The following is a 144,179-nucleotide window of genomic DNA, read 5'->3' on the forward strand; positions in this document are numbered from 1 at the left end:
CAATTGATGGTACACATATAGCATTTGTACCCCCTCTGCCCGGTGAAATGAACAAGTGTCCAGAAATCAAAAGAGCTTGCACTCCATGAATGTGCAGATTGTGTGCCTGACGGACCAGTACATCTCTCACGTCAATGCAAAATATCCTGGGTCTGTGCATGATGCCTTTATCCTGAGGAATAGCAGCATCCCATATGTGATGGCTGAACTTCAGAGGCAAAGGGTGTGGCTAATAGGTGAGCCCTGGTTCCCACCCAGTATATGTTGTTGTTTGGGTATGGTGTGGGCCCTAAGGGTTAGTGTGTGGCTAACAGTTGTCCCTCGATATTTGCATGTGACTTTGGTTACCCCAACCTCTCATGGCTACTGACCCCTTTGAGGAATGCCAGGACAGGGGCAGAGGAATGTTACAATGAGGCACATGGGCGAACAAGAAGAATTATAGAGAGGACCTTTGGCCTCCTGAAGGCCAGGTTTCGTTGCCTCCATCTAACAGGTGGATCCCTGTACTACTCACCCAAGAAGGTCTGCCAGATAATCGTGGCATTCTGTATGTTGCACAACATTGCCTTACGTCACCAGGTGCCTTTTCTGCAGGAGGATGAGGCTGAAGATGGCCATGTGGCAGCAGTGGACCTTGTGGACAGTGAAGATGAGGAGGCGGAGGATGAGGATGAGGACAACAGAAGTGCAATAATAATTTGGCAATACTTCCAATGACACACAGGTAAGACAGTGTAACTTCACATTTAATTAAGAGTTTTGTGTTTGACATTGTCACTGGCAGGCTGATTTTCCCACTTCGATGGCCACTCACTGTACCCTTTGGCATCTCTATTTGCAGATATTTGTCCCCCACTATCGCTCTTGGTGTGTTGACTGCAGCCAACTGCAGGTCATTCCTATGTATACATTACTGTACAGCTGAATTGCAATGTTTAAACCTTGTTAAACGAATACATACTTAAATCATTTGACATACTCCCTACTTGTATTTTTTCAAAGGGTGTTTATTTAGGTGCTAAGAAGTAGAGGGGGTAGTGGAATGGGCTGGGGTGATGGTGGAGGAGAGTCCAGGATAGAGTCCAGTCTATTTCTATCACAGGTGCATTGTCCAAGGGGGCATAGGAAGGGGAGCAATGGCAGTTCAAGGTGGACAGGGTGACAGAGTGGGACACAAGGGTGACAATCAGGAGAGTCTTATTTCCTGGCGGGGTCTTGGCAATAGTCTCTGGCTGCTGCCTGGATCGCAGGGAATGTTTGCGGGGTGGTTCTCCTTCTGCAGGGGGAGGGGTGCTGGTAAAATGTTGGTCCTGTGGCGGGGCCTCCTGTCCACCAGGGGCAGCAGAGGTGGAGGGCTGTTCATCAGTTTGGCTAGTGGCAAGGGCCTGGTGGTGTGCCACTGACTCCCTCATAGTAACGGCCATGTCTGCCAGCACCCCTGCAATGGTGACCAAGGTGGTGTTGATGTCCTTCAAGTCCTCCCTGATCCCCAGGTACTGTCCCTCCTGCAGCAGCATGTTCTCCTGCAACTTGTCCAGTATCTGGCCCAGCGTATCCTGGGAATGTTGGTATGCTCCCAGGATCGCTATGAGTGCCTCCTGGAGGGTTGGTTCCCTGGGCCTGTCCTCCCCCTGTCGCACAGCAGTCCTCCCAGCTTCCCTGTTGTCCTGTGCCTCTGTCCCCTGAACCGCATGCCACTGACCCCAGGTCCCTGATCGTCCTGTGGCCTGGGGTCCCTGTAGTGGTGGACACACTGCTGATTGACGTGTCCTGGGGACAGAGGCATGGGCCCGCTGAGTGGGTGCTGTGGTGGTGTTTCCTGAGGGGGGAGGCTCTGTGGTGGTGTGGGACTGTGCCTGGGTAACCTACTGTCCGGAGATCCCTGATGGGCCAGGTTGGTCATCTAGATCCAGGCTAGCAGAGCTGCTGTCATCACTGTGGGCCTCTTCTGGGGGGGCTAGATGTTGCTGGCACCTCTTCTCTGGTGACATTACCTAGGGGACCTGTGGGGGTGTAAATGCAGTGTTATTGTTTCTCTGTGTGACATCATGAGCATTGGTGTGTTGCCATCTATGGTTTTTGTTGTAGTGGCAGATTTGCCTTTGTGTGAGTTGCTATTTGGTGGGCTAGGTGATTCTCTTCAGTGCGCATGCAGTGGTGATAGGTGTCCATGCAGGTCTGTGAGGGGTGTCCATGCATTGGTGTTGCATGCATGGCTTGGTATTGGGATGAGTGGGTTGTGATGGTGGGGTATGTGGGAGGTGGTGAAGTGATGGGAGTGAGGGTAAGGGTGGAGGTTTGTGATGGCATGTGGGGGGGCATGATCGTAATTGAGAGTTGACTTACAGAGTCCAGTCCTCCTCCTACTCCTGCCAGGCCCTCAGGATGCAGTATTGCCAAGACTTGCTCCTCCCATGTTGTTAGTTGTGGGAGAGGAGGTGGGGGTCCACCGCCAGTCCTCTGTACAGCTAGTTGGTGTCTTGCTGCTGTGAAACGCACCTTACCCCGTAGGTCATTCCACATCTTTCTGATGTCATCCCTTGTTCTGGGGTTGCTGTCCCACGGCGTTGACCCTGTCCACGATTCTCCGCCATAGCTCCATCTTCCTAGCAATGGATGTCTGCTGCACCTGTGATCCAAACAGCTGTAGCTCTACCCAGATGATTTTCTTGACCATGACCCTTAGCTCCTCCGAGAACCTGGGGTGTTGTTGTGGTGCCATGGGTGTAGTGTGAGTGGTGTGGGTGAGGATGTGTGGGGTGATGTGTTGGGGTGGGTGATGTAAGGTGCGTGGATGGTGTATGGGTGATGGTGTTATGTGGCTCTGGTTGTGTGGGTGCTCTTGCTGGATCTCTCTCTGGTGCCAATTCTTTCTAGTTGTAAACGGATGTGGGTATTGTGGGTGTGTGATTTATAGTGGTGTGGGTGTGGTGTGTGTATGAGTGTCAGGTGTGTATTGTTTGAATTGCCCAATGTGGTGTTGTTTTGTTAGTGTGTGTGTATTTTGAGCGCGGAGGTATGTACCGCCATTGAATGTCCGCCACCGTGATTCGTGGGTGTAGTTCTTTTGGCGTAACGGTGTGGGTTTGGATACCGCCAGTTTATCACTAACCTTTGGGCTTGCGGACTTGTGTGTGTGGCTCTATAGTGACTGATTGGTATGTGTGTGTCATAATATGCTTGGCGGGTATCCGCCGCCGCAGCAGCTGTATGTTGGTGGCAGTCAGAATGGTGGTAAGCAGAACTTACCGCCAGGGTTGTAATGAGGGTCTTTATATCACTTTTACAGTGACATCTCAACATCTACTTATTGCATTTTAATTGTTTTGACCTGCATCTTATCAGATAAATATTACATATTTTTCTAAACACTGTGTGGTGTATTTTTGTGGTGCTATACGGTGTTGTTGTATGATTTATTGCACAAATACTTTAAACATTTCCTTCTAAGTTAAGCCTGACTGCTCGGTGCCAAGCTACCATAGGGTGGGCACAGGATAATTTGGATTGTGTGTGACTTACCCTGACTAGAGTGAGGGTCCTTGCTTTGGACAGGGGGTAACTTGACTGCGAACCAAAGACCCCATTTCTAACACTGCCGCAGACTAAAAGCATAGACTAGAGCCATCCTATGCCACTGGTGATAAAGTGAGGTTATCCACCAAAACTTAAACATATGAGGAAGGAAAATCCCTTTACCAAATTGTATCGGTCCATACAAAATCACTGACATCATCAACTCAGTGGCTGTTTGTCTGCGACTACCACATCCCATGAAAATTCACCTAGTGTTTCACATGTCCTTATCGAAACCTGTCCACCGAGATACCCATTTATTATCACCTCCCCCAGCGATATAAGTTGACGATCACAAAGAGTATGAAGTAGCTGCTATCTTAGACTCTTGGGGGCATATTTAAGGAAAGTGGCGCTGCACCTAGTGTAGTTCCACTTTCCTTGCGCCCCGTACCACCACCATGTGTGTGCCGTATCTAAGATACAGCTCACCATGGTTAGGGGGTAATAGCATTATTTTTATTGACGCTATTGATGTAATCTGCAGGAGTAGCACCAAAATATTGGTGCTACTCCTACAGAGTTCATAGGGGCTGATTAAAAATAACGGAAGCCCCCTTTTAATGCCTGCTTGGAGTATTGATTGTTAGGAGTCAATCAGGGATTGATTGTACATTTAATGATGATACATTATCCCTCTTTCTAAATGCATAAATAGTCCATGTCACTTGTACTTTGGATTGTAGATCAATGTTAAAGAGAATAATTGATCAATATTTTGAGCAGTTGTTTTTCAACCTTAGCACTACACACTGTGCTAAGGTTTCACTTTATCCACACAACAAGGCATACAAAAATGTGAAATATATGTTCCAAAGATTTTTCTCCTTATATAGTCGCCCCTATTTGTACTTTTAGATGTGGTTTATTTGACTTGTGTTACATTATGCACAACTCTGTTGTTCCAAAATACACAATTTTCCATAATTTCTGGTAGTCTTTGCTCTAACCAAAAAATCAAAACTGTTAAACAAATATAGTTCCAATTTAGAGTTTAGCAAACAGGGTACGCTTCCACAAGTGTGACGGAGTACACTGCTCCCCAAACCCTCGGCTCGCCAACTTTGTTTGGAGATGAGCGGACCTTCAGAATTGCATTCACGGAGCCGCTGTTGGCTCCTTGTATTGAATACTTCCTCAGAGGAGACTGTGTCGGAGAAAGGGCAAACACTATCCGGCCTATTTAGGACGGACAATGTAATAGTGGCGGCCCGTCCTTAAGGGCGGAGGGGCCACGCCCAACCACCTTTTGCCCCTCATGAAGAGTGTCTGTCAGGCTGAACAAAGGTCAGCCTGACAGACACTCTCCATGTTCAGCTCAGGCAACCAGGAGCAGACATGCGCGATTTGTGCACACTCCTGGCTCCCTGAGCTGAACTTTGCTGGGCTGAGGAGGTCACAGCTCCTATGGGCGTGACCTCCTCAGCTCAGCAAAGGTGTCTCGAGGATCTCCCCTGGGTGGCGAGGAAAGCGTCACCAATTGACACTCTCCCTGGGCGCTTCAGGTTTAAGCCCTGAAGTGCTCAGGGCGAGTGTCAATCAGTGACACTTCGTGACAGAGTGGGGTGGGGGCAGTAGTCTGACTGACCCATCCCACTCTGTGACGAGGCTGGGACTGCTTCCTTCCCTTAGGTCAGCCAATGAGGGAAGGCCGCAGTCCCAACCCTCCTGGGACCTGGAGGCTGAAGGTAAGTGTGTGTGTGTGTGTGTGTGTGTATGTGTGTGATGTTTTAAATTGAATGTTTGGCGCGCACGTGCATGTTTGAGTGTTATGATTGTTGTTAGTGGATGTGCGTGCATGCATGCATGTGTGTGTGTGAAAGAATGAGTGTGTGCGATGGTGCATGCATGTTTGAATGGTATGAGTGCTGTTAATGGATGTGCGTGCGTGCGTGTCTGTGTGTGAAAGAATGTGTGTGTGTGTGTGTGTGTGTGTATCCCGCCCGTCACCCTCCCTCCTAAAGCTGCCGGCCGCCACTGCAATGTAATGCCTTTTTCTCCTGATCATCAAAGCCAAGAAAAACCTCCGAAGCTGTGGGGGTCATTAGTTTTTTGTTTTTCAAAAACGAACTCCCATGCTGGGACTTTGGGGGTTATTCTAACTTTGGAGGAGTGTTAATCCGTCCCAAAAGTGACGGTAAAGTGACGGATATACCACCAGCCGTATTACGAGTTCCATAGGATATAATGGACTTGTAATACGGCTGGTGGTAAATCCGTCACTTTTCCGTCACTTTTGGGACGGATTAACACCTCCTCCAAAGTTAGAATAACCCCCTTTGTTTTTTAAAACAAAAAGCTTTTGAAAAGTTTGATGGCTGATGGTAACCTATGTTTAACTTTTCCTACACTGACAGGAACTGCCGCAACTGTAGTTTCTGTGGAAGTAGAGGGATGTCTGCCGGCTGGTGGATATTTCTAAATTTGACCGCCGAAGGGGCCTCAGGATGGGGGAGGTAATGACTTCTGGTATCCCTACAGAGCAAATGTCGTCGTCTAAACAGTAAATCGGCCCCTGAGACTGGAGAACCATTGTTATCTATTGTGATTAACTACAACATGTTTCATCTTGTGCCCCGCTAATGAGTTAGAGAAATGTCATGCAGAGATTATCAGTGCCTGGGATTACTGTTGTTTTATTTTACCATAGCATGTTGTCAGCTTTGGGTATTTTACCTCCCTAAGTTGAATATTGAACTAGCAATGGGGATATATTTAAAATTTTAAAAGTTGAAGCCTCTCTATATATATGATGCATGCTTACGAAGTCAGGTTGGTGAAGGAATCCTAAAGTAGGTATCGAAATATTGTTTTGGGGTTTAGATTTGAGAAGGGAATGAAACAGTAATATTTCCAGAAAGTACTAAGTTTAGTTGGCCTAATAGATAAAGCGTTAAAAAGAAACACGGTCAAGTTAATTTGACTAAGAGCATACCGAGAAATGTGAGTGACTCAATTTTATATTTTCTCGAATTGGAAGAAAATTACAAGTCCACCTTAGAATTGTGCTGTGTGAACACAAACTACATACGTTTGTAATTGTGAATCATATAATTTTTATTTTCTCATGAATGGCAAGGGAACGTTGGCAAGAATCGACTCCACAGCTCTTAGTAACATTGGGGGTGATTCAGACCTTGGCGGACGGCGGAGGCCGTCCGCCAAGGTTCCGCCGCCGAATGACCGCACCGCGGTCAAAAGACCGCGGCGGCCATTCAGACATTTCCGCTGGGCCGGCGGGCGCTCTCCAAAAGAGCGCCCGCCGGCCCAGCAGAAATGCCCCTGCAACGAGGACGCCGGCTCAGAATTGAGCCGGCGTAGTTGCAGGGCTGCGACGGGTGCAGTTGCACCCGTCGCGTATTTCAGTGTCTGCAAAGCAGACACTGAAATACTTTGCGGGGCCCTCTTACGGGGGCCCCTGCAGTGCCCATGCCATTGGCATGGGCACTGCAGGGGCCCCGCGGCACCCCCTACCGCCATCCTGTTCATGGCGGGTTTCCCGCCATGAACAGGATGGCGGTAGGGGGTGTCTGAATCCCCATGGCGGCGGAGCGCGCTCCGCCGCCATGGAGGATTCAATGGGGCAGCGGTAAACCGGCGGGAGACCGCCGGTTTACCCTTTCTGACCGCGGCTGAACCGCCGCGGTCAGAATGCCCTCGGGAGCACCGCCAGCCTGTTGGCGGTGCTCCCGTGGTCGGTGACCCTGGCGGTCACCGGCCGCCAGGGTCAGAATGACCCCCTTTGTCCTTGTGAATAATAATTTAGTCTTTCAGACTGGGACATTGGGTATCACTGAAATGGAACAACTATTTTTCAGGCAAGTAGTACTGTTGATACTGTGCATGTGAAAATTATGATGATTAGATCACAACCTGTGATTTGATATAGAAAAGAGTCGTAGCTAATATTGTCCTTATATGTTTTGTTTGTAAGTTTTCTAAAAATGCAGTTTCAAAGTTACTGAATGTGTAATAAGAAATAAGATTTTAAAAAAAATATTTTTATCTATTTTAGAGGATTTATAGAATAAATGTGTGCCAATTATAAATGTATTTGTATTATTACTGTTTGTCTGAGCACACAAATACGTAGTGTATACTGTGCATTAGTTTCAACAAATTTCAACATGTATTTTATAGGTAGTAATACTTATGCAAGGAAGGCAATGAAGGGGAGTTTTCCCTTTTTTGTCCGAGAAACTTGTTTAACATATTGTATCAGATGCAACTTCTACATCCCCAAGGCAATTACATGTCTGTTCTCTACTGTCTCCCTATTGTCCCCTTCTACTATCTGTGTTTCTGTTTCTGAAAAGCTTTATCCTACCTTGCCATCAACAGAGCCTTATCCAGCTTTAATTTAGTAATTGTGATCATAGCGGGATCTAAAGGCCAGATGTACAAAATTCTTAATTTGCGACTCTCAAATACTGAATGTATAGAAATCAGTTTTTGCAATGTGCATATTAAGCGATTCCTTATTTGCAATTTCTAAATAGAAAAAATCGCAAATAAGAAATTGGTAATTAAGAAATCTCAAAATTGTGATCTCTCAATAAGAAATCCCCATTTTAGAAATCTAGGCCTAAATACAGCTGGAGGCCCAGATGGAAGTAATGAACAGGGTGTGTCCACCTCCTGAGCCCTGATTCAGCTACAGGGAGCAGGGAGAGACCCTGACACACTGCTGCAGAAATACACCACACCATGGCTGCAGAGGAAAACAAGGATGCTGGAGGCAGCAGGAAGCGCAAAATAATTTTTTCTGAGAGGGAGTTGGAGGTCTTCAATATAGAATATGTGGCCAAGCTGTTTAGAAAGGCTTATTTTTCTGTCCCTGACTCCCAGAAAAACAAAATCTGGAAGGATATTCAGGAGAAAGTGAATGCCCTGGGAGTCACACTAAGAACAATTCCTGAGCTGCACAAGAGGTGGTAGGACCTGCATTCCAGGGCAAAGGAGAGGCTGGCTGGCAGGATGGCTGAGGGGTGTGCAACAGGAGGGGGACCATCCACCCAACCCCCACCGACTGCCATGGAGCACCTCATTGAGGGCACACTTGAACCTGCCAGTGTCTCAGGAGTTGGAGAGTTAGACACCTCACTCCCAGGAGCCACCAGTAAGGGTAAGTGATATACCTTTATGTTGTTTGTATACCACATGGTTAGGCAGACCACAGCAGAGAACACCAAGATTGGACTACTCAAGACAGTTGTTTCAATTGCTCATCCAATGCATCTTGGGAGTTGTAGTGCACTCCATCCCCATGCTGTATTGTATCCCAATGGCCGCATGAACGAATCTGCTACAACTCCTACAGCACATAAACACAAATGTCACAACATGGTTGTGTCCAAAACTGTAACATTTATTCATACTAATTATGTGCAGAATATGGGGGTTATTTTACTTTGGAGGAGTGTTAATCCGTCCCAAAAGTGACGGTAAAGTGACGGATATACCACCAGCCGTATTACGAGTTCCATAGGATATAATGGACTCGTAATACGGCTGGTGGTAAATCCGTCACTTTTCCATCACTTTTGGGACGGATTAACACCTCCTCCAAAGTTAGAATAACCCCCTATGTGTCCAACAGATCCCAGCCCTGATGATCCAGACACTGCTGCCGACACAGATCAACAGGTGGAGCCGACAATAACACCGTCGCCCGGCCCATCCACCTCCACACCAACAGCACAGAGACGTAAGACCCCACCACTGACCAGCTTCCAGAATAGAGAGGGAGAGCACTCCGCCGCAGCTGACAATGCAGGAGCTGATGAAAGTCTAGGCAGCATGGCCACTGGTTCCACCCTGCCAGCTACAGCAAGTACAGCCACATATGGTGGTTTGGAGAGGGCTATGATTAGAACTCAGCACCTGCAAAATAAAAAAATAAGTGGTGTGATCAGGGAGCTGCAGCACCTCACCAAAACTGTTGAGAAGGGGCAGGAGTGCTGGACCAATGCAATGGAGAGGAAGCACAGGCAGCAGCACCTGCGACCTAGACAATTGATGGCCAGATTTGATGCCCACGCCCATGAAATGAACCGGCTGGCCAATGCCACCTCCAGCCTGGCCAGGTGTACAATCAACATTCAGACAGAAATGTCACATTGCTGCCAGGATGTTGCCAGGGGCCTTGTGCAGGTGACAACACCTCTTGAAACCTTCCAACCCCACATTTTCACCCTGCCAGCCAACCCACCACCCCTTGGGAGGGAGAATGGGTCAAGCATAAGTGGGGTGCCTGCCATGGACACCTGTGCCACCATGAATGTTACCTAACAACATTCAGACACTAATACATCTGCAGACCCTGGGCGCATTGTGATTCGGAAGAGGAGTACAGGAAGGGGATACAATGCATAGGCATACAGGGCACAATCCTTGTTGTTACGTTTTTGCATGCATGTCATTTTTTTCTTTCTACATATTTGCATTTGTAAAATTATTGACCCCCTGAATTAAAGTTGATAATCACTTTGTGCACCAAGCACTTAGCCAAGTGTGAGTTATCTTATTGACAACAAGAGGTCATGCCTTACCTAAAAAGTAGTTGTTGGTGATATCTGTGCATGTAGCACATCCCTCAGCTGCATGGCTGTCATCCTATTGTCCCTGTATTTGCTGTTGTTCATCATCTGAATCATCGTCTAATTCAGGTTCAATGGTGTTATCCTGTAGTCCACTCCGCATTGCTATATTGTGCAACATGGCACAGGTTGCTATTACCTTGCAGCATGTTTGTGGCCGGTATAGTAGTGATCCTCCTGTCTTATGGATGATCCTGAAGTGAGATTTCAAGATACCAAATGTCTGTTCAATGACTGAGCTTGTTGCTTTGCGTGCCTGCTTGTATTGTCATTCACTTGGTGTCTGAGCAGTCAGGTAAGGCTTAAGGATCCATGGACGTAAGGCATATGCACTGTCACCTTTGGGGCATGGTTGGGGAAATAATTAGACCAGTTGACACATACATTCCTGGCTCATGTGTGCAATGAGTATATGGAAAACCTTCCAAGCAGGAATCCATCACCAAATTCCCCTTATGCCAGTCGGTTGTAAATTCAACTGTAGCCGAACATAAATGAGTCATGTGTGCTGCCTGGGTACCTGGCCATAAGGTCTGTGATGACACTGAAGGTGTCTTACACCACCTGCAAATTCATGGAATGTGTTCTTTTCCTGTTCCTGTATATATGTCTTTTGTTGCTGAAGTGGGGCATTTGGCAATATGTGTTCCGTCCACGCAATCAATAACAGTGGGGAACTGTACCATCCTATAAAAATTCTACTTTGTTTGCTGCAATGTTTGTGGTGTATTTGTGAAAAAGATATATTGTGGCAACTTTGCAACCATTACATCAAGAAATATGTGGCGGAACCTAGATAATGTGCTTTGTGACACCCCCCACCACTGCTGTGACTGATTAGTTGCTCTCTGTTGCAAGTAGTTGGAGGCAGCATAATACCTGCACATGGGGGGCATGGGGTTGCTACGCATTGTAGGGGCCTGTAATTGGGGATGTATATCAGCTATCAGGTCAGGTATGACCTGGCTAGACAGTATATATCTATCTATTATCTCCTCCTGTGTCATATTAAATAGGGTGACCCTCACCCTAAAAACCCTCCCCTGTCTCCTCCTTCTCCTGTCCCTCAGGGCCTGGATCCTCATCCACCTTGATGGATGTATAATGCTGCCATTCTGGATCAGCCAGATGCATTTTGGGACTCTTTATATAGTTTGCCCATGGTTACCACCTGCTTCAGGTTGATGGTAATTGCTTTCTTAAATGGGCTTTTTTTGCTCAGTCGCTAATTGCAATTTTTTAATCCATTTTCTTGCGATTCGCAAATAGGAAATCAGTAATACTGATTTCCTATTTTAGTGATTTCTTAAATGTGATTCCTACAGTGTAGAAATCCTATTTTGCAAGTGGCTTTTAAGCATTCATACGTACCGAATGCAGATTTTGCATTTCTTAACGGACCGAAATAGCGATTCAGTCCATTAAGAAATGCAAAATTGGTTTCGTACATCTGGCCCTAGGTGTTCAGGGACCATGGAGTGATCATAGATTTGGCAACCAGAAAAATAGATGATACAGGATAAACAGAAGCAAGTGGTTTCTAGAGAAGTCTGCATCTATAAGATCTGAGTATTCTTCACTTTCTGCACTGGTCACAGGATGGATATCCGGCCACTATATAAGCTCAGACACAAAATGTACAATAGCTAGCCCTCTATACTTGACCTGAGCAAATCAACAGTCTACTTACAGTACTCCCCAGTTCTCACAGTTCTATTTTATTGTAAAACTTCAACTGCTCTAACTGGTATTGATTTAATATTTTAGGTCTAGATTCTTGATCCATCACTGCTTGACTCCAGAGTCAGACTGGGTCTTTAGGACCTGTGGATCTCAGGTGCAACTGAGCAATCCGTGGAACAAGGATTGCCTTTTGGAACACCAGGAACTAGATACTATTGTGAGCTCAATGAATTGCCAAGGGCATCTTAATAGAGATTTGAATCTCAAATGATAGTAAATATGAGAAGTCAAGACTTGTACTTGGAGGGTGGGTGATGCAGTATTAGAATCGAACATACACACAACATATAAACAACACACAATAGTTGGATTGCCCAGCCAGTGCTGCTTGTTTATTAAAAATATTTATTTTGAGATTGAGTATTAATTCAGTAAGATTTGTGCTAGAACAGTTAAAAATAGTTTTGCTCAGATTGTGGTCAATATGACTTGTGTTAAACAGTTATTACCCAGTCTCAGGTGACCTGTTTTAAAAATACAGAAAACAGATGTAGCTGAGTAAAAAAGTATGTCATTAGTTGTGAAGGATATTAGTCCTTTACATGTAACCAACCCACAATTGCCCTTTTACTGGGAGCCGAGTCCCTTATTGTAGCACTTGACAAACTCTGGGTACCAAAGCAGAACAGTCCAAAGCCTACTTAGTGGAGGTAGTGTGGGCTACTAACCCGAACTTGCTTGCACATTCCGACAACACTCAATAAATTATTGTTCAGTTAGTGTGTTTTCTTTTAAAATGGAAATGTATGTTTATTACACACACCACTAAATAGTACACATTATTTTTCAAATGTGTTTATCTGGTACATAAAAATATCATTAATTATACCCTCATATCATATGACACCCCAAGTGGGTCCTGATCTGTATAACCACACCTATACTAGATTCAACATTACATTATAAGGGGTTGGCACATACATAAGTCAGGCCTACTGGCTTTATCAGGGTATCACCACATTAATAAAAACAATCACATGTTATATTCAACATTACCTTAGCATTAATGTTAAAGGAAACCATATCAATATCTAAAAACAATTATTGTCATAGGAATTATTGATGTGCTGATGCTGTCATTAAATAATTTAATTTCAAAATTTGTCAGAACAGCTTTCTTTTACAATGGCTTGACTGATGTTGTAGTGAAAGGACTAACCACAAGGGGCCCTAACCACTCCAGAACATAAGTGTAAAAACACAGGCTCCAGAGAGCTTGAATACAAGGTAAAAACTCTCCTGGTGTCATAATTATAAGGCCCCAGGAGATTGGGGATCCCCTTCCAAGACATATTCTGAGGGGACAGTTTCACTCTATGCTCCACCCCCCCTGAAAACAGTAAAACATGATTGGTGGTGCCCTTGGCTCTCCTTGGGGCACCAAAAGGAACATTAGTCCACATCCAGCCACCACCTTGTCTGATACAACCTGATACAATGAATATTTAACGAGCAGCAAGAGCCGGTCTTCTTCTTTAGCCTTGTTTTTGTTTTTAGCAGCTTAGTTCCACATGTCTCTGTTTTGTGTATTTTATCCAGGGTGTTCTGGTCCCACCCAGGGCTCCCACACAATGGTGAGGGTCTTTGGGGGTTTCAGAGTAAGCCGTGAGGTCCCCCTGCCAACTTTCCATGCAATCATGACACTGAATGTGCTGTGTTCGTAAGCCTGCACCATTTTTTCCTGCTCCCAAGTGACGGAAGCCAGCACTCTTCTCAGCTCCTGTCAGCTGCTGGAAGCAGCTTGGTTTTCCCTCTGCCCACGCATTGTCACATGCAGGTGAGCAGTGAGACAGAGTTACCTGCCTCCCGCAGGTAAAGCCAATGGATGGGCGGTTCAGTCTTTAGAGTCCCACAGGACCCTCTATTTCTGGGCCCTGAGACAAATCTGTGCTAGGGGAGGGAACCCCAAGCATGCCACCTCCCCAGTCATAATTAAAAAAGGATCATTGTGCCAAACCAAGACCCTGGCCCATCCCAGGCAGGATATTTGAAGGACATATGGCAAAGCACCACGTTCTTTTGTTCTGTCCAGGAGGCCAGGCTTTACAGGATCATTTCCCCAGCCCGTAGGGCTGATTTTAATGATGCTTGGTTTGTTTCACTAATGGTCATCCCTAGCCAATAGGAGCATTTTCTTGAAGCCTCCTGGCCTTTAAAGGGGCACTTTTCCTGGAGAACTGGGGATGGAAAATTATACAAGCCAGGCACCACTGGACAATCTTTGGATGCCACATCATCTCAGTGGTCCTCTCCCAACCCTCCTGCACAGTGTTCTGGCACATTTCTATATGGTATTGCAAATGTAAATTGCCTATGGAAGCAGCACCCTTGAGAGCCTCTGCTCTGCCCCTAATTGACAGAGTTGCCTAATCCTTTCCCACCAAAACTTCAAAGGCGAGCCCCTCCTTTGTTGGCTCCAGAGTCTGGCCCTCCTTCTTTGTTCCAGTTGTCCTGTCAAAGCCCAGGAGCAGTGTGACAACCCAATTATGAGGTGCAGATTTCCTCCACACCCCTTCCTTTCACTGGAACTGGGTTAGCACTGCTAAGTGCCCTATTGTGTGTTGGGGGGTTGATCCCTCCACAGGGGAGCAGAGTAATTAACTTTGCCCAGTAGGAAGACAAATACCTGGAATCTGATTATGAGATGAGCGAGGGAAATATGACAAACCTTAAACTGCCATAAGGTGTGTGTGTAGGATGTGAGGGAATATACATTCACTCTTAGTGTGCATGTTTTTCCCCGGATTGGTACTCCACAGGACCCTGTAGGCCTAAGTAGTATAAAACTATACTTTAGGGCAGATTGCTTCCTTAATGTGTACACAGTGTAAGCACCACAGACCTTCAGTTAGCACTAGAGACTTACAGTACGAATGCCTACTCACATTATAAGGTGCAACTCAGGTCAGTACTAATCCCTGAAGAGTCCCTTCTCCAACAGGCTACCTGTGTTCAGATACCAGCCTGCACACAAAGGTAGTCTCACATTTTCAGCCTGCACACATGCGCACATATGTGTGCTCACATGCTCATGTGTAACCAACACAGAGCCTCTATCTTAACTGCTCAGCAGTGGCCTTATCTAAAAAGGCAGACAATGGCAGTTAGCAATCTCAGTTCAATTAGTGTGAATTTACTGTGAGTGAGACTTAGTGAGACTTGCTCTCAATAAAAACTAGATAGTCAAATGCAAGAAAATCTGTGGGACGAAATAGTTAGAACCCAATTTGCTACTATCTGCATACTTGTAGCTGTGGCCTAGACACTGTGTTTTGCTAGCTTGAACATTCAGGTAAGAATGCTTTGTGAGTGTATCTGCTTCAGCCTGATGTGCCCATGGGAGACGTGTTAGAATAAATACAGCATTTCAAAATACTATCAGAATTTCACAGCCCAAAAAGCATTAAAGGAGTCCTTCCTAGTTCTCAGAACTTTTGTAATAAACTGCCAAATCATTACATAGCAAAAGCAGACATGCTGAATTTGTACTTAATACACAAACACAACTGCCCCAATCCATATCAATCAACGTCAATGGAAAATTAACACCACCTTTGTTATACTTCCACAGTAAACAACTGACTTCCTGGATCTTGTGAAAGCTAGCAGATGTTCTTCCCACCCTTGTTCCCCACAAATCATGAAAAACATTTTTCCATCAACTTCAGCAACAATGCCAGTCAGAAACCTGACCGATAACTCTTTAGCAGCAAGAGTTTTCCCAGCAGACTTAGAAAACATCTGACTCCATTGATTGCTAAAGAAAAATGACTTAGATGCTCAAAACCACAACAATTGCAGATCAATACCAAATATGCCTTTTGCTAGCCATTATCTCACCCCTCTTTTTCAACATTTACATGAAATCCTTGCAGAACTAATTAATAGTTTTGAATTCACTTACTATGACTTCATCAACGATACACAGATATTTCTTAAACTGGAAAGCCCTAAGCACATTGGAAACTCAAAAATCGTGGATTGTCCCTTAGCCATTGACCATGACATGGAGTCTCCTCCTACTAAATGCCTTGAATACTGAGATACTTACCTGTGGCGACTGGAAAACCTATGCTGCACTACACTCCGGGCCCAACCAACTAGGACCACCACTAAAATGCATCCAAGGAGAAGCAAAGCCTTGGACTTACAATAGATTCAAAACTATCCATGAATTTCCTTGTGGACACGTTATCCGGATCAGCCTTTTGTACCATAAAAATGCTCATCCAGGATTCCAACATAAGGTTAAAAAAGAAATGTCTTATCCTGTCCAAACTAGACTACACTAACAGCCTATCCACAGCTCAACTCTACCAACCATGAAAAGATTTAAGAGAATTCAGAGCTCTGCTGTCAGACTACTTCTATATGTAAAGCCCCCGGCCCATCTCACCCCTGCCTTGAATGCCATCCGAGGGTTAACAGTTCCAGAAGATCCACTTTCATGCTGCTTTGTATCATGCAGAAGGGTAGAATTGTAGTGGCCCAGTCTTCATGAGGAAGAAAATATCCAAATGCATCCAGCCTAGCAATCTGCAAGAAACAAAAAAAAAATGGTGCCACATCTTCCTCTGAACGAGCAGCCATACTCTGGAACTTGTTATCAGCACAAATAAGGTCTGCTGAGAACCATTTGACCTTCAGAAGGCTGGTTAAGGACTAGTTATTATCTACATGATCACAAGGCTCAGAAACAACAACTTACGGCAGTTGGAATAATAAGATAACAAATGCAAAAAAAAACAGATCCTTGCAGCTTACCTAAGCTATCAAACCATGAAGCCCAACAGAAGAGTACATTCCAGTCATAGAAGGCCTAACCATTCCTAAAAGGAACACACCAATCCTTACATCTGCAGGCATCCACTGACCCATTTCATGAAAAGAGCCCAAGCAGTTCCCTCTACAGATATAGATCTGTGATCATATCCATCACAGTCTGTGGCATGGAGCTTTAACTCCTCCATATGAGGTTTCCTTTGGTGAGTACATGTGAATTATGATTGTGCGAGAGCAGGTTGGAAGTTGACATGTGGGAGAATAGTTTCCTTCTCCATCTTGAGATTCCCACAGATAATTGTAAACAGTGGATGACTTTTACAGCAAGGAAGATCTGACACATTCTATTTCTAGACAAGTCTTTCCCCTTTTCATCTCCACATAAAGGTCTGACTTTAATCATAATCAAGCTAATTTGTTCAGTTTGGGCATTGCAGAGTTTCCACATTGATATTCTTTGTTGCCTATTTTTTTAAATGAAAATTGGAGGCTGGACACATGAATTTTGCTGCTTCACATCTAGAGAACTGCCTTGTTCATTTGAGGAACCTTGTTGACTCTGCTATGCCGGAAGGCACTGCTTTGTCAGTTAACCAACAACTACTTTTTGCTGTCTAGAGATAGCAACCCTGACCAAGTCGTTGTTGTCCTGACACACTCACGTTTGACACAATTGTGTTTTGTTTTTCAACATATCTACCATCCTTTCACCTGACAGTAAAAAAAAAGTCAGAAAACCCCCATAGAGCAATGCTGTTCAGTACCTCGTGCTAACAAAGTTAATGGGATTGCTACTTCATTGTCTTAGGCTCCACCCTGCAGGCACACAAATGCAAAAGATACATTTCCACTGCCTGGGGAAGCTATCCAAACTCCCGTCTTGTGCCTTTCCACAACCAGAGACATCCAAAATGGATCACACTTTACCTTCATAATTAATACTATGAACCAAACTTTAAGGGTGAACATTGAAAGAAATCTGCTCCAGCATTTGTCCTCTTCAATGTTTGCATTATTGCCTGTATCCTTTCTCACATTGCTATTATCATGAGGTACTGTTGTGTTTGAGCGCAGGCTATAGCTCTCCATATTTCTCTATATATGAATTCAGTTAGTCATTGAACTGATCAGTGGTTCATGCTTAAGCATCCTTCCAACTGTAGCCTTTCAGGGAACAGAATGTTGCCTGATTCCAGCGCACATCAAAAATACCGCATAAAGCTCTGTCTCACATACAAATAATGTTTTTTTTTCAACAGATTTACATCCATAATGTGCACACTATGTAAAAAAAGACCCCAATGTAAATATATAAATATTGACCTTAACTTACATCTTCGAATTGTTACCTCTTCTTTTGCTTCAAATGACCCTCTATTTACTTTCCATCCTCTACATGCCACTTTTCTTTGAGCACAGCTTACTCTAAGTCACATGTATGCTTGCCTTAATAGCTATTATTGTATTTTTTTACAAATTTTACAAATTGCGAACACCTCTTTCAAAGATCACAATCTATATTGAAATGTCATTCCCCTGCAAACTACCAACAACTAATCTCCTGTTGTCCATCTATAAATACCATCAACCATTTATTTGAACGTATTTCTCCCACTAAAGATCATACTTAATACAATTAATGTAATCTACCACATGAAACTGGAGTCAAAGCTGGGGGTGTTTTTCTTAAGAGCGCAAGACTAATCCTAATAACCACAGACGCATCTGTACAGCAATGTGCTGCCCATTGTAAAGAACTTTAACACATTGTCAAGAATAGCAAGTGCTATATAAATGCAATTGTAATACAATATATGAGCTTCCTGAATACTATAAAACTCAGCAGAGTGGCAGTTGATTGTAATTCGTACAAGCTGCATAATAATTCCCTTATAGTGCTTGACACCTTTACATTCAAATAAGACAAAACTGTTATGGGTCAGATCCATTTCCCTGTAACACAGCAATAAACCATCCATCACTTACGGAAAAGGCATGGCATAACTAAAGAGATCTGCCACATGCTGCTGGCCAAAGGAGGACCTTAATTTAGTCCACGGCTGCAAGTCCGACAAGTTATATACTATGACTGTTTCTTGATATCTAGCAGCGACAATCAGATATTAAACAAGACCTAATTAATAAAGACTATCCCAGCAGATCTCACTACAATCGTCCCTCCATCCTATGCATCAACTATAAACAAAATAATATCTCAGACTGGACAACCCATTGTAATAACCAGGTAAGTGGACTATACCATAAAGGAACGTGCAGAGCTGCTCAAACCTGCCAATTTACTGAAACCCATAATCTGCGCAACCTTTTCTTACACTTCTCCATTCATGACACTGCTAAGTGCTGCATAAAATAACATGATAACCATGTCTCAGTCATCATCATGCATGGCATGGAAACATTTCCCAAACAGGATCAAACCAAAGGGAACACACTTTATACCATACACCATGCACAGTGTAGCGTGCTACCCATGTAGGTGAGCATTGCTGCACCTCACATAGGGGTAGTAAATAATGTATGAATATTGCATTACAATACAATATAATTGTGTACATAAACAATGTATGCAAGTGTACATGCTATATATGTATATTTAAGCATAACATGTGAGAGAGCGTAACTTATAAAATCTATATTAACATGAAATGTTTATGAACTAATGTGTGATAACGCTGCATAGAATTTTTTTTAGTATATTTCGCCAAACGTGCACTTGAAATGTGACCACAGGGAGTGGCCGCCAATGTATACGGAGACTAATGAAAATGACTAATGTTCTGTTAAAGAATGGTTTTGTACTAATTATTAATGAGTATGTTATTAGAACGTCGCTAAATAAATCTCGTAGGCCTTAGTTAGCATGAGTCGAGGCCTAGCTGACTGGCTCTCATATTAAATGTGTTTTTCTAACGTGCAGTGTACTGACTTGCAAAAGGACATGAACTCTTGTTTTTCTTCAAACTAGAAGCTGAATGTATCTATAGTAGATCCTTTCTCATGAAATTCATATTGCTGGTAGAAAATGTAATGGTTAAAATGCAACAGTGTAGATTAGTATAATGTACAAGGTCGTTCAAACCGGTACAGACAATGGAGCTACTGACAGAAGATGTGCAAAGAATTACAGAAGGATGAAATCATACCGGACGTGCTACCTCTGAAGACGTCAATCATATGGACCAATAAAAAGTCTGAGAACTAATGTGGGGTGAAAGATTAATGACATAATCTGTTTTTTAATTGGCTAAAGATAGTGGGATGCAATAAATGTCCAATCAAGTTTTGATAGCGATTCAACTGATGTCCTGAAGACGAAGACCAAACCTTGGAGGGTAACTATGAAAATGAACTTCTGATTTGTCTGTTTGCTTTTCCTTTCTAGGTACCAACTGCTTACTTTTGACAGAGACCATAGTTAGATGTTTTCCAAATTGGTGTTCTAAATTGTTTTGCATGAAGCCCAACATGCCAATGCTAATCAGTGGTTAGGACAGGGTTCACTAAACTGACGCAAATAGGCAAACGACTGAATCCATGCTTTGTTGAACCGATACGTTAATGACATTCTGCTAAAGTTGATCTATGTTCACGCCGTGTTATGTTCTGATGTTTGTGATTCTTGCCTTAATTAAATCTTATCAGAGTTACCATATTGTGACGATGCTATTTTGTTTCTTGGCTTTGAGATTAACACACCTGCTCTTCGAATTGTAATTAATAGGGAATAAAACCTATAAAACTTTACTAACCTAGTGTGGTTATTCATGACTGCAAGGTCATGGTGGTGTCTTGAATTGATTAATGTGTTTGACTAAAGTGAAATGCATTGTGGTAATAAATATTGATGATATTATTGATGTATTGATTGACATATTGATTAGCTATCTCGTCCTAAGGTGTCTCTCAACTGGGTCTAAAGATTCAGTGGCCTAAAACGAGTCCTGATGTGTAGTAAATTATCATAGAAGGATGCGTTAAGAGTTCTGGTAGCAGAGCGACGATTTGTCACTTTGGGGCCCTAGGACGGAGAATTATATATATATATATATTTTTTTTTTTTAAGCGTTTAATGGATTTTATTGCTTACATTATAGCCAGTAAATCTAGCCTAGCTGAATGGCTAACCACGAGTTAACAATGAGTTACTGCTGATGTACATGCATGCTTCTTTTCTTCTCAACATCATACAATACTAAACCCAATTTCAATTTTGGTAAATGACTTCCTCAAAGGGGGAATAAAACCAACAGTACTTTTACAAATTTTGAATTGGGTATACACCATGTAACAATACATAGACTAACTTTCATCTGAGTTAAGCACATCAAACCTACTAAATGGACATTGTGGAGCAGAAAAGAGGAAACAAGCCTGCCTATAACTGTATGTTTATTGGAATGTACCATTAGAAAGCATGTTTCACTTCTCTTGCTTAATTACCCAGATCAAAATATGCTAGTCACACAACAGGTATTAAGTTGACTCTAAGCACAAGACTTCTTTTTGTGGTATCACCTAACCAGTTAGAAGCGCCGAAATGTATTTTCGTGAAACACATATTTGCTAATTCTGCTCTCCTTCCATTTAGCAAAATGAAAGTTTGTTTTTAAGTGAGGGAGACATGCTATGAAAGCCTGGCACAGCCAGTTCCATGAAAATCAAAATATACACTGGCATTGTCTGTTATATACCTTGAAACTTGGATAAACTGTAAAAGAATGAAATTCGATCTTTAACGATGTCATGCAGAAAGGTAGACTTGGGGCAGAAAATGTATCCCAGCCCTCTTCCCACGTCCCTGACTTTTGAGGCATAAAAACAGTGGGTTTATTTTGAAAAGAATACCATGTCATATGGTACTGAAACCTTACACAGACCCTTACCGAGGTGTAAAAGAACTGTGAGAAGCTGTGTATTTAAAATCCAAACTAATTGGCCGGGATTAAATGCTTTAAGTTATTCATGAGGTATTCTTTAATCTTACAGACTGAAATGTGCTCTATGAGGTTGTAAAAAAAGAAGCAAAAGCTTTCTCATACAACTTAGGCACGTATTCACCTTAAATAGGCAATAATTGTTGTAGGTCATGACAAACACATATTAGAAATCTATGGCAAACCTGTTGCCTGCACAACAAATCCAAGTGCCTAAAGTTAAATGATTACTATAGCAAAAAAGTTATTTTTTTCGAGTCTTTCTCTGGTCCAAATTCCTATCAAAAGAAAAAGGGTGGTGTTATTTGTAGATAACCTGCTCTTTGGGAGGTCGGCTTCATAAATTCTCTCATGAACATTAAGGATACATCTGGGGTTTCTTTCAGAGTAGTCTGCTCATGGAGCAGGAAGGAACTGTAATTTACAGTGGGAGGAGATATGACGTCACACAATGTGACTTTTAAATAGGATTACAGTCAAAATTAGGAAAAGTAACTTTTAGAGTCAAGTGAGGACAAAAACAAACTATGCAGTTTAACTTCACACAACTGTGCTACAAAACCCGGATCAGACCACTTGCATCTGTTGTATGCATTTGTAACTAATAAAAAATACTTTTACCGTTTTTTTGGTATTCCAAAAAAGAAAGGAAAGGAGCTGGACATATTCCTTGCTGACATCTACCCCGGTCGCAAACCTCTGAGCCAATTAAGGACAGACGCAAGCATGCTCTATTTCTCTGTTGCAACCACCTCTGCGGTCTTTTCCTTGTTGAGTCCTCGGATGGATAGGTCATATACCACCTCCTCAATTTTCTTCACATCATACTTGAGTCCATCATATCGCTTCCTCAGTGAATCATTTTTTAGGTTAAGAAGGCGGAATCCGGCATCCAGCTCATTAATGAAACTGGAAATGCGAAGGGGTCGAGAATAGTCCCCGGCAGTAACACTGTTCATAGACAGCCTGGACAGTTCACTTGCAAGTGTCAGAACGCCAGAAAGGTAAACTTCGATGTCAAGGTAAAATCTTTTATCCCGGTCACACTCAATGCCAACAATGTCTGCTACAGCTTCTCGAGTTACAAGTTATTCCGTCTCTAGGTAGACGAGAAATGCTTCCAGGAAAACCAAGCGCTGCAAGACGAACCTCCAGTGTTCATGAAACCTATAATACTGGTCAGCTGGGAACTTCGTCTTCAGAGCGGCCAGCTGTGTCTTCACTGTGCTGAAATGTTCTCGGGCTTTCAAAAACTTGGTGGGTATGTCTTTAAATCCAGCACCCTGATGAACCCCTTGCAATAGTGTCAAAATCTCTCTGGCCGTTTGCTCCAAACTCTGGACTACTTTTCTTATTTCTGGTATGGTGCACCACTGAAATCCAACAATGTATATTCAAAGATGGCGGTAACTCTTTGTTACATCCGGGAAGAAGGGTGGCACAGGGGCGACTGTGGGTGCCCAGCGCTATAAATAATAAATACGCCGACACGCTTGTAGTGGTTACTCCTCTTCTCCAGACGAAGGTCCCGGGTCCTCTTTAGTGTCGAGTGCGCAAGCGCTCTGGCCTGTTGTAATCTCTGTGGGCTTTTAAATACGCTCATTACTGATAGTCATTCTTTGTGGGGACGGAGAATTATTGTTTAAATTGTTTTTTGGAGATAATGCAAATTGGAGATATGATGTGTTTCTAAATTCCCCATGACTTTCCCGGGATATCGGAGCCTGCCTAAGTGAGTTGGGAATGTTATCGCGTTTTAGCATGTGTGGAATAGAATTTGCCCTTGCTCAGCTTATGCATTTTGCAGGAGTTTTGTGAAGATTATGTGTGTTTAAGCCAGGTAATGCTGTTCTAGTAGGAGTGCGCGTACTACGCAGTATGAGAGTAGGGAAGTCGGCGTACTTTATGTGAGTGTGGCGCTTGTGCCCGAACAATTATCCACGTGGTTGGTTGTTAATGTACGGACCCATCGTGGTCTAAAACTCCGGAGTACTGTATGTTGACAAGTGTAGGAGACACTTGGGTTTATGTTTAATTTGTGCTGTTTAATAGGTCAATCGGGCGTGGTTGAAAAGTCGAGTTTGAGTCAAATTGTATGAGTGAAACCTTCGATGGAGATTTGGCAAGTTCTAAAGTGCACTAGAACAAACCATTGACAAGTCGAGAGTAGGATTTGCGGGTCGAATTCTGCTTGCATATGCACGAACTGAGAAGGAGAGAGTAGCGGCCGAGGCTTCAAGTGAAATCTCTGTAAAGTTCTGAAGCGATTGTGTACCCTTCCTGTAGTGAACCGGCAAATTTTAGTTGTTGTTGTTGTTAAAGGTGCTCGCAGTAATTTGCATTAGTATGGTGTGAATCCAGTGTGAGGAGGACAAGCCGCAAGACTTTGTCAGCTGCAGTGTGTGAGTGTGACGTCAGCAGTGCCGCGCTGGGATAGGTCAGTTGCCGAGATAGGTCGCGCACGGATTGGCAGCCGTCTGTGAGAGGCAATAGGTTGAGAAAGGCAGGTGAAGAGTGTCCTGGGAATTAAAGTCACTTCCTGATTAAAACAAAACAAAAGAAAAGACGCAAAAACTGAATTTTATCAAGGCTTTTAGGAGCGCTCTGAAAGGAGACGCATACATTATGGCGAGTGAAGGGGAGCCTACACTGCCTGAGGGTACTCCACCTTAAATAGTAATGGAGGAAAAGGGAGTTGCGCCTTGTTTATAGATGAAACTTTGGCACAAATTAACAGAGAAGGAGGGATGTTTAGCGTTTCCGGAACACGGAACGTTCAATACAATAATTTTAGAGAATTTGAGGTGGATTTTAAGTGTACAAAAGCCACCTCCGACGCCAGCTCAGTACGAGGCATTAGCAGTCTGGGATTTAATGGCTATTAAACAAAGACACCAGAAATTCGAAAGGAGAATGAGGAGGGCAGAAAAGACTTTAGCTGATGCTAGATGGGACAATGAGAGCAAAATGTGGAGAAGAGGAATAGTTGACGGGCTCAAATTGTTTCCAGCAATAGCACAAGAAGACGAGACACAGGGAAGGAAAGCCACCTGTAAGACAGATAAGAGCTCTAGCAAACCAAAAGAGACTAAGAGGTCTTGGATAGAGGAAGACGACTCAGATGATGAGGAATTTCTTAATCAGTTGTTGCATGATCGCCCACCACTTTATGCAGTAGACGACAATGCCCCGAGCACTAGTGCGGGTCCTGGGAACCAGACGCAGGATAAGGGAGTTACAGATACAGTGCTGACTAGTGATACGGTTTTGACACAAAGTGGTGTCAGTGTACCCACTGCGCCAGACATGCAGAAACAGTTGCAACCTCCACCGCAGATACAGAGAATCTATCCAGACGTCTCAGTACTAGAGACTACTACGAGTCTGATGGTGGCACCTGATCCGATATATACAAAATCGAGGTTGGTGCAGATTGAGCCAACTCCGCAATTGTTGCCCCAGCCGCTGCAACAGCTGATTCCGGGTTTTAGTCCAGCAGCAGGATCTCCATTTATACCTGCACCAGTCACAGGGAGCCAAGCTTTGGGAGTTACCACTCCATGGAGTTTGGGACCAGGTCAGACACCAGCTGCCATATCACTACCTATTACAGTTGTCCACCAGTACCGCTGTATGCACAAGGTAAGCCTGGCACATGCGATCAGGGAGTGAGTACCCCAGAAATAACAAGAGGAGGGTTCATAGGAACTCCCCAACCCATTCTACCAAGAGAACAAGCAGCAGAAGGACTCCTATCTTTGTTAGACCTCAGTCCGATTGGAGCTCCTCTAGCGGCAATGAGACAAGCAGGGTTGAGCGTGCTAGCCCCACAGGCAATGAGTGCAGAGACATCACAGTACCCATTGATGCAGTCAGGAAACATTTTGTTGCAAGGTTTCTCTGTGCAACAATTGAATGAGTGGTTAGAAAAGACCTATGCTTCACAAAAGACTGCGGTAACTGTAGAGAAGCAAGAAAAAGAAGAATACCAAAATTTTGTAAGACTGGGAATGGAAGCTGCCGAACTAGTGGAAGGGACAATGGGGGGTAAACAGATTAGAGTCATACACAGAAGCAGAATTGAGGTATCTGTGCCCAAAAATCACTAAAGAAGTAGGTAAAGTACATCAGAGGTTGGCGAACCTGGCAGACAAATACAATATTGATAATGAGAGTACTAAACATTTGAAAAGAAGCTACAGATTAGACTTTGACTCTAAGGATTTTGAGCATATGAGGTCTGTCGGAATGAAAGCGCATCTTAAAGAAATACTGCACAGTGCACAGATCTGGGGAGCTTCAGAGAAATGGGAAGGCAGATGGGCAAAGAAAAGAGATAAGGAAAAAGGTGACAGTCCGGGATCAAGTCAGACTAAAGCCTCGCCGGACACTGGGACAGTGAAGATATTACCAATTAGAGAAACAGCTGGAGGGGTTCTAGTCCATGTACTGTGGTCTAGAAGAAACATTCTGTCATTCACAAATGATTACCCCAGGTTAAGGGAAAAGCCAATAGAGTGGTACCAGCAGACAGACAGGTTTGTAAAGCTTGCGAAGTGTCTCTTGGAGGACTTGAATACTTTGTTTGAGATCATTGTTCCATCTGACTTATGGCTTGAGTGCAAGAGAGGTATGGACTGGCCGACACAGGAGCCAGCAAAGGATAAGATGACCGGAGCACCATTCGAGGAGGTGATGAAGTACTATCATAAAGTGATTGAGTTCTTGAAGCAGAAAGTGTCGCCAAAAGTGACTGATTGGCAGAAAATCGACCGGACCTCACAGGAGGTCAAAGAGTCAATTCATGCTTACTATGAGAGCTTGTTGAAAGCGTTTAAACATTACAGTGGCACTGAGACTATTGAGCCGAAAGACATGAACCATCTTGTATTCAGATTTGTTGAAGGGCTGAGACCAGAGGTGAGCTAGATGATTAAGAATCATTTGATTTGTTGGCAAGCGAAGCCGATTGACGAAGTGTTGCAGTATGCGAAGTACTGTAGTGATGAGATTGAACTGAAGCAGAGAAAGTTGAAGGAGAAAGTGATGGTGATGCAGATTAAGGCAGCACAGGCAGGCATGCAGGGAAATGGGATTCAGCAGATGATACAACAGCAACCGCAAGGGAATGGCGTGTTTCAGGCGCAACCGAGAGGCAGAGGTCAAGTTTTTGTGAATCGCGGTCCAGATTTCAAAACTGTTGTGGTTCAAAATGACGTACAAGGGATGAAAAAGATGTCGCCATGTCACACGTGCGAGGGTGTGGGGCATTGGAAGCGGGAATGCCCAAATATGGTGCAGGATGGTGTCGTTCAACAAAGCACTGATGTTGGTATATTTAAAAATATGAGGGGTCAAAAATCGAGAGGTCAAAACCAGAACTTCCAGAATAACATGGCTCAGATGCAGGGGTTACAACCCATGCAGCAAATACAAATGCTGCGTATTTAACCAGCACAAATACAGCAGGTACAACAGCAGGTTCCCATGGTACCTAGACAGCAAATGCAATTACCATTAACTCCAATGGGACAGCAACAGGTGATGCTTCCTCAGCAGGTCACAGGCCAAATGATGGGTCAAAATAACACTGTGCAGCAGTTCCCATTGCGGGGTGAAGATGGGATGAATGATGAATGGTCGGATGACAGTTCAGACAGTGAAGACTGTAGGCTTGCAGCGTCATTGGAAGTAGATCAAAGGGGACCCTATGTAGAGGGGAAGGTGATGGGTCACAAGGTTTCATTCTTGGTTGACACAGGTGCTATACGCTCTACAGTCAGAAGTGCAGAGGTTCCGAAATTACCACTATCAGGGTGTACCATAAGAGTGGTACGAGTAGCAAACCAGTACCTGACAAATCCGATTACTGACCCAGTTCAAGTTGAGATTGGCAACTTCCAGGGACTGCATAAGTTTGTTGTCTGTGATTCGAGTCCTGTGTCCCTACTAGAAAGAGACTTACTGTGCAAGACGAAATGTTCGATTACCTGTTCTAATGAAGGAACTGAAGTGCAGACAAACAGTGATGATGAGGGGGATGATAGGCAGTTTCCAGAATCGGAGACAGAGACCGCAGATGAGGAATATCCTCTAATAACCTTATTCCCGATGCTTACAGTGACTGACTTTCCAGCTGAATTGCAGGGAACTGTGACAGAGAAAGTGTGGGACCTGACAGGAAAGGAAGTGGGATTGATAAAAGGAGTGGAACCGGTTAAAGTACAGGTGAAGCCAAATGCAGTGTTTCCCCAGGTGCCGCAGTATCACATGGCACAAGATGTTCTCATCCAGGGATCACAGATAATCGCAGACTTTGTAAAGCAAGGAGTTCTGAAGGAGGTATTGAGCAGCCCATGTAATTCACCAATAATGGGTCTGAAAAAGCCTTGTGGGAAAGTTTGAATTGTGCAGGACTTGAGGAAAATAAACGAGATTGTGGTAAAATGTTGCCCCATAGTACCGAATCCAGCAGTAATCATGTTCCAGGTTCCGTGTGATGCAGAATGGTTCACAGTTGTGAACCTCTCACAAGCGTTCTTTTCTGTGCCTCTTCATGAGGACAGCCAATTTCTCTTCAGTTTCAAATTCTTGGACAAGGTGTACAGTTGGTGCAGAATTCCTCAAGGGTTTTCTGAGTCACCATCCATCTTCAATCAGATATTGAAGAAGGACCTAGAGTGTTAGAATTGCCTTTCAGTTCGACCCTAGTGCAGTACATTGATGACTTGCTGATTGCGTCCAGAACGAAAGACGATTGTAGGTATGACACAATTGCCTTACTGAACCATTTGGGAAAGAACGGACATAAAGTGTCCCCAAAGAAATTGCAGTACTGTCAGAAAGAGGTGAAATACTTAGGACACTTGATTGAGAAAGGGTCCAGGAGAATATCAAAGGAGTGGGTGACAGCCATACTGCAGATGAATCCCCCGACAACATAAAGAGATGTCAGAATGTTTTTGGGAATGGTGGGCTACTGTCGCCAGTGGATACCCAACTTTTCGATTATCTGTAAACCATTGATAAAACTGACAGGCAAGGAAACTAAGGATGACCCGTATACCATAATTCTGTCCGAGGAAGAGCTTGAGTCATTCATGGAATTGAGAGAGTGCATGTGTAGGGCACCAGCCTTAGGTATGCCTGATTACATGAAGCCTTTTCTACTGTTCTGTCATGAACATGATGCTTGTTCTTTGTCTGTCTTAACACAGGTCCATGGAGGTGCAAACCGCCCTGTAGCATATTTTTAAGCTACCTTGGACCCAGTCGCAGCAGCCTTACCGGGTTCTTTGCGCGCAGTTGCAGCAGTTGGTCAGAGCCTCACACAGTGTGAAGGCACAGTGATGGGACATCCCTTGACAGTAATGGTTCCAAATACAGTTGAAATCCTGTTGACCCGAACGAAAACTCAGCACATGACAAATGCCCGACTAACCCGATATGAGACAATTATTTTGGTGTCACCTAATGTCTCATGAAATGATGTACTGTGTTGAACCCGGCAACTCTACTTCCTGTTGAAAACACTGAGATTAACAATGCAGAGGAAGTGGAGCACGACTGTCTTGAGGTAACAGAACTGTGCACCAAACCTAGGCCTGACAGTAAAGATACGCAGTTAAAAGAAAATGACTGTATTATGTTTGTTGATGGATCCTGTTTGAGAGACTCAGTCAGAATACTGAGAGCTTGCTATGCTGTGTGTACAATCACCAGTATTATAGAAGCTTCCTGGCTCGAAAGAGTGTATTCCGCACAAGTGGCAGAATTAATTGCCCTTACTAAGGCTTGCCACGCAGCTGAAAATCTGAAAGTCCCTGTCTATACCGACAGCAGGTACGGATTTGGCATTGTACATGATTTTGGCCAATTGTGGTCACAGAGGGGTTTTATGACCTCTTCTGGTTCACCAGTGAAAAATGGCAAACAGATTAAGGATTTGTTGCATGCGATTGAGTTGCCTCTTGAAATTGCCGTGGTGAAATGCAGTGTTGGCGTTAAGTCACCGGACTTTGTATCAATGGGAAACGGCTATGCAGATCAAGTCGCAAGGTTTTGCGCATTGAACTGTATATCGTTCAAGGATCAGTGGGAATTGTTACCGCAAACTGAAAATAAAACGTGCTTAAATTTTGCATTAAGAGCTGTTGACACATTAGATGAGCTCAAATCACTGCAGGGCTGTGCTAGCGGAGAAGAAAAACGCTCCTGGCAGAGAATGCAATGTGTACAGAGAGCTGACGACTTGTGGGTGTCAGAGGAGGGGAAACTGATTTTGCCAAACAGTCTTCTGTCACAATTTGCAAGGCTTTATCATGGACAGGCACATCTTGGGAGAGACGCAATGATCAGATTGTTCAAAATCGATTGGTTTAATCCGAAATTCAGACAAGCCGCAGAGGTTACCTGTCACAGGTGCATCATCTGTCAACAGATGAATGCAGGAAAAGGGACTGTGGTGACTTTGAGCCACATAGGGAGAGCAGGAGATCCGTTTAGCAAGATGCAGATGGATTTCATTGAGATGCCTGTATATGGAGGCTTGAAGTACATGTTGGTGATTGTGTGTGTTTTCAGTCACTGGATCGAAGCATTCCCTACACGTAGGAATGACAGTCTTACAGTAGCAAAGCTGTTGCTAAGAGAGTTAATACCACGGTTCGGATTTACGGTCTCTTTAGAATCAGATAGGGGCAGACACTTCGACAATGAGGTGACAAAGCTCTTATGTGCTGCATTAGACATTGAATAGAAGTTGCATTGTAGCTACCGCCCCGAAGCATCGGGACTAGTGGAACAGATGAATGGTACCTTGAAGTCAAGAAAGGCAAAAATGTGCGCAGCTACCAATATGAAGTGGCCAGATGCATTGCCTTTAGTGCTGATGTCAATGAGAAACACCCCTGATAAGAAGACAGGACTATCCCCCCATGAAATACTCATGGGCAGGTCTATGAGGTTGCCCGCAGTACATGCAAATGCTCTTGTGAATATCACGGATGATATGGTGTTGGACTACTGCAAGGGTTTGCCTGATGTGGTCCGCTGCTTTTCCCATCAGGTGGAGGCCAATACATTACCACCAATCAGTGATCCAGGTCACACCCTGCAAGCCGGTGACTGGGTGGTTGTCAAGAAGCACGTGAGGAAGTTGTGTTTGGAGGCGCACTGGAAGGGGCCATATCAAGTAATATTGACAACAACCACTGCTGTGACGTGTGCAGGTGTTCCAAACTGGATACATGCCAGTCACACAAAGAAGGTGACATGTCCGACTGATGAGGAACTTGAAGTGCCCGAAGCAACAACTCCAGAAAAGGAAGTCTCAAGGCCGGAGAGTATTCAAAGGGAAACTGAGACTGCAGGAGAGCCCACTGAGGATGTCTTGGTCCCTCAGACAGTAAACAAGTTTGAGAGAGGCGACGGTGAGCCTATCTCAGTAAAGGCAGCAGGAGAACCGCAACAAGGAGAGGTTTTCCTAGAAGCAGACGGATACGGGTTAGAACTTGAACCCGTTACAGACCCAGAAGACGAGGGGGAAAGAACAGAAGGAGATCAAAGCACACAGACACTTCCTGAGCCAAATGCAGGTCCGTCAAGAGAAAACACCATAGCACAAGAGGAGGGTGCTGTTCAGCGTCCTGAAAGGCCAAGCAGGAAGAAAACGCATAAAGGTGATCACTGGCCAAAGAAACAAGTGGCAAGGAAAAAGGTCGTTCCAGGTGAAACAATAGAGGAAGAAATTAATACAACCAGAAGGGAGGATCTTAGTGAAGGAGAGTTGCAGAGTGAACGCAGACTAAAAAGAAAAAGAGTCGCAAACAGAAGGTACGCAGGTCCTTAATGGGCATATGCAACAACATCTGAATGGCAACAAGAATTCTTAGCATTCTGTTTTGATCGAGAGGTACCAGGCCAATATTACGGCATCTGAAGTCAACTAGAGAAAAAGACTGCGTTAGAATTGAAGGAGAAATTGAAATTGAAAGCTGAAAGGCTGAAAAAAGAGACTGAAAATTATCGGATGTGACACTAATAACCTGAATTGACACTGAAAACCTGATTATGACAAGCTGCTAACCTGATTTGACAAAAGGGTCCTGGGTGAGTGAAACGCTGTAAATACACGCAGAGAGAGAGAGAGACTTGCATCAAGAAAAAAAAAAAGGAGCTTTTAAATCATCCTCAAGTTGTTTGTTTGAGTTGCTCTACTATCTGATTCTTTACAGACCATGGCTTACATTAGAGGTAGTAGCAAAAAGGGTAAAGTGTGTGGTTGGCTAAGTGTTATATTAGGTATTATGTGTGCGATAATAATTGTGGGTGTGATTGTGGGAATGCCATGGTTGGATAAGAAAGTGACTAACAATGCTTCAAAACCTGAGACTGCTACACTAACACCGTGGGAGAAGTTAGAGCAGGATACAAAATATTTGCATGAGGGAACTAATTCAAAGGGGGAACTTTCAACAAATGTTTTCTATCGCTTATTGAATGAGTATGTTGACACAATGGATGCGAGAAACTGTTATGTGTGCACGAAGATTCCTTCATCAGTACAAGAGGGGGTCACTTATCACAGTCTGCCTTTAACCTACAGGATAAGTTGTAGTTTGCTACTAACAAGATTCTATGACCAGGAACATGTGCAATATTTGTATTCAAATCTAGATGTAGTGTTTTCTTTTGTGCCTGTGATTGAGTTTCTAAACAAATTAGCTAAGGAGCATAGTATAAAATTAGTGAGAGGTTTCTTTGAGCCGACACTGACATTTGGGACAGCTTATGCACATCGCAATAATTTGACCTGTCTACTAACACCTGTGGAGAAAAGCTTCTTAGATCACACTGATGATAGACGCAAAGCACTGAAAGAAAGGCTAGAGAAAGGGTTAGAGAAACGCACATATGCAAATGATTATGCTTACACTGCAATTAAGGCGCAGGGCAAATTGGCTATAGACGCATTACATGTAGGAAGGCTTTGTATATATAGGCCGAAATCTGATCATGGCACTTTATTTGTGGGAACAAGTGAATGCAGGCATGTGTTTTTGTTTCAGAGTAAATGGACATTCATCTTAAATGGACAGGATCCAGCGATCCCTGGGATCTATTATATCTGTGGACTTAATGCTTATTACCGTCTCCCTAAGGGGTGGTATGGGACATGTTATTTGGGGATAGTTTTCCCAAAGATTTACCAGATTGATGACTTAAAGCAAATACCTAAAATGTCTGAATTACAACATACTAGACAGAAACGAGAGACAGCGGCTGCTGTCGTTGGTGACATATTTGGAGCCATAATTCCTTCAGTAGGGGTTATCTTAAACTCCATAAACATTCGAAAGTTGTCTACTATTGTGGATAACATGCTGACAAATTTTACAGGGGCTGTACTCCTGATGGATACTGAACTTGCTGCGGAAAGAGCTATGACTCTTCAAAATCATTTTGCTTTAGACATTCTTTTAGCAAAGAGCGGCGGAGTCTGTAAGATGCTTAACGAGCGTCATTGCTGCTTGTTTATTCCGGATAATGGTAAAAAGATTAGAGGTATGCTTACTAACCTAACAAGCGATGGTGCAGATTTGAAAGATTTGAAGGAACCTGGAGTTTGGGAGAAGGTTGGAAAAGGAATTGCCAGAGTAGGGAGCTAGTTTAGTAATATTTGGAATGGGGAGATTGCAGAAATATTAGGGGGTCTATTAATTGTCTTGATCTGTTTATTAGGCTTATGGGGAGCATGTCAAATTAATGAAAGAATTAGAAGAAATTGTACCAGAAGAAATAAAAGAAACGAAGTCAATGAAAGGGAGAAAATGTTTAATGAAATTTGGGAGAGTTCACACAAAGGTCAAGATGTTGAAATGCGCATTATGCGCAAAGTGAAAAATAAAAAATGAAAGGTTGAAAGGGAAAGGTTTGTGTGATGACTAGGGTCATCAGAGGAGGGACTGAGAGAGCGTAACTTTTAAAATCTATATTAACATGAAATGTTTATGAACTAATGTGTGATAACGCTGCATAGAAATTTTATTAGTATATTTTGCCAAACATGCACTTGAAATGTGACCACGGGGAGTGGCCGCCAATGTATATGGGGACTAATGAAAATGACTAATGTTCTGTTAAAGAATGGTTTTGTACTAATTATTAATGATTATGTTATTAGAATTTCGCTAAATAAATCTCGTAGGCCTTAGTTAGCATGAGTCGAGGCCTAGCTGACTGGCTCTCATATTAAATGTGCTATTCTAACGTGCAGTGTACTGACTCGCAAAAGGACATGAACTCTTGTTTTTCTTCAAACTAGAAGCTGAATGTATCTATAGTAGATCCTTTCTCATGAAATTCATATTGCTGGTAGAAAATGTAATGGTTAAAATGCAACAGTGTAGATTAGTATAATGTACAAGGTCATTCAAACCGGTACAGACAATGGCGCTACTGACAGAAGATGTGCAAAGAATTACAGAAGGATGAAATCATACCGGACGTGCTACCTTTGAAGACGTCAATCATATGGACCAATAAAAAGTCTAAGAACTAATGTGGGGTGAAAGATTAATGACATAATCTGTTTTTTAATTGGCTAAAGATAGTGGGGTGCAATAAATGTCCAATCAAGTTTTGATGGCGATTCAACTGATGTCCTGAAGACGAAGACCAAACCTTGGAGGGTAACTATGACAATGAACTTGTGATTTGTCTGTTTGCTTTTCCTTTCTAGGTATCAACTGCTTACTTTTGACAGGGACCATAGTTAGATGTTTTCCAAATTGGTGTTCTTAATTGTTTTGCATGAAGCCCAACATGCCAATGCTAATCAGTGGTTAGGACAGGGTTCACTAAACTGACGCAAATAGGCAAACGACTGAATCCATGCTTTGTTGAACCGATACGTTAATGACATTCTGCTAAAGTTGATCTATGTTCACGCCGTGTTATGTTCTGATGTTTGTGATTCTTGCCTTAATGAAATCTTATCAGAGTTGCCATATTGTGACTATGCTATTTTGTTTCTTGGTTTTGAGATTAACACACCTGCTCTTCGAATTGTAATTAATAGGGAATAAAACTGATAAAATTCTACTAACCTAGTGTGGTTATTCATGACTGCAAGGTCATGGTGGTGTCTTGAATTGATTAATGTCTTTGACTAAAGTGAAATGCATTGTGGTAATAAATATTGATGACATTATTGATGTATTGATTGACATATTGATTAGCTATCTCGTCCTAAGGTGTCTCTCAACTGGGTCAAAAGATTCATTGGCCTAAAACGAGTCCTGATGTGTAGTAAATTATCATAGAAGGATGAGTTAACAGTTCTGGTAGCAGAGCGATGGTTTGTCCCTTTGGGGCCCTAGGACGGAGAATTATATATATATATATATATATTTTTTTTTTTTAAGCGAAAAATTGATTTTATTGCTTACATTATAGCCAGTAAATCTAGCCTAGCTGAATGGTTAACCACGAGTTAACAATGAGTTACTGCTGATGTACATGCATGCTTCTTTTCTTCTCAACATTATACAATACTAAACCCAATTTCAATTTTGGTAAATGACTTCCTCAAAGGGGGAATAAAACCAACAGTACTTTTACAAATTTTGAATTGGGTATACACCATGTAACAATACATAGACTAACTTTCATCTGAGTTAAGCACATCAAATCTACTAAATGGACATTGTGGAGCAGAAAAGAGGAAACAAGCCTGCCTATAACTGTATGTTTATTGGAATGTACCATTAGAAAGCATGTTTCACTTCTCTTGCTTAATTACCCAGATCAAAATATGCTAGTCACACAACAGGTATTAAGTTGACTCTAAGCACAAGACTTCTTTTTGTGGTATCACCTAACCAGTTAGAAGTGCCGAAATGTATTTTCGTGAAACACATATTTGCTAATTCTGCTCTCCTTCCATTTAGCAAAATGAAAGTTTGTTTTTAATTGAGGGAGACATGCTATGAAAGCCTGGCACAGCCAGTTCCATGAAAATCAAAATATACCCTGGCATTGTCTGTTATATACCTTGAAACTTGGATAAACTGTAAAAGAATGAAATTCGATCTTTAACGATGTCATGCAGAAAGGTAGACTTGGGGCAGAAAATGTATCCCAGCCCTCTTCCCACGTCCCTGACTTTTGAGGCATAAAAACAGTGGGTTTATTTTGAAAAGAATACCATGTCATATGGTACTGAAACCTTACACAGACCCTTACCGAGGTGTAAAAGAACTGTGAGAAGCTGTGTATTTAAAATCCAAACTAATTGGCCGGGATTAAATGCTTTAAGTTATTCATGAGGTATTCTTTAATCTTACAGACTGAAATGTGCTCTATGAGGTTGTAAAAAAAGAAGCAAAAGCTTTCTCATACAACTTAGGCACGTATTCACCTTAAATAGGCAATAATCGTTGTAGGTCATGACAAACACATATTAGAAATCTATGGCAAACCTGTTGCCTGCACAACAAATCCAAGTGCCTAAAGTTAAATGATTACTATAGCAAAAAAGTTATTTTTTTCGAGTCTTTCTCTGGTCCAAATTCCTATCAAAAGAAAAAGGGTGGTGTTATTTGTAGATAACCTGCTCTTTGGGAGGTCGGCTTCATAAATTCTCTCATGAACATTAAGGATACATCTGGGGTTTCTTTCAGAGTAGTCCGCTCATGGAGCAGGAAGGAACTGTAATTTACAGTGGGAGGAGATATGACGTCACACAATGTGACTTTTAAAGAGGATTACAGTCAAAATTAGGAAAAGTAACTTTTAGAGTCAAGTGAGGACAAAAACAAACTATGCAGTTTAACTTCACACAACTGTGCTACAAAACCCGGATCAGACCACTTGCATCTGTTGTATGCATTTGTAACTAATAAAAAATACTTTTACCGTTTTTTTGGTATTCCAAAAAAGAAAGGAAAGGAGCTGGACATATTCCTTGCTGACATCTACCCCGGTCGCAAACCTCTGAGCCAATTAAGGACAGACGCAAGCATGCTCTATTTCTCTGTTGCAACCACCTCTGCGGTCTTTTCCTTGTTGAGTCCCCGGATGGATAGGTCATATACCACCTCCTCAATTTTCTTCACATCATACTTGAGTCCATCATATCGCTTCCTCAGTGAATCATTTTTTAGGTTAAGAAGGCGGAATCCGGCATCCAGCTCATTAATGAAACTGGAAATGCGAAGGGGTCGAGAATAGTCCCCGGCAGTAACACTGTTCATAGCCAGCCTGGACAGTTCACTTGCAAGTGTCAGAACGCCAGAAAGGTAATCTTCGATGTCAAGGTAAAATCCTTTATCCCGGTCACACTCAATGCCAACAATGTCTGCTACAGCTTCTCGAGTTACAAGTTATTCCGTCTCTAGGTAGACGAGAAATGCTTCCAGGAAAACCAAGCGCTGCAAGACGAACCTCCAGTGTTCATGAAACCTATAATACTGGTCAGCTGGGAACTTCGTCTTCAGAGCGGTCAGCTGTGTCTTCACTGTGTTGAAATGTTCTCGGGCTTTCAAACACTTGGTGGGTATGTCTTTAAATCCAGCACCCTGATGAACCCCTTGCAATAGTGTCAAAATCTCTCTGGCCGTTTGCTCCAAACTCTGGACTACTTTTCTTATTTCTGGTATGGTGCACCACTGAAATCAAACAATGTATATTCAAAGATGGCGGTAACACTTTGTTACATCCAGGAAGAAGGGTGGCACAGGGGCGACTGTGGGTGCCCAGCACTATAAATAATAAATACGCCGACACGCTCATAGTGGTTACTCCTCTTCTCCAGACGAAGGTTCCGGGTCCTCTTTAGTGTTGAGTGCGCAAGCGCTCTGGCCTGTTGTAATCTCTGTGGGCTTTTAAATACGCTCATTACTGATAGTCATTCTTTGTGGGGACGGAGAATTATTGTTTAAATTGTATTTTGGAGATAATGCAAATTGGAGATATGATGTGTTTCTAAATTCCCCATGACTTTCCCGGGATCTCGGAGCCTGCCTAAGTGAGTTGGGAATGTTATCGCGTTTTAACATGCGTGGAATAGAATTTGCGCTTGCTCAGCTTATGCATTTTGCAGGAGTTTTGTGAAGATTATGTGTGTTTAAGCCAGGTAATGCTGTTCTAGTAGGAGTGCACGTACTCCGCAGTATGAGAGTAGGGAAGTTGGCGTACTTTATGTGAGTGTGGCGCTTGTGCCCGAAAAAGTATCCACGTGGTTGGTTGTTAATGTACGGACCCATCGTGGTCTAAGACTCCGGAGTATATTGACTAGTGTAGGAGACACTTGGGTTTATGTTTAATTTGTGCTGTTTAATAGGTCAATCGGGCGTGGTTGACAAGTCGAGTTTGAGTCAAATTGTATGAGTGAAACCTTCGATGGAGATTTGGCAAGTTCTAAAGTGCACTAGAACAAACCATTGACAAGTCGAGAGTAGGATTTGCGGGTCGAATTCTGCTTGCATATGCGCAAACTGAGGAGAGAGTAGCGGCTGAGGCTTCAAGTGAAATCTCTGTAAAGTTCTGAAGCGATTGTGTACCCTTCCTGTAGTGAACCGGCAAATTTTAGTTGTTGTTGTTGTTAAAGGTGCTCGCAGTAATTTGCATTAGTTTGGTGTGAATCCAGTGTGAGGAGGACAAGCCGCAAGACTTTGTCAGCTGCAGTGTGTGAGTGTGACGTCAGCAGTGCCGCGCTGGGATAGGTCAGTTGCCGAGAGGGGTCGCGCACGGATTGGCAGCCGTCCGTGAGAGGCAATAGGTTGATAAAGGCAGGTGAAGAGTGTCCTGGGAACTAAAGTCACTTCCTGATTAAAACAAAACAAAAGAAAAGACGCAAAAACTGAATTTTATCAAGGCTTTTAGGAGCGCTCTGAAAGGAGACGCATACATTATGGCGAGTGAAGGGGAGCCTACACTGCCTGAGGGTACTCCACCTTATATAGTAATGGAGGAAAAGGGAGTTGCGCCTTGTTTATGGATGAAACTGTGGCACAAATTAACAGAGAAGGAGGGATGTTTAGCGTTTCCGGAACACGGAACGTTCAATACAATAATTTTAGAGAATTTGAGGTGGATTTTAAGTGTACAAAAGCCACCTCCGAGGCCAGCTCAGTACGAGGCATTAGCAGTCTGGGATTTAATGGCTATTAAACAAAGACACCAGAAATTCGCAAGGAGAAGGAGGAGGGCAGAAAAGACTTTAGCTGATGCTAGATGGGACAACAAGAGCAAAATGTGGAGAAGGGGAATAGTTGACGGGCTCAAATTGTTTCCAGCAATAGCACAAGAAGACGAGACACAGGGAAGGAAAGCCACCTGTAAGACAGATAAGAGCTCTAGCAAACCAAAAGAGACTAAGAGGTCTTGGATAGAGGAAGACGACTCAGATGATGAGGAATTTCTTAATCAGTTGTTGCATGATCGCCCGCCACCTTATGCAGTAGACGACAATGCCCCGAGCACTAGTGCGGGTCCTGGGAACCAGACACAGGATAAGGGAGTTACAGATACAGTGCTGACTAGTGATACGGTTTTGACACAAAGTGGTGTCAGTGTACCCACTGCGCCAGACATGCAGATACAGTTGCAACCTCCACCGCAGATACAGAGAATCTATCCAGACGTCCCAGTACTAGAGACTACTACAAGTCTGATGGTGGCACCTGATCCGATATATACAAAATCGAGGTTGGTGCAGATTGAGCCAACTCCGCAGTTGTTGCCCCAGCCGCAGCAACAGCTGATTCCGGGTTTTAGTCCAGCAGCAGGATCTCCATTTATACCTGCACCAGTCACAGGGAGCCAAGCTTAGGGAGTTACCACTCCATGGAGTTTGGGACCAGGTCAGACACCAGCTGCCATATCACTACCTATTACAGTTGTCCACCAGTACCGCTGTATGCACAAGATAAGCCTGGCTCATGCGATCAGGGAGTGAGTACCCCAGAAATAACAAGAGGAGGGTTCATAGGAACTCCCCAGCCCATTCTACCAAGAGAACAAGCAGCAGAAGGACTCCGATCTTTGTTAGACCTCAGTCCGATTGGAGCTCCTCTAGCGGCAATGAGACAAGCAGGGTTGAGCGTGCTAGCCCCACAGGCAATGAGTGCAGAGACATCACAGTCCCCATTGATGCAGTCAGGAAACATTTTGTTGCAAGGTTTCTCTGTGCAACAATTGAATGAGTGGTTAGAAAAGACCTATCCTTCACAAAAGACTGCGGTAACTGTAGAGAAGCCAGAAAAAGAAGAATACCTAAATTTTGTAAGACTGGGAGTGGAAGCTGCAGAACTAGTGGAAGGGACAATGGGGGTAAACAGATTAGAGTCATACACAGAAGCAGAATTGAGGTGTCTGTGCCCAAAAATCACTAAAGAAGTAGGTAAGGTACATCAGAGGTTGGCGAACCTGGCAGGCAAATATAATATTGATATTGAGAGTACTAAACATTTGAAAAGAAGCTACAGATTAGACTTTGACTCTAAGGATTTTGAGCATATGAGGTCTGTCGGAATGAAAGCGCATCTTAAAGAAATACTGCACAGTGCGCAGATCACGGGGAGCTTTAGAGAAATGGGAAGGCAGATGGGCAAAGAAAAGAGATAAGGAAAAAGGTGACAGTCCGGGATCAAGTCAGACTAAAGCCTCACCGGACACTGAGACAGTGAAGATATTACCAATTAGAGAAACAGCTGGAGGGGTTCTAGTCCATGTACCATGGTCTAGAAGAAACATTCTGTCATTCACAAACGATTACCCCAGGTTAAGGGAAAAGCCAATAGAGTGGTACCAGCATACAGACAGGTTTGTAAAGCTTGCGAAGTGTTTCTGGGAGGACTTGAATACTTTGTTTGAGATCATTGTTCCATCTGATTTATGGCTTGAGTGCAAGAGAGGTGTGGACTGGCCGACACAGGAGCCAGCAAAGGATAAGATGACCGGTGCACCATCCGAGGAGGTGATGAAGTACTATCATAAAGTGATTGAGTTCTTGAAGCAGAAAGTGTCGCCAAAAGTGACTGATTGGCAGAAAATCGACAGGACCTCACAGGAAGTCAAAGAATCAATTCATGCTTACTATGAGAGGTTGTTGAAAGCGTTTAAACATTACAGTGGCTCTGAGACTATTGAGCCGAAAGACATGAACCATCTTGTATTCAGATTTGTTGAAGGGCTGAGACCAGAGGTGAGCTAGATGATTAAGAATCATTTGATTTGTTGGCAAGCGAAGCCGATTGACGAAGTGTTGTAGTATGCGAAGTACTGTAGTAATGAGATTGAACTGAAGCAGAAAAAGTTGAAGGAGAAAGTGATGGTGATGCAGATTAAGGCAGCACAGGTAGGCATGCAGGGAAATGGGATTCAGCAGATGATACAACAGCAACCGCAAGGGAATGGCGTGTTTCAGGCGCAACCGAGAGGCAGAGGTCAAGGTTTTGTGAATCGCGGTCCAGATTTCAAAACTGTTGTGGTTCAAAATGACGTACAAGGGATGAAAAAGATGTCACTATGGCACAAGTGCGAGGGCGTGGGGCATTGGAAGCGGGAATGCCCAAATATGGTGCAGGATGGTGTCGTTCAACAAAGCACTGATGTTGGTGTATTTAAAAATGTGAGGGGTCAAAAATCGAGAGGTGAAAACCAGAACTTCCAGAATAAAATGGCTCAGATGCAGGGGTTACAACCCATGCAGCAAATACAAATGCCGCTTATTTAACCAGCACAAATACAGCAGGTACAACAGCAGGTTCCCATGTTACCTAGACAGCAAATGCAATTACCATTAACTCCAAATAGGACAGCAACAGGTGATGCTTCCTCAGCAGGTCACAGGCCAAATGATGGGTCAAAATAACACTGTGCAGCTGTTTCCATTGCGGGGTGAAGATGGGATGAATGATGAATGGTCAGATGACAGTTCAGACAGTGAAAAGTGTAGCCTTGCAGCGTCCTTAGAAGTAGATCAAAGGGGACCCTATGTAGAGGGGAAGGTGATGGGTCACAAGGTTTCATTCTTGGTTGACACAGGAGCAATACGCTCTACAGTCAGAAGTGCTGAGGTTCTGAAATTACCACTATCAGGGTGTACCATAAGAGTGGTACGAGTAGCAAACCAGTACCTGACAAATCCGATTACTGACCCAGTTCAAGTTGAGATTGGCAACTTCCAGGGACTGCATAAGTTTGTTGTCTGTGATTCGAGTCCTGTGTCCCTACTAGAAAGAGACTTACTGTGCAAGACGAAATGTTCGATTACCTGTTCTAATGAAGGAACTGAAGTGCAGACAAACAGTGATGATGAGGGGGATGATAGGCAGTTTCCAGAATCGGAGACAGAGACCGCAGATGAGGAATATCCTCTAATAACCTTATTCCCGATGCTTACAGTGACTGACTTTCCAGCTGAATTGCAGGGAACTGTGACAGAGAAAGTGTGGGACCTGACAGGAAAGGAAGTGGGATTGATAAAAGGAGTGGAACCGGTTAAAGTACAGGTGAAGCCAAATGCAGTGTTTCCCCAGGTGCCGCAGTATCACATGACACAAGATGTTCTCATCCAGGTATCACAGATAATCGCAGACTTTGTAAAGCAAGGAGTTCTGAAGGAGGTATTGAGCAGCCCATGTAATTCACTAATAATGGGTCTGAAAAAGCCTTGTGGGAAATATCGAATTGTGCAGGACTTGAGGAAAATAAACGAGATTGTGGTAAAATGTTGCCCCATAGTACCGAATCCAGCAGTAATCATGTTCCAGGTTCCGTGTGATGCAGAATGGTTCACAGTTGTGAACCTCTCACAAGTGTTCTTTTCGGTGCCTCTTCATGAGGACAGCCAATTTCTCTTCAGTTTCAAATTCTTGGACAAGGTTTACAGTTGGTGCTGAATTCCTCAAGGGTTTTCTGAGTCACCATCCATCTTCAATCAGATATTGAAGAAGGACCTAGAGTTGTTAGAATTGCCTTTCAGTTCGACCCTAGTGCAGTACATTGATGACTTGCTGATTGCGTCCAGAACGAAAGACGATTGTAGGTATGACACAATTGCCTTACTGAACCATTTGGGAAAGAACAGACATAAAGGGGGTCATTCTGACCCTGGCGGTCTTTTTTCATGTATTCTGACCATGGCGGTTACCGCCATAGTCAGCTGCCGCTTCACCGTTCCGACCGCCACGGCGGTAACGACCGCCGGGCTGGAGACCTGGGTCTCCAGCCCGGCGGTCGTCACATACCGCCGGCGGTATTCCAACCCGCCTGACCCCGGCTTACCGCCATGGATTTCATGCGGTTGGGGACCGCCATGCAATCCATGGCGGTAAGCACTATCAGTGCCAGGGAATCCCTTCCCTGGCACTGATAGGGGTCTCCCCCACCCCCAACGCCCACCCCGACTCCCTCCCCTACCCCACCCACCACCCCTGCCACCCCCAAAAGGTTGCATGACCCCCGTCCCCCACCCCGATCCCCAACATATACACACACATACACACATACAGGCACGCATTCATGCAGATACACACACACCCCCGCATTCATGCACGCATTCATGCACATACACACACACCCCCGCATTCATGCACGCATTCATGCACATACACACACCCCCCCCGCATTCATGCACGCATTCATGCACATACACACACCCCCCGCATTCATGCACGCATTCACACGCCCCCTCAATATACACACACGCACACCCCCATGCACGCACACAACTCACAACACCCCCCACCCCCCTTCCCTAGCGGACGATCACCTTACCTGTTCCTGGTGATCCTCCGGGAGGGAACGGGCAGCTCCGCCGACGCCGCCACGCCAACAGAACACCGCCACAGCGAATCACAGGTCGTGATTCGCTGGGCGGTGTTCTGTTGGCGTGGCGGTGGAGCTACCTCCACTTCCCCGCCTGCCGCCAGTATGGCTGTTGGCGGCTCTTCGTCCGGAAACGGGCGGAGCGCTGCCAACAGTCAGAATGGCCCATGCGGAAGACCGCCAGCACTGGCGGTCTTCCGTACGGCGGTCCCTCGGCGGTCTATTGAAAAAACCGCCGAGGTCGGAATGACCCCCAAAGTGTCCCCAAAGAAATTGCAGTACTGTCAGAAAGAGGTGAAATACTTAAGACACTTGATTGAGAAACGGTCCAGGAGAATATCAAAGGAGTGGGTGACAGCCATACTGCAGATGAATCCCCCGACAACAAAAAGAGATGTCAGAATGTTTTTGGGAATGGTGGGCTACTGTCGCCAGTGGATACCCAACTTTTCGATTATCTGTAAACCATTGATAAAACTGACAGGCAAGGAAACTAAGGATGACCTGTATACCATAATTCTGTCCGAGGAAGAACTTGAGTCATTCATGGAATTGAGAGACTGCTTGTGTAGGGCACCAGCCTTAGGTATGCCTGATTACACGAAGCCTTTTCTACTGTTCTGTCATGAACATGATGCTTGTTCTTTGTCTCTCTTAACACAGGTCCATGGAGGTGCAAACCGCCCTGTAGCATATTTTTAAGCTACCTTGGACCCAGTCGCAGCAGCCTTACCGGGTTGTTTGCGCGCAGTTGCAGCAGTTGATCAGAGCCTCACACAGTGTGAAGGCATAGTGATGGGACATCCCTTGACAGTAATGGTTCCACATACAGTTGAAATCCTGTTGACCCGAACTAAAACTCAGCACATGACAAATGCCCGACTAACCCGATATGAGACAATTATTTTGGGGTCACCTAATGTCTCCTTGAAACGATGTACTGTGTTGAACCCGGCAACTCTACTTCCTGTTGAAAACACTGAGATTAACAATGCAGAGGAAGTGGAGCACGACTGTCTTGAGGTAACAGAACTGTGCACCAAACCTAGGCCTGACATTAAAGATACGCAGTTAAAAGAAAATGACTGTATTATGTTTGTTGATGGATCCTGTTTGAGAGACTCAGTCGGAATACTGAGAGCTGGTTATGCTGTGTGTACAATCACCAGTATTATAGAAGCTTCCTGGCTCGAAAGAGTGTATTCCGCACAAGTGGCAGAATTAATTGCCCTTACTAAGGCTTGCCACGCAGCTGAAAATCTGAAAGTCCCTGTCTATACTGACAGCAGGTACGGATTTGGCATTGTACATGATTTTGGCCAATTGTGGTCACAGAGGGGTTTTATGACCTCTTCTGGTTCACCAGTGAAAAATGGCAAACAGATTAAGGATTTGTTGCATGCGATTCAGTTGCCTCTTGAAATTTCTGTGGTGAAATGCAGTGTTGACGTTAAGTCACAGGACTTTGTATCAATGGGAAACGGCTATGCAGATCAAGTCGCAAGGTTTTGCGCAATGAACTGTATATCGTTCAAGGATCAGTGGGAATTGTTACCGCAAACTGAAAATAAAACGTGCTTAAATTTTGCATTAAGAGCTGTTGACACATTAGATGAGCTCAAATCACTGCAGGGCTGTGCTAGCGGAGAAGAAAAACGCTCCTGGCAGAGAATGCAATGTGTACAGAGAGCTGACGACTTGTGGGTGTCAGAGGAGGGGAAACTGATTTTGCCAAACAGTCTTTTATCACAATTTGCAAGGCTTTATCATGGACAGGCACATCTTGGGAGAGACGCAATGATCAGATTGTTCAAAATCGATTGGTTTAATCAGAAATTCAGACAAGCCGCAGAGGTTACCTGTCACAGGTGCATCATCTGTCAACAGATGAATGCAGGAAAAAAAGGGACTGTGGTGACTTTGAGCCACATAGGGAGAGCTGGAGGTCCGTTTAGGAAGATGCAGATGGATTTCATTGAGATGCCTGTGTATGGAGGCTTGAAGCACGTGTTGGTGATTGTGTGTGTTTTCAGTCACTGGATCGAAGCATTCCCTACACGTAGCCCACTGAGGATGTCTTAGTCCCTCAAACAGTAAACAAGTTTGAGAGAGGCGACGGTAAGCCTATCTCAGTAGAGGCAGCAGGAGAACCGCAACAAGGAGAGGTTTTCCCAGAAGCAGACGGATACGGGTTAGAACTTGAACCCGTTACAGACCCAGAAGACGAGGGGGAAAGAACAGAAGGAAATCAAAGCACACAGACACTTCCTGAGCCAAATGCAGGTCCGTCAAGAGAAAACACCATAGCACAAGAGGAGGGTGCTGTTCAGCGTGCTGAAAGGCCAAGCAGGAAGAAAACGCATAAAGGTGATAACTGGCCAAAGAAACAAGTGGCAAGGAAAAAGGTTGTTCCAGGTGAAACAATAGAGGAAGAAATTAATACAACCAGAAGGGAGGATCTTAGTGAAGGAGAGTTGCAGAGTGAACGCAGACTAAAAAGAAAAAGAGTCGCAAACAGAAGGTACGCAGGTCCTTAATGGGCATATGCAACAACATCTGAATGGCAACAAGAATTCTTAGCATTCTGTTTTGATCGAGAGGTACCAGGCCAATATTACGGCACCTGAAGTCAACTAGAGAAAAAGTCTGCGTTATAATTGAAATTGAAATTGAAATTGAAAGCGGAAAGGCTGAAAAAAGAGACGGAAAATTACCGGATGCGACACTAATAACCTGAATTGACACTGAAAACCTGATTATGACAAGCTGCTAACCTGATTTGACAAAAGGGTCCTGGGTGAGTGAAACGCTGTAAATACACAGAGAGAGAGAGAGAGACTTGCATCAAGAAAAAAAAGGAGCTTTTAAATCATCCTCAAGTTGTTTGTTTGAGTTGCTCTACTAACTGATTCTTTACAGACCATGGCTTACACTAGAGGTAGTAGCAAAAAAGGTAAAGTGTGTGGTTGGCTAAGTGTTATATTAGGTATTGTGTGTGCGATAATAATTGTGGGTGTGATTGTGGGAATGCCATGGTTGGATAAGAAAGAGACTAACAATGCTTCAAAACCTGAGACTGCTACACTAACACCGTGGGAGAAGTTCGAGCAGGATACAAAATATTTGCATGAGGGAACTAATTCAAAGGGGGAACTTTCAACTAACGTTTTCAATCGCTTATTGAATGAGTATGTTGACACAATGGATGCGAGAAACTGTTATGTGTGCACGAAGATTCCTTCATCAGTACAAGAGGGGGTCACTTATCACAGTCTGCCTTTAACCTACAGGATAAGTTGTAGTTTGCTACTAACAAGATTCTATGACCAGGAACATGTGCAATATTTGTATTCAAATTTAGATGTAGTGTTTTCTTTTGTGCCTGTGATTGAGTTTCTAAACAAATTAGCTAAGGAGCATAGTGTAAAATTAGTGAGAGGTTTCTTTGAGCCGACACTGACATTTGGGACAGCTTATGCACATCGCAATAATTTGACCTGTCTACTAACACCTGTGGAGAAAAGCTTCTTAGATCACACTGATGATATACGCAAAGCACTGAAAGAAAGGCTAGAAAAAGGGTTAGAGAAACGCACATATGCAAATGATTATGCTTACACTGCAATTAAGGCGCAGGGCAAATTGGCTATAGACGCATTACATGTAGGAAGGCTTTGTATATATAGGCCGAAATCTGATCATGACACTTTATTTGTGGGAACGAGTGAATGCAGGCATGTGTTTTTGTTTCAGAGTAAATGGACATTCCTGTTAAATGGACAGGATCCAGTGATCCCTGGGATCTATTATATATGTGGACTTAATGCTTATTACCGTCTCCCTAAGGGGTGGTATGGGACATGTTATTTGGGGATAGTTTTCCCAAAGATTTACCAGATTGATGACTTAAAGCAAATACCTAAAATGTCTGAATTACAACATACTAGACAGAAACGAGAGACAGCGGCTGCTGTCGTTGGTGACATATTTGGAGCCATAATTCCTTCAGTAGGGGTTATCTTAAACTCCATAAAGATTCGAAAGTTGTCTACTATTGTGGATAACATGCTGACAAATTTTACAGGGGCTGTACTCCTGATGGATACTGAACTTGCTGCGGAAAGAGCTATGACTCTTCAAAATCATTTTGCTTTAGACATTCTTTTAGCAAAGAGCGGCGGAGTCTGTAAGATGCTTAACGAGCGTCATTGCTGCTCGTTTATTCTGGATAATGGTAAAAAGATTAGAGGTATGCTTACTAACGTAACAAGCGATGGTGCAGATTTGAAATATTTGAAGGAACCTGGAGTTTGGGAGAAGGTTGGAAAAGGAATTGCCAGAGTAGGGAGCTAGTTTAGTAATATTTGGAATGGGGTGATTGCAAAAATATTAGGGGGTCTATTAATTGTCTTGATCTGTTTATTAGGCTTATGGGGAGCATGTAAAATTAATGAAAGAATTAGAAGAAATTGTACCAGAAGAAATAAAAGAAACGAAGAAAAAGAAACGGAGAACATTTTTAATGAAATTTGGGAGAGTTCACACAAAGGTCAAGATGTTGAAATGCGCATTATGCGCAAAGTGAAAAATAAAAAATGAAAGGTTGAAAGGGAAAGGTTTGTGTGATGACTGGGGTCATCAGGGGAGGGACTGAGAGAGCGTAACTTTTAAAATCTATATTAACATGAAATGTTTATGAACTAATGTGTGATAACGCTACATAGAAATTTTATTAGTATATTTTGCCAAACGTGCACTTGAAATGTGACCACGGGGAGTGGCCGCCAATGTATACGGGGACTAATGAAAATGACTAATGTTCTGTTAAAGAATGGTTTTGTACTAATTATGAATGATTATGTTATTAGAATTTCGCTAAATAAATCCCGTAGGCCTTAGTTAGCATGAGTCGAGGACTCGCTGCCTGGCTCTCATATTAAATGTGTTTTTCTAACGTGCAGTGTGCTGACTCGCAAAAGGACACGAACTCTTGTTTTTCTTCAAACTAGAAGCTGAATGTAACTATCGTAGATCCGTTCTCATGAAATTCATATTGCTGGTAGAAAATGTACTGGTTAAAATGCAACAGTGTTGATTAGTATAATGTACAAGGTCGTTCAAACCGGTACAGACAATGGAGCTACTGACTGAAGATGTGCAAAGAATTACAGAAGGATGAAATCATACCGGACGTGCTACCTCTGAAGACGTCAATCATATGGACCAATAAAAAGTCTGAGAACTAATGTGGGGTGAAAGATTAATGGCATAATCTGTTTTTTAATTGGCTAAAGATAGTGAGGTGCAATAAATGTCCAATCAAATTTTAGGGGAATGTACAAAGAAAAAGGGATAAAACCTCTTGACACACGGAAATAAGTTAGTTAGTTAGGGAGATGCTGATACGACTTGATATGACCCAGAGACTTTGTCACTTTGCCTAGTGTCTTTGCTGATTTTACTTAGAACCATCCTTGTCCTTAGTCTACCCCTTTACACGTTACCTCCTTATGAGGGAAGTGCCCCTTTTCCCCGGACCTGAGATACTGATGGCGATTCAACTGATGTCCTGAAGACGAAGACTGAACCTGAGTGCTGACCCAAACCTTGGAGATTCATTGTCCTAAAACGAGTCCTGATGTGTAGTAAATTATCATAGAAGGACGTGTTAACACATGCATGTGTATGTCTGAGTAAGTAAATATTCTATGTGTATGTACATATGTTATGTATGTGGGTTTATCTTTGTAAATAAAATTGCATGCACTCCCATTTCCCGGTCTAAATCTTGTTTTTTTCTTTATCCCAAAACTTTCAGCCTGCATTTCAAACCTCTCTGAATCTATCGCTCTTGCAGCTAACATTACCAATCCCTCTAACAACTCACATTTTTCTCTATAAATGTACTTAGTTTAATCCATTTCCTTCCTAAAACTGGAGTACATGCATGAGGTTTCAGTAGCATAAACTGCCTAACAGACAAAGGAAAAGAAGTAAAGACGTTTTATTAGTCGACTGTCAAACTACCTCTATCCTTGGATTCAGGAGTAGCATGGTACTTGCTGCAAAGTGCTTCAGCGCTTCGTCAGGGGTAGTAAGCTACATAAATGCAGTTACAATTGCACTTACGTGCATGACCTTAAAGCAGGTTCAGGCAATTTTGGGTGGCACCCACATTGGTCGGGTGAAGTCAGGTCAACTCAGCAAAGCGTTTTACTATACATCCTATAGCTAATTTCACCGAAGCCATAAAACGTAAAGAAATCACTTGGCAGACAAAGTTCTGGCTGTCTCCACTGCCAATTAGGGAGGGTAAATATCTGCTTATGGTAGAACGAGTATAGAAACTGCCAGTATGGCCCTCCTATCATGCGAGATAAAATGGTTAATACCTGATCTCAAGGCCCTGCCCTTTCCCTCTCACTGCTTTCTGAAGGAAATGTGTTGAGCTACTCCTACTCAAGAACAAGCCTTCTGGGCACACTCCCAGCTCTTGACCGTTGCATTCTGCAGCCGTGGCGATTTTCGCATAATTATGGACTTGATACATAGTCCATCATCTGCAGCATAGACTGTAGATTTTAACAGAAACGAGTTTGCTTCTGGCTTAATCTGATCAAAAGTTACAAAAAACGGATCAAAAGCGAGTCCGGTTCCTGCGCCCCAGAAGGCTTTTCGCAGTGGTTGGCTGGTCATCTTTCAGTTACTTATTGCAGTATTCGAGTGTTAAATCTGTACTAATTGAGGTGAACTATCTTCTCATACACTGTTACAAGGTGTAAAAATGACAAAATAATGAAGTAGTACTATTATTAAATGTGCTGCATTATTCCGTATAACGCCTTTTGGTGCTGCATAATTTAGTCACCCCAACCGCATAATTTGGCCCCCCCTTGCCGCATAATTCTAGTGGCCCTGCACAAGATACACTGAAGGGAAAAAACATTTTCTGGTATGTGAAGTGGTAGCTATTTCATTATAAGCAAAACATACTTTCAAACTGAGATGTACAGCTTGGCATTCTAGATAACTGAGAAAGAGCCATAACAGCTATTGTAATATCATGTACTTATTTAAAACACAGATGTTTCAAGGCATAGGCAAGATTGTTCCCCTGGGAAAGGAAAATGAACTTTCTCTCTAGTTGCGCCCTGTCTATTCTAGTTCGCTATCTCACCCTTTCATTCTCTCTTCCTTGCTACCTCCCTTTACCACTGACTCTACCTCGGTGTCAAGTTAAGGAATTTTGGGGTCCCGCGAAGACATTGTTCAACTGTTTTGTTTGGCCCTGTTACAGTTTAACACAAAAATTGGCATTTGTTGGACTTACGTGGGCTAGAATTATCAGGAAATGGGTAATTCAATTCAGATTTGTTCCGTTTCGGGGCACCCATAACCCTAGGCTGAAAGTGATTTAAACAACGTTTTGTGCGCCCGTAAGCAGCACTCAGACAGGGTAAAGGTGTGAAATGTTAAGGTAGATGGTTCATTGTAGATTTGAGATGTCACATTGCCTGAGAATGTGGTGGCTAAACAGACACACAAGGACCATAATTTAGAAAAACAGGCATGAATAGTGGATCGTGTTGCTTATTTTCTTAACCACACATAAAAGCGTTTGCTCATGTTAGAGCTGATCACATTGTAAACTCCTAACCCGACTTTTCACCTATCAGGCAAAAGTGCATTTATGTACATAACCCGAAAAAGTGAAATTAACTATGTAAAGCGCTCGACTTCTGCCAAGGGAGATCGCGCTCGTAAATTAGAGAAAAAGAAGTCCACGAGCCCGAAAGAAAACAGCGAGCCTCGCATATTTTCTGTACTTGGTCGCTGCGCTCGAGGAGGGCTAGCCACCGGAAAAGGCATGACGTATGTGTGCCTTCGACTAATGAAAGCAAGCAGATTTTATTAGGCAAGCCCACGAACCAATAAAAAACACTGACGTGAAGTTAACAGGGCTCCGAGCCCTTTTCTAAATACTAAAGCGTCACGCTGCGATACGCATGCGCGAGCGCATGCAACGCAGGCTCGACCCTAAAAACGATATATGGTTTCAGATCCAATGTCTGACCCTTTGTATTAAAAGAAGCCTCACATGCCATAGGTACTGTTATTTTGGTTTATTAACATCTGGACCCGGATTTGGTCTTTGGGTGACATAAAAACCCTATCGGGTGGGTAATAGTATTCAACCAGTTATTTATTACATGTGGTGGCGTAAGCTGGTAAAATAAATGGGATTGTGTAAAATGAGTATACTGGTAAAGCAAGTAACTGTGTGCAGAAGAAAACTACAGTGCATGATCCAAATAACCACTAGATGGCGAAACACAGCAATATTTGAAAATGTTTCTCAAACCGACTTCTGGAAACTGAGGGGCTTATTTAGGAGCCCTGAGGGGCTTCTTGTGCCACATTAGCGTAATTGTTTTGATGCTAATGTGGACCAACGAGGCCAAAATTACAGCGCCAAATTTACAAAGTGGTGCAATGCGTGAACTGCGCCACTTTGTAACCCTTTGCGCTCTATTATGCCTGCACCAAGCATAATGTATGAAAAGAGGATGTTGCCCCGTTATGGGGGCTGAAAATGTGATGCACAGAAATCTAAGAGATTTTTCTTTGCATCATTTTTTTCGCCCCTTTCAATGCCTGCTCAGAGCAGTTGTTTAAAGGACGCGCACCATTGTTTACAATGGGCCTAAATGGGCTTTGCAGGATTAGCATAAACAATTTTGACGCTAATCCTACAAAGCTCCAAATTAGTGTCAAAAAGTTTGATGCTAGTTCCCAAACATATCTTAGATACGGCGAACACATGGTGGAGGTAGGGGGTGCTAAGGGGTGAAAGACAAGTGGCAGTGGACTGGGTGCAGCACCACTTTTCTTAAATCTGGCCCTAACAGTGGCAAGATTAAAATTTCACTGGTAGTAAGCGAGACTGGAAAAAAAGAGTTCGGAGGCAATCTCGTGCCACGTTTTTCATAATGTTTTGGAAGGTGCTCTAATTCACATATGCTTTTATAAACGTGGGATAGATTCTGAACCTGTACAACAGTTCTGCGAGAACACACATGCAATACACATGCATTTAGTAAAAAGGCCACATTCATTCTTTTCTTTATTGTTTCTTTAGAAAAACTGCTGGTCTTGTCCTCCTACTACTCTGGCTTAAAAGGGTCTGGGCTGAAGACCCTATCCTTTCCCTCTCAATAAATATTCTCACTTTTCCCCGAAGCCCTTGTGCTTTCTCAATATTCTGCCTTGTCCCAAGTGTAGAATTATGGATCTTGCTATTTATTTGCTTAACCACATACATACAAAGAAAGAAACAAACAAAAGCAAGCAGTATGTCGCAGGAACACAAGTCTGGAAATCAGAAGCAGTACAAACAAAAAGGCGATATATGATTTCAGATCGAATTTCCGCCTTTTTGTGGTAAAAGAAATATGAAATGCCATAGGTACTGTTATTTTAGTTTACTAAATTGGGGACCCAGGTTTAGTCTTTGAGTGACAAAAAAGATCCCTGGGTGAATAGTAGACTTCCGCCAGTTATTATATGTGGTGACATAGGCTGGTACAAATGAAATGGTTTGTATAAAATGAGCGAGTTGGTGAATAAGAGATCTTTGTGGGCAAAATGGAAACTACAATGAACTTCTCTGAATAACCACTAGATGACAGAACACAGCAACATTTCACGTTTTTTTCAACCTGCGTTTGGTAAAAGAACAAGGGGCAAAATTAAAAATGTAGCAGTAAATAAGACTGGATAACAGATGTCGAAGGAAATCTGAAGCTTCTTTTCTTATAATCTCTTATAAGGTAGTCAAATCCACATCGATTTTGATATACGCGGGCTAGATGCTGAGTCTAAACAACATTTTTGCGATAACACATAAGCATCTAGTGAAAAGGCCATAATCGCCGTTTTCTTTATTATTTACAAAGACAAAATGCTCATTGTCAGAAATTTCTTGGAAAAGTGATTTGATAGAGTGTCATTCGTTAAAAGTATGTCGCTGGGTCGTGTTGCATCCAAATATTGGAACTCTAAGTAATATTCCCTTTAATTATTCTACATTATCTTGTGAGCACACTTTCCGCGCCTCTGTGCACATTCAAGGATAATGTGATAAACCGCTATGTGAGTGACAGCAGATGCAGGATTACAAAGTCACACAAACGGCAGCAGAATGCTATACAAATTTCAAGTAACAACAGCAATAAGATTGAATAACAATTATGCAAAAACTGCTTCAGAAGTACTCTCTAATGCTGACAAATTTTCAGGAGGGCTCACTGACTTGAGAGGTAGATGCTGACGTACAAGTTGATGAGCAGACCGTGATCTGAAATTCTGATAATGTAGACTTAAACTTCTGACCTTGAAAATACCGTAAGTACAGTATAATAAAACAGGGTATTAATAATACTTGTCATTTACAGTGCTTAGAAATGGCAGTATTGTGGCATGTAACGCTGAATCAGAAACCAAAACTCGCTATTATCGTTGCACTGCACTGAAATTAAACAGCATGACATTTCAAAAGGAAAAGCCTGAAGAAAAAGTTATATCTTACTCTTATTAAATACTGATCCATACGATTAGGTTAGAGTGGAGGAGATTAACAACAATTGAAAGACTAGTGTTGACTACTGAGAATCTTCAATGGAGCCCTATGTAACACGAATTGTGAGCCCAAAGGAAAGACATTTTTAGGTAGACCTCGATCTAGTAAAAAAAAAAAAATGCTAGGCGCTAGGGGACTGTGATGAAGACACGAGCAAGGTGTCAGAATTGTGATACTGTCTTTTACTATGTCAAGGGATTGAAGAGGCAAAACGGCTCTCCAACATCTGTAAAGATGTATGCATGGGATGTAGGCATTAACACGAGCTTTTTGTTACATGTATATGTGATTAGGGATAGACAAGTTAAAAAAAATCATGAGAGCCAAGCCAATGGTCTGACATGGCACGAAGAGACACATCTTGAGCAAGCCATGAAAAGATTTTGCATGTAATTCACATAAAAAGCATTTAAAAATCTAGAGATTCTTTAAAGCTGAAAACAGTTATTTCTTCAACGGTTGTTTCAATGTAGTACAATAGGTTATGTCACCGCAATTAATTACAGTTATCAATTGTATGTTTCTTAATATGAAGTTTAAAACATTCAAGAATACCTCTGAGCCCTACCGATGGTGCCATAAGGCAACCATGGAATATATCAGTTTGTCATGTGTACTGCACATATGGCCAAAGTTGTTAAATGTGAAGAATGCAGAGTCACTGTTAATTAATCAACATCACACTCAATCCACAATCAATCTAACACTATGGCCCAGGTTTACAAAAAGGGCACAGAACTCAGCGCAGCAGCCAAAAATGCTGCACTGTGTGGAGTGACAGGTAAGGAGCAGGAGAGCACCTTATAGATAGAGATATGACACTCTCCTTCCCTAACCCTAGCGCCAGCGCTGACATTAGGCAAGGGTGTGGACGTGATTCTAGCATGGTTTTTGTACTGGGAGGACACCTTTCCAGTACAAAATACTATGCTTAGACACCCTTTAAAACATTTCATGCTTTGTATGTTTGCTGCACAGTGCAGTACGCATGCAAAGTCGGAAAAGAAAGGAGAAATGAAAATATTTCTCTTTTTAACGCCTCCTTTCAAATGATGTTAATTTTTGGTGCAAAACACTGACTACTATTGTTAGTAGATAGGGTTTTGCCTCAAAAGGCAAGCATGGTTGCATGGGAATGCCCATGTCCCACCCATGAAACAAGTTATGCACTGGAAAGTAAATTAGTAAAAACAAATGTTCTGATTAGCGTCACTTTTGTGATACTAACAGCGCAAAATGTTAAAAAGTCAACCCCTGTATGTTATAAAAAAGGCTTTCTAAAAATTATCTTGTGGTGTGAAAAGGAAGACAGGACACTACTTTTATATTTATATTGCTGGCTTCCCTTGACTTAGGATGCCATTTTAATGCTTTTTATAAAAATATATATCCACAAATGGATTACTGCTCAGGACATAGGATTGTGTGAACTAATGTGCTTTTCACACTCTTCATGAAAAGTTCAACTGTTGCTCAGCTTTAACAATATGAACGTGCGGGGTGTGAATTTTAAGCAGGCTTTGTTTATATGGGAGAACACAGAAAATAAGCCATCCATCAACCTTTCTTCAGGGGCGGCTCTTCTGCAATGGCGAAGGATCATTGCCCCAGTAAACAAATATTTTTTCATTCTTTTATTTTTTCAGCTTCTGGCTGAGCCAGCATGTGCAGGGAGGAGCATGGCTGGGCCATGGGAGGGGGGAGGAGGAGAGGAGTGAGTGCACTTAAGTGCGCATGTCAGCTTGGCCGGCCGTCTTAGGCCAGCCAAACTGACCTGCACACTTAGGTTTCCCCAACCATGCTGTGTTGCACAGCCGTGTTGGAGAAACAGCACAGACTCCAATGCACTCTTTGGACTCTGCCATCCATGAGTCCCACCCTGCCAAGTGGTGCCACCCTAGTCCAGGACCCATGGAGGTGGGCCTGAAGGTCCTCTGCCAGACCATTTGTGGACCCAGCATAGCCAGCGCATCTCCTCTGCTGTGTAGTGCAACCCTGAGCAGAACTGAAGCATTTCCTCTGCTGTACAGACTTTCCCAGCACAAGGATTTTGCATCCCTCTCCCAGCCTCATCTGAACCATTGCAGCATGATGCAACACCAAAGCAGGCCCTTGCATCTCGAGCCCCTCATCAACGGCAGTCTCAAAGACGATGTGGTTCTCTGCATCACACGCCCTGCAGCTTCTTCAGAACCAGCCTGTGCTTGATGCATCCTCAACACAGGACTTCACATCAGAAGCCCCCTCATCAACAGCCTCCTCAAAGATTACACAAAACGTCGCATCACACCTTCGTAGCTCCTCAGGACTTTCGCAGCACAATGCATCTCTGACCAGGACTTCGCATTGCCTCCGTTATGCAACACATCCTCAACACAGGAGTCTGCAACTCTTCTCAACCAGAACTTTAGGTACTCTTGACTAGTGGATCTAACTGGGTCCCTCTAGATGGCCTGCACTCCATCACGGTCAGCCTGAACCTGTGACTTTGTACCCGTCTAGCACAACCAAATTTCAATGGTTGGCACTTTGTGCCTTTTGGTGCTACTTACTTTTAAATCTTCAAAATTGAATATCTCTGGCTCTACTGATTGGATTTTTGTTATTTTGTTTTAAAATATTTATTACAATTTGCTAAAAGATGGTGTTATTTTATTTTCATGCAGGCAAAATCATACGTACTGGTGCAGCCACCATGTGCCAAAGTACTTTTAATACATGTACATGGGGCACAAATATCCTAGAATGCTCTTCGAAGATTCTGAAGTGCTGGTAAAACAGAATGATTAATGAACCAAACATCCTGCCATCTCAGCTGTTCATTTAACATAATGATGCTCAACATAGCAGTAGTGGTGCTCAAATATGTTTAAGCTGCTTATGATGCATGGGACTGCTCATGGTTTTATGGCTATAGATTGAAATACAATACTCTAAAGTTACCTATCTTACAAACCTTACACCACACTTTATCTCAACACAGATTATCCACACACTTAGGTCTCTCGCTTCACAGAATATTATCGACATCGTGCTTCCCGGCATTCTTGTGTGACCAACACAACATACCCTCCTGCTAATGTTTATCAATGAAGGTTTCATAGTTCTACATGCCTCTGACATCACAGACATCATCATAAACACAAACTAGATACCAGTGGTTAATTATAAGAGAATAGGCTTAGATGCCTAAAGTTTTTCTAATGTGGGCGCACCTCACTACCACCACCAACTGCTTGCATGGACAACCCAAAAACTGATGTAATCCCCGATTTGCAGTGCATCTGATGAAGACAATGAGTCCAATTTCCTCATGTGTAAGGGGAGGGGGGATTACTCTCATGAGAAATTTTGGGAACAATGACTTCAAACATGTAGGAAGCCGGCTCTTTATATGATATATCAAAATGAGATATATCATTCAAAGAGTGTAGGGGTCCAGGGGTTCCCTTACTAGTGGTCAGGGGCTTGCTCTAGCAATCCCATAGTATGCATTTCAATAAAACATCTAAAGGCCTTTAACATTCTGTTTCTTCTGAGCCTTTTCTAATAATCCTTGATTGGCATCCATCCTCCATCAGTGCCTAATTATGAACATCCTTCAGCTGCTAAGGAAATATCGACAAATGGATGGAAGTCAGTGTATGATAGTGAAGAGACTCAAGAGGGCTATGTGTGGGAAAGTGAAGGAGTAGGGAGAGAAGAAGGAAACCAGGGAAGACAAAAAAGGAGGGGGCAATAGGTTAAAGAGAAAGAAATAATTCAGCTTTTTCATTACTACAGCAAATAAGAAACATCAGGCATAGTTATGCAAATACGAGAAATTCAATGAATGAATACAGCCATTAATTAAACAAGAACAATATGCAAACTCATGAATATATCTCAATAATATATCAGAAAATATGCAAAGCATTTCAGTATTATTTGCAATCTTTGTTAACGCATTACATTAGATGTGACTTAGATGTGCATTTGTTTTACTACACACATAACTTTAAACTAATAACTCATATAAATCAACATGAACCATAATTAACTTCTACTCATAATTATTTAGTCTAATGATTAATAATTTCTCAAACATTGCTATAAATCAGGTTAACATTTTATTAAATGCAGTTGAGTACGACATCTGCCATGGTAAGCAAGATATCTACCAATGCCAGGCACGATGTCACCATGAGACAAAACGTGTACACTTTAAAGTGCATATTAGTGCATCTCAGTTAAGCTTTCAATGCGAATATAAAGTCACCTAATGCTGACTTCTGTGCCACTGAAGCACAAAATGTTTGCTCTAACAATCCGTCCTCTGGCGGCAATTTATACCATCACAAATGAAGACTCTCATTTACAATGCCTGGTTGTTTGAGAACGTGAGAGCCTTGGTCTTCTGAAATACTCAATTCTCTTCAGGGTCTTATAATAACTGTTTCTTGTTCTCTCCATTTCAATTTCTTCCCTCATCTGTTTATTCTTAGCTCTTTGTTTCTTCCAAACATTGTATGATTTGTAAAGTCCAAGTGCAACAATAATGCACACAGTCACAATCAATAAAGGTCTGAGGATCACTCTCACAATTCCCTTTCCTAGATCTCCAAACCATGATCCACCATTTGAAAATCCTTCACCTATTGTTTCCCAGACACTTGTCTCCTTCAGATCTTTCAGGTCATGTTCCAGATTTGGCATGTTTGATATGAATCTCATTATCTCCTTACTGTTATCAGGAATAAAAGTACAACAATGTTGGGCCTGTAAAATTTTGCAGACTCCACCTTCCTTTGCCAACAAGATGTCTAAATCAAGACGATTTTGCAAAATCATTGATCTCATAGCAACAATTTCCGTGTCCACTAAAAGCATAGCACCTGCATAATGAGTTGACATCTTGTCTACAATAGTTGACAACTTTTTTTTATCTCGATGGTATTCAGAATCATACAAACATATGGAATCACTGCACCAAAAATGTCACCTGTAATCTCTGCTGCATTAGCTCCTCTCTTTGCTCTGGAATTAGATTTCCAGATTGGATTGTCAAATTTTTCTACATGATAGATTTTTGAAAAACTACCCCTAAATAGCATGTGACATACCAGTCTTTCAGCAATTTGTGAAAGGCCTTTTTTCCCCACAAATGAAATAAACACCTGGTATGACTGGGTCTTGTCTGTTTATCATAAAATTCCAACACTCTTAAACAAAACCACATGTCTACATTTAATAGTCCCTACAAACTTAGTATCAATCTTTGAATGCAGCCTATATACACAATGCTTCCCTACATGTTGCCAATCTAAAGCTATGCGTCCTTGTGTATCACCACCTGAAAGATGTGTAGCATCTTTCGGCCAACCCTGTAAAACTATTCCCTTTGCTGTTTTGGGTTTCATTACCATTCTCCTGTTATCCACTTAATTAATGAAATCTACAAAGGTGAGAATGCATGTCAGGTTATTTTTGTGAGTGAAGCAGTGCCAAAGGGTAGTATTGGTTCAAAGATACCTCCTACTATGTCAATATTATTTAATCAGATGCTGATTAATAGGCACAAAGGAAAAACAACATCATCATTAGAGTAGAACTATGAATATGTTCTTGAATATACAAATGTGTTAATAGCAAGCTACAGCTAATATCATGTCAAAGGCAGACTATGGTATGTAATCCCTTGCTGTACAGATGAAGGAATCTGCGTACACACATAACAATTACACACATCCATGGTTTCATTGTATTTATAGAGTAATCTGTAGTATACATTAGAAGACAACTCTCCTCATACAATTGAGCTTGTTTTGTATGCGTCTTTCCATTCACTGGTGTAACTGTGCTCTCCTTTAATTGTCTACTAACCCAATACACACACACCTTTACATTTATTCCGTTTGCCTTGATCCAGATTCATGGCTTGTTTGAAGTCAGACTAAAAACACTAAATTCAAAAATCAACAAAATAAACACTCAAAGAATGTAAAACGGCTTTTAAAATGTATTTATTTTCTGAACGTGAGCAAAGCAGAATCAGAAATACTTTAAAGTCTATTTGCACTTATTTACAACAGTTTTTGACCTTCTAGAAAGTTAATCAAGTTACACTAATACGGGTTCTCACAGAATTCAAAAGGAAATGTCCCTCATAAATTACCATTTGGTAATCCCTGATTAGCACTTCTGGCAAATAGTGTCTCTGTTCATCAATTGGCAAGGTTATTTCAAAATTCAGCTCTATTGCAATTTCAAGTTTCAGAATGTTTAACTCAATACGCATGGTCAAAACAAAAGGCAATAAATCTGTTCTCCCATACATTTGGAACAAAGTAAGTCCATTTGGGTGCAGAGTATCTGCATTATGGAACCCTTTTTCTCTTTGATCTCCTTGCTGCACTGTTTTCACCGTCACTTTCATCCGATTCTTCAGCTTCTTCAGCAATTGTTGGAAGAACACCTGCAACTTGGTCTTGACTTTTTGAGGACCACTGGTCTCCTCTCACAGTTTGTGTTTCAGGCACTACTGGTGCTGTAATGTTTGCTGAGCTAGCAGGAGTTGGCTGACTTTGACTTGGCTCTCCTGCACCTCCAACAGTCTTTGATGCACTCAGACTCTCACCAGTTTGTGCAGGCTCTGCAACGGCCACCTGTCCAGTCCTCACAGTTTGGCTAACCTAGACACCTCACTGACTCCAACCCTAGAGGAACAGCCACTGTATCTTCAAGAGGACATGGAACTTTGTTTGTGTGGCTTGCATGAACCTAGTTTGGAAGACCAGAGCACTTCGCAGCTGTAGTAGTCAATAGGACAAACTGATACGGCCCTTTCCAATGCAGCTCTAAGCATGTCTTCCTAACATGCTTTTTTTAAGAGGACTCATTCACCTGGACTCAGGTCATGACACTGTTCCTGTGGTGGTTGAACGGTTGCTTCCTCTATCTGATGAGACAAAAAGTGAACAACATCAGCTACTCCTTTGCAATAATCCAGAACTAAGGTATCTGTAATGTTCACAAGTGCATTTGCAGGCATGGCTGGTAGTCTCATGGCGCGTCCCATGAGAATCTCATGTGAGGACCATTCTGTCTACCTGTCAGAAGTACTACGCATGCTCCTCAGAACAAGTGGCAATACATCAGGACATTTTAATGTTGTAGAAGCACACAACTTTGCCAATCGAGACTTTTAAAGTTCCATTCATCTGCTCGACCAGCCTGATGCCTTTGATCTGTAACTGCAGTGCCATCTTTGCTCAATTTGTAATCCTGCACAAAACAATTTGATAATCTCATTATTAAAATGAGAACCTTGGTCTAATTCCAACGAAGCCAGGACTTCAAACCTCAGAATCAACTCTCTCAACAACAGCTTTGCAACAGTGAGACTGCCATTTCTGCGTATTGGATAAGATTTTATCCAATGTGAGAAGACACACACTGTCACCAATGCATACTTCAGTCCACTGCATGTAGGCATCTCAATGAAATCTAGTTGCATTCTCTTGAATAGTCCACCTGATCTGCCTATGTGACTCAAATTAACAACAGTGCGTTTTCCAACATTCATCTGCTGGCACGTTACACATCTGTGACACAATGCTTCTGCAACTAGTCTGAACTTGGAAGTGTACCATGTCTGTTTAAACATCCCGACCATTGCATCTCTGCCAAGATGCATCTGTCCCTGATAGAACCTCACCACTGAAGGCAACAAACTGCTTGGCAACACTGCTTTTCCCTCATTTGAAACCCAAACGTCATTCTTGTCTCCCTGAACGCAACCTGCTGTACTCCAATCTCTGCATTCCACTTCAGTACCTTCTTCCTGTAATCTCTTAACCTTTTCCCAAGTGTCAACTGCTGTCATCAGAAAACCTTGTTTTGTCTCATTGGTGCTGCTTCCATCGCTCCATTCCTAATTAAAGGACATGCAATGGAGCCCACAGTATCTGGCTACTTGATCAGCATAGGGATTGCCCAATGAGATATAATCACATGACTTTTGATGTGTTGCACATTTCTCAACTGCATTTTGTACTGGTAATCATAGTGCTTTCAATAACTGATAGATTATTTCACCATTTTGGATTGTTGATCCTGAAGAGGTCATAAAACCTCTCTGGGACCACAACTGTCTGAAGTTGTGAACCACACCAAACCTGTATTGACTATCAGTGAAAATGGTTACTTTAAGCTGTTTGGAGGCACAGCATGCTCTAGTAAGAGCCACCAATTTGGCTACTTGGGCTACAATGACTCCTGGAAGTCATGAAGCTTCTATCACTCCTGAGACTGTGCAAACTGCATAACCAGCTCTCAGTGTCCCTTCATTATCTCTCAAACAGGAGCCATCAACAAACATAACATAGTCATTTTTGTCTAATGGCATATCTTGAATTTTGGATCCAGGCCTGATACATAGTTCAGTCACTTTGAGACAGTCATGTTCCACTTCATTTTCATAATTCACATTATCACCAGTCACGGGTAAAAGTGTTACTGGGTTCGGAGCACTACACGTTTTAATGTTCACATTTGGTGAACCCAATATTAGCATCTCATAACTTGTTAAGCGTGCATTGGTCAGATGTTTAGGTTTTGGTTCTGGTCAAAAGAACCTTGGAAGAGTGGGGAACAAAAACAGTCAGGGGATGACCCATGAAAATGCCTTTGCACCGGCCAATGCTGATACCCACGGTCACGCTGATTTTAAACAGCCGGGCAAAGCAACAGCTACAGGGACCAATGTGGCAGAAAAATAATCCACTGGTTTGTTGACCCCTCCATGTAATTGCATCAAAACACAGATTACACAAGCATCAGGTTCATGGCAAAACAATAAAAAACATTTAATGGAATCTGGCATTATCAGAGCTGGGGCTCAGCATAGACTTTCTCTCAGCTCAGTAAAGGCTTTTAAATAAGTGTTATAAAATGGTACCAGATCAGAAACCTCTTTGTATGTCAATTTTTGCAAGCGCTTGGAAATTATTGAAAACTTTTGACTCCATTGACAGCGTTAGCCGACCACTCTCAGGAACATTTTGACATCTCTCGGTGCCACTGGTGGATTAATTCACATGATTGCTGCAACTTTCTCTTGGAACACCTTGCTTGCTCCCTTCTCTATGTGATGATCCAAATATTTCACTTCTTTCTGGCAGTAGTGTAATTTTAAAGAGGAAACGTGATGCCCATTTTCACCCAAATGGTTCAACAAGGCAATGGTATCTCTCATACAAGCTTTATGTGTATTTGATACGACCATCAAGTCATCAATATATTGAACTAAGACTGAATAAAATGGTATGTTTAGGGACTAAATTCTTTCTCAAGATCTGATTAAAAATGGATGGGGACTCTATACTGTTGAGGCGTGTGACACCAGGAATATACATGGCTTCCAATTTAAATGGAAATAAGAATCGATTACCCTCATTGAGTGGAATGGAAAAGAATGTCTGACACAAGTCAATGACAGAAAACCATTCCGCTTCACAAGGGATCAGAAACAAAATCACAGCAGGATTCCGTACCATAGGACAACATGGAAGAACAATTTTGTTCATTTTTCTCAAATCTTGGACTATGCACAGTATTCTCCATTGGGCTCCCGCAGTCCCAAAACAGGAGAATTACACAGATTTCCCATGACTTATTTTAAAACTCCCTGCTCGACAGAATTTTCAATTACGTCTGGGCTCATATTATACTGAGGGATCTTGGGAAACACTGAATTTGGCTTTATTGTTATTTAAGCTGGCTCAACACCTCCGATGAGTCCAATATCTTTTCCTGAAAAATCTCACCTTCACAATCACTGCTCCCTGCAATTCCTCAGGCAAATCATGAGCTGTCATCATTGGAAATAATTAAATGAGAGGACACATCTCATCAATGGTGCTGGCAATCTCATCATCACCATTTGTCTTAATTGCTATTCCATTGTTGCTACTTATGGAACAGTTCAGTTTATACAATAGGTCATGCCCTAACTGACTCACAGGACTTGAATCGCAAACCACAAATTGGTGCAAATCTGTCAAATGACCCTATTTTAACTCAAGTATGTTCTGTAATTGGATTTGTCAAATGCTGATTTGCTACTTCTACCACCTGTACTTTCCTCCCTGACAAGGGTACTTTTGGAACTTCTGCGGTTCTGACAGTGGAACGTGTTGCTCCAGTGTCAACCAGAAATGAAACATCATGCCCCATAACATTTCTATTTACATAGGGACCATGCTGATCCACTTCGAAGGATGCAGCCAGTACACTTTCCAACTCATCTGCGCTATCACTATCATATGTTTCGTGTACTTCATCATCACTGAAATCAATAAATGGATTTTGTGTGATTAACTGATTCGCATTTTCCTTTACTCTCTGACTCATGTTTTGCTGAGGAAACATCACTTGCTGCTGTTGCCTCAGGGATTGCGGAACCTGCATTTGCAGATGGAACTTGCATTTGTTGGGGGACCTACATTTTTGGCAATCCAGTAGGAACAGACATATTTTGAATTCGGGGTCTTTGGACTCTCTGAATCTGAACTTGACCATTGTCCACTGTTTGTGCACCACCACCATTCTGCACCAAATTATTCACATAACTGTATGGACACTCCCATCTCCAATGCCTGAGGTTTCCGCAAGCATGACATGGAAGCATTTTCTTCATCGACTGCATGTCAACCACATTATCACTCTGATCTATTCAAATACCTCATCCTCTACCTCTGAACTGAAGCACTTTGTTACCCTGCTGTTGCATTCCATGCATCCCACTAGACTTCACCTTTCCTTGCAGACTCTGTGTTCCTGCTTGTGCAGATTTAATTTGCATCACCATTGCGTTCTTCTTTAACTTTTTCTGCTTCAATTCAATTTCTTCACTACAGTACCTAGCATACTGCAGTACTTCATCAATTGGTTTATTCTGCCATCAAATCAAATGATTCTAAATAATACTGCTAATTTCAGGTTTCAATCATTTAACAGTCCTCAACACAAAATGGCTTATGTCCTTTGGCTCAATAATCTCAGGTCTGTTGTGCTGTTTAAATGCTAGCAACAGTCGCTCATAGTAAGCAAGATTCAACTCCTTTGTTTCCTGTGCTGTCCTGTCAATCCTTTGCCAATCAACATCTCTAGTGGAAACTCTCTTCTTCATAAATTCAATCACTTTGTAATACCCCTTCATCACCTCTTCAGATGGCGCACCTGGAACTGGATCTCTCAGCGGTTCATGAGTTGGCCAATCAACACTCCACTTGCACTCAACCCACAAATCAACTGGAACCACAATTTCAAATAAGGTGTCCAAATCTTCCCACAGGCATTTCGACTGGTTTCACCCTCAATCTCGGGTAATCATTTGTGAATGACAGTATGTCACTTCTGCTCCAAGGGTCATGGACATAAGCTCCACCTGGTGTCTCCTTCATTCATATAATTTCTACACCCTCCTCAGCTTGATTAGTTCAGTCTGAATTTAACGTCTGCTTTGCTTTCTTCTGCTCTCTTTTCTTTGTCCATCTACCATCCCATTTGTCTAATGCTCCCCATGTTTGAATATTCGTGATTAATTCTTGAATGTGCCTTCTCATGCCAGGTGACCTCATGTTTGCAATGTCCTTTGAACTGAATTCTAATCCGTAACTCCTCTGTAAAGGTTTTGACCTGTCTAATTCAATCTAACATTTCTCTGTTAATTTGGCCAGTTTCTCTCCTGCTCGGTGTGTGATATCCTTGCACATGAAGCTCAATTCATCTTCATTGTAAGTATTTACTCTTTTCAACTTAAGTGTTCCTTATATTAATTCATTTAATTCTAATTTTAATCTGGGCACATTCACTGTCCTATCTCTCTCTGGGGTTTCGTCAGTTCTGACACTATTGTTTGCTATGCCTCTTGCTGTGCTGAAAATCCCTTCAGACTAATGTTGCTTCCTTGTGTCATGTTATATGGGGTAATACATGGAACTCTCATAATCTGTTCTGGTGAGGGCATGTGTGAAACTGGAGTTTCCTGAGGACATCTCACATCTATCATTATACCTAGTCAATCTAACATCTGGTTGGGACCTGTAATTTGCATGGGTGTCATAACTGGAACAGATGTGGCTAATCTTTCCATCTCTGAATTAGTTGAGCATGGTGAAACTACTGTAGACATGGGGTTTGGGGTCTGGAGGCTACTCCCAGTATTCCCTGAAGCATGCAGTGGGACAACTGGACCTATTGTTATGGGGACTGCTTAGAATGTTCCAACTCCAAGGTCAATGAAGAATACAACTCTTTACTAAACATGTGAAATAATCTAATGCAAAAAAATCATGTTAAAGGGAAAGAAATGATTCAGATTTTTCATTATTATTGTGTTAGAAATGGGGTGTCTAGTTGGTAGAGGTATACACCCTTGTCCAAATAGGGACCACAATCCTAGTCAGGGTAAGTCACACACAATCCAAATTATCCTGTGCCCACTCTCTGGTAGCTTGGCACTGAGCAGTCAGGCTTAACTTAGAAGGCAATGTGTAAAGTATTTGTGCAGTAAATTATACAGTAACATAGTGAAAACACCCCAAAAATACACCACCAAGGTTTAGAAAAATATATGATGTTTATCTGGTTAAATTAAAGTCAAAACGATTAAGATTCAATAAGCACAAGTTGAGATATCACTTTTGCAAGATTAAAAAGAGTCTTAAACCCTAGAAATCAACAGTTGTCTCTTGTTTGCACAAAGTACCTGGTTTGCACAAAAAAATAACATGCACGGAGACTGCAGAGAAGGAGATGCATGGAAAAACAGGGTGTGCATCAGAATTTCCAGTGCGACACAGACGATGCATCGTTTCTTTCGGCGCTGCAAGGTGCTTTGCGACAATTTCCAGCATGCTGTCTTGGTTCCTCACTGCAATGCCTGGATCTTTTTTCACACTCTGGGACAATGTGTGGGAATCCTGGGTGTGTGGGATGAGGTCACAGGCATTGCGTCGATCCGGTAGGTGATGCGTCAAGTTTTCTGTTACCTGGCAGGCACTGCGTTGATTCTTCACTCTGGAAGTCAGACTGCGTTGTTCTGGTTCACCTGTGCGTCAATCCGGTTGGGCTGTGTGTCGAATTTCAAGCCGCAAGGCAGGTGCTGTGTCGATTCTTCACTGGGAAAGTCGGGCTGCATCATTCTGCTTTGGCTGTGCGGTGATTTCTCCGTCGCTCCGCGGCTGTGCATCATTTCCTGCAGGCTGCGTGGTGATGTTCGGTGCACAAGAAGTTCCTTGAAGAGATGGAGGGACCAGATGTAGGTAGGTTTGATATTGCGACTTGCAATTTGCGAGTCATAGCGACTTGCAAATTGCAACTCGCAATAGGAAATGCAGAAAGGTTTCTCAGACACCTTCTGCGACTCGCCATGTGGTCGCAAAGACCCACCTCATGAATATTTATGAGGTGGGTCGCAGTTTGCGACCCCATAGCGAGTCCAGGCACTCACAGGGATGGTGGCCTGCTGGAGACAGCAGACCACCATGTCTGTGACTGCTTTTAAATAAAGCTGTTTTTTTTTTCTTTTTGCAGCTCGTTTTCCTTAAAGGAAAACGAGCTGCAAAAAGAAAAAATACCGAAACGATTTAGTTTAGGTTTTTTCAGAGTAGGACCACTGCCTGCTCTGAAAAATATTTTTTGTGCCATTCACAAAGGGGAAGGGGTCCCATGGGGACCCCTTCCCTTTTGCGAATGAGTTACCATCCACTTCAAGTGGATGGTAACTGCTAGTTGGTTTGCGACCACTTTCGCGGTCACAACGCAACTCAACATCGCGAAGTGGTCGCAAATAGGAAGGGAACCCCTTCCTATTTGCGAGTCAGAATCCCATTTTGTGAGTCAGTACCGACTCGCAAAATGTGACTCTGCATCGCGTAAGGCCTTTTGTGCCTCCCAAACTGCGTTTTTCTCCGTTTGCGAGGTGCAAAATGCTTCCTACATCTGGCCCGAAGTCTTTTTGGCCCTGAGACTTCAGAAAACAGGAGGCAAGCTCAATCCAAGCCCTTGTAGAGCACTTCTCAGCAAAGTCAGAGGACAGCAGGGCAGCAGGGCAACAGCAGGGCAGCAGTCCTTCTCAGCAAAGCAGTCCAGATGAGTCTTTTGGGCAACCAGGCAGTTCCTCCTGACAGGTTGCGGGTTCAGGTCCATAAGTGTCTGATTTTTTGGGGTCAGGAACCCACTTTATTTACCCCAAAATGCTTTTGAACTGGGGGAGACTTCAAAGAGTGATTTTGAAGTGCACATGGTCCCCTTTCAATACAAGTTTGTCTGCCAGGGTCCCAGTAGGGGATTAGGCAGTCCATTGTGTGAGTTCAAGCCTCTAGCCTTTGAATTGTAAGTGACAGACCCTCCACCCCTCCAGCCCAGGAAGACCCATGCAGTATGCAGACAAGTGCAGGTGTGTTTGTGATTGTCTGGGTGGAAAGCACAAGGAAGCTGTCAACCAGCCCAGCCCTGAGTTGATTGGAGACAGGCTGCAAGGCACAGATTAATTTTAAGGGCAGAGAAATGCTCACTTTCTAAAAGTTACATTTCTAAAATAGTAATATAATATCCAACCTCACCAGTAAGCAGGATTACCATTCTGGCCATATTAAATATGACCTGGTTACCCCTTTCCGATCAGAATCTACCACTCAAACAGTATATGAGGGTTGCCCTAATGCTATCCTATGAAAGGATCAGGTCTTGCAGCAGTGGAAAACCAATTTAGGAGTTTTCCACTACAGCACATAAAAACCAACATGTACATGTCCTGCCTTTTAACTTCATAGCATCCTACCCTATGGGTTACCTAGGGCCTACCGTAGGGGTGACTTATATGTAGAAAAAGGGGAGTTTAGGGCTTGGCAAGTACTTCTAAAAGCCAAGTCAAAGTGGCAGTGAATCTACACACACAGGCCTTACAATGGCATGCCTGAGACATGGTTCAGGGGCTGCAGGCCGAGAAGTAGCTTTCAACTTACAGGCCCTGGACTTACAAGTAAAGTAAATATGTAAATTGGGTATGGGGAAATGTTACCATGTTTTTAGGGAGCGAGCACATGCACTTTAGCAGTGGTAAGGTGTTCAGAGACCTGCAGTCACCAAAAATGAGCTCAGAAAAAGAAGAGGAGGAAGACAAAACTTTGAGGGTAACCCTGCAGATAGGCCATTTCCAACATATTGCAATTATGAAACTTCAGGCCTAGTTATGCTAACGCAAGAAATTCAATTAATTAATACAGTCATTTATTAAACACACACAATATGCTAACTCATGAATATATCTCATTATTAATATATCATAAAATCTGCAAAGCATTTCAATGTTAAGTGCAATCTTTGTCAATGCATTACATTAAATATAACTGATATGCACATTTAGTTTACCACACACATATAACTTTAAACTAATAACTTATTTAAATCAACATGAATTATAATTATCTTCTACCCCTAATAATTCAGTCTTATGATTAATAATTCTCAAACAGTGTTATAAATCAGATTAGCATTTTATTAAACACAATTGGACCCAACGTCGGCCACGGTAAGCATGATGTCCACCAATGGTAGGCACAATGTCCATCATAGACAAAACGTGTACACTTTAAAATACAACTTAGTGCATCTCAGTTAAGCTTTCCATGCAAATATAAAGTCACCTAATGCTGACTTCTGTGCCACTAAAGCATTACCAAAACTTTCACTCTAACACACCCTTCTTGTCAGCTCCGCCCTCTGCTAGTTCATTATTATGCCTCTTTACCAACTCCATATCCCTTGTTCCTCTTCTCTGTGATTCCTTTTTGCACTTTTCTCTCTGCTCATCTTTTTACAGCCTCAGTTCCTCTTACCTTTCTCTGGCCATGTGCAGAGTTAAACTGTTGCCTCCTGTGTGTTGACCAGGACAGATTCTGAATGTTATCTATTAAGTACTTAGAAAGAAGCTGCAGTGCAAGTGCATCCATGTACCATCCACTTCGTCATGGTAAACTGATGCAGTGCATCACTTACTCCAGCACACACTACCTGTCACAAGAGATAAAGCTAATGGGGTGTAGTGCTAGGGGAATAAAGGCGCTCAAGATACAAGTTGGCCAAAGTATAGTGGCTATGGGGTGCCTGCACAAGGGAAAACACCCATCCCTTCAAGGTTTTGACTAAACCCAACAATTTATAGAAGCAATGTGAGGCCCCCTTCCCAATAATAACCATTAAACAAATCAAATGTGTTACAGCTCCAGTGAGTACTGTTAGAAAAGACACATCCTCCAAGTTTAACACCAATTTTTGCAATGTCCAATCAAATCCAGACGTTTATTGAATCAAATCTTCAAATTCTACAGCAACCATCCATGGAAATACACTCCGAGCCAACACATGTTTCGTCATGGGACATTCTTAAATCCCAAGCGACTTCTTCAGGGCTTGTGTGTTCAGAATCCAATAAAACGGTAAATCATCTCCGTTTGTAACTAATGTCACTAGTGTGCCTGTTCTATATACATTATCCAAGCCTCACCTCAAATTCATGGCCCTACTGTGTACACGATAATTAAAGAGAAATTGCTCCCGTTCGTGTACCGACGAAGTTTATCAAATCAAAGGCGGCGTTCATCTATTTGGAACGCTAGGCTGCGAGTGCGCTGTCACAAGAGCTCCAGATAATACAACCAGAGTGTTAGACCTGGCATCCTTGGCTGATCGCCCCCAAACTTTTTGCCTCTACTTCCCAGGTTGTTGCTTTGTGCTGGACTCTATTTTTGCTGTTTTTGTAACTCTGGGCACTTTATTGGCTTTTCCATGACTTCCATAGGTTGTCATTCTATAAGTTGCCATTCCAGTGAATTTCTGGTGAAATTCCTCTGAAACGACGCCAGACAACTCAGTGCAACTTCGCTAAGGATGCAGCTGCACGAAGACTGCAATGCCGCCTACACCTGGATCCGTGGACCTCACCGTCAATGTAGGCCCAACGCCGCTGCAGCTGCTGTTGTCCGCACAAACTCGGGAGTTGGAGTTCATACACCCGACATTCATGATGCCCGACTCCCACGCCTGTGACCCTGTGATGTGATTGTGACCCCGTGATGTCACCACGCAGCCTCGTGACTTTGCCAGACTTGGACTTTGCCAGAGGTGCCAAGGGACTGACTCTTCACAAAGACGCCGCCTCACCCCCACTGCTCCGTTGCAAGGACCCAACGCCTCTTTGTGACGGCTCAGCTCCTTCGCCCTGCAGCACCGGAACTGATGCCACATTTGAGCCAGCAACACCTCGCTCCCCGACTCCGTGCAACAGCCTGTTTTCCACACATATTGAAAAGGTACTGTACCTGGCGGTCCATGTGACTCTGTAAACAGCGCCAGTGGCATTGCATTTGTGGGAAACAACTCCATCACAAAGCTGCTTTCAAATCAGATTGCAGCATTTGTGCTGCTTGGCATTATTTCTGGGTTTTTAATTGCTAAAGTAATATTTGTTATTGTTTATTGTAGATTGTTTTGTATTTGATCTTGTTTTATTTAGGTAAATAATTACTATTTTTCTAAACCTCTGTGGTGTCCATTTTATAGTGTTTCACTGTGTTACTGTGTGTGTTGGTACAAATGCTTTACACATTGCCTTTCTGCTCGTGCCAAGCTACCAAGAGGGTGAGCAGGTGTTAACTGGGTGTGTTTCTCCTTTGTCCTGACTAGGGTGAGGTCACTTGCTTGGACAGGGGGCAACATGACTGCCAACACAAGACCCCATTTCTAACACAAAGCAATTGCTCTGAACAGGAAAAGGCAGCTGTGTATGAATCCTAGATGGCACACACACTGTGCACAACTCAGTACAATGAGCTAGCTGGCCATGGAAAACATGCATTCTCTCAGTGGGAGAGGAAAATAAAATAATGACTTAAAACAGAAGACCTAGGAAGACATTTGAAATCAATAATTGTGATGCCCTCTAGAACTCAAACTCATTTCAGGAGCTTTAATTACTGATGAAATATTCAGAATTAATCTAGCTCCAGCCTGATCCATGTTCAACTTACCAATATGATTATGAGTTCTGATTGACCTCCCTGCTGAAGCTCTCCACAGCCCTCATTATCAGTACAGGTGGGCACAGAAGCCCGCTGTCTGAGCTAAAGAGGCCTGATGTTATGGTTGCTGTCCTTGCTCATTAACACTACAAGAGAGTGGGAGGGCATATGTGCACAGGTAGATGGTTGTGAAGCAATGATGCACAGACAGATCGAGGGCACAGTTGAGTGAAGTACTCATGCATAGCCTGCCAGTCCAGGCTGAATTAATCAGCTAATTGTAGGTGGGTGTGAGTGGGCATGGAAAGTTGTCTCTCTGGAAATGAAATGCGCACAATACTACTGTGGCATTGAATCTTTGAATAAGGTGAATGCGAGCACACCATGTTGTGTCTATGGAGTCATGTTCTGACTATCTCCAACATGCGTTGAAACAGCATGCTACTAGTACTTGTTGAAATTCACAAAGTTCCTATTACAGAATAAAGGTGGTCATTACAACCCTGGCGGTCGGTGTTAAAGCGGCAGTAAAACTGCCAACAGGCCGGCGAAAAAAAAAATGGAATCACGATCGTGGCGAAAACCGCCAACATAGACACCAACTTTAACACCCTGACCGCCACGGCGGTACAAACAAACACCGCAGCGGTTACCGCCAACAGACAGGCGGAGGACAATCTACCGCCCACACTATTACAACCCAATAATCCGCCACCTTTCCCGGGGCGGATTCACTGCGAACAAAAACACGGCGGAAACAGGACTTCGAAGGGAAAACGCTCACCTCTACACACCTCACGAGTAATCAGGACGCCATGGAACCCGAGCTCCAGATTCTGCCAGCCTTTATCTTCCTGCTACTCTACCAGGAGCACGAACGCCGGCGGCAAAGACTACGGTGAGTACTGCACCTACGACACAGGGGAGGGGGAGGGAAAAAACAGTGACACACACACGCAACACCCCCACCCTCACCCACTACAACACACACGCTAATACATATTGATACATAACAGTTACACCCCCCAACCCCTCCTGGAAGAATGCAAGGACAAAAGGAAATGAGTCGAATAGTTTTGATATATTCAATTACATACATCAAAAATATTTACAAATATATACATTTATACCATATACAATTATATACACCAAGAACACAAGTCCAAGGGATTCCACCATCATAGTCCATGGATCACTGGGCCCAAAAAGCATGGGCGAGGCCCACACTCAATACCCAAACAAGATGGAGAGAACACTGCAGGGGATCAGTTAGAAATAAAACAGGCCCCTCAGGGGGAAGGGAAGGGGGGGCACCTCAGCCGGTTTAGTGCACGACGCCAGATCCACGAGGGGCTCCATGTCCACAATTCAATCCTGGGGAGTGCAAAGCCACAGTCTCACAAGTCTCTACAGTGGGTGGTTTGCCCACTGTTCAATCCTGGGGAGTGCAAAGACACAGTCTCACAAGTCTCTACAGTGGGTGGTTTGCCCACTTTTCAATCTTGTGGAGTTCAAAGCCACAGTCTCACAAGTCTCTACAGTGGGTGGTTTGCCCACTGTTCAATCCTTGGGAGTGCAAAGCCACAGTCTCTCCAGTCTCTACAGTGGTAGTGGATGCCTTTCTCCACTGGTTCTGGAGGGGGCTTTGTGCCCAGAGTGCTTCATCCTGCCAAGGACTGAGGTAGTGGATGCCTATCTCCACTGGTTCTGGAGGGGGCTTTGTGTCCAGAGTGCTTCATCCTGCAAAGGACAGAGGTAGTGGATGCCTTTCTCCACTGGTTCTGGAGGGGGCTTTGTGCCCAGAGTGCTTCATCCTGCCAAGGTCAGAGGTAGTGGATGTGATACTCCACTGGTTCTGGAGGGGGCTTTGTGCCCAGAGTGCTTCATCCTGCCAAGGACAGAGTTAGTGGATATTACTCTCCACTGGTTCTGAAGGGGGCTTTGTGCCCAGAGTGCTTCATGCTGCCAAGGACTGAGGTAGTGGATGCCTTTCTCTACTGGTTCTGGAGGGGACTGTGTGCCCAGAGTGCTTCATCCTGCCCGTGGCGGACTCAGTAGCGTCGGAATCATTGGTGGTGTCCTGGGCAGCAGTTCAGCTGCTGGCGGTCCTGTCTTGGGTAGCGGTTCAGCTGCTGGGGCCCTGTCTTTGGCAGCGTGGCGGTCATCTCCTGGGCAGCGGGGCTGCTGCTGGCAGTCCTGTCTTGGGCAGCGGTTCAGCTGTTGGCGGTCCTGTCTTTGGCAGCGGGGCTGCTGGCGGTCGTCTCCTGGGCAGTGGGGCTGCTGCTGGCAGTCCTGTCTTTGGCAGCGGGGCTGCTGGCGGTCGTCTCCTTGGCAGCGGGGCTGCTGCTGGCGGTCCTGTCTTTGGCAGCTGGGCTGCGGGCGGTCGTCTCCTGGGCAGCGGGGCTGCTGCTGGCGGTCCTGTCTTTGGCAGCGGGGCTGCTGGCGGTCGTCTCCTGGGCAGCGGGGCTGCTGGCGGTCTTGTCCGCCGTGCTGATCTTCCCAGACTTGCTGGTTTTACTGTGCCCCTTCCCCACCTTGGATGGTGTCGCAGCTGTCTCCACACTCCCAACTGTACCCCTTGGAGCGGTTTTGGAGGCTGATTTCTTACCCCTCTCCCGCCGGGCACTGTCCAACGTTTTATGCTTGACAGGTGGGGGACTGTCCGTGCTGTGGCTCCTTGCCTCACTGGCTGCCCTGCTGCCTGGTGCACTCCATAATCCGGTGACTACTAGCACCACTGGTCCCGCCGATGTTGTGGCTGAGGTGCTAGGTTGGGACCTGGAGAGTCGGGCCCTAGGAGACTGAAGGGGTGAGGGAGGTGAAGGAAAGAGGTCAAGGTTGGACAGGAAGTTTCTTAGGAACACTGGGACGGGTAGCCGGAGGGAGTTTGGGAGTGGAGGAAGAGGTTGTGGTTGTGGGAGGTGTGCGTTTGCTGACTTTGGGTGAAGGGGCATGGGCTGGAGGCTGTCATGAGGTGGATGGCTGTTGGGTGGGTGTGTGCCTGCATTTGTGTATCTTGGGAGGGGGTGTCACAGACACACTGGGAGAGGACACAAGGGACGTGTGAATGGTAGTGGGGGTGGTGATTGCAAGTGAGCGGGGTGTGGTGGTGGGTGTGCTGGTGATGGACATAGTGGCTGAGGATGTAGTGCATGCAGGTGTGAGTGGAGACGAGACTGGGAGGGAGGAGGGAGACGAGGATGAGGGGGACACAGTGGAGACAGTGGATGTTGTTGTGTCTGCCTGTGTGTGATGCTTACGTGAGTGCCTGTGGTGCTTATGTTTGCCTTGTATGTTGAGGTGTGTGCATGCTGGTCTGATGGTGTGCTTGCATAGGCTAAGGTACAGGGGTGGGGGTCTGGGTGGAAGAAGTTGGAGAGGGAGGCTAGAGACAGGGACAATGGCTGCCATCAGTGCTGAGGCCAGAGTCTGAAAAGCTCGCTGAAGGGCTGCCTGACCAGAGTGAATGCCCTCCTGGTATGTATTAGTTTTTTGCAACTGCCTCTCTACACCCTGGATGCCATTCAAAATGGTAGACTGCCCAACAGTGAGGGATCTAAGGAGGTCAATGGCCTCCTCACTGGGGGCAGCAGGGGTGACTGGGGCTGAGGTGTCTGGGGCAAAGGTGATGCCCACCCTCCTGGGTGAGCAGGCACGGGGCAAACGCTGAGGGGCTGCTGGGAGGGCGGTGCTGGTAGGGGGGTGGCAGCTGTACCTGTAGATGCGGGGGCACAGATGGGGCCGCCACCGCAAGGGAACTCCCATCAGAGGAGGAGTCTGTATCGCTGGTGTCAGCTCCTGTCCCTGCCGTGGAGCTCCCCTCGCCCTCCTTCTCACTGGTGTATTCAGAAACCATAGTGTCGCCCTCCAGGGCCATGTGGGATGCAGCTCCCTCCTGCTCCGGTGCCACTGCTCCTCCGCCTGATGATGCTAATGCACACAAGAACAGGGAGAACACAAAAAGGGGGGGAGACAGAAGAAAGACATGTTCAGTGCATGCAATACCGCTACTGTTGGCGGACACGACAGACACAGAAGACCCCTGCACTACGCTGCGCACTTGGGGTCCACTATTCAGTCCCTGGGACATGGCTTACAAGGCTATGGCCGATTTCCGCACACATGGATGTCACAGGAGCCTGACTAGGTGTAGTTGGAACTGTACACAGGTGGAGTGGGGTGCCACAGGGCCTGCCTGAAGAAGGGAACTTAACTACCAAACTCCCCCTGGCCTAGGGGAACCCACAGCCCACCTCCCCCACCCAGACACCTACAATGCACGCTGAGTCAGCAGAATGAGAGTGTACTCACCCCCTTGTTGCTGCTGTGATGCCCTCAAGCACCCATCCAATTTCGGGTACGCCACCGCCAGGATCCTGAACATCATGGGGGTCATGGTGCGACGGGCACCCCCCCACATTGGGAGGCCATCCCCACCTGGGCCTCCGCCATCTTCTTGCTCCAGTGGCGAATGTCCTCCCATCTTTTCCGGCAGTGGGTGCTCCGTCTGTGGTAGACCCCCAGGGTCCAGACTTCCTTGGCGATGGCACGCCAGATGTCCTTCTTCTGGTGGGCGCTGAACTACAGGAATTGTACAGGGGAAAAGGAGAAGTAATTACCAACTGCACCGTCACAGTCATTGGCCCGTATCCCTACCCTTGCCATGACGCATATGCACTCACCGTCGTTTCATGCACGCCTCATTTTCACCCCCCCTATCTTTCATCCACTCCACTCCACACAGGCATTGCCCATACAGCATGCTCACAGTGTACTTACCTGTTTGTTTGGAGGACCGTAGAGTAGCGTATACTGGGGGAGGACCCCATCCATGAGTTTCTCCAACTCCTCCGTGCTGAAGGCAGGGGCCCTTTCCCCAGACACACGAGCCATTGTCTCTTCCAGACTGAGGTCACAGCAGCACTTGCAGTGTAGGTCATCTCCTGTCGAAGATCAGGTATCGAGTGATTGAACAGAGAGAAAATGGCGGTCACGTCCGTGGCTTACCGTCACCGCCGGGTACATCATCATTGGCTCCTGGGACCCATAGGGTCCAATGTTAACCAATGCAGAATTGCGCCGCGGTCTTCGACCGCCTACAGCACCAGTGTACAACGCCAGCAAAGTTACCTCATCTCCCCTTGTCCCACCTTACAGGTCTGGCAGCCGTTCAGTGTCCCACATTATTTTTGACTGCGTCACACATACCTAGGCCTTGCCTAAACACTCATACAGGCAAATTTTGATTTATGAATATTTTCAGAGTAAGCTGTGTTTACGTACCTTAGAGTTGGTTGACTCTGTGCTCGCTGTTCTCCTCCATAGGCACCGTCCACTGGGGCATGTGAGGAGATGGCACCATCCTCCAGTGTACAGGCCGCTGGTGGACCTGTCGACAATGGACGAAAGACATGTGATCATCACCTACAGGCTTGATCGTGCCACAATCCAGGAACTGTGTGCCCAGTTGGAGCCAGACCTGATGTCAGCTATCCGCCATCCCACAGGAATCCCCCCTCAAGTGCAGGTGCTGTCAGTACTCCATTTCCTAGCAATTGGGTCTTTTCAAACAACAGTGGCCATAGCATCAGGGATGTCCCAGCCTGTGTTTTCCAACGTGTTGTCCAGAGTGTTGTCTGCCCTTATGAAACACATGCGGAGCTACATCGTTTTCCCTCAGGTGGAGGATTTGCCTACAGTGAAATGTGACTTCTATGCCCTGGGACATATCCCCAACATCATAGGTGCCATTGATGGGACACATGTGGCCTTGGTACCCCCCGCAGGAGTGAACAGGTGTACAGAAACCAGAAGAGTTACCATTCCATGAATGTGCAGATGGTGTGTTTGGCAGACCAGTACATCTCCCATGTTAATGCAAAATTCCCTGGCTCAGTGCATGACGCTTACATCCTGCGGAATAGCAGCCTCCCTTATGTGATGGGGCAACTACAGAGGCACCGGGTGTGGCTATTAGGTGAGAACATGGACCCAATACAGTGTGACTAGGTGTCTGGGTCTGGAGATTTCCCTAAGAGTTAGTGTGTGTCTAACAGTTGTCCTTCGCCATTTGCAGGTGACTCTGGTTACCCCAACCTGTCATGGATACTGACCCCAGTGAGGAATCCCAGGACAAGCGCTGAGGAATGCTACAATGAGGCCCATAGGCGAACTAGGAGGATTATAGAGCGGACCTTCGGCCTCCTGAAGGCCAGGTTACGGTGCCTCCATATGACAGGTGGTTCCCTATTCTACTCACCAAAGAAGGTATGCCAGATCATCGTGGCCTGCTGTATGCTTCACAACTTGGCTTTGCGACGACAGGTGCCTTTTCTGCAGGAGGTATGGTCCAGATGGAGGTGTTGTGGCAGCTGTGGAGCCTGTGGACAGTGAAGAAGAGGAAGCAGAAGAAGAGGACATCGACAACAGGAATACGGTGATCCTGCAATACTTCCAGTGAGACACAGGTAAGAAAACAACACTGCCTGCTACATCTAATTTAAATCTAATGCCTCTCTACTGTCTGTCATTTTCACCCAGTGTATGGTCTCTGAGTTGTCACTTTCGCTTACAATTTCACAGATGTGGGTCCCACTGTGTGACATCTGCTTTGTTTCCTCATGGACTATAGCTGTGTGACATAGGTATGTTGACATTACATTTAAAAGAGCATTTTGGCACTGTAATTGCTAATACACTATTTCAAAATCACAGACAGACTCCAGATTGTTTTGTGCTTTAAGGGAGTTTATTTAAGTGCTCAATATTGGAGGGGGTTGTAAAATGGTGAGGGGTGATGGTGGAGGAATGTCCATGGCAGAGTCCAGTCTATGAGTCTCACAGGTGCATTGTCCAAAGGGGCATAGGAAGTGGAGCTGGGGCAGTTTAAGGATGGACAGGGTGACAAGATGGGACAAATGGATGACAATCAGGGTGGTCCCATTTCTTGGCGGGGGTCTTGGCATCGTTCTCTGTCTTTGTCCTGGATCTCAGGGACCGTTTGCGGGGTGGTTCTCCATCTGCAGGGGGTGGGGTGCTGGTGTGGTGGTCCTGTGGTGGTGCCTCCTGTCCACTAGCGCCGGCGGAGGTGGTAGACAGTTCATCGTCCAGGCTAGTGTCAGGGGCCCCTTGTTGTGCCACAGTGTCCCTCATGGTGTTGACGAGTTCCTTCAGCACCCCTACAATGGTGCCCAAGGTGGAATTGATGGATTTGAGTTCCTCCCTGAAGCCCAAATACTGTTCCTCCTGCAGCCGCTGGGTCTCCTGAAACTTGGCCAGTACCGTTGCCATCATCTCCTGGGAATGGTGGTAGGCTCCCATGATGTTGGAAAGGGCCTCGTGGAGAGTGGGTTCCCTGGGCCTGTCCTCCCCCTGTCGCACAGCAGCCCTCCCAGTTCCCCTGTGTTCCTGGGCCTCTGTCCCCTGAACCGTGTGCCCACTGCCACTGCCACTGACCCCAGGCCCCTGTTATTGTTGGGGTGGTGGGTTAGCCTGGGTTCCCTGTAGTGGTGGACACACTGCTGCTTGACGTGTCCTGGGGACAGAGGTATGGGCCCGCTGGGTGGGTGCTGTGCTGGTGTTTCCTGACGGGGGAAGCCCTGTAGTGGCTTGTGCCAGTGTGAGGGGAACCGACTGTCCCGAGATCCCAGATAAGCCGGGCTGGTCATCTAGATCCAGTTGGACAGAGCTGCTGTCATCACTGTGGGCCTCTTCTGTGGGTGGATTGGACATGTCTGGACCCTCCTGTCCGGTGACGTTGGGTAGGGGTGTAAAAGCATGATTATTGCATCTGTGTGTGCCATGGTGTGCAATGGGTGGGTGTAGCCCAGTTCTTGCATTCCTGTGTAGGACCTTGTGTGATGATGGTTTAGGGGGGTGTATGGGTATGTGCAGTGGCCATGCCTTGGTGATGGGTGTCCATGCTTTGGTGTTGCATGCAGGGTTTGGTGTTGGGATGGTTGGTTTGTGATATTTGGACATGTGTGAGGAGTAGGAGTGATGGGGGTGAGGGCGAGGGTGGGGGTATGACATAGCATGCAGGTAGGGCGGGGGATGAAGTAGTGAAAGATTTGACTTACCAGAGTCCATTCCTCCAGCTACTCCTGCGAGGCCCTCAGGATGCAGAATAGCCAAGACCTGCTCCTCCCATGTTGTTAGTTGTGGGGGAGGAGGTGGGGGTCCACCGCCAGTCCTCTGTACCGCAATGCGGTGTCTGGAGACCATGGAACGCACCTTCCCCCTTAGGTCGTTCCACCTCTTCCTGATGTCATCCCGTATTCTTGGCTGCTGTCCCACTGTGTTGACCCTGTCCACGATTCTTCGCCATAGTTCCTAGCTATGGAGGTGTGCTGCACCTGTGATCCGAATAGCTGTGGCTCTACCCGGATGATTTCGTCCACCATGACCCTAAGCTCCTCCTCAGAGAACCTGGGTTGTCTTTGCGGTGCCATGGGGTGGTGTGGGTGATGTGTGGGGTGGTGTGTGTTGGGATGTGTGGGGTGATATTTAGTGGTGTGTTGTGTGAGGTGCGTGGATGTTATGTGGGTGATGGTGTTGAGTGCCTGTAGATGCTCGTTTGTAGATGGTGGTGTCTCTCTCTGGCCTTCTGTCGCAATTGTTGTCATAGGGGTTTGTGGGTGATGTGGGTGTGTGTTTTATATTGTATTGGGTGTGTGGGAGTGGTGTGTGTATGTGTATCAGGTGTGTGTATTTCGAATTTTCCAATGTGGTAGTGTTTTGTAAATGTGTGTGTATTTTGAGTGCAGCGGTGTGTACCGCCAATGGAATACCGCGGTTGAAAGACCGCCACATGGATTTGTGGGTCGTGATGGTGTGGGCGTATTCCTGTTGGCGTGACGGTGGAGGATTTCTCATCGCCAGTTTATCACTGACCTTTGGAGTGGCAGACTTGTGTGGGTGTCTAGATTTTGGTGTATTCCGGGCTTTGGGTCAAAATGACCGTGGCATAATTCCGCGGTCTCGGAGGTGTGTTGGCGGTCTTCTGCACAGCGGTAAGCGGCATTTACCACCAATGTTGTAATGACCCCCAAAGTATGTTGTTGATAGCACAGATCCGTGTCAGAATTTACTGAGACCTTACACTAGGGGCAAGTCAGTATGCTCTGTGTGCTTTCTATATACTGAGACATTGCACTAGGGGCAAGTCAGTGTGCCCTGTGTGCTTTCTATATACTGAGCATTACACTTGGGGCATGTCAGTATGTTCTACATGCTTTCTGCCATAAGGCATTCCCTGCCTGAGTAAATTCATCCCTTCATGGAGCTCCTTGTGGCAATAATATGGTCTTTTGAAAATTAGGGTATTATGGAAAACAAAATGTAGACGATGTCACCAAGCACCAGTACTGGGAGTCCTTTCATGTCCAAGGCATCCGTGCCCTTTGTGGTGTCAAATCCATTCATTTTGGATGAGTTGCACAAATTAGGTCCTCAAATGGAGTTGTTGGAAAACAGAATGTAATATATTTATCATCACCATGGGCAGTAAATAAAAGGAGCACATGAAAGGACTCCTGAGTCACTGCATGAGGCTAGTCCCTGAGACATTATCTTTGAACAGTTGGATGATGGAACAGACAACTATGCCAAAATCAAGGACAGTGACGAGATTGAATGAGTCAATGGAAATTCAGAAGATGTGAAAAAATGCCTTTTTCACTGTGGCCACTGCTCCAAGTCAGAATCAAACCTTTGTGAAATCCTCTGACATACAACCCACTTTTTCTAGCTCTACCAGAAATACGTCTATTTTCATGACAAACACAAGCCTAGTTACTCCTTTTTATTATGTCAACAGGGTGGGCAAAGAACAATTCTCACACCAGGTCCACTAATATCTCTATTTCTAGATTATTGTTTTATCTTCCGTTTGCACATACACAAGGGTGAATAAATGCTGTACACTGGAGTTTAAAACTGCCACATTTAATGGATATTACAGCACTTTTTTCATATGCAGGACCTTTGTCAGTCAGGCCCTGATTGACAAGACCATTCTAATCAATCAGTTAATCAATCAATCAATCAATCAATCAGGTGTTATTTATATAGTGCCCAAGTGTGTATCCAGGCGCTTGCTGCAGGTGTTTATTCGAAAAGACTGGTTTCCAGTCCCTTTCTGAAGTGGGTCAGCACCGGTGCGGAGGTGGAGGGGAAGGGTGTTCCAGGCGTTGGCGGCAAGGTGGGAGAAGGAACATCCTCTGGTGCAGCAGTGGCGTATTGGTGTTATCTTTGCGAGGGTGTTGTGTCCCAAGCGGAGATCCCTGATTGGTTGGTGGAATTGAAGGTGGGGGTTCAGGTAGGCGGGTCCTTGGTTAAGGAGGGTTTATAAGCCTGTATGCATCAACATTCCTAGTGGAGGATTGCTTCACAAACACTCAATTTGAACATTCTAATGAGGCTTGGACCATGAAAACACCTGATGCCATTCCCCTCTTTCATTTCCTCGTTGTTGGGCTTTCATTGCATTGCTACTAAACATTGGAGTATCTTATGAAGAATTAAGAAATATTCTCTCTCGTCTTTATTAAATGTGGACTGACGACTACAAGTTGTATGTTAATAACAGTTATATATCACTCGTGCTTGATATGTGTGTTGCTAATTTTTGTATCATTAATGTGAGAAAGGGTCTCTTTTGACATGGTTAGCCTCAACTTTTTGCCTGGTATTTGATGTGGTTTGAAAGTTGTTAGTGCCCAGGGCCCCTGCTAACCAGGTTCCCTGGGTCAGATCTCTTTCCCAAAAACTGTTGTGATGCATTGGAACGTTTGCAAACACCTTTCAGTGCCACAATAACTCCCTAGTAAATGGTGCTAAGGTACCCAGGGCATGAGGTACTAAGGGTAGGCCCCTGAGGGCAGCAGCACAGATAGTGCCACCCTCAGGGACCCTACATCCAAGTGCACCCAGCACTGCCATTGCAGGCTGAGTGTCCTGGTGCAATCCTAAAATGCAAAGCTGACATGGCACACAGCCCGTGTGCCCTGTCCACTACACACTACATGCAATATAGGTAAGTCACCCCTCTGGCAGGCCTTCCAGCCTAAGGCAGGGTGCACTATACTGCACATGTGTGCAAAGATGCATGAGCAATGTGCCCCTACTTAGTGGCGACTGGCATATACAGTGGAGGGGGATCAGACAATTGGGTGGATGCAGGTGCACGGGCGCAAATAAACAATTTCTAGAAAGAAAGAAAAAAACACTTACTAAATCGCAACTTCCTCCACACAGGACGTCTTCTGCTGAGACTGAAGTGCAGTGTGTGGGCCAAAGCAAAATCCCTTGATCAATACTGGCACTGCTCAGAAGATGTAAACCAGCATGTAAGCAGCACCCTGAATGGAGGGAGCGGCCTCTCTCCGTGCTCCCTAGCGCACTGGAGGCCTGCATTTGCTCTCAACCAAGCTGTCTTATGAGTCCAAGATTCCAAGGACACAAGAGGGCCTGCAACAAAGAGGACCCAAGGCTCAAGAACTGCATTCCTGCTGCACAAAGAAAAAAAAGCACCAAGCCCTGCCTGCTGCACCCAGGACTCAACAATTGCTGCTGAGGGGATGCACAGACATTAAACAGACTCTACAAAACCCCAGAGGACTCCTACCCTTCTAAAAATCACCAAAGATCTCCCTCCATAGTAAAGGCATCACTCCCTGAATCAAACGTCCAGTGAAGTCCAGTTCACTGACTGGCCACTAATCAAGAAACCAGACAAAGCATCCAGACCAAATTCCACCCAACAGACCTGGAGGGCAAATTCTGCAAGTGTGCCATGTTTGGTGGCACTATGAACTCCAGTGGCTGAACCATGCTAGACACCCAACAAAAAGTCCACTCCAGACTCCAAAAGGACCAGGAGCAAGCCCCAGTCAAAAGACTTCAGGACAATTAAAACCACCCCCCCCCCCAGAGTGGCCCTGCTGACCTGCAATCCACTCTCAGTGACTTGCTTCTAAAGGCACCTTTGCGCACAGCTCTTGGCTCAGCTATCTCCTCTGCACCTGGCCTCCCTGGGTCCTGGACCAGAGAACAATCTGAGCTATAAGGGTCCCCCAACCCTCGCGACCTCTACAGTCCAAGGGGGCCCACCAGACTAACCTTAAAGTCCATCTGTGCATTTCTTTTCCAAGAGGTCCTCCACAGTGGTCCTGAACGAGCTCCAATGACTTTTCAGCAGCTCTTCCCACCAAAACTGGAAACCACCTGAACTCCTCCGGCTGGCCCACAGGATTTCTTGACAACCTCGACCTAAAAGCAAAAGGAGATATTGGTAAACACATTGCCTGATTTTATATGCATTTGGAAAGTTTTCTCCCATTGATTCCTATGGTGCATAATTACGCACAAAAACAACACATTTTCTAAACTTTGAAAAATCATAACTTAAAAAGTACTTGCCCAATTTGATGATCTTGGGCTTAAGATTTTATAAAAATCTGAAGTATTTTTGTAAATTGTTTGTCAGTTATTCCTTTGAGTGTGTGTCCATATTTATTGATACTATGAGTACTTCAAATGCTTTGCACTTCTACAAGATTGGCCTAACTTCTCGGCCAAGCTACTATAAACATTAGAGAATTAGGTGGTCTAGTTTTTACCCCTGTAGCCCAACATGTGGTTGCCCGGACTCTCTGCACAGTGTGCCTGGTTTTGCACACCACATAGAGAACCAGCCTCCTACTGTTGTGTACCCATTTTAGCTATAGCTCCATGCACATTATTTTAGCATACTAGGCCTGCCGCTGTGCACTTTAAACTAGATATACTTTATTCTGCTTCATTTTATTATTGTTACAATAGCCACTTTTACGGTCTTGTTTTATTTTCTGTCTATCTAACTGTTTTTGCCTAGGCCAGCACTCTGCTCTCAAACAAGACATTCTTGCTCACTCTGTGCTTCTTCCAAGGCTGCAGCAAGGTAGTTTGCCGGCGAACGTGGTGTAAGTTTAGTCTGCGACATTTGTAGAAAACACACATCTTTACGTAGGGACATTTTCTTAGAACATCAGCTGTTTTATTATAAAAACACTTCCCTGTCCCTTACATGTTAGAAGGAGATTCCTGCCAGAGAACCACGACTGTATGCTGAATGCTGAATGCTTCACTACAGATGCTAATGCAGACTTCAGGCCTTTGCTCAGGTATGGGGGATGATGTCTTCCCAGGGGAATCTGAAGGGCAGAATTAGAGCTTAACACGCTGTGCTCTATTATAGTCTAGGTAGGAATTAGTCTATTTACTGTAGTGACAATATGGTAGCGTTCTTCTTATGGTTCACTCTCCTTGTCAGAATTTTAATACTGTCATGCTGTGTCGTCCTGGTTATTGCAACTCATGCTTTGCTATCTAAGATGCAGTCACTTCATTAAAATCATTATTGAAACATATACTGCCTCTGTTTGTCATTGTATATATGAGACCAATATAACTGAGAGAAACAGATGAGACCTGAGTGATCACAGCTTGTCTGAGAAACCAGTTATGTCATGCGCTCGGCTGCCCAGTCATCCCTGCCCTTGGGTAGAGATGAGGCACTGCTAGTTAGCCGGAGCAAAAACCGGATTGGAGAGACAGGTGTCACCTGCAGTGGGTTAGACTTAGGCCCTTATTGCAACATTGGCGGTAAGTGCCGCTTACCTCCATGCTGACTGCCGCCAACATACTGCGACAGCGGCGGTATACCGCTACCCGTATTATGATCCACACATAGAAATCCGCCACTATACAGACACACACACAAGTCCGCCAGCCCAAAGGTCAGTGATAAACTGGCGGTAGCAAAACCCACACCATTACGCCAATAGAAATACGCCCACAGAATCATGACCCACGAATCACCGCGGCAGTCATTCAACCGCGGTAAACCATTGGCAGTACACACCACCGCACTCAAAATACACACACACATACTACACACACCTAACACACATATACACACCACACCCACACACCCAAGCCAATAGAAAACACACAGACACACTACCCACAACCCTTTACGACCCAAAGATTTTGGCAAGTGAGAGAGAGACAAGCCAGGAGCACCCACTGAATCTGAGGCACAAGACACCATCACCCATACACCATTCACGCACCTCACAGCACACACCCCAACACATCACCCCACACACCCTCACACATACCACTCACACTACACCCATGGCACCACAAAGACACCCCAGGTTCTCAGAGGAGGAGCTAAGGGTAAAGGTGGAGGAAATCATCCGGGTAAAGCCACAACTATTCGGATCACAGGTGCAGCACACATCTTTTGGAAGGAAGATGGAGCTATGGCAGAGAGTCGTGGACAGGGTCAAAGCCATGGGACAGCACCCAAGAACAAGGGATGACATCAAGAAGAGGTGGAACAACCAACGGGGTAAGGTACGTTCCGTGGTTGCAAGACACCAGATAGCTGTACAGAGGACGGTGGTGGACCCCTACCTCCTCCCCAACAACTAACAACATGGAAGGAGCAAGTCTTGGCGATCATGCATCCTGAGGGTCTGGCATGAGGACTGGACTCTGGTAAGTCAAATCCTTACTACTTTATCTCCCACCCTACCTGCATGCCATCACAAACAACAACCCTTACCCTCACCCCTATCACCCCACCACCTCACATATACCCCACCATCACAACCCACCCATCCCAATACCAAGACATGCATGCAACACCAATGCATGAACCCCCATCACAGGCCTGCATGGACACTCATCACCACAGCATGCACACTAGTGACAATCACTTAGCCAAACCAATCACAACACACACAAGCCAAAGCTACCTTGCTAATAACAACCATAGAGGGAAACATACCCATGCACAAGATAGCATATGCAGGAACAATATCAATGCATTTACATCCCCACAGGACCCCCACTCAATGTCACCGGAGAGGAGGTGCCAGCCACATCCACCCCCCGCCAGAAGAGACCCACAGTGATGACAGCAGCTCTGCACGCCTGGATCACGATGACTAACCTGGCCCATCAGGGACCTCTGGACAGTCGGTTACCCAGGCACAGTCTCAACCCACCACAGAGCCTCCCCCCTCAGTAAACACCACCACAGCATTCACCCAGCAGGCCGATACTTCTGTCCCCAGGACACGTCAATCAGCAGTGTGTCCACCACTACAGGGACCCCCAGGGAACCCCACAAACACAGGATGATCAGGGACCTGGGGTCAGTGGCAGTGGGCACACGCTTCAGGGGACAGAGGCATAGAGGCAGAGGCATAGGACAACAGGGAAGCTAGGAGGCTGTGCAACAGGGGGAGGACAAGCCCAGGGAACCCACTCTCCACGAGGCACTCACCAACATCCTGGGAGCATACCACCATTCCCAGGAGACCATGCGCCAGATACTGGCCAAGTTGCAGGAGACCGAGCTGCTACAGGAGGGACAGTACCTGGGGATCAGGGAGGACCTGAGGGACATCCACACCACCCTGGTCCATCATTGCAGTGGTGCTGGCAGACATGGCCAACACCATGAGGGAGTCAGTGGCTCACCAACGGGCCCCTGACACTAGCCACACCGAACAACAGCCCTCCACCTCCGCCGATGCTAGTTGACAGGAGGCCTTGCCACAGGAACAACAGGCCACCATCATCCCACCCCCAGCAGAAGGAGAAACACCTCGCAAACGGTCCCTGCCATCCAGGCAGAAGCTAGAGAACATTGCCAAGACCCCCACCAGGAAATAAGACTCTCCTAATTGTCACCCTTGTGTCCCATTCTGTCACCCTGTCCACCTTGAACTGCCATTGCTCCCCTTCCTATGCCCCCATGGACAATGCACCTGTGATACAAATAGACTGGACTTTCCTACATCAGCAACCCAGCCCATTGCAATAACCCCTCCACTTATTAGCACCAACATAAACACCCTTGGAACAAATTCAAATGGAGCCTATCAATTGTTTGACATATGTATTCATTTCACAAACTGTAAACAATGCAATTTAAATGTACTATAATATTTACATAGGTATGACCTGTAGTGGGCAGCAGTTAACACACCAGGAGCCAGAGTGGGGCACAGAGATCTGAAAATAGAGATGCCAAAGGGTACAGTAAGCGGCCATAGAAATAGGGAAATCAAGCCGCCATGTTTAATGTTAAATACAAAACTGCAATGAAAGGTGAAGTTACAGTGTCTTACCTGTGTGTCACTGGAAGTACTGTTGAATTAGTGTAGTTCTGTTGTCCACTTCTTCTTCCTCTGCCTCCTCTTCGTCACTGTCCACAGGCTCCACCGCTGACACACTTCCATCTCCAGGCTCATCCTCCTGCAGAAAAGGCACCTGGCGTCTCAAGGCCAGGTTGTGCAACATGTAACATGCAACGCTGATCTGACACAGCTACTTGGGTGAGTAGTACAGGGATCCACCTGTCAGATAGAGGCACCGGAATATGGCCTTCAGGAGGCCAAAGGTTCGCTCAATGATCCTCCTTGTTCACCCATGTGCCTCATTGTAACGTTCCTCTGCTCTTGTCCTGGCATCCCTGACTGGGGTCAGTAGCCATGAGAGGTTGGGGTAACCAGAGTCACCTGCAAATATCGAGGGATACCTGTTAGCCACACACTCACCCCTAGGGCCAAACCCACACCCATATACCTACATCAACTGGGTGTGGACCATGGGCTCCTCTATTAGCCACACCCGGTGCCTCTGGAGTGGAGACATCACATCTTGGATGCTGCTATTCCTCAAGATAAAGGCATCATGCACAGAGCCAGGATACTTTGCATTGGCATGGGAGATGTACTGGTCCGCCAAACACACCATCTGCACATTCAGAGAGTGAAAGCTTTTTCTATTTCTGAATACTTGTTCATTTCTCCGGGGGGGCCAATGCAATATGTGTACCATCAATGGCACCAATGATGTTGGGGATATGTCCCAGTGCATAGAAGTCAGACTTCACTGTTCCCAAATCCTCCACCTGGGGCAATACGATGTAGCTGCGCATGTGTTTCATCAGGGCAGACAGCACTCTGGTCAGCACGTTTGAGAACATAGGCTGTGACATCCCTGATGCCATGGCCACTGTCGCTTGGAAGGAACCACTTGCCAGGAAATGGAGCACTGACAGGACCTGCACTAGAGGGGTGGATACCTGTGGGGTGGCGGATAGCAGATATCAGGTCTGGCTCCAATTGGGCACAAAGTTATTGGATTATGGCCCTATCAAGTCTGTAGGTCAGGATGATGTACCTGTCCTCCATTGTCGCCAGGTCCACTAGGGGTCTGTACACGGGGATGTCTCCATCTTCTATTCATCCTCAGTGGTTGAACTCTAGGGTGAAAAACGGTGAGCAGAAGGTCATATTCACACATATTTCAACATTAATATGCAATTTTTGCTTTACAGAAACAGTATGTGAACTCGTTAGTCAGTTGATGTGCCAATGTATGCTGTGACGCAGTTAGGTGCCATGGCCTGTGGCCACCTGAAATGGCAGCTGCCTGACCTGTGAGGAGGGACAAGTGGAAATGAGGTAATTCCACTGGCGTTGTGCGCATTTGTGGTCGGCGGTCGACAACCGCCGTGCAACACCGCATTGGTTATCTTTGGGGCCTATGGGCTCCAGGAGCCAATGGCGATGTACGCCGGCGGTGATGTACGCACCGCCGCGGACGTGACTGCCATTTTCTATCTGTTCACTCACTTGCTACCTGACCTTCAACAGGAGAGGACCTACACTGCAAGTGCTGCTATGGCCTGTGTCTGGAAGCGACCACACAGAAGCACAATCCGGTGTAAACGCGACGCTACAAAGCTAGCCAGCCCCTTCCTGCTTAAAAATCACTCTCCAGATGATATGTCCTGGACAGTTCTCGAGCAACTTCCCCAGCTAACCCCGAACATGTCAAATAGACTCTTTTGGGACGAGCAATGCTGGGTGTGGAGGTTGCACACTGATACCACAGGTCTGAACGACGAGATACCCTGATTTTCTCTTCATCAGTAGACCATCCACTGGTAGTCTACCATACATTACCGGCCTTCCTATCTCCTTTTCCTCCTCCCTTTGCACCTACCTTCTGTGCCCCCAGCACAACCCCCCCCTTTTCTCTCCCTCGCGTCTCCATGTGAGTCTTCCTTCCTCTTCATCCTCTTTTCTCCTCAGCCCACAGCTCTTTTCCCTCCCCACCCTCCACCCTTCTTCCCCCTCCTGACTCCCTGTCTACCTTCTCCCTCACCTTCCCTCCCTACCCTCCGTTCCTACTGCCTCCTCTCTCTCTCGTGGCCTCTTTCTTTCTCTCTCTCTGCACCTGGTGTTTACTGCTTTTACTCCCCCCCTTTTTTTCCCCTCCATTCCCAGGTATACCCTTCCTCCCCTTTCACTCTCTCTCCCCCCCACTCTCTGCCTCTATCCTCCCCAAACTCTTATCCACTCTCTCTGTCCCCTACCCTTTCTGTCCCTCTCTCTTCATACCCTCCGTTTTCCCTCCTCCCCTTCCTTCCCCTGTTTTTTCCTTGGCCCCGCCCCCCCTTCTTCCTTTCTAACCCCCCCCCTATATCCCAACTCCCCCACTTCCCCTCTTCTCCCTCCCCACCTTTTTTACTTCTTGGCCTCCCCGCCAGGCCAGGGAACGCTGGGCACTCCATCCCCAGCGTTTCCCACCGGCCGCCGGTAAACTACATTTCCCGGCAGGCTCTGCGGGGACCGCGTCACTCTGTGACGCCGGCGCCGCTCCAGGGCGTTTCCCCGGATCCGGCTTTCTGGTGGGTTCTCCCCACCGACCTCCGCATTCATTTCCGGGCCCTTCTTCGTCTGGACGTTGGTCCCCTGGCAACACAACGTCCTGGTGGCCGCACTTCCGGGTTATTAACCCTTGCCACGCCCGCACCCGGGCGGCGGCGGTGATTGCCTCCACCTGTCCGCAATAGTCTGGTGGGTTCTCCCCTCCGACCTCCGCATTCATTTCCGGGCCTTTCTTCATCTGGACGTTGGTCCCCTGGCAACACAACGTCCCGGTTGCCGCACTTCCGGGTTATTAACCCTTGCCACGCCCGCACCCAGGCGGCAGCGGTGATTGCCTCCCCCTGTTCGCTATATTCTGGGACAATTATCACTATATAAACACACCTCTTCCAGGCCATTTTATCCAAGCGGTCCTGAGAGAGGATATCGTAGGCGTACAGTGAGCGCCCACCTTTGTTGCAGTGAGTGACCTGGCCTCTTCTGGACTACACAGATAAGATACCATTTGTGTGTTCCTCGTCTCCTATATGTTGTCTCCCTTCTCTCTCCCTAACCTTTCCTCTGCTTCTTTTCTTTATCTCCTTTTTTGCAGCCTTTCTACCTTTCCCACCTCCCAGTTGACCCACTCCTCTCCTTTTTCCCCCCCCACCCTCCTCTTCTTTGGTTCCCCTTCCATCAATCTCTTTTCTCTCTGCCTCCTCTAGTTCTCTTTTCCATCCTTTTTCCTTTTTCTTGTCTTCTTTCTTCTGTTTTCGCTCTTTTTCCCTTCTTGCTCCCATTTCTTCTCTGTGTTTTCCAAATGATCCCTTCCCAGGGCTAGCCGCCTTCTTCACCTTGGATCTAAACAGGTCCCTCTGTGTGGCCCCACTTTCCTAGAGGCCCTCCTTACCCCCCTCCCTCTCTCTCCCCCGTTCCTCCCTGTTTTTGGTTACCTTCACCTCCCTTTATTTCCCCTTTTTCCCTCTCCTAAACCTTAGTGTCTGACAAATAAGGGGGTACTCCCTCTCGAGGACATCAGACCCAATAGCCTTTAGGGACAGGGTAAGAAATTATTTCAACCCCCCGTTTTTTGTCCTACCCATACATTATATGATGTATACCCCGCGCACCCAGTAATGCTGCCTGCTGCATGGTTTGTTTCTCCACGTCTGCTGTGGTTTGCTGTGTATTGCTGTGTCACATTGTTATTCTCATTTGCGGTAAGTTTTTTCTCCATCAGGCCACCCCCAGGTACTTCCCGGGCAAGGTAGGCCTCCCCTGACTTGTTACATATCTTCACATATTAATTTGATAGTACCTTTTATACTCCGAGTGTGAGTAACAGGGATCCTCCGCCCTGATGAATGCCCCGAGACTTTCCTGAGCTCAGTATTGAGGGCAGAAACATGTTGGCTCCTTCCTCATAGATAGGTGACCCTGTGAGTCCTTGTCCTCACAGAGGTGTCCCCATCCTCACTTTTTTAATCACATCAAACAGAACCTTTATTAAATGATCACACAGGTATCTGTTTAGGTGTTTTTATCCCTTAGTTTAGCTGGATCCCTCTATTTCCAGAACCAGATTTAATTTACACACTCCCTCCTGTTCCTTTAACAGTGAGGTCGAGTCCGCCCAGGTGGCATTGTCCTACCTGGGTGGGGCTAGGTGGTCATATGATGAAGCATGACACTGTATAGTGTGTGAGACCACCTAGTCCGTAAAGGAAATTCCCCTCCTTGTTCCCCAGACTCTCCACAGCACCAATACCCATACAAAACCCCCCCGTTGTTACTGATACCTCACCTCTAACAGAGGACTATTAGGGACCTGGTGTTGCAATTTCGACACCCTCGGTTCATCCCTCTTTAGATTTTATGAACCCCGTACTCTCTGTTGTGATTTTGTAGTGATTTTGGGAGCCGAGTACGGTTGTGTTCTCCCTCCACCTATTCCTTTCGCTCCCCCATACTCTCTCTTCGTGATTTGACAGACAACACTCTGGTCAGCACGTTTGAGAACATAGGCTGTGACATCCCTGATGCCATGGCCACTGCCACTTGGAAGGAACCACTTGCCAGGATATGGAGCACTGACAGGACCTGCACTAGAGGGGGGGATACCTGTGGGGTGGCGGATAGCAGATATCAGGTCTGGCTCCAATTGGGCACAAAGTTCTTGGATTATGGCCCTATCAAGTCTGTAGGTCAGGATGATGTGCCTGTCCTCCATTGTCGCCAGGTCCACTAGGGGTCTGTACACGGGATGTCTCCATCTTCTATTCATCCTCAGTGGTTGAACTCTAGGGTGAAAAACGGTGAGCAGAAGGTCATATTCACACATATTTCAACATCAATATGCAATTTTTGCTTTACAGAAACAGTATGTGAACTCGTTAGTCAGTTGATGTGCCAATGTCTGCTGTGACGCAGTTAGGTGCCATGGCCTGTGGCCACCTGAAATGGCAGCTGCCTGACCCGTGAGGAGGGACAAGTGGAAATGAGGTAATTCCGCTGGCGTTGTGCGCATTTGTGGTCGGCGGTCGACAACCGCCGTGCAACACCGCATTGGTTATCTTTGGGGCCTATGGGTTCCAGGAGCCAATGGCGATGTACGCCGGCGGTGATGTACGCACCGCCGCGGACGTGACTGCCATTTTCTATCTGTTCACTCACTTGCTACCTGACCTTCAACAGGAGAGGACCTACACTGCAAGTGCTGCTGTGGCCTGTGTCTGGAAGTGACCATGGCTCGAGTGTCTGGGGAAAGGGCCCCTGCTTTCACTTCGGAGGAGTTGGAGAGACTGGTGGATGGGGTCCAATCCCAGTAGCCTTTACTCTATGGTCCTCCAGACAAACAGGAGTACACTGTGAGCATGATGCGTGGGGCATGAATGTATGGATTGCTGTGTGTTTAAGCCTTGTGTGGGGGGGTTTGAGGGGTCCTGGGCAGAGTGCTGCATGTATGGTGGTCAATGTATGTGTGTAAGGGGATGGGTGGGATATGGTGGGCCATGAGTATAACAGTCCGGACGGTATGACTAATACCTTTTCTGCTGTTTTTTTTCTGCAGGTCAGCGCCCATCAGAAAAAGGGTATTTGGCATGCCATCGCCAAGGAGGTGCGGACCCTGGGGCTCTTTGACAGGTGGAGCACCCATTGATGCAAATGGTGGGAGGACCTGCGCCGCTTGGCAAGGAAGACGGTAGAGGCCCAGCTGGGGATGGCCCCCCAACGAAGAAGGGGTGCCCGTTGTACCCTGACTCCACTGATGTTCCACATCCTGGCAGTGGCCTATCCGGAGTTGGATGGGTGCTTGAAGGCATCACAGCAGCCACAAGGGAGTGAGTACAGATTCAGAATCATGACTTTGCGCACGTTAAGGAATTACCTGGGTGGGGGATGTGGGCTGTGGGTGCCCCTAGGCCAGGGCGAACATGGCAGGGTATGTTCAATGATGGGCAAGCTCAGATGCACTCCAACCCCATGGGCAGGGTCCTGTGGGTTTCAGGTGTACAGATAATGGCGTTAGGCATTGTACCCCATGGGCTGGTGACTAGCATTGTAACTGGTAGTGCATGGCCTATTGCATAGGGCTGTTCCCTGTGAGTTGTGTACACCAACGGTAGTGTTGTTGCTGGCATTGACTAAGTGTACCCTCTGTCTCTCCCCCCCTTTTGTTTTGTCACCCTGTCCTTGTGTGCATTAGCATCATCTGGCGGAGGAGCAGAGGCACCGGCGACGGAGGGAGCTGCATCCCACATGGGCCAGGAGGCCAAATCCACCGACGGTGAGGGCACCAGTGGGACGGAGGGCGAGGGGAGCACCACGACAGAGACAGGAGGGGACAGTTCTGACAGCGGCACCTCCTCCGATAGCAGCTCCCTGGTGGTGACAGACACTGCTGTGGCCACCCCAACTACAGGTACAGCTTCCACCCCTGTACCAGCACCGCCCTCCCAGCAGCCCCTCAGCGTGTTTCCCGTGCCCGCTTACCCAGGAGGGTGGGCATCTCCTTCGCCCCAGGCACCTCAGACCTTCCCCCAGTCAGCCCTGCTGCCCTCAGTGAGGAGGTATTGACCTCCTGAGATCCCTCTCTGTTGGGCAGTCAACCATACTGAATGCCATCCGGGGTGTAGCAGGGCATTTGCAACAAACAAATGCATACCTGGAGGGCGTTCACTCTGGTGTGGCGGCCCAACAGAGAGCATTCCAGGCTCTGACCAACTCACTGATGGCAGCCATTGTCCCTGTCTCCAGTCTCCCCCCTCCAACTTCCTCTACCCAGTCCCAATCCCCTCAACCCAGCCTATCCCATGCACACCTTCAGACCAGCATGCACCCAAATCAACACACAGAAGGGACTCAGGCAGACACAAGCACTACACTTCATCTCATAGGCACTCACAAAAGTACCTTCCACATGCAGACACACCAACATCCACTGCCTCCACTGTGTCCCCCTCCTCTTCCTCGTCCACCTCCCTCCCAGTAGCGTCTCCATTCACATCTGCATGCACTATATCCTCATCCACTACCTCCATCACTGCCACGCCTATAACTACATGCCCCTCACTGGCAGTCACCACCCCCACAGCCATGCACACGTCCCCTGTGTCCTCTCCCACTGTGTCTGTGACCCCTCATCCCAAAGTACACAAATGCAAGCACTCAGACACCCAACAGCCATCCACCTCACAACAGCATCCAGCCCATGCACCTGCACCCAAACACAGCAGACTGACACCTCCTACAACCACTCCCTCTTCCTCCACACCCAAACCTTCACCCTCTTCCCAGCCAAGTGTCCCTAAGAAGCTTTTCCTTGCCAACATTGACCTATTCCCTACCCCTCCCCCCCCCGTCCTTCACCTCGGCCAGGGTAGCCAGAACCCAGCACAGCACCTCGGCCACCCAGTCCACGGCCAATGTGGTTTCTGCAGCAACTGCAGGTGTGAGAGGCTCCAAGGAGTCACCCGTCAGCCCAGCCAGTGTGCCAGCACCACCTGCCAAGGCCAAGAAGGGTCCACCACCTAGCAAGGGCAAGAAGGGGACACCAGCCAGCAAGGGGAAGGAGGCACCACCAGCCAGCAAGGGCAAGAAAAAAACACCAGCTGGCAAAAGCAAGGAAGGGGCCAAGGGCAGGAAGGGGCACACAACATCAGCCATGGCACGTCAGCCGTGCGAGGCTGCAGGTGAAGACCTGGAGGCTACCACCACCACTGGCAGCACCGCCACCTGCACCGCAGCCAGCACCGCCACATGAACCACTGCCAACAGCACCACTACCAGCAGCAGCAGCCCCAGTAGGCAGCCGTCCAGGGCTGCAGGTGAAGGCCTGGAGGCTACCACCACCACTGCCAGCACTGCCACCTGTACTGTGGCCAGCACCGCCACATGCACCATCACCACCAGCACCACTGCCAGCAGCAGCAGCCCCAGTGGGCAGCCGTCCGAGGCTGCAGGTGAAGGCCTGGAGGTTACCACCACCACTACCAGCACCGCCACCTGCAGTGCAACTGGCATCCACTGAGCAGCCGTCACCGCCGGCGAGCAGTGTGTAGTGGTGAAAACATGGGCTGCAGTGCGTCCAGGTCCCTGCAACACTTGTCGGTGTGACACACAGGTGAGAGACTGTGAGCTTGCCCCATCCAGGATGAAGCACAATGAGCACAAGGCCCCCTCCAGAATCAATGGAAGAAGGCATCCACTCAGCCCCTCCTTGCCGGGCTGGAGCACACTGGGCACAAGGCCCCCGCTAGAACCAGTGGAAGAAGGCATCCACTTGAGAGACTGTGGCTTTGCACTCCCAGGACCAAGCAGTGGGCATGGAGCCCCCTCCAGGCCAGTGGCGTTGTATCATCTTCCGACTGAGGTGCCCCCATTCCCTGTCCCCCTGAGGTGCCTGTGTGTTTTCAACCTTATGCCCCCACAGTGTTCTCTCCGTATTGAGGCAGGAGTCGTGTGTGGCCTTGGACTATGTGTTATGGCCCAGTGGGCCACAGACATTTTGGAGTGGGCATGGTCCCTCCTTTTGTATATATATTGTACATACTGTTTATTGTTTAAGGACGTATATATCTAAAACTGTATTATTACACTCATTTTATTCCATTCCTTTTGTCCTTGCGTTATTCCTGAGGGTTACGGGGTGTGTATGTAATGTTGTTGCATCTGTTTGTGTGCATGGTGTTGGGGGTGGGGGTGGAGGGGTTGCATGTTGCTTGTGTGTGTCACTCTCTTTTCCCTCCCCCTCTCTTGTGTGCTAGGTGCAGTACTCACTGTGGTCGTCTTTGCCGGCCTTCGTGTTCCTGGTGTATGAGAAGGTACACCAGCATTGGAAAAAAGTGCAGCTCAGGCTCCATGACGTCGTGGTTCTTGCTTGAGTGTTAAGAGGTGAGTCATTTCCCTTCAGTGTTCTGTTTCCGCCGTGCTTTTGATGGTGTTGGCACCGCCCCGAAACAGCTGGCGGATAGGCATGTTGTAATGCTATGGGCGGTACATTGTCTTCCGCCTGGCTGTTGGCAGTTACCGCTGCGGTGTTTGCTGCTACCGCTGTGGTAGTCGGTTGTGTTAAAGTGGCTGTTTGTGTTGGTGGTTTCCGCCATGGTCATGATTCCATTTTTTTTACCGCCGGCCTGTTGGCGGTATTTCCGCCGCTTTATCACCGACCGCCAGGGTTGTAATGAGGGCCTTAGTCTCCCACACCGCGGGCGATTCTGCCGCTCAAAATCCAGTAGTCTCATTAGAATAATGAGAGCCTACGTGACATGGCGCCACCAACGTTTGGTCAGACCCTAATTTTAGGTCCTCCTGAGTATCTCCGTCTCATTGTATACAAAGACACCTCAGTACTCTATATATGGAGACGTCCGTGGTATTGAGGATTTACTCCTCAGCTAAGTGGGGAATCCTATCTGATGCTGGAACTTGTTCAAGCTTGAACTCTAAAAGAAAAATCCCTATTTGGCGTGCCTTCTCTGAGCAAATTTAGTATCTAGTATGGTGAATCCACAACAGGTAGCAATAGCAGTTAATGTGAGACAACCTCTAACTGCACATTTATTGACAAATGGCCTAACGGCCCAGGGGGGTCCAGTCACATTGGTGGTGGATGCCCATGCAGCTTATAGAACAGAACTTTTCTATTCTTTGGTCACATTTCCAGCAGTTGATGGAAACACAAACACATTTAATCACTACACACTTGCAAACGTACCTGGACAATACAGGGCATATGCATATTTAGAAATACCTTTATCTGATCAAGAACATAATAATTGGCTTGATGGTGCCGTGCCCCACATGATCTTACCAGTTGGGTTAGGTCCTCTAATTAATGATGGTCCTACCTGGCTTTTATTGCCCACTTATTCATCTCACCCTGCAGTAGCGACTTTAGCAGTAGCTGAGGTTAGTTGCTTATATACTGAACTGACAGCGGCATACAGACGATTAGTACAGTTTCTAATGCAAACATTGAATACAAACCCATCACTTGTTGCTCCAGCGCAACCACATGCAGTGACGCCAGGTATTAACCCTGCAACTGTACATTCGATCATGGGTAAGGTACCAGCCAAACGAGAGGAAACTCCGTTTTGGTTAGCCCAAAAAATAAATGTGCTGGAAGCAGTATTTCCCCATACGAGACCTCAGGATAAACATAGAATTCTAACGATGTGCTTGTCATTTGGGATGGTCCCTACAGTTGATAACTGTAATACATGGGGTACGGTGTTTGCTGCGCTCTGTTCTACCGCACATGGTACACCGACACTTGCCAATTTGCCAGAAGTGTTGAAACAAATTCAAGACGAATATGGGGCTGCTCCAACCCTGGATTTGGGGATGCAATTAATGGGCAATTTTGCCACAGTATCCTCAATTATTTTTAGTAACCTTAAAGGGAAAAAGGTTGCACTGGCAGTGCGCATGCGGCTCCGGGATGTTCCTCAACAGGATCAAGAACGCAAGCTGCCAAAGATTATCACAGAGACCTATTCCTGCATTGGTCGAGATAGTCTAGGGGCCAGACCAAATAAACCACAATTTCAGGGCGAATCTACAAAGATTTTTCTAAGCAAGCTCCTGAGGGTAACAAGAAATGCTGGGGAAAAAAACAACAAACACCTAAAAAAGAAAAGGGAGAATTTCCGCATACGGAGACCCCACAGAATAGATATAATCTCAGAAATAGAGATAATATAAAAACGCCTGATAGATATCAATATACTGATACACGCCAATCTCGTTCCCTTCAGGACTCATCGGAAAAACGCAGTGAGAGAGGTGGGCGATCAGAGCAAAGAACAGAGTGCGTGAAACCAAGACAGGAATCACAACGCTTATCAGAGGTTTCGGTTAAAAAGGAAGACAAACCTCCCCAACAAAAACCCCAATTTAAAAAGAAAAAGGTGGCAGCAGTCACAGTACGACATGCCACTTAAGAAGAGGGTCCTCTTGAAGAACAAGAAGTGGGCACTAGCACTGCTAGACAGCTCAGCAGAGGTATAAAGTAACGCTACAGCTAGAAGGAGACATTGAACGCACAATAGACGCAATCTTTTGGGATCGCGTGGTAAATATATAGGATGTTTTGTTGGCCGAACAAGATTGGCCACCTGAATTTGTCCGTACCTGCCCATATGGGGAAGTTGTTATTAAACATTCTTTCTTGCCCCTTGTTCCGGAGGAACTCACTGAATCCTACACCATTGGTTGGGCATTGGCGCAGGCACCCGCTATATATCGCAACCATGTAGGATGGGATAAAGAATCCCCCTACCATGTAATTCCCATTAAAAATCAACCTCAACCTCAGTACCCAATAAAACATGATGCAAAAGCACCCGTGAGAGAGATCTTCACACAACGAGAGTACCAGGGCGTAATTGAACCCTGCGTCTCCCCAATGAATAATCCTTTATTCCCAGTAGCTAAACCGGACCATTCATACAGAATAGTCTTAGACTACAGACACTTAAACAGTCATACACGCGCATATGCTATACAAAACTCACATAGCACAGCACTCATGAACAACATAGTGCACAAAAAATACAAAACAACATTGGCTATTTCCAATGGTTTCTTCTGCCAGAATATAGCGCCTGAGAGTAGAGACTTAACAAGTTTCAGCGTACTAGGCTCCCAGAAAAAATTCTGCTGTTCACAACAGTCCAGGACTGTTTGCAGCTCGTGTGACTGCAATTTTGCACAACTTTGACCCTTAAGCATTGTCCTATGTAGATGATATCTATCCTACGGATGATGAATTACTACAACATTTAAGACGGGTAGCCCACATTTTGTGGGATTTGCTGAATTTGGCTACAAATTCAACTTCAAAAAAATTAAAATAGCCTCCGTCAGCGTCCTGTTTCTGGGATATGAGCTATCGAGCGAAGGAAAGAGCCTAGCACCACAATTCTTAGAGAAATGCACACAACTACAATCTCCAAATGTGATAAAAAAAACTACAATCTGTATTGGGTTTCCTAAATTTTGGCAGAACTGACATTCCTGATTATGCATCACGCATAAAACCTTTCTATGACTGAATGCGTCCTGACTTTTCAAGTAAATTTTGGACAGTTGAACATACACGCATACTTAGAGAACTGCAGACAGATACGCTTGCAGCACAACGCCTACACACAAGGAACAACAAAACACATTTGGTCATCAGAGTAATTGCTTGGGCCATTGGTTTCACTTATGTAACCTTTAATGAGGGTGAGACCGTCCTGATTGCTTACAAATCACACTTGTACTCAGTAGCAGAACAACTTTGCTCCCACTGAGAAAATTCTCACTGCTGTTCAGATGGCTGTCATTAAAGAAAGACCTCTAGCCCAGGGCAAACGCATAATTGTCATTTCTCCAATCCCATCCCTAGAGGCTGTTACAAAAGCTAGTGTTCCTAATGCTAGAGCATTACATCCACGTTGGATACAATGGGCCACGTCTTTGACAGCCACTGACGTAGACTACATTTTTGACCCAAAATTACAAACTCAAGAATTTTTGCAATACGAACTGGAGTACCCAGTTCCACCAAACACATTTCCTATTGAACAATATCATAGAGTCATGTACACCGATGGCTCTGCACAACCTGCAATTGGCACAAAGCATCAGTACTCTGCTGCTTGCGCAGTCATAAGCGGTTATATGGAGGACAATAAATTCTGTCCCCTCCATACATTTACGCAAACCCTAGGGGATTGCACAGCACAACTAGCAGAGCTGAAATCCCTGGTGATGGCACTGGAACATACGGATCCTGCACAGTACACACTGATTGTTTGTGATTCCTACTATTGTGTCCAGTCCTTCAATGAATACCTGCATTATTGGCTCCAGAATGGGTTCAGATATTCTAAAGGCAACACCATTAAACACAGACTTCTGAGGGGGAAATTAGGGGATCTGAAGGAAACGCTACAAAATGTCCATGTTGTTAATACACTTGGACACCAGGGCATTGGAATACACGTTGCTGGGAATACACTGGCTGAGCTGCAAAGTTAGCAGTAGCTACAGCTGCTGTTGCTGCAGTAACTCGTTTAAGTATGAAACCGGACGCAGACATATGGGCTGCTGTGAAAGCTATGGCTGAAGTACACCCTATCCAAAAGCATTTCCTGACAAATATTCCTACTGAATGGGAGGCTGCCTGAACACTGAAGTTAAGATACCAGGTGTAGGGGTGCAAGATAGTCCCAACAAAGATATAAGACCAGAATTGATTAAAGCAGCGCATGAAGGGGTAGCATCTGCCCATGCTGGTGTGGCGGCTACAATATCAGTCTTACAAACCCGCTTTTGGTGGCCAGGCCTCTACAAGGAGACCAAGCAGTATGTCCTTTGTTGTGACATCCCCAACAAATTAAAGTTTCCACTGCAAAATGCCCGCCGCAGCACCCATCTTGATTTCAAATAAAACTTTACAATGTGTGTACTTGGACTATTGTGGTCCCCTAACACCGGACAGTGCATACAAGTATATCCTATTTGTTGTTGACTCTTACTCCAGATTTCTATGGGTGTGACGGCAAAGCTCGGCTGATGCTCGGACTGTTATTAAAGATTTGCAAGTCTTTATCGGTACATATGCAGTTGCTACTTTCCACTCAGACCAGGGCCCTGCTTTCACCTCAAGGGCATTCAGGGATGCCACGGCTTCGTTGGGGGTTCAACTCCAGTAATCGTCTCCATTTCATCCCAAGGGAAATAGTGTTGTGGAGCGATTAAACCGTGATTTAAAGCAATCCTTAACAGCCAGAGTCTTAGGTGTGGGTCGTAGTTGGCTTAATCACCTGTATAGGTTCAGAGAGCACTTGACAATCTGCCTAGAAGGTCACTGGGGGGGTCGTACTTCATATCAGTGCCTGTTCGGAACTCAAATGTATGTTCCAGATCTTGGTTGTCCTGGCGTGGAGGCGGCAGAAACACCCTTTGACATAAATAAACGTGTCACTGTCTTACAGGAATTACAACAGTTCGGCAACAACAACTCCTCTATCAGTGCTGCCTTCACAGGAATTAAGGATGTACCTGTAGCACCTACGGGCTGGGTTCCTAGAGGGGGGGATCTAGTATGTGAAAAGGTTGCTGTGAAAAAGGAATTTGGTCCTTCTTATCGAGCACCAGTCCCAGTCTTGGGAATACACAGTACCAGAACTGTCATTCAACCACTGTTGGCAGGTGCCAAAGAAAATCATTTTGTCTCCATCGACAATGTCAAACTACACCATGTGGCCGATCCTGCACAGCAGACCAAGAGGAACAACCAGTTGTTCCCGAATCCCTCTCACTACTGGTCAAGAAGTTCCTCTACAAGTTGTAAGCAGCAACACTGACACCTTTCCGAGCATGGGGAGGGTGGAAAATGATCTTGCATTGGTTCCACCGACAACAAATAATACAGATATAGTTGATCGATTCGATACAGCTTCAACACAGACGGATGGTGCTATTTATTCTGTGCCACCGCGGGAAACACCAACTCCACCAACAAACACAGCTCCAGTTTTTGCACAAACTGCTTCTGGATATTTTGCCGACATCAATGATGACGTCTCAGACTCATTTGCCTCTTCAACACCTGAACTGTCAAAAACATGTAAGCGGATAAACTGGCTTAAAGTAACTTACTTTATTCTTCCATGGAACAATATGTGGATTTCTTTGACGGTACTAGCCTTTCTGCTTTGGATTGGGTTTGTCATCACTTTCTTTTTATTAATACATGGTCATTTTGTTCCTGAAAAATCAACAGTTGAACTGGTATATGAGGTCCTAAAACCAAATTTTTCATCACACAAAGTCCACAGAGGCTTGTCTTTTGTGAACATTTCCGCTATACCAATTCCTGATGGGATAGTTTGGGATGAAGTAACATTTGTTGTATACGGCCCTACGGAGCTCATTCAAATACCAAATGTGTTCAAACTTTCAATGAATGATATATTAATACCAGGCATTGTTTCTGATGATTGGGATGTGAAAACAGTTGATTCTATGATGAATTAATTATACTGTATTTGAAAACGAAGATGTTTATCAATCCAAAGAAAATTATGGTGATATGTTTTGCTATAATTATTATGGGTACCATTTCATACACACAGCAAGCAGTCCAAAAACTGATTTTAATTATACACAATGGGAACATTGTCCGACTCCACCACAAGGGAGTTCCAAAACGTATTCTGAAAAGTTTACATATTTTTCTCGGCATGATGTTAAAAATGCTGAGTCGTATTATTTTAAATTGTCACCCACTGAAAACATACGTATATTATTGACAAATATGAAATTTATATATTCGGATTCCTTTGTTTCCCGGATGACTATAGAAGGCTATGAATATTGGCTGAAGTCGATGGACTTACAAAGTGTGTTGGGATCTAGACAATGACAAATAAGGGAGAAGGAAGCTTTATACAGAGCATGCCTGATACATGTTCAAATAATATTTTTTAATGAAACTGTACAACAAACAAGTTGTCTAGGCTTAGCAAAGATCAAGGAATTGAACACACCCAGTTTACCTGCCCCAGCAAAATTTTATAAATGGTAAAAATATACAAAGGCTACTGAAGATCAGCTCGATAAATGGGTCCAGAATGGCACGTTTAATCTTTCACTGACAGGTCCTGGCAGGTGGTTATTGTGGCCACTGTATACCAATCGGTGTCACAAACGTTTTATCACCTCCATGGGGGGTTTTAGAACTAATAAGCCGGGCCCTCATTATATATCATCTGAAAATGCGGGTATAGTAACAACATACAGTGTAGGGAAACTATGCCAGAAATGGTTAAGAACTTCCTCACTAGATACGGTTAGAGAACACCTCAGTCTCCTGTTTAATAACACCGATTTACAGGACTGCCTGTTAGGCCCTTAGAAAACTCGCAGAAAGCGTTTCTTATATGAAGTATATAATGAAATTTGGAAGCTTTCCCAACAAGAAGCAGCTGCCCGGTTAAGGCAAATAGACCAGGAAAATTTAAAAAAGGCATCAGCTTTTGTAGATAATGGGATTAACACCCTGTCCGACCGGATATACTCCTTAAATAAGATCGTCTCTTCTGCTATAGACATTATACAAACAGATATGTCTTCTTTACACCGTGGACAAAGTCAGCTAAGGTCTATTAGGCAGTTGGGTTGAACACTTCAAACATTGAAGGCGGGTTGCATTCCCTGGCAACATGTCAGCACAAGGGAAATATTTTCTTCCTTTAATTTAACGCAACAACAACAACTAATGGCTAAAAAAGAAGCATCTTATGTCATGCTAAACATCGGGAAATTAGAAAAGTTGCCTTTCACTGTGGCCGAAATACCATCAGCTGAATGGTTAATATACGGGGTCATTAATCTGCCTATTTCCACACTTCAATTCACCTCCTGTTTAAAACACATTCCGGTAGGCAGATATGAAAGGCTGGGAGATAGTTACATCCATGAGGTGTGGGAGCTTCCCTTCTCGTACAAATATCTCAGTGGCATGAAAGAAGTCTTTCTTACCTGTAGTGAATGCGAGACTACAGTCAGTCATTCAATGGTTAGTAAATAGCTGTCCTTGAATGGGGCATGTAGAGCGTCTGCAGCAAATTTAGCTTGTTAATTGAAGGGAGTTCCAGTCCCTTTGATTAGACCTATGTTCCAGGTGCTTTCAAACAGCAGCTATGTCCTCCTCAATGGTGAAGATTGTTGTGAGATGCGAGCCAGAATAGTTTATGCTGTTTCCGTCTCTAAGATTGTTACTTGCTGCAGGAACGCACTCTTTCCTCCCACTAAAATAAAAGAGGTAGCGGACATTTGGCATCATATTGCTACTTCTAATGTGAATTTTGACAAGTTGAGCAGACTCAAGGCTTTATTGTTCCAAAAACATGTTGCTCTTACATCTGCGCGCCAGACCTATGCACTTCAGGTGGCAAGGTCGTCAGCAGAGATACAGTCCCTTTTAAGTACTAACTTTCTGAGACACTTGGTGAGCTCGTGGGACAGATACTTAATGCGTCCAGTACTACCGGAATTGCAAATTTCTTTAAGGCTATTGGTTCTAGTTTCATTCACACCTTCTCCTCCATATTCAGTTTAATACCATCAGCCATTCATTCAATTTTCTCCAGTATTTTTAGGGGATTTCCAATTCCTTTTGCTGTAATTGTTGGCATTTTGCTGTTGCTATTTTTTGTGCACAATGGCTGTCCCACCACAACAAGGAGGAATGAAAGCGCTCCCATCACCGCAGCTGTGTCGTGAACACATAATACAGTATTTTGGAGCAACACTCCTGGAACATTTGGAGTGTGACTGGTCTCTGTCATTCAGACGGGTTTTGCATTGTGTGCAGCCCATGTTTCGGTGCCTCTGGACTATGAAAACACCTGATGCCATTCCCCTCTTCCGTTTCCCTGTTGTTGGGCTTTCATCCCATTGTTACTAAACGTTGGAGTATCTTATGAAGAATTAAGAAATATTCTCTCTTGTCTTTATTAAATGTGGACTGACGACTACAAGTTGTATGTTAATAACAGTTATATATCACTCATGCTTGATATGTGTGTTGCTAACTTTCGTATCATTTATGTGAGAAAGGGCCTCTTTTGACATGGTTAACCTCCACTTTTAGCCTGGTATTTGATGTTGTTTCAAAGTTGTTAGTGCCCAGGGTCCCTTCTAATCAGGTTCCTTGGGTCAGATCTCTTTCCCCAAAAATGTTGTGATGCATTGGTAGATTTGCAAACACCTTTCAGTGCCAAAATAACTCCCTAGTAAATGGTGCTAAGGTACCCATGGCATGAGGTGCTAAGGGTAGGCCCTTGAGGGCAGCAGCATAGATTGTGCCACCCTCAGGGACCATACATCAAGTGCACCCAGCACTGCCATTGCAGGATGAGTGTCCGGGTGCAATCCTAAAATGCAATACTGACATGGTACACAGCCTGTGTGCCCTGTCCACTACACACTGCATGCAATATAGGTAAGTCACCCCTCTGGCAGGCCTTCCATCCTAAAGCAGGGTGCACAATACTGCACATGTGGGCATAGATGCATGAGCAATGTGCCCCTACTCAGTGGCGACTGGCATATACAGTGGAGGGGGTCAGACAAACAAGTGGATGCGGGGGCACGGGCGCAAATAAAAAAATTCTAGAACAAAAGAAAACACTTACCAAATCGCAATTTGCTCCACACAGGACGTCTTCTGCTGAGACTGAAGTGCGATATGAGGACCAAAGAAAAATCCCTTGACTAATCCTGGCACTGATCAGATGCTGTAAACCAGCATGTGAGCAGTACCCTGAATGGAGGGAGCGGCCCCTCTCAGCGCTCCCTAGTGCACTGGAGGCCTGCACTTGCTCTCAACCCAGCTGTGTTATGATTCCAAGATTCCAAGGACACAAGAAGGCCTTCAACAAAAAAGATCCAATGCTTGACAACTGCATTCATGCTGCACAAAGAAAAAGGCACCAAACCCTGCCTGCTGCACTCAGGACTCAACAATTGCTGCTGAGGGGTTGCACAGACATGAAACAGACTCTACAAAACACCAGAGGACTCCTACCCTTCTAAAAATCACCAAAGATCTCCCTCCATAGTAAAGGCATCACTCCCTGCAACAAAGAATCAAAAGTCCAGTGAAGTCCAGTTCACTGACTGGCCACTAATCAAGGAACCAGACACAGCATACAGACCAAATTCCACCCAACAGACCTGGAGAGCAAATTCTGCAAGTGTGCCATGTTTGGTGGCACTATGAACTCCAGTGGCTGAACCATGCTAGACAACCAACATCGGACACCAAGAAGAAAAGTCCACTCCAGACTCCAAAAGGACCAGGAGCAACCCCCAGTCGAGGGACTTCAGGACAATTAAAACCACCCCCTAGAGTGGCCCTGCTATCTACCCTAGAAGTGACCTGCTTCCAAAGGCACCTTTGCGCACAGCTCTTGGCTCAGCTATCTCCTCTGCACCTGGCCTTCCTGGGCCCTGCACCGGAGTACAATCTGTGCTATAAGGGTCCTCCACCCCTTGCCACCTCTACAGTCCAAGGGGACCCACCAGACTCACCTTAAAGTCCACTTGTGCATTGCTTTTCCCACAGGATTTCTTGACATTCTCGACCTAAAAGTAAAAGGAGATATCTACCAGGAGCACGAACGCCGGCCGCGAAGACCACAGTGAAAACTGCACCTACGACACAGGGGAGGGGGAAGGGAAAAAACAGTGACACACATACGAAACACGCAACACTCCCACCTCCACCCTCACCCACAACAAAACGCACATTAATACATCATGATACATTACAGTTACACCCCCAACCCCCCCCCCCCAGAAGAATGCAAGGACAAAAGGAAATGAGTCGAATGATTGTAATATATCCAAAGACAGTGATCAAAAATATATACATATATAAAGATATTCACACTATGAACAAATATATACACCAAGAATACAAGTCCAAGGTATTCCACTATCATAGTCCGTGGACCATGGGCCCAAAAGACATGGGCGAGGCCCACACTCAATACCCGAACAAGACGGAGAGAACATTGCTGGGGCATCAGATACAAATAAAACAGGCACCTCAGGGGGAAGGGAAGGGGGGCACCTCAGCTGGATGAGTGCACGACGCCAGATCCACGAGGGGGCTCCATGCCCACTGTTCAATCCTGGGGAGTGCAAAGCCACAGTCTCTCAAGTCTCTACAGTGGGTGGTTTGCCCACTGTTCAATCCTGGGGAGTGCAAAGCCACAGTCTCTCGTCTCTACAGTCTCTCAAATCTCTACAGTGTGTGGTTTGCCCACTGTTCAATCCTGGGGAGTGCAAAGCCACAGTCTCTCAAGTCTCTACAGTGGGTGGTTTGCCCACTGTTCAATCCTGGGGAGTGCAAAGCCACAGTCTCTCGTCTCTACAGTCTCTCAAGTCTCTACAGTGTGTGGTTTGCCCACTGTTCAATCCTGGGGAGTGCAAAGCCACAGTCTCTCAAGTGGATAACATTGTCCACTGGTTTCTGGAGGGGGCTTTGTGCCCAGAGTGCTTCATCCTGCCAAGGACTGAGGTAGTGGATGTCCTTCTCCACTGGTTCTGGAGGGGGCTTTGTTCCCAGAGTGCTTCATCCTGCCAAGGACTGAGGTAGTGGATGTCTTTCTCCACTGGCTCTGGAGGGGGCTTTGTGCCCAGAGTGCTTCATCCTGCCGAGGACTGAGGTAGCAGATGTGAATCTCCACTGGTTCTGGAGGGGGCTTTGTTCCCAGAGTGCTTCATCCTGCCAAGCACTGAGGTAGTGGATGTCTTTCTCCATTGGTCCTGGAGGGGGCTTTGTGCCCAGAGTGTTTCATCCTGCCAAGGACTGAGGTAGTGGATGTCTTTCTCCACTGGTTCTGGAGGGGGCTTTTTGCCCAGAGTGCTTCATCCTTCCAAGGACTGAGGTAGTGGATGTCTTTCTCCACTGGTTCTGGAGGGGGCTTTGTGCCCAGAGTGCTTCATCCTGCCAAGGACTGAGGTACTGGATGTGAATCTCCACTGGTTCTGGAGGGGGCTTTGTGCCCAGAGTGCTTCATCCTGCCAAGGACTGAGGTAGTGGATGTGATACTCCACTGATTCTGGAGGGGGCCTGGTGCCCAGAGTGCTTCATCCAGCTCGTGGCAGCCTCAGTAGCGTTGGAATCTTTGGCGCTCACTGGCCTGCGGTGCTGGTGGCGGCGGTGTCCTGGGCAGCGGTGCTGGTGGCGGTGGTGTCCTGGGCAGCGGTGCTGGTGGCGGTGGTTTCCTGGGCAGTGGTGCTGGTGGCGGCGGTGTCCTGGGCAGCGGTGCTGGTGGCGGCGGTGTACTGGGCAGCAGTGCTGGTGGCGGTCTTGTCCGCTGTGCAGACTTGCCTGTTTTACTGTGCCCCTTCCCCACCTTAGATGGTGGCGCAAAGGTCTCCACACTCCCAACTGTACCCCTGTGAGCGGCTTTGGTGGCTGATTTCTTTCCTCACTCCAGCCGGGCACTGGTCAACTTTTTGTGCTTTACAGGTGGGGGACTGTCCGTGCTCTGGCTCCTTGCCACACTGGCTGCTTTGCTGCATGGCGCACTCCAGAAGCCGGTTACTACTGGCACCACTGGTTCCGCAGATGTTGTGGCTGAGGTGATGGGCTGGGCCCTGGAGAGGCAGGCCCTAGGAGACTGAAGGGCTGGGGGAGGTGAGGGGAAGAGGTCAAGGTTGGACAGGAAATGTTTTTGGGACACACTGGGATGGGTAGATGGAGGGGGTTTGGGAGTGGAGGAAGAGGTAGTGGTTGTAGGAGGTGTACTTTTGCTGACTTTGGGTGATGGTGCATGGGTTAGAGGCTGTTGTGAGGTGGATGGCTGTTGGGTGGGTGTGTGGCTGCGTTTGTGTAGTTTGGGAGGAGGGCTCACAGACACACAGGTAGAGGACACAGGGGATGTGTGAATGGTATTGGGGGTGGTGACTGCACGTGAGCGGGGTGTGGTGGTGGATGTGCTGGTGATGGACGTAGTGGCTGAAGATGTAGTGCAAGCAGGTGTGAGTGGAGACGAGACAAGGAGAGAGATGTGGAGGAGGGGGACACAGGGGAGTCAGTGGATGTTGGTGTGCCTGCATGTGTATGATGCTTGCGTGAGTGCCTGTGGGACGTGTGGTGCTTATGTTTTCCAGAGCTTCCCTTGTGTGTTGAGGTGTGTGCATGCTGGTCTGATGGTGTGCTTGGGATAGGCAGAGGTACAGGGGTCTGGGTGGAGGAAGTTAGAGGGGGGAGGCTAGAGACAGGGACAATGGCTGCCATCAGTGCTGAGGCCAGAGTCTGAAAAGCTCACTGAAGGGCTGCCTGACCACAATGAATGCCCTCCAGGAATGCATTGGTTTGTTGCAACTGTCTCTCTACACCCTGGATGGCATTCAAAATGGTAGACTGCCCAACAGTGAGGGACCTCAGGAGGTCAATGGCCTCCTCACTGAGGGCAGCAGGGGTGACAGGGGCAGGGGCTGAGGTGCCTGGGGCGAAGGAGATGCCCACCCTCCTGGGTGAGCGGGCACAGGACACACGCTGAGGGGCTGCTGGGAGGGCGGTGGTGGTAGGCGGGGTGGCGGCTGCAGGGGGCACAGATGGGCCCGCCACCGCAAAGGAGTTCCCATCAGAGGAGGAGTCCGTATCGCTGGTCTCAGCTCCTGTTCCCCACCGTGGAGCTCCCCTCGCCCTCCGTCCCACTGGTGAATTCAGACTCCGTTGTGTCGCTCTCCAGGGCCATGTGGGATGCAGCTCCCTCCTGCTCCGGCGCCACTGCTCCTCTGCCTGATGATGCTAATGCACACAAGAACAGGGAGATCACAAAAAGGGGGGAAGACAGAAGAAAGACATGTTGAGTGCATGCAATACCGCTACCGTTGGCGGACACTAAAGACACAGAAGCCCCCTGCACTACGCTGTGCACTTGGAGTTCCCTAATCAATCCCAGGGACATGGGTTACAAGGCTATACCCGATTGCTGCACACATGGATGTCACAGGAGCCTGACTAGGTGTAGTTGGCACTGTACATGGGTGGGGTGGGGTGCCACAGGGCCTGCCTTAAGAAGGGACCTTGCCTACTAAACTCGCCCTGACCTTGGGGAACCCACAGCCCACCTCCCCCACCCAGACACCTCTAATGCACGCTGAATCAGCAGAATGAGAGTGTACTCACCTCCTTGTGGCTGCTGTGATGCCCTCAAGCACCCATCCAGCTCCGGGTACGCCACCGCCAGGATCCTGAACATCAGGGGGGTCATGGTGCGACGGGCACCCCTCCCACGTTGGGAGGCCATCCCCAGCTGGGCCTCCGCCGTCTTCTTGCTCCAGCGGCGAATGTCCTCCCATCTTTTCCGGCAGTAGGTGCTCCGTCTGTGGTAGACCCTCAGGGTCCGGACTTCCTTGGCGATGGCACGCCAAATGTCCTTCTTCTGGTGGGCGCTGACCTACAGGAATGGTACAGGAGAAAAGGAGGAGATATTACCGTCCGCACCGTCACAGTCATTGGCCCGCATCCCTACCCTTGCCATGACGCACATGCACTCACCATCGTTGCATGCACGCCTCATTCTCACCCCCCCTATCTTTCATCCACACCACTCCACACAGGCATTGCCCGCACAGCATGCTCACAGTGTACTTACCTGTTTGTCTGGAGGACCGTAGAGTAGCGTGTACTGGGGGAGGACCCCATCCACTAGTTTCTCAAACTCTTCCGTGCTAAAGGCACACGAGCCATTGTCTCTTCCAGACTGAGGTCACAGCAGCACTTGCAGTGTAGGTCCTCTCCTGTCGAAGATCAGGTATCAAGTGATTGAACAGAGAGTAAATGGCGGTCACGTCCGCAGCAGTGCGTACCGTCACTACCGGCGTACATTGTCATTGGCTCCTCCTGGGACCCATAGGATCCAATGTTAACCAATGCAGCATTGCACCGTGGTCTTCGACAGCCTACCGCGATGGTGTACAACGCCAGCACAGTTACCTCATATCCCCTTGTCCCAATTTACAGGTCAGGCAGCCGCCATTTTAGGGGGCCACATGGCATTATTTTGGACTGCGTCACACAAATCTAGGCCTTGCTTAAACACTAATACAGGCATATGTTGATTTGCTAATATTTTCCAATTAAGCTGTGTTTACGTACCTCAGAGTTGGTTGAGTCTGTGCTCGCTGTTCTCCTCCATGGGCACAGTCCGTTGGGGCATGTAAGGAGATGGCGGCATCCTCCGGTGTACAGACCGCTGGTGGACCTGTCGACAATGGAGGAGTGACATGTGCTCATCACCTATAGACTTGATCGTACCACAATCCTGGAACTGTGTGCCCAGTTGGAGCCAGACCTGATGTCAGCTATCCGCCATCCCACAGGAATACCCCTCAAGTGCAGGTGCTGTCAGTACACCATCTCCTACCAAGTGGGTCTTTTCAAACTACAGTGGGCATAGCATCAGGGATGTCCTAGCCTATGTTTTCCAACGTGTTGTCCAGAGTGTTGTCTGCCCTGCTGAAACACATGTGGAGCTACATCGTTTTGCCTCAGGTGGAGGATTTGCCTACAGTGAATGGTGATTTCTATGCCCTGGGACATATCCCCAACATCATAGGTGCCATTGATGGGACACTTGTGGCCTTGGTCCCCCCAAGCAAGAGTGAACAGGTGTACAGAAACCGGAAGAGTTACCATTCCATGAATGTGCAGATGGTGTGTTTGGCAGACCAGTACATCTCCCATGTGAATGCCAAATTTCCAGGCTCAGTGCATGACGCTTATATTCTATGGAAAGCAGCATCCCTTATGTGATGGGGCAACTCCAGAGGCACCGTATGTGGCTATTAGGTGAGGACATTGACCCAATACAGTGTGACTAGGTGTCTGGGTCTGGGGATGTCCCTATGAGTTAGTGTGTGTCTAACTGTTGTCCCTCGACATTTGCAGGTGACTCTGGTTACCCCAACCTGTCATGGCTACTGACCTCAGTGAGGAATCCCAGGACAAGGGCAGAGGAACGCTACAATGAGGCCCATTGGTGAACTAGGAGGATTATAGAGCGGTCCTTCGGCCTCCTGAATGCGAGGTTCAGGTGCCTCCACATGACAGGTGGTTCCCTATTCTACTCACCAAAGAAGGTGTGCCCGATCATCGTGGCCTGCTGTATGCTTCACAACTTGGCTTTGCAATGACAGGTGCCTTTTCTGCAGGAGGATGGTCCAGATGGAGGTGTGGTGGCAGCTGTGGAGCCTGTGGACAGTGAAGACGAGGAAGCAGAAGAAGAGGACATAGACAACAGGAACACAGTGACCCTGCAATACTTCCAGTGAGACACAGGTAAGAAGACAACACTGGCTGCTACATCTGATTTAATTCTACTACCTCTCATCTGTCTGTCATCTTCACCCAGTGTATGGTCACTGAGTTGTAACTTTCCCTTTCGATTTCACAGATGTGGGTCCCACTGTGTGAGATCTGCTTTGTTTCCTCATGGACTACAGCTGTGTGACATAGGTATGTTGACAATAGAATGGACATTGCTATTTCCCTCAGTTATTGCAAATACACAATTGTGAATGCACAGACTGACTCCAGATTGTTTTGTGATTTAAGGGTATTTATTTAAGTGCTAAATAGTGGAGGGGGTTGTAAAATGGTCAGGGGTGATGGTGGAAGAATGTCCATGGCAGAGTCCAGTCTATTAGTCTCACAGGTGCATTGTCCAAAGGGGCATAGGAAGTGGAGCTGGGGCAGTTTAAGTATGGACAGGGTGACAAAGTGGGACAGAAGGATGACAATCAGGGTGGTCTCATTTCTTGGCAGGGGTCTTAGCATTGTTCTCTTTCTTTGTCCTGGATCTCAGGGACCATTTGCAGGGTGGTTCTCCATCTGCATGGGGTGGGGTGCTGGGGTGGTGGTCCTGTGGCGGTGCCTCCTATCCACTAGCGCCGGCGGAGGTGGTTGGCAGTTCATCATCCAGGCTAGTGTCAGGGGCCCCTTGTTGTGCCACAGTGTCCCTCCTGGTGTTGACGAGTTCCTTCAGCACCCCTACAATGGTGCCCAGGGTGGAATTGATGGATTTGAGTTCCTCCCTGAACCCCAAATACTGTTCCTCCGGCACCCGCTGGGTCTCCTGAAACTTGGCCAGTACCGTTGCCATCGTCTCCTGGGAATGGTGGTAGGCTCCCATGATGTTGGAGAGGGCCTCATGGAGAGTGGGTTCCCTGGGCCTGTCCTCCCCCTGTCGCACAGCAGCCCTCCCAGTTCCCCTGTTTCCCTGGGCCTCTGTCCCCTGATCCATGTGCCCACTACCACTGCCCCCAGGTCCCTGGGTGGTGGGTTAGCCTGGGTTCCCTGTAGTGGTGGACACACTGCTGATTGACGTGTCCTGGGGACAAAGGTATGGGCCAGCTGGGTGGGTGCTGTGCTGGTGTTTCCAGAGGGGGGGAAGCTCTGTAGTGGCCTGTGCCAGTGTGAGGGGAACCGACTGTCCCGAGGTCCCAGATGGGCCGGGCTGGTCATCTAGATCCAGTTGGACAGAGCTGCTGTCATCACTGTGGGCCTCTTCTGTGGGGGAGTGGACATATCTGGACACTCCTGTCCAGCGACGTTGGTAGGGGTCCTGTAGGGGTGTAAAGGTATGATTATTGCATCTGTGTGTGCCATGGTGTGCAATGGGTGGGTGACCCTGTACCCCAGTGCTTGCATTCCTGTAGGACCTTGTGTGATAATGGTTTAGGGGGGTGTATGGGTATGTGCAGTGGCCATACTTTGGTGATGGGTGTCCATGCTTTGGTGTTACATGCAGGGCTTGGGTTTGGGATGTCTGGTTTGTGAAATTGGGACATACGTGAGGAGTTGGAGTGATGGGGGTGAGGGTGGGGGTTTGTGATAGCATGCAGGTGGGTGGGGGATGAAGTAGTTAAAGGTTTGATTTACCAGAGTCCATTCCTCCTGCTACTCCTACGAGGCCCTCAGGATGCAGTATAGCCAAGACCTGTTCCTCCTATGTTGTTAGTTGTGGGGGAGGAGGTGGGGGTCCGCCACCAGTCCTCTGAACCGCAATCTGGTGTCTTGAGACCACAGAACGCACCTTCCCCCGTAGGTCGTTCCACCTCTTCCTGATGTCATCCCCTGTTCTTTGGTGCTGTTCCACTGTGCTGACCCTGTCCACGATTCTTCGCCATAGCTCCATCTTCGAGCTATGATGGTGTGCTGCACTTGTGATCCGAATAGCTGTGGTTCTACCCGGATGATTTCCTCCACCATGACCCTGAGCTCCTCCTCAGAGAACCTGGGGTGTCTTTGCGGTGCCATGGGGTGGTGTGGGTGATGTGTGGGGTGGTTTGTGTTGTGATGTGTGGGGTGATATTTAGAGGTGTGTTTTGTGAGGTGCTTGGATGTTGTGTGAGTGATGGTGTTGAGTGCCTGTGGATGCTAGTTTGTAGATGGTGGTGTCTCTCTCTGGCCTTCAGTCGCAATTGTTGATGTAAGGGTTTATGGGTGATGTGGGGGGGTGTTTTATATTGTATTGGATGTGTGGGAGTGGTGTGTGTATGTGTATCAGGTGTGTGTATTTGGAATTGTCCAATGTGGTAGTGTTTTGTAAATGTGTGTGTATTTTGAGCACAGCAGTGTGTACCGCCAATGGAATACCGCGGTTGAAAGACTGCCGCGTGGATTCGTGGGTCATGATAGTGTGGGCGTATTCCTGTCGGCGTGACGGTGGAGGTTTTGTTATCGCCAGTTTATCACTGACCTTTGGTGTGGCGGTCTTGTGTGGGTGTCTGGATTTTGGCGGATTCCGAGCTGTGGGTCATAATGACCGTGGTGGAATTCCGCAGCAGTGTGTTGGCGGTCTTCTGCACGGCGGTAAGCAGCTTTTACCGCCAATGTTTTGATGACCCCCTCTGTGTGTTTTATCAATGATAATACTAATGCATTATATTTCTTGGATTAGCATAACTAGGTCTGCAGACCTCGTATTTGCGGTCATGTAAAAGTGATTAATTATTTATTTTCCTCTAACATAAATTTTTCCATCAGGTTGTTTCTCATGAAAAGTAAAGGGTCCCATTTTTCAATGTAAAAGACTTGCTTCCCAATGACCTTGATTCTGAAATATTTACACCTGTGGACTAAATGCTAAAGCAGTTGATACTGTTAATTTGAACATTCACAGGGGAACTGTTGAAATTGTCTTACACCCTGAGAAGAATGTGTATTGTATCAAGTGATGTACAGAATTGTTATAGACCATTGGATTCACAGGAAAAGAGGATAAGACTTTGGGCCAAACCTGAGAATTCTCTGTCATGTTGCAAAGTTGTTTGAAATCAAATTCAAATTGGATATTGCCCCTTTTGCGTCATATGGAGCCACTGAAGTGTTGAATCAGAGACATTCATGAACTTTATTATAGGGAAGGACTTCATATGTTTTTCAGTCAGTCCCCCTTAGAGGCTTCTTCTGGCCCTTGCCCCTTGGATGTTTCCTGATTGCTTTCCTGTGCAGCCCATGTTCTTCACTTTCCCTGATGGTTCTCCTAATGGACTTTGCTGATGATTTACATGCTTTGCTGATGGAACTGAATTGACTGCTGACCCTAGGAGAGGTATATTCTATTGCAAACATTATTTTCCCTTGGCCTGTGTTTAACTTAGCCTGAGATCAATGATTTTCCAAATCATTTTTGTCTCCCTTATTAACTTTTGCCTGCATGGGTTAGCCCATTCCCAGACATGCTTGTCTTAATTTGGCTAGCAGCAGGGGCAACCCACGTCCAAAGCCTGATTTCTAAATCTTGGTGATCTGATATGGCTAATGTATTCACTGTCTGATTTGAATAATATTTCTGTTTCACAAATTATTTCAATATTACTGCGCATTATTCTTCTTGAATGTCTAATGGTGTTGATGTTGAGTATATTAAACTTGTTTCATAGATTTGGTCAACCCATGGTTTTCATTTATCTTTACAATTTGATTCTGTGCACAATTTATGTGACTTTGACTTTGTTGTTATAAAATAAAGCTTTTAAACTTGTATTGATTGGAGTTTTCTTACGTGACAATATTGGTCATGGTGTTTAAATTTGTTTTGAGTTTGAAATGATTGTGTACAGTTACCCATACTCCTCACTGGCTCAAAGATCACTTGACCTCAGTGAAGCATTTTTTAATCCTGTGAAGGATAAGAAAAATAGGTTTGCAAATTTGGGAGCAGAGTGACGGTTATGTGCGTTGGGAGGGGTAACCGTATTTTTGTTCAGTATTGGAGTTGACAAAATTTGATAGTAGAGTGCTGGTTAGGTTCCAAAAGAGTGATCACACTGTAAGTTGTTCTAAGGCTATTTTGAGCGGTTAATGAAACCCCAGTGTTGTTTTACAGGTGTAGGGTGTATGTGTAAGTAGGGATTTGCTCTTGTTGTGCTTTTTCCTTACAGGTTGCGGTGAAGTGTGACGTTGGGAGTTGTTTGTGGAGTCGTTGTACTCAAAGTGATTGTGGCGCTTTGTGCTAAAAAATGTCGGTGGTTGTTGTTGTTGTTTATGGGTCCGTCAAGGCTAAGACACTTGGGCCCTCATTACAACCTTGGCGGTCAGTGATAAAGCGGCAGTAATACTGCCAACAGGCCGGCGGTAAGAAAAACGGAATTTTGACCACGGCGGAAACCACCAACACATACAGCCACTTTAACACTCTGACCGCCACGGCTGTAGCAACAAGCACCGCAGCAGTAACTGCCAACACCAGGTGGAAGACAATGTACCGCCCACTGTATTATGACACACCAATCCCCCACCTTTTCCGGGTCGGTACCAACACCATCAAAAGCACAGCGGAAACAGTACACAGAAGAGAAACGACTCACCTCTCGACACTCAAGGAAGAACAACTACGCCATGGAGCCCGAACTGCACATATTTCCAATGCTGGCCTACCTCCTCCTATACCAGGAACACGAACGGAGGTGAAGGCGACCACGGTGAGTACCGCACCTAGCACACACGGGAGGGGGAGGAAAAAGAGAGTGGCACACACACGCAACACGCAACACCCACACCCCCACCCCCAACACCATACACACAAACAGATGCAACAACTTCACATATACACCCCATAACCCTCAGGAATAACACAAGGACAAAAGGAATTGATTAAAGTGAGTGTAATATTAAAAATTTTGATAAATACGTCTTTAAGGCACTGAACAGTATGTACAGCACATACAAATGGAGGGACAATGCCCACTCCAAAATGTCCGTGGCCCACAGGGCCATAACACATAGGCCAAGGCCACACTTGACTCCTGCCTCAATATGGAGAGAACACTGCAGGGGCATCAGGTCGTAAACACACAGGCACCTCAGGGGGACGGGGAATAGGGGGGCACCTCAGCCGGAAGATGGTACAACACCACTGCTCCTGGAAGGAGCTACATGCTATCTGCGATGTCCTGGGGAGTGCAAGGCCACAGTCTCTCTAGTGGGTGGTTTGCCCACTGCTTGGTCCTGGGGAGTGCAAAGCCACAGACTCTCAAGTGGGTGGTTTTCCCACTGCTTGGTCCTGGGGAGTGCAAAGCCACAGTCTCTCTAGTGGGTGGTTTGCCTACTGCTTGGTCCTGGGGAGTGCAAGGCCACAGTCTCTCTAGTGGGTGGTTTGCCCACTGCTTGGTTCCGGGGAGTGCAAGGCCACAGTCTCTCTAGTGGGTGGTTTGCCCACTGGTTCTGGAGGGGGCCTTGTGCCCAGTGTGCTTCATCCTGGCACGGAGGGGGTGAGTGGATGCCTTCTTCCACTGGTTCTGGAGGGGGCTTTGTGCCCAGTGTGCTTCATCCTGGCAAGGAGGGGGTGAGTGGATGCCTTCTTCCTCTGGTTCTGGAGGGGGGCTTAGTGCCCTGTGATGCTGATCCTGGATGGTGCGAAGTCTCTCTCCTGGGTGTCACACCTCCAGGTGTTGCAGGGGCCAGGACGCACTACAGCCCATGTAGTCACAACTATACACTGCTTGCCGGCGGTGACGGCTGCTCAGTGGATGACAGTTGCGGGGCTGGTGGTGGTGTTGTCAGTGGTGGGGGGAGGCTACAGCCCTTCCTCTGCAGCCTCGGACGGTTGCCCACTGGGGCTGCTGCTGATGGCAGTGGTGCTGCTGGCGGTGCAGGTGGCGGTGCTGGCGGTGGTGCAGGTGGCGGTGCTGTCAGTGGTGGGGGGAGGATCCAGCCTTTCCTCTGCAGTCTCGGATGGCTGAAGTGCCATGGCTGGTGTTGTTTGCCCAGATGCTGCTCCAGCTCCAGGCACCAGATCCATTCTGCCTGCGGCGTCTGTTCCTTTTACATTGGCCTTGGCAGCTGTTGCCCCTTCCTGCCCTTGACAGATGGTGGTGCCTCCTAGCTTCTGCCAGCTGGTGTTCCCTTCCTACCCTTGCTGGCTGGTGGTGCCTCCTTCCCCTTGCTGGCTGGTGGTACCTCCTTCCCCTTGCTGGCTGGTGTTCCCTTCCTGCCCTGGTAGCTGTTGGTCCCTTTTTGCCCTTAGCAGGTGGTGCTGGCACACTAGCAGTGCTGACGGGTGCCTCCTTGGAGCCTCTCCAACATGTAGTAGCTGCAGAAACTACAGTGGCCGTGGGCTGGGTGGATGAGGTGCTGGCCTGGGTTCTGCCCACCATGGCTCGAAGTGAAGGACGGGGGGGAGGGGCAGGGAATAGGTCAAGGGTGGAGAGTAAAAAACCTTTTAGGAACACTGGGGCTGGAAGAGTGTGAAGGTTTGGGAGTGGAGGAAGAGGGAGTGGTTGTAGGAGGTGTCTGTCTGCTGTGTTTGGGTGCAGGTGCATGGGCTGGATGCTGTTGTGAGGTGGATGGCTGTTGGGTGTCTGAGTGCTTGCGTTTGTGTACTTTGGGAGGAGGGGGCACAGACACAGTGGGAGAGGACACAGGGGATGTGTGCATGGTAGTGGGGGTGGTGACTACCAGTGAGGGGCGTGTAGTGATAGGTGTGATGGTGATGGAGGTAGCGAATGAGGAGGTAGTGCATGCAGGTGTGAGTGGAGGTGCTACTGGGAGGGAGATGGACGACGAGAAGGAGGGGGACACAGTGGAGGCACTGGATGTTGGTGTGTCTGCATCTGGATGGTGTTTGTGTGAGTGCCTGTGGGATGATGTGTGGTGCTTGTGTTTTCCTGAGCCACTTCTGTATGTTGATTTGGGTGCATGCTGGTCTGAAGGTGTGCATGGGATAGGCTGGGGTTGAGGGGAATGGGACTGAGTAGAGGGAGTTGGAGGTCGGAGGCTAGAGACAGGTACAATTGCTGCCATCAGTGAGTTGGCCAGAGCCTGAAATGATCTCTGTTGGGCTGCCAAGCCAGAGTGAATGCCCTCCAGGAATGCATTTGTTTGTTGCAAATGCCCTACTAGACCCTGGATGGCATTCACTATGGTTGACTGCCCAACAGAGAGGGATCTCAGGAGGTCAATAGCCTCCTCACTGAGGACAGCAGGGCTGACTGTGGCAGGGCCTGAGGTGCCTGGGGTGAAGGAGATGCCCACCCTCCTGTGTGAGCGGGCACGGGAAACTTGCTGAGGGGCTGCTGTACCTGTAGTTGGGGTGGCCACAGAGGTGTCCGCCACCGCCAGGGAGCTTCCATCGGAGGAGGTGTCGCTGTTGGTACGGTTCCCTCATGTCTCCGTCGTGGTGCTTCCCTCACCCTCCGTCTCATTGGTCCCCTCACCGTCAGTGGATTCGGCCTCCAGGCCCATATGGGATGCAGCTCCCTCCAATACTGGTGTCTCAGCTCCTCCGCCAGATGATGCTAATGCACACAAGGACAGGGCGACAAAACATAAAGGGTGGGAAAGAGACAGGATACATTTGGTCAATACCAGCAACAACACCACAGTTGGCATACACAACTCACAGGCAACAGCCCTATGCACTAGGCCATGCAATATCAGTTACAATGTTAGTCACCAGGCCATGGGGTACAATGCCTAACGCCATTAGCTGCACACCTGTAACTCACAGGACCCTGCCCAGTAGTAGATGCCCACTAGCATTAATGGGGTTGGAGTGCATCTGAGCTTGCCCATCATGGAACCTACCCTGCCATGTTCGTGCTCGCCTAGGGGCACCCACAGACCCACATCCCTCACCCAGGTTACTCCTCAACACGCGCACCTTCATGATTCTGAATCTGTACTCACCCCCTTGTGGCTGCTGTGATGCCTTCAAGCGCCCATCCAACTCCGGATAGGCCACCGCCAGGATGCGGAATATCAGTGGGGTCAGGGTACGACGGTCACCCCTTCCTCGTTGGGAGGCCATCCCCAGCTGGGCCTCCACCGTCTTCCATGCCCAGCGGCGCAAGTCCTCTCACCGCTTGCGACAGTGGGTGCTCCGCCTGTCAAAGACCCCCTGGGTCCACACCTCCTTGGCGATGGCACGCCAAATACCCTTTTTCTGATGGGCACTGACCTGCAGAAAAAAGATACATAAGAAAAGGTATTCGTCATACTGTCCGGACTGTTACACTCATGGCCCACCATATACCTAACATGCAGCACTCTGGCCAGGAGCCCTCAGCCCCCATGTACAAGACTTACACACACAGCACTCCATACATTCATGCCCTATGCATCGTGCTCACACTGTACTCACATGTTTGTCTGGAGGACCATTAAGTAAAGGGTGCTGGGGTAGGACCCCATCCACTACTCTCTCCAACTCCTCAGAAGTGAAAGCAGGGGCCCTTTCCCCAGACACTCGAGCCATGGTCGCTTCCAGACATAGGCCACAACAGCACTTGCAGTGTAGGTCCTCTCCTGTTAAAGGTCAGGTAGCAAGTGAGTGAACAGATAGAAAATGGCGGTCACAGCCGCAGCGGTGCGTACCGTCACTGCCGGCGTGCATCACCATTGGCTACTGGAACCCTTAGGCCCCAATGAGAACCAATGATGTGTTGCACGGCGGTCATCGACCACTTCCCGCAACAGCGTACAACGTCAGTGGAATTACCTAATTTCCACTTGTCCCTCCTCACAGGTCAGGTTGCCGCCATTTTAGGGGGGAACAGGCCATGGCACCTAACTTCGTCACAGCAGACATGGGTACATCAACGGACCTACAAATTCACATACTATTTCTGTAAGAAAAAATGCAAGCCATATTAATCTGAGGATATGTTTGAATATGACCATCTGCTCAGCATCTTTTACCCTAGAGTTCAACCGCTGCGGATGAATAGGAGATGGAGACATCCCCCGTGTACAGACCCCTGGTGGACCTGGCAACAATGGAGGACAGGCACATTATCCTAACCTACAGACTTGAGAGGGCCACAATCCATGAGCTGTGTGCCCAATTGTAGCCATACCTGATTTTAGCTATCCGCCACCCCACTGGTATCCCCCCTCCTGTGCAGGTCCTGTCAGTGCTCCATTTCTTGGCAAGTGGGTCCTTCCAAGTGACAGAGGCCATGGCAGCAGGGATATCATAACCTATGTTCTCAAACGTGCTGACCAGAGTGTTGTCTGCCCTGATGAAACACATGCGCAACTACATCGTTTACCCCCAGGTGGAGGATTTGGCCACAGTGAAGGCTGATTTAAATGCAATGGGACATATCCCCAACATCATTGCTGTTATTGATGGTACACATATTGCCTTTGTCCCCCCCAGAGAAATGAACAGGTGTTCAAAAATCGAAAGAGTTTTTCACTCTCTGAATGTGCAGATAGTGTGCCTGGAGGACCAATGCATCTCCCTTGTCAATGCAAAGTATCCTGGGTCTGTGCATGATGCCTTTATTTTTAGGAATAGCAGCATTCCATATGTGATGTCTCAACTGCAGAGGCACATGGTGTGGCTAATAGGTGAGCCCATGGTCCCCACCCAGTGTCTGTTGGTATATGGGTGTGGGGTTGGCCCTAATGGTGAGTGTCTGGCTAACAGGTATCCCTTGATAATTACAGGTGACTCTGGTTACCCCAACCTCTCATGGCTACTGACCCCAGTAAAGAATGCCAGGACAAGGGCAGAGGAACCTTACAATGAGGCACATGGGTGAACAAGGAGGATCATTGAGCGCGCCTTTGGCTTCCTGAAGGCCAGATTCTGGTGCCTCCATCTGACAGGTGGATCCCTATGCTACTCACCCAAGAAGGTGTGCCAGATCATTGTTGCATGTTGCACAACCTGGCCTTGAGATGCCAGGTGCCTTTTCTCCAGGAGGATGAGGCTGGAGATGGTCGTGTGGCAGCGGTGGAGCCTGTGGACAGTGACGAAGAGGAGGCAGAGGAAGAGGATGTGGACAACAGATAAACCATAATTCAACAGTACTTCCAGTGACACACGGGTAAGACACTGTAACCATACCTTCCATTGCAGTTTTGTGTTGGACATTGTACGTGGCAGCCTGATTTTCCTATTTCTTTGCCCACTTACTGTTCCCTTTGGCATCTCTATTTTCAGATATCTGAGCCCCACTCTGGCTCCTGGTGTGTTTACTGCTGCCCACTAAAGGTCATGCCTATGTATCTATAACTGTACATTTGAATTGCAATGTTAACGAATACATATTTCAATCAATTGACAGACTCCATACTTGTATTAGTTCCAAGGGTGTTTATTTAAGTGCTAAGCAGTGGAGGGGTAGTGGAATGGGCTGGGTTGATGGTGGAGGAAAGTCCAGTATAGAGTCCAGTCTATTTATATCACAGGTGCATTGTCCAAGGGGGCGTAGGAAGGGGAGCTATGGCAGTTCAAGGTGGACAGGGTGACAGAGTGGGGCACAAGGATGACAATCAGGAGAGTCTTATTTCCTTCTGCAGGGGGAGGGGTGCTGGTGACCTGTTGTTCCTGTGGCGGGGCCTCCTGTCCACTAGCGGCAGCGGAGGTGGAGGTCTGTTCATCAGTGTGGCTAGTGTCAGGGGCCCGGTAGTGTCACTGCCTCCTTCATGGTATTGGCCATGTCTGCCAGCACCCCTGCAATGGTGACCAGGTTGGTGTGGATGTGCCTCAGGTCCTCCCTGATCCCCAGGTACTGTCCCTCCTGAAGCCGCTGGGGCTCCTGCAACTTGGCCAGTATCTGGCCCATGGTCTCCTGGGAATGGTGGTATGCTCCCAGGATGTTGGTGAGTGCCTCGTAGAGAGTCGGTTCCCTGGACCTGTCCTCCCCCTGTCGCACAGCAGTCCTCCCAGCTTCCCTGTTGTCCTGTGCCTCTGTCCCCTGAACCGTTTGCCCACTGACACCGACCCCAGGTCCCTGATCGTCCTGTGTTTGTGCGGTTGCCTGGGGTCCCTGTAGTGGTGGACACACTGCTGATTGGCGTGTCCTGGGGACAGAGGGATGGGCCCGCTGGGTGGGTGCTGTGGTGGTGTTTCCTGAGGGGGGAGGCTCTGTAGTGGTATGGGACTGTGGCTGGGTCACTGACTGTCCAGAGGTCTCTGATGGGCCAGGTTGGTCATCGTGATCCAGGCGTGCAGAGCTGCTGCCATCACTTGAGGGCCTCTTCGGAGGGGGACCGGATGTTGCTGGTAGCTCCTCTCCAGTGATGTTGTGTTGGGGTCCTGTGTGGATGTAAATGTAGTGTTATTGCTACTGCGTGTGACATCTTGTGCATGGGTATGTTCCCCTCTATGGTTGTTATTACCAAGGCAACTTTGTCTTGTGTGAGTTGTGATTTGGTTAGCTACGTGATTGTCACTAGTGTGCATGCTTTGGTGATGGGTGTCCATGCAGGCTGTGAGTGGTGTCCATGCATTGGTGTTGCATGCTGGGTTTGGTATTGGGATGGGTGGGTTGGGATGGTGGGGTATGTGTGAGGTGGTGGAGTGATGGGGTGAGGGTAGGGGTGGGAGTTTGTGATGGCATGCAGGTAGGGGGGTGGTGAAAGTTGTAAAGATTTGACTTACCCGAGTCCAGTCCTCTTGCTACTCCTGCCAGGCCCTCAGGATGCATTATTGCCAAGACTTGCTCCTCCCATGTTGTTAGTTGTGGGGGAGGAGGTGGGGGTCCACCGCCAGTCCTCTGTACAGCTATCTGGTGTCTTGCAACCACGGAACGCACCTTCCCCAGTCCGTCGTTCCACCTCTTCCTGATGTCATCCCTTGTTCTGGGGTGCTGTCCCACGGCGTTGACCCTGTCCACGACTCGCCGCCATAGCTCCAGCTTCCTAGCAATTGACGTCTGCTGCACCTGTGATCCAAATAGCTGTGGCTATACCTGGATGATTTCTTCCACCATGACCCTTAGCTCCTCCTCTGAGAACCTGGGGTGTCTCTGTGGTGCCATGGGTATGAGTGGTGTGTGTGAGGGTGTGTGGGGTGATGTGTTGAGGTGTGTGCTGTAAGTTGCATGGATGGTGAATGGGTGATGGTTTTATGTGGCTCTGGTTCTGTGGGTGCTCTTGGTGTCTCTCTCTCTCAGTTGTCAATGTTTTTTAGTCGTAAAGGGTTGTGGGTAGTGTGTGTGTCTGTGTTTTATAGTGGTGTTGGTGTGAGGGTGTGGTGTGTGTATGTGTGTCAGGAGTGTGTGTAGTTTGAATTGTGCAATATGATGTTGTTTTGTTAGTGGGTGTGTATTTGGAGCGCAGCAGTATGTACCGCCAATGGTTTACCATGGTTGAATGTCTGCCGTGGTGATTCGTGGGTCATAATGCTGTGGGCGTATCTCTGTTGGTGTAACGGCGTGGGTTTTGGTACCGCAAGTTTATCACTGACCTTTGGTGTGGCGGACTTGTGTGTGTGTCTGTATAGTGGCGGATTTCTATGTGTGGGTCAAAATACGCGTAGCGGTATACCACCGCAGTCGCGGTATGTTTGGCGGCTGTCAGCATGGCGTGAGGGCCTTGGTGAGGTATTGCTCATGATGCGCCATTGACAGTACCAGTAGTTTTCCTTGAGTGAGTGTGAGTCGTTGGTTGGTATTAGGTGAATCCTGAGTGCACGTGGAGGATCTGTATCAACCGGGGTGAGATTTTCTGGACAAGTTTCACTTATGTAGAAATGTAAAAGCCACAGTTGGATGTGTAAGTCATACAGCTTTTGAAAGTGTTTGAGCCCTACCCGTAGTGTGCAGCCAGATTTTAGTTTTTTAGTGCTCACAATATTTTGCATTTAGTGTATGTGTGGGTAATTGTGTGAGAGACAGTTGCAAAGCAACCACACCTACTGAGTGAGGTGAGTGTGACGTCAGTTGTATAACACGAGGATAGGTCGGTTAGTGAGAAATCTGCACATGTATTGGTGGACAAGAAGTGCGCTGAGAGGAGATGTGTTTATTCCAGATAGGGAGGGTGAACAAAGAGCACCAGAAAGAACACCAGCATATGAAGTGGCAGATGCCAGAGGGGTTTTCAGAATGCATTTGGGTTAAACAGTGGTGTACTATTACCAAGTAAGAAGGTTCATTGGCTTTTTCATGTTACGCAACATTTAATTTGTGGATTTTAGAAAATCTGAGGAGAGTATTGTGGAAATTAAAGCCTTGTCTCCTCCAAGACCCGCACAATTGTTAATGCTTTCTGTTTGGGAACTTGTTGCTAGGCAAAAAGAAACTGCAAAATTTGAGAATAGAATGAGGAGAGCAGAAAAAACACTAGCTGAAGCTAGATGGAATGCACAACAGAAAAGGTGGAGAACAGATTTATTAGATGTGGTGGGAATGTTTCCAGCAGTCACAGAAGAGGGAGATGGGATTAACAAAACTTAAGCTGAAAAAGAAGCTGACAGAGAAAGCAGAACAGACAGCAAGTGAGGGTAAAAATTCAGGCGCACATGTAAGTGACTCAGAAGATTAGTTTATAAATCAGCTGTTAATGTATCATCCCCCGCCATATCATTCAGTTGAAAGAGCATTGCATAATGTAGCCCCATGTGTGCTGACAGCTCCAGTTTCTCAAAGCTCAGTTCGGGTAGCTCCAAGTACACCTGTCAGTTCAGTGATGCAGGTGCCCATAATTTATCTTCCAGTTGTTGTTGTTAATACAGCACAGCATGTTACAAGCCCAGTTGTGAGTCATGTGGTGCAAATACAAACATTATTCAGACAGAGTCTACACCTAACGTGACAGCACCCACCCAAAATGTTAATCAGAACCAAACTATGCCCATGTATACTCCAGTGCGGACAACACCAAATATTACCCCAAAGCAATCAGGAGAGACTTTCAGTACAGTACTAACAGGTCAGAGTGCTGGGATGGAAATTCCTCAAAGTCAGACAAATTTTACAGGTCCTGATGCCCTGATGGTCCCTGTAACCATAGGTCCAGTTGTTCGATTGAATGCTTCAAGTAATTGTGGAAGTAACCTCCAGGATCCTAAGCCTGTGTCTGCAAGGGTGTCACCTTGTGATATGCAGAGATCAGTATGTTCAACTAATTGGAAATAAAGAGATTAGCTTAGTTGTTCCAACTCTAAACCCTACATGAATTGCAAATTCTAACCAGATGTTAAATCCAGCAGGACCCATAGTAGATGTGAGATGTCGGCAGGGAACTCCAATTCTGCTCATGCCCACACCAGATCAGCTAGCCAGTATGCATTGCAATACCCCCAAAAATATGACAAAAGGGAGTAATATTAGTTTGTCAGGCTTTTCAGTACAACATTTAACTGAGTGGTTAGACAGTCAGAAACAGAGAAGAGCAATGAGTACATCAAACAGCAGTGTCAGAACAGAAGGGATCCCTGAAAGAGGCAGGACAGTGAATGTGCGCTACTTAAAATTAGAATTAAATGATTTAACTGAGGGAACACTTAAACTGGAATGACTAGATACATACAATGAGGATGAATTGTGCTTCGTGTGCAAGGATGTTACACAATGTGCAGGGCTGACATATGAGAAATTAGTAGAACTTGCTGAAAAATATTATGTGGATTTAGAGAAATCAAAGTCTTTTAGACAGAGTTACAGATTAGAATTTAGTTCCTGAGACATTGCAAACATGAGATCATCCAGCATGAGAATGCACATGAAATAATTAGTTACAAACATAAAAAAATGGGGAGCATTAAATAAATGGCAAGGAAGATAGACAAAGAAAAGAGATCAGAAGAAAGCAAAGCAGAATTTTCCTCCGGCTGGAGTAAATCAAACTGATGAGAGTGTAAAGATGCTACCAATAGGTGAGATTCCAGTTGGAGGTTATGTACATGTTCGTTGGAGAAGAAGTGACATATTGTCATTCACAAATGACTACCTGAGATTGAGAGAGAAACCTGTAGAGTAGCATAAGCAAACAGAGAGGTTTATGAACATTTTAAAATGTCTGTGGAAAGAGTTTTGAACACTTTGGGGGTTATTCTAACTTTGGAGGAGTGTTAATCCGTCCCAAAAGTGACGGTAAAGTGACGGATATACCACCAGCCGTATTACGAGTTCCATAGGATATAATGGACTCGTAATACGGCTGGTGGTAAATCCGTCACTTTTCCGTCACTTTTGGGACGGATTAACACCTCCTCCAAAGTTAGAATAACCCCCTTTATTTGATATTTTGGTCCCAGTCAATTTGTGGATCATATGCAAGTGGAGTGTTGATTGGCCAAGACGTGAGTCAGCGAGCGATCCAGTAACAAGTGTGCTGTCTGAAGAGATGATGAAAGGGTATTACAAGGTGCTTGAGCTTCTGAAAAACAAAGTTTCCCAAAATGATGTTGTTTGGGAAAAGATTGACAGGACAGCGCAGGGAACAAATGAGTCAGAACATGCTTATTGGGAAAGATTGCTGCAAGCTTTCAAACAGCATAGTGGGTCTGAAATTATTGAGCCAAAAGACATGAGTCATTTGGTGTTTAGATTTGTTCTAGGATTGAAACAGGAGATGAGCACCATGATTCAGCAAGACTTGATTTGTTGGCAAAATAAACTGATTGAAGAAGTACTGCAGTATACTAAGTACTGTAGTGATAAAAATTGAATAGAAGCAAAAAAAAGCTGAATGAGAAATTGATTGTCATGCAAATCAAATCTTCTCAGATAGCAACACAGAGTTCGCAAATGATGGTGAACACTAGGCGATGCAAGGTGAGGTATCACAGGTCAAAAGCGTGCCTCCGTTTAGAGGTAGTGTGCGTGGTGTTCAGATAGATCTGAGTGGTAATGTCGTTGATGTTCAGTCAGTGAAGAAACTGCATCCATGTCAAGCGTGCTGCTGTTTTGTGCACTGGAAATGGGAGTGTCCTTACAGTAATGTGAATAATTTGGTGCACAATGGTGGTGTTGCTCAGACTGTTGACAGTAGTCAAGTTCAAATTCAGAGAACCCAAAGATACTGAATCCAATATGTAGCTGCTCCTACAGGATTACGGCAAATGCAGGTCCCCCAACTGCAAATGCAGGATCAACAACAGATCCAGGTCCCCCAGCAAATGCAAGTTCCACAAGCCCAAATGACACAGCAGCAAGTCATGGTTCCTCAGCAAAACATGAATCAAAATGATAGTTAATATGGTTTTGGAGTTGTTCATGACTTTGGACAGTTATAGTCCCAAAGAAGCTTTATGACCTCTTCCGGACCACCTATCCGTAACCGTGACAGAGTTTACCAATTGTTGAAAGCATTATAGTTACCTGTGAAAATTGCAGTTGTGAAATGGGCAGCACATTAAAAATCAAGTAAATACATCTCATTAGGCAATGCCTGTCCTGATAAAGTGGCCAGATATTGTGCACTCCGTAGCACATCCTTGAATGAGGATTGGAGTGATGGCAGTAGTACCAGTGAGATAAACCAAAGTTTCTTGATGACCTCATCTGATACCTGGGAAGACGTTAAGAGATTGCAGGAAGAAGTGACTGAAGAGGAACGTAGAGGTTGGATTAGAGTAAGCTGTGTTTAAAGAGATGAAGACGATGTTTGGGGTTCCAGTGAAGGAAAAGCAGTGTTGCCAAATAGTTTGTTGCCTTCAATGGCAAGGTATTATCACTGACAGGCACACATTGGCAGATATGCCATAGTCAGAACTTTCAGACAAACATTGTACAACCCCAGATTCAGATTGGTTGCAGAAGCTGTGTGTCACAGATGTGTAACATGTCAACAGATGAACTTAGGGAAACACACTGTGGTTAATATGAGCCACATAGGCTGATCAAGAGGTCCTTTCAACTGAATGCAAATTGATTTCATTGAGACGCCAGTTTGCAACGGATTGAGGTATGTTTTGGTAATGGGATGCGTGTTCTCACATTGGGTTGAGGCTTACCCAACATGCAGGAATGATAGCCTCACTGTTGCAAAGCCACATCTAAGAGAATTGATTCCTCCATTTGGATTCCCAGCTTCTTTGGAATCAGAACCAAGGATCTCATTTTAATAATGAGATCATAAAATTGTTGTGTGCAACATTACAAAATGAGCAAAGATTGCACTGCCCTCACAGACCTGAAGCCTCTGGATTAGTCAAGAAGATGAATAGAACTTTAAAGTCTTGACTGGTTAAAGTATGTGCATCCACAACGTTGAAATAGCCAGATGCATTGCCACTTGTTCTCATGCATAGCACACCTGACAGAAAAACAGGACTGTCCCACATTAAATCATTATGGGGCATGCTATGAGGTTGCCAGCTGTGCCTGCAAATGCACTAGTGAACATTACAGATCACTTGGTGCTGGATTATTGCAAAGGACTAGCTGATGTGGTTCGCATTTTGTCTCATCAGATTGAAGAAGCAACTGCTCAACCGCCGCAGGAATAGTGTCACAGGAACTTGGGTTCTGATGAAGAAGCACTTTAGAAAGTCATGCTTAGAGCTGCACTTTAAAGGGCATTTCAGGTTATCTTGGTGACTACAACTGCTGTGAAGTGTGATGGAATTCCTAATTTTGTTCATGTGAGCCATACACACAAAGTTCCAAGTCCTCTTGAAGATACAGTGCCTGTTCCCCTAGAGTCAGAATCGGTGAGTGAGCCAAACTGTGAGGACTGGACAAGTGGCTGTCATAGAGCATTCAGAGACTGTTGGAAATCTGAGCACCTTCAAAGGCAATCAAAGGTGCAGCAGGGTCAAGCCAGATCCAGTTGACTCCTGCTAGCTCAGTGAATGCTGAAAACCCAGTTTGTGCTTTGTTCACTTACAAAAAAAAGAGACACTGTGAATAATTGGAAGCCACTTTACATGTTTTATTTTGCATTTTGATTTTTTTTTTGGTTTTGATTTTCGATTTTTGAATTTGACTCTAGGCAAGCCATGAGTTTAGATCAACGAAAACAAAGTAAATGTAAGTATGTGTATATAGGATTAGCAACAGCGTGTGTGATTCTGAGCATAATATTGATTGCTTGTTTGAGTGCATCTGTGAAAGACAAAGTTGAAAGCACGGATACACCAGTGCTGGGAGAGTTTCATATAAAACAAGATCCCATGTCTGAGGATGAGAGATTGCTTCATCGTGACGACTCAAAGGGAGATTTGTGTTCAAATGTATACTACAGGTTATTGCATGAATACATTGAACTATGGATGTGTGTGATTGTTATATTTGCCACAGATCCATTCATCAGTGCAGGAAGGAATCACATATCACTGCTTACCACTAACCTATGGTATATCTTGCAGTCTATTACTAACCTGATTGTATAGCCAAGAGTATATACAATATTTTTACTCAAACTTAGATCTTGTGTTATCTTTTGTGCCTATTAATCAGCATCTGAGTAGGATTGCTAAAGCAAAAAACATTGGCATTGTGGGAGGTTACTTTGAACTGAACCTGACCTATGGATCTGCATAGATCAATTTAACATGCATTCTCACATCAGTTGAGAAGGAATTCATTAATCAAGTGGATGACAAGAGAAAACCAATGAAAACCAAAATATAACAAGCATTTCCAATGCAACAGGTCTCGCATTTGCTCGAAATAGAGCTATTAGTGTTGTAAACTCCTAATCGGACCTTTCTTGACATCAAATTGAAAGAAAAAAACAAGCACAATCGCACTATGTAAAACCCAGCGTGATCGCACTGCATGGAAAATAAAAAGATAAAGTAGTGCGGAAACCAGGCTGACACATGGAGCCACGTACATTTTCAGTAGTTGGCCAGTGCGCTCAAGGAGAGCTAAATACCAGAAAAGGCATGAGCTATGCATACCTTTCACCAATGAAATCAAGTGGATTTTAAAATTAAAAGCCAAGCCCACAAACCAATGAAAGTGACAGGTGTGACATGGGCGTGATTAAAAGCCCAAAGAGAGATTACAACAGGGACAGAGCGTGTGTGTGATCAACCCTAAAAAGGAGTAGTTTTACAGAGTTGGCAAAAGGATGCTACCCATTTTGCAGGTAGAGATAAACAAGGATGCTTAGCTTTAGATTGGCAACATGTAGGAAAGCTATATATGTGTAGACCTCAGTCAAAGACTGACACAACATTTTTAAGGACTAGTGAATGTAGACATGTGCTTTTGTTTAAGAGTGCTTGGGATTTTATGTTAAAAGGACAGGAACCTGCCGTACCAGGTGTTTATTTAATTTGTGGGAAAAAGCCTATTAGAGGATAGATTGATAGAGGTTTTCGTGATGGTTAGACAGAGCACAGATTTGGCAAGAGTATTTTTTTCCTTTTCCTCTTGTACAGTAGGACTGAAGTAATAAATATATAGATGAATGATTACATAGTAAGGGAATATATATGTAAGCAATATAATATATTGAGATTTGAGTTATATCGTATAAACACAGACTCTTAAGAGTTGCAGTATTTGAAGTTAGTTTAATTTGGTACTTTTATCACATTATTTTATCTTTTCTCAGTATTTCAATAGTGAAATCCTTGTAGATAAATAGTTAAGATTATATTTACCTATTGTAATAGATAAAATAAAAACAGAGATTATTAAGCATCCAATCCAAAAATGTATATAGAAATAAAGTAATGGCCTAGAAACATGTTAAGTATAGAATAATACACATATATACATACATACACATATGCAAAATATGTGTGTATATATACATATATATGTATATATAAATATATATACATATATATATATATATATATATATATACACACTCATACATTCATCTACACATACGTACATGTATACATTTAACCGGCAGTAAAATGCACTTATGTTAAAGCAGATGTAAAGAGTACGTATATATATGAAGATAAAATAGTTATTACGCCTATTTGTACAAAGAAATACACACATATATATATTCATAATGGAATTATAAATGTTACATATACGAGGATACATAGACCATTGCTGTTAAAGTATGGTGGTTATGTAGGAAAGAAACAACTCTTGAGTAGTCTTCTGAAGATGAGATTATTATCCGTGGATCCTATATTTCAGGGTAATGAATTCCATAGTTTGGCAGCTTGAACAGAGAAAGATCTACCACCTATTATCTTTTTCTTGAATGTTGGTGTTTTGAGGTGGGGCATCAATCTTGAGCAGAGGTTTCTTTTTTTAATATCTTTTGTGATTTTATTCCTGATGAAAAGTGGTCCTGTTCCATGTATTGCTTTGTGGGTGATACAAAGCAGCTTGAAGGTGGAGCTTCGGGCAACCCGTAACCAATGTAGGGCACTCAAGGCAGGGGAGATGTGGGCTTGTGGCTTTACATGTAGGAGCAGTAAGGCATCCGAGTTCTGAATGCGTTGTAGTTTTTTCAAAGTAGATAGATATGATCCAGGGTAGAGGCCTTTGGTGTAATCCCATTTAGATATTACAAGACAGATAGTAGCCTGCACCTTGTGAGGAAATCCGAAGAGGGGGAAGATACATCAAAGAGTTTTCATGAAGATGATGTTGTTTGGCACCGTATCCTGTGGGAACCTGACTGCTTGTGACTATCCTCCAGGGCCTTCACTTGCACCTCCAATGCAGTACCCCTGGCTCACCTAGCATTTTTTCTGTGTTTCGCTGATATAGCTATGAAGGCACCTCTCACTACTGCCTTAAGGGTGTCCAAAAGTAGCACCACTGGGGTACCTGGGGTACTTTTGGAAGTAAGGAAATCATGTATAGTGTTCCTGACTTCTGTAATGGTGGACTAGTGTGTTAATAACTTTGGGTTGAGACACCATAGGCATTAGGGCTGGTGTGGGCCAGGTGCGTGCAGTGCCATTGAAATAGGTGCATGATCCGACAGGGCCGCCACCCTGTGCTTGTGGTGGCTAATACAAGGTGAGGAGTTGCTAGAAAGTAATCAATCCTGGCATTTGTTTGATGAGCCACAGAAAAGGAAGTGTAATCCTTCGTAGTGGGATTCCAGAGTCTCCAGACATCCATCAATCCCTCTTCTTTAAGCAAGCCATGTGATGTGTACACCCCTGATTGGCCCGTTCTGTGTGCTGATCAGTCCATGAGTGCATCATGGACCAAGTTGAAGTCTCCCTCATTTAAGATGTCAGCATCAGGAGTCATCAGCACACTCCCAATGGCTTGTTGAATAAAGCCCTTCTGACGTTCATTAGGGGCGTAGATGATAGCCCCGGTGACAGCATGTGCATGAAGGGAGAGCCGCAGGGATAGAACCCACCTTCCAGCTCCAAATGTACCTGAAGTAACTGGTCCTGGAAGGGCATCACCAGTAGAATTGCCACTCCTGCCTTTTTCTCTGGGCCAGAAGAGAAAGTCTATTGAGTCACCTGGATTTCCTACGGCCCCTGTCCCATGGAAGAGATGAGTTCCTACAGGAGACATACATCACAGTTGGAGACTTTCAGCATGGTTAGGAGTGCAAGTCATTTCGCTGGAGCTTTGAGCCCACGGATGTTCAGGCTGAGAACTTTAATGACAGTTGAGGTCATGCTATCAACTGTGGGGTACAGATGGCACCTTACGGGGGGTCCCCCTGACCTGACAAGCACTCCCTTGCTTTGTAGTTAAGGCAGCAGTATGGTGGGAGCCGCAAGCACAGGGTAAATGGGAGAACAACAAAACTGGGGAAAGCAATGGCTCAGTTCATCAGTGCCCAAGGTATGTAGTCAGGGTCCATATCCCTGGCATAAGAACATAAACAGGGGAACAACAGGATGACAGAGCTCCACCACATCAAGGCATAATAATAGCATGAGTAGACGGCAGAGTAGGCACATCTTGTCTGGTTTCAAGTGAAGAAAAACAGGGGGGACTATGTGCCAGTCATTGTAGATGATCTTCATCATAAACTGTAGGGGTGCAGTCGCAGCTGTGACTGGCCATATTAGTTGGAGTTGCGGTCCGGGTAGGGCTCCTTCCGGTACAGATGTTGTAACAAGCCAGACCTCTCTCTATCACTTTCAGCTGAGGATGGTTCACAATTTTTCTTCTGTGCCAGATGTCTGGCCCACCTCTCTGCACTGGCAGATGGGGTCTGCCTCCACTGCAATGATGAGGGTCCCTCTCACATGTGTTCCAGCCCCTAGGGTCGGATGGGCTTCCTCAAGACTGCGCACGACATGTCTCTTCCTGTTCAAGGCAAAGATAAGGCAAAAGGGTGCCCCATTTATATTTGACCCCATTCTTTCTGAGGAATGTGGTGGCCGGCCTCAGCACTCTGGAGCGTTCCAAATTGATGAGGGAATGATTATGGTAAAGACAAATTTTTGACCCTTTGAAGGTGACTAATCCCTTGTCTCTCATCACTGACATTATCATTCCTTTCTGCCAATAATGTTGTGGACAGGTCTTGAATATCCTGGGAGGTCCCAGGAGCTGCAGAAGGGTGGCTTGCAATATGGGTGCATTCAAAAATAATTTTCTTCTCTATGAGTTCTGGTAATATGTGGCGGAAGAGGCAAGTGACGTATCCTTCTAGCTTTCCGGAGTCTGCCTGTTGTGGAACCATTTTGATTCAAATGTTGGATCTCCAGGACCTGTTCTGCAAGTCCTCCAGGTGAGATTGGAGGTCTGCATTTTGATCACATAGCTCTGTCAGTTTACACTGGTAAGCCTTGAGTTCCTCCTCTTTTGTGTTGCCACTCTGTTCCAGGGCATCAATCCGTTGTCTTATGTCTCCCATCTCACACCTGACTTCTTTGAGGTCCCTTGCCACTTGTTGCTTCAGGGCTGCTATGTTGTCTCGTAGTATGTGGAAAAGGGATTCCATGAACAAATGTATAGAAAGGTGTCTTCATTTGTGTGGGCTTCCTGTGGAATTGTGACGGAGGTTCTTGAAGGAGATGGAGATTCTCGTGTCTAGTCGGCTCTTTTGGTGGCAGATAAAGAAAGCATGTCTTTGAGAGTAGTGTCCTTTTTGCCCCGGTGTGGGGACATCACAGCATCCAGTCGGTGCCCAGGGAAAGCCAGTCTCCAAGGGGGAGGACCAGGGTCACAAGTATTGATTGCACCTGGGCGCCCCAATCCTGGAGGGAATCTCTCACTTAGGAGTATTCTGCACTGACACTCCAGATGGTGGGCACATGTACTTCAGGGCAAACCTGAGGCACACTCCACACTCACTTCTGGTGTAATGTAGACACTCCCACTCTTTGGTTCACCTGTGCACAGCACATCTGTGCATTCCTGATACCTAGTAGGCTGCACTGAGCCACCACTCCCTTTCTGGTAGATGGCAGTGGCACTTGTTACCTCTTCCAAGGTTGCCTGTGGCCACTGTGGCTCATACCCTGATATCGTCCTCAACACTGCACCAGATGCACTGCGTCTCCTGGTGCCCATGCCACCCACCTGGGGCAAGATCATGTCAGTGTGGGTCTGTGTCTGCGCAGCTCCCTGGTCCATCCTGCGTCACTCACGGGCACTACAAGACCTGCAGCATCTGCCTGTAAGAGTGTCCAAGCGATGTGGAGGGTTGCGGACTCTGGCTGGGCAGTATCCCCCTCCTGTTTAGGAGCTCTCCATGTTCTTCATGGCACCAGTTCTCGCAGCTCCGCGGCTGCCTGTTCTTCAATTTCTCAGGCCTCTCAGCTGCAGAGAGCCACCACAGCAGGCGATTAGGATCGCAAGGGTCTCCCCTCACTCCAGGCAGTTTGCACCTTTGGTGGAGCTCCTAAACCGCTTGCGGGCAGACTTGTGCTGTGGAGCTCCTACTTGGCTGCCATGTTGGACATGTGTGTAATGCCTGAATAAAGAAATTCAAAACTATTTCAGTGGTATTTTTCCACTCTGCATGTATCCATCGAGCACGCTATCCAAGTCTGTACTGTTTCATACCACCCTGACCACGTGTTCTCCTATTTTTACCTTGCCATTTCATCCATTCTTCCTGCAATAATGATGAAAGGAATGTCTATATGAAAGCAGGGTGAGCGGTGTGCCTGTGTGAGTGCGTTATGAGACATGCCTGTGTGAGTACAGGTAAGCAGTTAAGTAACTCCAGCAATTGGTTTTATGGACCTTTGCTCATCAATAAGGAGAAGTGAAAAGGAGTAATCATCTATATCAATTCCATATAAACTATAAACTCATTAAAAACTTTAGTACAGTCACTAAAGATAATTTGTGAGAGTTAAAGGGGTTTGTTAATCAATTTCTTATGTTTTCATTATTTATTCAATAAGTATTAGTCTTTTAAGCATCAGCCTCAGAAATTAATATAATCCTCCTATGTTTTATCGCCCCGCTCCGGAGGTGGCTCCATGATTAGTATATTGAAAGTGATTTGTTCAAATGTGTTGGGGTTGATTTCCAAGCTGGGTAAGAATGATTGGCGCAAGTATTTCATTTCATTATGCTTTATTCGACAAATTTAGTCATAAACGCAATAAAAACATGCATAATATAATAAGGATATAAGACAAAAGAATAAAATGTTATATATAAAAACATATCCAGATATAAAAACCATAGTGTCACTACATGCCAACAAATACAAATAAAAGTTAAAATAAATGACTGGGAACAGGCATGAACACGACAACCATTAGGGGAACAAGATGAAAACACTAACATAGGCCCATATTTAAAGCTAGACTGGGCAATAGTCAGTGAGCATATTATAAAAACAGTAAACAAAAGATGATACCTAGGTACCCAATCACTACAATGGCTAGTAGGAGTACACATACAACTCGCAACACAAACAACCCCCTAATAGGGATACAATGGAAATAGAGCAAGAATCACACCATAATTCTAAATGCAACCACACATAATAGTACATAGGCCACAGTTGTAGAGTAAACAACAGTCACTCCCTCAATATATAAAAGCAGCGATAATTTAGCTACAGAATGATCTCTCCTCTTCCACAGAACGGTAAATTATGACCTGTCAAAATATATGGAGATCGTACAATGGCAGCCAGGGCCCTAGCTGTGATAACCCACATTTTGCCCCAAAACGTTGCAACTGCATATACATAGACCAAATTAGAACCCGAACCTAGAATTCTTACAGCAGCTAGGCTACTCCAGGTGCCCAATAGCCTACAAATTGCTTTGATCCATGTCCGGCGAATGAAGGCATAGCCTGTGTATGCAAACATGGCACGGGCAATTGTTTCGAGAGAGTTATTACATGTAAGGCTCAGTGCATCGTTGCCAGGAGCCCAGTTAATGGTGAAAGTTTTAAGAGGCAATGTGCCAACCCTGAAATGAAAATACAATTTCCGATCTAGGAGTGCCTTAATAGCATCCCAATAGGTTTCAAGGGAGCTAGTGCATTTAAAATCAAAAAATTATCCAAACAGGGGGCGACCATTATTTGCACTGTCTGTGTTTTCATCTACCCAATGCCAGTGCTGTTTCTTTAACAACTCGGCCATCAGAGGTGGACTAGAATAGGAATTTTCCCAGAATTCACAGAGACCTACATCCCTTAGTGACATGCTTTAGCCAATATATTTTATGAAATCTGACAGCCTCCATTACATCCCCTAAGAGCCATAGCACACTGGGCTAATTGTAGTTGCAGCCATGCCCCCTCTAAAACAACAGAGGAAGGAGTCTGGCTCCATCTTCCAAAGGGCTCTTACCCATGTCCATCATTAGGGGCTTCATTGGTGTACTTTGTGGTAGCTTAACTAGATTGCTTAAGAATCTTTTCTCAGAACTAAATAACAGGTCGTCTAGATTGTAAAAAAAACACAGCTCCGAATCATAAAGGATGCAGCTAACTGCTTTTGCATCATGTATCTGTAATACCAGTGCAATAGGTTTAGTAAAGGAAATATTATGGCCCTCATTATAACATCGGCGGTACAAAACGCCTACCACCGCGACAACGGGCGCCAAAGGACAGTTGCCACAGCTACCAGCCGTCTGCCATAAAATGACCACAGCTGCATTTCGGCCACAAGAAGGGCGGAAATACAGCTGTGGCCATACTGGAGGACGGCAGTAAGGTGGCACTGCTACCACCAGCAGCACCACACCAGTAGACTGCACCCAGCCATATCATGAGAAATAATATGGCCTGGCGGTGTTCTGCTGGCGGGCGCTGCTGGTGGTAGCAGCGCCCGTCCTGCCTCCTGCTGGAAGACCCCATGGATCCAGGTGAGTTGGGTCTCCGACAGGGGAGCAGAGTGGTGGGTGTTGTGTGTATATGTGGGGATGTGTACTGTATGTATGTGCGTGCACGATTGCAAGTGTGTGTTGTATGTTGACTGCGTGCGTGATTGTAAGGAAGTGTGAGTGTGTGTATGTATTGTAATCGTGATGCGTGTATGTGTTGAAGTGTGTGTGGATGTGTGTGTGATTTGATGTATGCATGCGTGTATGTATGTGTGAATGAGTGTGTGTGTGTGTGTGAAGAGGGACGTGGATGTAGGGGGGACATTGGAATGGTAGGGGTGGGTGGGGGTCAACTATCAGTGACAGGGAAGGAATTCCCTGTCACTGATAGGGCCTACTGCCCTGGTTTTCGTCGCATTACGAAGGCCACGAAACCATGGCGGTAGGCGGGGTCATAATACCACAGGCGGCACAATGGCGGCTGTTACTGCCATGGCTGTCGGAGAGGTTACATTGGCGGGTTGGCTTGAGCCAACCCGCCAATGTCATAATGTGGCGGTAAGTACCGCCAGCCTGTTGGCGGTACTACCGCCACATTATCATCGACAGCCGGGGTCATAATGACCCCCTATGTTCTCTAGCAATAGCACCAGTAATTTGCTTAGGCTTAAGAGTCAGAAGTTCTACCTGGGTTTCCATGAAAAGTTAGAGGATATGGTAATGTCGAGATAGCTGAATACTGCAACACTTTGAAGGGGAACACCTTCCAATTCCAGCCTACCTCTGAAAGATCTATGTTCATTAAAAGCCATAAGCTTAGTCTTCGCAAATGTATTCCTAAACCATGAGTGGTGCAAAACACCTCAAAATGGGATAATGCTTGTTAATTCACATGGGGTCTTTGAAATCAATAAGGTATCATCAGCAAATAGCAAGATCAGTGGCTTTATGCCAGCCAGGGACGGACATTGAAAAAGAGGGCAGGTAATGGACAATATCAATACAATATAAATAAAACAAGGTGTGTGCCAGTACACAACCCTGGCACACACCTTTATTAATTGGGAATCATTCAGTCACTGACCCAGGGATCCCCACAGAGCCTGGACATAGTTCCCTCATGAAGGCGCATCACTAAGAGCAAAAGGTTCCTGGGGATATCCAGGTCGCCTAGGACCTGCCAAAACATACTCCGTGTAATCAGGTCTAAAGCAGATTTGAGGTCAACAAAGGCAACAAACTAGTTTCCCCCGCTTACCACAACAATCTTCCAATAAGGTAAAGGAAGGCAAAAGACCTGGTCTATTATCGATATCTTCTTACTATAACCTGCCTGGAAAGGGGATATGATGACTTTATCAATGATTCATTCCTCCATCTTGCACAGGACCATTCGGGCAAAGACTTTCTGTGCACAATCAACTACACTAACTGGCCTATAGTTTAATGGAAGGGATCTGTTCCCCTTCTGGTATATAGGAATACCTTCCGCACCCTTCCACGAGTCAGGTATGGGGCACCGCTGGCAATTGCATTCTATAGGGGTAGAAAATACTTAGACCAATCATCTCTTTCCAACAGAAAGATGCCAGCTGGGATGCAATTTAATCCGGGAGCTCTACCTCTAGTTATGGAATCTAGAGCTGAGGCTTCATCAGCTAGATCAAAGAGAGGGTCAGGAACAACTATAGGATCATCAATGTGCTCAATCCCCAGCACAATATCCCGGTCATTAGATTGGCATAATTATTTTAGAAAGTTTGACTTAATTATGTTCGAAGAAACCTGGTGTACGGAACAACTCACATGGGATAGTTTTTAGTGGTTTGGCTTCCTGCCCTTAAATCCAACTGGGGAAGTCAAATGCAGTCTTAATGTTTTTGATCCATACTAGATGTGGTTTTACGACTTCCCAGGGCCGGTAAAACATGCAGGGATTCAGATTTTCTGGTTGGTGTGGCCCAATAACAATTTGAATTTTGGCACTGTTAATTGTTATAACTCTGTAGGCCCCTCACATAGTACCTGCAACATTGATGATTTGTTTGGCATTGTACAGTGCCTCCGTAGAAGGTCTTTTCTATTTTTTTAATAATTTCAATGTTAGCATTAGGGAGTATTTTAATACTATATTGGGATTAAAACATACTCTGTTTCAACCCTTTCAAGTCCATCCTGAGGATGTTGAGTGTAGGGTTACTGGTCATATGGGTAAAAGGCTTTGTAAGTATATTCTCAAGTTCAGGCTAGTGCAGTCCATGAAATTTAAGGGAGTCATTGACCTCGCCCCCCCAACTTTGTTGATAGAGACAAAGGCACTGCCATTGATTATATATTTGTCTCCTTCCCATGGGTAGGTGTGTTTACTCTATTGCCATTCCTAGTAGTGCCTACAGTGACCATAATCCAATTCTGTTTTCCCTTACCCCCTCTTTGACAGGACCCTCCAGCATTTATCGGTGCCACAGGTGTTGCTCTACAAGACCGTGGGCCAAGAATTAAATGGTGAGCTATTGATTTTTTCTAAACTCTTTAACACAGTGACTAAATCCAACTTTTCCCTAGCATTTGAGCATCTCTTGTTGCTGGATCTAACCAGCGATCGTGTAGTTTTAGCTTTCTTCCCTTTGAACGCCAGCATAAAAAACATCCTACTACATCCAGTACATGTGGGTAATAAAACAGATTTGGGCCTGTTTAACAAGGATTTCAGTATGGCTAATATAAGATTTTGTGCAGCCATTAAATCTACCCCCAGGGATTGGGATCTATGTGGCTACTTGTTGAGCCACGTATAAAAAAGTCAACCATGCTAGAAGAGATTCAGTAATGGGTCAAGCATTTAGCAAGAGTAAAAGATTAGATCAGAGTCAGTCTTAACCACCTGAAGGGTTTCCAACCATGAAATGATGACCAAAGTTTCTATGAGGGCGTGTTTGTTTTTTACTCAATGGCATAAGTATACTAGAAAAAACACCTATTTGCAGTTTTCACTGGAGGGAATTTTTGACTCAGCGAAATTGCTATATCCGAGGCATTGCATGATAAAAAAGAACAGGAACAGTTTGACAGCCTGAATGAGTGGGAATCATATGCAAGGCAGTTAAAATGTGCAAAGCAAGTGAAGAGAATGATACGCAATACGTTCAAACATGAGCTTCTTGAATTTATACAGGCTCAGAGAATATAAAAAGGTGAAGGAATAATGGCGCAAGGAAGTTTTAAGGGAGAGTAAGGCTTTCATGATGCGGCCCTCGGTCCTAGCAGAGGAGGAGGCAGACTCAATAATTGAAGGACTTATGGACAGAAGGCCTCCTCCCAACAGCGAATCTAAGGAGGGTGATGAAAAGACAGAGAATGGTGAGGGAAGGGTTAGTAAGAAGGCCAAGACTTAGGGCCAAAGAAAGACATATCAAGAGACAGGTATACAGAAAGGATTGGCCCGATATGTATTGCAGAGTGGAGATGAATCAACATTCACTCTCCTGGAGGAAAGGGAAATTAATGGATTGGCATATGAGCTTTGAGATTTGGATATCAGGCATACAGAGATGCTGATTATTTTGCTGAAAAACACACACCGAACATGGAGGACTTAATAAAGCCATGGAATTGGGTAGAGGAGAATGGGATAAGGAGGAAGCTAGAGACTGGATAGAGAAGTTATTTTCCCTAATGCATGAATGGCAGACCCAGGCAGATACATGGCTTTGGGAGATGAGAATGGAGAGAAATGGCAGAAAGCTGCCAGGTTGCAGGATAATGCCCAGACAAATGGTCCAAAGACTGTTGGTGACTAATTGCAGTTGTCACAGGGTAAGAGCTCTGAGAACACCCCAGACACATCAGTGGTTACAGAGTCTTTCCCTGGCATCCAGCACATCAGCAGCCCAACTGACACTGCCCCTTCCAAATCCTACCCCATGAGGAAAGTGCCAGACACAACCCCCGAAGAATTCCAGTATATTTATACTCCTTGGACCAAAATGGATTTATACACTTTTACCAAAGATTTCCCCAATTCGCGAGAAAACCCTGATGCATGGTATTCACGAGCAGAACAGGTGTTAAAACTAGGTGATCTCACCTGGATGGATTTGGATACCATTTTTCTATAATTACACCTTCTGAATTTGGGCTGAAATTGAAAAGGATAAAGAAATTGATTGGCCAGAGGAGGAACCCAAATTTAATGATATTGGTTCACTTCCTGAAGTTACTTTGGCCTTGACAAAAAGAGTTTTACATTGCCTTAATGAGTTGATACCACAGAAAGTGTATGGATTGGAAAAAATAAATCGGATGAGTCAGTTCACTGTTATTATAAAAGGATAAGGCAGGGCTTTAGAGCTCATAGTTGGATGGATATGGATGATCCTGGTTCCACTTCAGCTTTTGTGAATGCATTGGTATGCAAATTACAGCCCACGGTCAAGAAACACTTACAAACCGTTATCCCTTGCTGGTCTATAGAACCACTTTACAAGATGATGTCTAACGCTCAACATTGTTTTGAGTATCAACAGTAACAGGGGGACCAACAAGAAAAACAGAGAAAGGATACAATGGCAAAGCTTATGGTTCAACAATTGCAACAGTTTAATCCTGCGACTCAGGGATGGTAAAGAGATTTTCATAGTAACACTGAGACCCAGAGGGGTGGAGACTTTAGAGGACAGGGACAAGGCAGAGGAGGTGGAGGAACTCCAGTCAGATGAGGGATGACAAATTTGTGGTTCTCTGGATCAATGGTAAAATAAACATCCCAACAATGCTAATAATGCTACTAATTATCAAGGACCAGAAAACACCTCTATGCCACAGCAGCAACACTCTGTCCCTGCACCCCGTGGGGGGCATGGCTCT

At 45.7% G+C, this 144,179-nt stretch overlaps 2 pseudogenes; both read right to left on the bottom strand.

The window, feature by feature from the left end:
• Positions 1 to 21,923: 21,923 nt before the first annotated feature.
• On the bottom strand, positions 21,924 to 23,261 carry LOC138262445 (translin pseudogene; annotated as a pseudogene).
• A 12,709-nt stretch (positions 23,262 to 35,970) lies between these two features.
• On the bottom strand, positions 35,971 to 95,462 carry LOC138262446 (translin-like; annotated as a pseudogene).
• Positions 95,463 to 144,179: the final 48,717 nt, after the last annotated feature.

Source organism: Pleurodeles waltl, chromosome 10 (assembly GCF_031143425.1).
Source record: "Pleurodeles waltl isolate 20211129_DDA chromosome 10, aPleWal1.hap1.20221129, whole genome shotgun sequence".
NCBI lineage: Eukaryota > Metazoa > Chordata > Amphibia > Caudata > Salamandridae > Pleurodeles > Pleurodeles waltl.